Here is a 139,512-nt window from a genome sequence, read left to right as displayed (position 1 = left end):
AGTGCCACAATTGCTGAGGGGGACGACAGCGTAGATGTGGGTGCTGTTGGACTGGAAGCTGCAGCGGGTGTCGGCAGGTTTAAGGAGCTGCAGATGACCAACAAGGAGTCCAGGGTACGAAGCTCTCTCAATGGCCACCGTCATCGTGGTCTCGGTGCAGGTCACGCTGGATTTAACTGGAGTTGACAGTGGATTATAAACTGTTAACAGACGTAGCGCTGAAAAAGCAACGTCAGGTGATAAAAACCCTCTAGTCAGCTTTATTTTCTTCATGATTAAACTGCTTAATGCAGTAAGATAAACACTTTAAAGGGTAACTCCACCAATTTATTTCCAGATGTGATTTAGCTCTACTGGTGAAGACATGGAACTAAGTAAAGTAACTCAAGTACTCAAGTGCTAGATTTAAGGTACTTGTACTTTACTGGAGTCTCTTCTACTGAGGCTACTTTATACTTCTACTCCACCACATTTATCTGACAGTTTTAGTTATTTTAAAATGTGTTTTTGTTGTAATGAAACACAATCTTATATTTAATTTTTGGACGAGTGTTTTGAAACTTGGGCCTCTGATAACTTTTAATTGGCTTTTCTCACCATCAACAATCAATTAATCAAGAAAGTAACAATCAAATCCATCAATAATGAACATAATCAGATGTGCTCCACATTAAACATCTCCAACTGTAAAATTCAGCTTTTCCATGAAAGCGTGAATAATAATTATTTAATAGTAGCTATATCTAACAGTCACCAGGGACATTTTTACTTTTACTACTTGAATGCTTTTACATTTCCCTGCTCAAACAACACATGCAAATCACCGAACTTTCTTCAGAGGGAGACGTATAAATACCAGGAATCTGACTTGTAAAGATGTCTCAGCTTCACCTCTCTGACTTTCCCTCACTGGTGTGTAAGAAAAGTGTGATTTACCGCTGCTGACTGTCCTCAGTTCTGTTCCCAACAGGACCAACACTGCGAAAAAATACATGTTTCTCCTCAAACTTCAGTCCCTTCACGATCCGAGTCTCTGAAAAGATTCAGTCAGACTGTTTGACCGTTTTCTGTCAGACTGCTGTAAACAGCTGGAATTAATCCAGGGGAGGAGGATCGATCCCCGAGGCATTGACGCTGCTGATGTTAACGGGACTGATTTGTTTCGAGGATCGATTCTTTCCTCAGCAGGATCAATATCAGATCACATCCTGGGAACAATAAGATCTCTGCTGCTGCTGATTTAAAGATCACCTCTTAATAACATGATTCACATGATTAACACTTGATATGTACCTCTTTACAGCTGCCTCGTGATTCGGTTATATGATTTAATATTCTGTGATGGAGCAGTGGGCAGAAAAAGCTACCTGCGTCTTCTAGAAGTTCATCTGTGATAAATAAAATATACCCAGAAGTTCAGCTCAGACATAATTAACGCATCGGTATTGATATCGGTGATTCTGTGCCACCTAGGCAGACAAGACAGTCCAGTCAGATCGAAACTTAATTCTGTTCCATCTTCCAACCGAAACATCTGCAGCGACACACTCCATGATGCATTCAGGGGCTGCTTGGAAATAACACACATTGCATAACAACTATCCAACGACTGGTTTTGCATTTGCAGCACTTGGGACAAACTGTCCAACAGACTGGTCTGAAGAGAAGTTTCCTCTGGTGATTATAAATGACCAGCAACGAGACCATCCATCTCTAACACATGTCCCCCCCAATTTCTGAAAAACACGAATTATCCACCCCCAATAAAAACACCCTAAATTATTCAATATAATATATATTTCTGACTCCACATTCCATCTCTGGTCTCCTCCACTACAGCACAATTGAATGGGTAGTTTCTTACATTAGCTTCCATCTTTCATATTGTGCTCTCAGAACTGTGTGTTTTTTAGAACTGTTCACCAGCATAACTGGCACTGAAAAAAACGTGATCAGTTAGTTTACACAACTTGGTTAGACTAAAGTCGTCCCATACACTGGGAGAAAAGGAAGATGGTGAGAAGAACTGGGGATCCGGGAGGGTTGGAGGGAGGTGAAAGATAAGAACATGAGTAGACATTAAATGACCCTTCAAATTATGATTTACTAATGTAAGAGTTAAGTAAGCAGTGATGAGCACTGTTGGCTGTGTAGGACAAACAAACAAGAAAGGTAAGCACAGTAAATGTGTCCCTCTGCAGTACTTTTTGAATGTTATAGTGAGCCTCTACGAAGTTGTGATTTATGGTGGTATGGTATGAGCTGCATACGGGCAAAAAAAGTCCAGTCCTGACATCAGATCTGCATCCCTGAGACCATCAGAGAACAGACTGCGTGTGCTCCGGTGCAATCACATATATCACATATATAATATCACATATAGATACGTAACCTCATCGCGAGCTCTCTGTCACTCGCTTGTGGAACAGGCTGGCAGAGATATTTACAGAGGTCTGCAGGCGCTGGCGTCGTACTGCTTTCTTCAAAAGGGGCTGATAAAATAAAGAAAAACTGAAAGTTCCTCGTAGTCACTTTATGAAGACTTGTGTGTAATCATTACTGTCACAGGGGCGACACCGACACCTTCAGAGTGTGTTCAAGTCCAAAAAGGGCACATGGACCTGGTGAGGAAACAATGAATCGATCATGCTTAAAAGAAAATTAATTGTCATCTAGTCTGATAGTTATTTGTCATTTTTCAGATTAAAATGTCAAACATTCTTTGGTTCCGGCTTCCTTTCTCTCTCTCTATACGAGGCATCTCTGCACTGCTGACTGACATTTCATTATGAATACAAGAAATACTTTAACATAAAAACAACATAAGAGGCACAAAAGTGAACCATCGATGACAATGATTGACTGTTAAAAGACTAATTAAGAGGGAATAGATGCTGTGGAACACATTTGACTGAAAAAAGGTCATCAGCAGCGAAGAGGTGTTTAAAACTGAGAATACTGATGTTTATAATATAATCACTCCCCAATATCTCATGTGAACACATCTGCGGGGAGTGATGAGGTCAGAGCCTAGATGCCAAACTCAAACGTGAGTTGTCTGACTGAATAACAGATTGCTCCTTTAATCAACCTTAAAAATGTAAATGGAAGAATGGAATGTACGCAGGTGAAATAAGTTTAATGTCCACTCAAACTTCATTTGTTTTTTTTTCCATGATTTATTTCCCAAAAAGCAAGCAAACAAAGAACAATCCTGCATGCCTCTTCGGCTCAGGTAAAAACCAGGACCCAACCCAAGTGCATCATGGTCCTACTTCCTACTTCCCTTCTACCTATATAACCTAATGTACCCGCAGCATTACCCCAAATTCGCAGACACACACAAAAACAGACAAAATACTAACTAAACAAAACTGAATATGCTTAAAAAGGAAATGATTAAACTAAACAAATACCTAAAAAGAAAAGAGAAATCAAATTCTTATTAAATTCTATACAAACATCTGTTGAATCTTCTGATATGCTCAGCAGGAATTTGACAGATGGCATATCCGTACATATTCAAATATAATTTGAACAGATTACACACATAAAAGATAGATCATACTGTCATACATAAAAGTAGAAACAGTTGTAAGGTTACATTGAATCCCACGACAGTAAACACAACACGTGAATAGCCAGCAGCTGCAGCACCAGCTGTTCATCCTTCATTTTAAGTTTCATTTAATGTAAAAATTTCTGTATGTAAGATACATGCATTTGTTTAAAAAAGACACCCGACACCCATCATCAAGAGCTTCATATCTTCAAACTTAATAAAAAACAGATCTTATATTCTGCTCACACAGTTGTTTAACTCTCGAATGCGTTCAGAGGTTGGTATTTGACCTTTGACACTTTGGTTTTGTACATGACCACAGCACTGATCATGCCGACAGCTGCAAGAAGACATCCAGCGATGAAGACCAGGTTCAGGTTCAGGTTCGGGTTCATCACTGGAGGAAAGAGAAGCATAATGTGAAACCACTCTCAAACACGGCAGGCGTGCTGCTCAGAAAACACTCCCTGTTCTCATTACCTGGACTTTCAGCACCTTCTGCTGATCTCTTTAAGCGGAGGGGACCCTGGGAAACCAGGTGCCTTGAAGTCTGGGTGACAACCTCTCTCTTTGCGATGTTGTGACCACCTGGCTGGGTGGAGTTGATGCATCCCTGTGCACACCTGGTGTTGGGGTTCCCTGCTTCACACATCATGACTGAACAGCTGATGTACACCTGAATACAGGACACGCTGTCATTTAGCAGACATACACTTCTCTTCTTGTCAAACAACTTTAGAGATACACAGCTGTCAGACCCCAAATACAAGATCATGCCTTTGGTCAAACATGTCAGCATCAGGTTTATTAAAGATAGGTGTTTCAGTTGTGGTCATCAGATTTGCAATATGAAACTATATAAAATAATACATATATAAAAGGAGGAAATTATGAATTGAATCTGTTAATTGAGGCATTAAGAGATGATCACAGAGACATTTGCTGTCAGTCCCTCCAGTCTAACCATATAATCCATCCCTCACCTGGTTATTCTGACCGATGAACTTGAAGGCCTCCATGCTGAACTTGAACTGTCTCTGGTGGTTAGGGGCGTATCTTTGAAGAGTCGAGTCCACGTTACACCTTAACAGAACAAAGAAAAGAGAGTTCAAACTGATGCCCCATCTGTGACAATATGAGACAGTCAGATCCTCTTCCACCAGACATGGTATCCTATGTGTCTCACATGGGACCTTCACCCAGGAGACCAGAGATCAACATCAAGGATCTTTTCCTAAACCTATCCAACAGGCCATTTCATGTTACCTACATATCAGGAAGGCCTTTCATATATGTTTAGGCCAGATACAAGGACGTGAACACAGACGTTGTTGCGTTCTTGAATGTGTCACCTGAAAATCAGAACGCCACAGAAGTACGAGCTGCAGTTGCTGCGTTACCACATCAGGACCAAACAACAAGTGAAAGCTAAGCCCTCTGCTTTCTGTCCTCACACACCATGTTTGTTATTTAGTATTTACTATTTAGTTCATCTGTCCTTCCGCTGTCTACAACTGGATGGACAGGTGGAGTCTATGGTAGCAAACATGCACGATGAACAAGCTCTCACACTCTCATTCACAATAACAGGTGATTTGTTATGTCCTCTGCCGCCACTAGAGGGTGTACTCACACTCATACTTACCCATTTTCAATGATGGTGTATTTTGGCCTGGAGTTTGGGTTGTCATATGGTGCAGCGGTGCAGGATTCCACAAACAGCTCGGTGTTGTTGATTGAAGAGGTGGCCGCGATCTGCATGAAAACCCTGCTCCCTATCTCGTACTCCAGAGGGTACGAATTTGGATCCACCATGGTTCTGAATGTGCTGTCAGGATAGAACTCGAACCCGTAGGTAAACTTGCCGTAGCCTTTCTCCCAGACCGTTACGTTCGGCCTGTGCACGGTGAAGCTCTGTGACACATTTCCCCGTTTTGGGTACTGACAGCAGACCTGCACTTCCAGCAGGTGTTTCCTGGTGATCACATCCGTCCTTCTGTCGATGGTGGTGATTTCATTTGTGAAAATCAGGTTGTCCTCATCTTCCTGCAGAATATAAAGTCATATACTCAGTCATCATACTGCTGAGAAGAGAAGATCACATGAAACCAGCAAATGAACCTGCGTTACCTCGATCTGAGTGCCACAAGCGTTGAGGGGGATGACAGCGACGACATGAGTGCTGTTGGAGTGTCTCTGGAGGCTGCAGACGGTGTTGGTGGGGTCATTGAGCCGCAAATGATCCTCACTGAGTCGAGGGAATGAAGATTTCTCAATCTCTACTGTCATTGCGGACTCACTGCAGCTCACATAGGATTTAACTAGGGCAAAGACAAACATTATATTTGTCAATTATTTATACACGTTATGCTGAAGAGCAGCTCAGGAATGGCTGAAAGAAAGTGACGAAGAGTTCAAAGCATCAACCGGACCTCCAGATTCACCAGATCTCACTCAGATGGAGCATTCCTTACTCATAAAACACAGGACACAATGGTGTATATCAACAAGTTTGGGAAAGTTAGGAAAAAGTTGTCATCTAAGAGGGTTTCAAATAACTTCATGAAATGGAAATACTCGAGTAAAGTACAGGTACCTTGTTACATTCCACCACTGAACATGACTTGCGTTTGTTTAGCTTAAAGGAAACTCCACAGGTTAACTCTGAGTTTACACCAAGTGAAGTATATCCATGGACAGGCTTCAGTTTGTATGAATAAAGAACCCTGGTGGTATTTTTTTGTACAATTTTTCAATGTACAATTGACGGTTTTGTTTCGTAACATGAGTCCAGTTCAGCTTTAAAAAATGTTCTCTCATGTACACAATTTACATGGTCAGTATTTGACACCTCAACATGGCGTTCAGCATGTGATAGCATATTGGCTGAAGACACATCATTACAAATGCAGTTAAAGTACAAAATGTTGATTCTGAAGTAACGCTTGAACTCACCTATCTGATCCACAACGTCCACCACAACACACCTCATCTCAGACTGGTAGATGCTCAACCTGGAAAGCATCAGTAAACACTGTTACAACATTATAACTGAGGAGGATCATGACATGCTGCCCCCTATTTGTTTGGAGTGACATTGCTGAGACAGTGGCCAACTCTAACATATTACACCTTTAAAGTCATAGTGTTTGTTTTGTGTCTCCTTCTTACATGTAATGTGATAGAAGTATAATTGTTAAGTGACTGAAACCAGACTTTGGGAGTAAGATGTAGTTTGAAAATGGTTTTTGAAACTTTTTTTTAACTTTTGATTCACGTTTTCCTCTGATTTAACCATTTAATGAATTACTTTTTTCTCTTTAAATCTTGGCAGTTTGATAAGTTTCTTATTTTTTTGTAGCTTTCCTAATTTTCACTTTCTCTCGACTCTGAGCTCACCCTGCCATGGCTTCAACAGCAAAGCAGATTGAGAAATAATTTCCCAGTTCGTCCGTGATAGGTGTCCACCTAATGGCAAAATCGCCATTTGTGGTCCTGTGCTTGCTGATATTCAAGGGCCCACTTACGATGATATCAATCACTCTGCATGAAAACAAAAGAAAGAAAACACAGACTTCTTTAATCTGATGTTATTTCACCTGCTGAAATTATAAAATTGTTTTCTCTGCCACATTGATCTCGTTGATTCTTACTTACGTTGCTGCAGAAGCTTGTGCTTTGACTTTTATCTCCAGTTCTTTGTTGATCTCTACCTGGATGCGTGCTCCATTTGCAGGTGTTGGGGGCAACAACCTTGGCAAGTAGAGCCCCTCCTGACATGATGGAGCAGATGGGTCCACTGGAGTTGAAACAAATCAAATCAAATTTAAAAACCAAATGCAGTTATTCCACTACAATTTCTTGACCAAAGACAAAAGTAAACTGAATAAACTGAAAATTGAAAATGTCAAAAATTAAAAAAAAAGGTCTACATATGAGGGTGTTGCCTGAGCTGCAACATGCAGTGACCTTTCCACTCAATGTCAAAGTCTTTATCTAAGATATCAAAGAATAAAGATTTGCTCATTAATAATGTAGTCAGAAAATAATGACAAGTGAAACTTACCCAGAAAAGAGAAATGCAAAGGTAGTTTACTGAGAGGACCAGGGTACGTTGAGGGTGCAGCTGTGGTTGCTCCTTGTCCCATTGCCCTCACAGGCAGAGGCGCCCTGTAGGACCGGGATCCGTCATCGTAGATCAGGAGGATGTTGCTTTTTGGGAAGTCCTCCACAACCATCTCAAATCCATAAACTCTGCTGTCAGCAGGGGCGGAGCGGTAGTTTAATGTGCAAGAGCCCTGCGGATGTGACCAAGTACTAGTTAAGTTAGGCATCAATCAATTCATCAGTAACCAGTTTCCTCATACCTTGCACATGGATTTGTTGACTAACCTGATCTAAGTCGAAGCCTGAAGGTGAGGTGCACGCGCTGCACTCCACAGATCTGTTGTTTCCATATCTGCATTGAACGTTGTCACCGTCAGGATCAAACGACGGCAGTTTGTATGTCCGTGGACAGTTCTGGGGCATGCTTGAATAGAAACATTTAGAACAGTTAGTAACAATTTCTGCAAAGTGCATCGGTCTTGTTTGACAGTTAGGTATGGTGACACCGCATGAACAAACCACACAAAACCAGTCATGTGTTAAACGGGACTTTGGGGAATACACAACTGGACAATGGTAAACTTCTCTCCATCTTGCCATGTAAATCCAGAGACATATAGTGAGTAATCGGATCAAGGATATTATCCTGCTGGCAGATCTTTTGGTTTGTAGGAAACATTCCCGGTAACAATGTTTGCAGTCTACGTTTTGCTTTCAGTCCAATTATTCCAGTATTTTTGGACTTTTTGACACAATTATTTGGCTGCCACAATATATCTTCAACATACCACCACTGGGAGAGCAGGACATCTCCCACAGGTTCCCACAAAATTAGACTAGACTAGAGACTAGTGATCAGAGTTTAACTGATCTGTTTCACCCTCACTGCAGGGAACTTACCGTAGGAGAGGAAGAATGGCGATGTCTGGTGATCTGTTTGGTTTTCCAGTGTCAGATCTTGTTCCCAAATCCACAGAGGTTAGTTGAGTCCAACTGCTTACATGGTTTCGGGTTTGGACCCAACAGCAGCTGGATGTCCTGGTATGTGTGGAAACAATGTTCTTGATTAATTATGAGCAACTTGCTTAAAGCAGGTTTGATGACCAAGACAAAGCTTCACAAACTTCACTCAATAAATCAAGAACAGCAACAACAATATTAATCTGATTTAATGAAACAACAAACTCACCTCAAATCAAACGGTTTGTCACTCAGGACTCTTCTTGTTGAGACTGCCTCAGTTTCGCACCATCGCCTGTTATATCCTTGTGTATTGGTGCTTCTGTCGAGTGTGCCTCTCCGATTACTGGTGCTATTGCCACAGTTGCCACTGTAACAATTCCAGTTGAGGCTGAATTGACATCCAGTGAAGGTTTCCCGGCTGCGAACGTCAATCTGTGGAAAAAGATAACACTAAGCAACTGTGCAGTTGGAGATGGTTGCTCTGCTGAAGCTACAGAACCATTCAAAAATGAAATTTCTTTATATTTCTTAAATATAATGCGATCCCTGTTAACAAGGGGGTTTACGAGCGGTGAAAAGTTCACTGCCTAAGGAGCAAGGAGTCAATTTCAGAAAACCTAGAACATTTATTCATCAGAATATAAGATGCAACATAAGAGAGAAAGATGAAAACAGCCTATGTTACAGAGGAAATTAAATCAGTAGATGTCTCTGAATAGTAAAAGTGTGAAAAAAATAAACTGTGACTTTTTTCTTTTGCGTTTAAAGTCTGAATTAAAGTCTGCGTGTGTGTGTGTGTGTGTGTGTGTGTGTGCAGCTTTGAAACTGAACATGAACATGCTGAAGGGAATAATGGCTGATGTTATCTCATCTTCAGATCACCTGTAGCTTCTTTATTGTCTTCTTAAAAAAAAGACATAATTTTAGGCTGGAGGACGTTCCTTTAAATGAAGTGTTTTACAGGCATTTATCAATCAAAGAATGTTTTACAAGATAATATAATTTATTGTGCTACGTTGATGTAACTATTGTGTCTTGAATGTGAGAAATCAACAAAGATATTTGGAGTGAAAATACTGAACAAAAGAATATAATTAGTAATAATGAAGCACTCAGAGGACGATCCAAATTATTTTTTAGCTGTCTTGTCATCAGTTCTCATTCTCAGATGACAAGAAATATTTACGCACAGTTGCTTTACATGCTGCGCCAAAACCGAGACATCGGCTGTGAAACCTTCCTTGAAAAGTGACAGAATATTTTAGGTTCTTTGGAATGCAAACAAGATCCGTATCAGTGGGGTTTTTATTATTTCAGAGAGGAAGATATTTATCAGAATTCTGATTTCCCTTAAGAGAGAAAGTCTGAATTATGACTTCAGGCTCAGAAATCTGCAGACAAAAGTAACTTTTTTCCTCTTTTTCTTATGTGGCCACAATCCTTTTCTATGGTACAAAAAAGCCTCAAAGCCATTTTGAAGAATGAATTTGAGTCCTTGAGTTCTTCTTTTTCTTTCTCCCGTTTATCACAGGTGGTCTTGATTCTCTTCTGCAGAATAACAACAGCAATACTACTACTACTACTAGTACTACTACTACTACTACTACTACTACTACTACTAATAATAATAATAATAATAATAATAATAATACAGTGATAAAATAAATTCACACGTTGTCTGTATTTCATGTTGTGTCTCATTAAAAGTTGAATCACTCACCCTGTGTGAGCCATCAGGGTTTTTCCCCTTGTAGGTGAAGGTCGAGGTTGCACCATAGCGATGTGATGCCGAGGCCAGCGAGACCAGGAGCGGCAGCAGCAGGATCACCAGTGTGGAGGCCATGATGCTGCAGACTCTCCTCTGTCTCTAAATGTGTCAGCTGCAAGGTTTTTATATATACCTGCTGGAGAAACTCAAAGGCAGTCATGTCAGATGACAGGTATGTGCACTTTGTATGTGCACAGCTGCAAAACCTGTTTCGGTAAACATGTTTCAGTTGTCCCATAAATGAGAAACTTGTTTGACACCTTATTGTACAGCGAGCAGGTTTCCCAAATTTCATCATTCAGAGGTGGAGGCAGAAGCATTTAGCTTTTTGTTTCTGATCTGCTGTTTCTCTGCTCTGACCTGGGTGTGGAGCGTTAGGACTTAAGACGTGAATACAGTGATGCAGGGATGAGCCCTGAAACCCAGAAATCAGTTAGTGTCTTTGCACTTCTGGTTCCCTTGTCTCAAAGTCTGAGTTCTTTAAATTGTTGTTTAGTTAAATGTGTGAAATAAGGTGTGTGGTTATACGGTCTGTGAGACCTTGTGAGGAGTTTAGTGTCCTCTGTGCAGAATGTGTTGCTCATTGTGCAGCATCCTGAGTACACAACTGTGTGACCATTATTAATGTGTTTGAGTTAATCTGTTAAAACTACACTGGTTTAAATGGCTCAGGAATCATCATATGGCTTTCTTTAGCAATCAATAAAAGTTATTACTTTATTTTTCATTCAACTGTAGATCTATAAAAAACAATCTTATTTTGTATACTCCCCCAGCCTATGTTTACATCCAGAAGCCCCGCTCTAAGGGCTGTGGTGGTGGGCTGCCACTCATACATCGAGCCGACACCCTGGTTAAACAACTTCCAGTGCTGAATGGCCCCTCATTTAAGTGTTCAGCCTTCTCTCTGGCTGGGCATACACAGCTACAGGTTGTCCTCATCTACTGCCCTCCAAAAGCCTCCTACACCTTCCTGTCTGAGCTGTCTGAGCTACTCACTTCCATCTGCTCCATGTCTACATGTACACGCCTGTCACTCCTGGACTGCTTCAGCAACACAGCATGTTAAAGGTCCAGCCCATGTCAAAGGCCACACACTGGGTCTGGTGTGCCCCACTGGCACAGCTCCCTCCCATCTACAGTGCCTGGACCTCGCTGTTTCTGACCACTATGCCGGCCTTTTCACTGTTCATGTCCCTGTGCCCAAGCAGCGCATAAGTCGAAACATCTCATATAGGAACATCAAGACAGTGAACACTCTGGCCGGCTATCTCCAGAGGTCTTGACTCCCTTGCCCCTCTTGAAACCCGGACTGTCTCATTTACCCATTCTGCCTCCTGGTTCACCTCTGAACTCCGTACCCTAAAGACTACTGGTCGCCGCCTGGAGAGGCTCTACAGAAGATCTGGCCTCACTGTCCACCATGAAGCCTACAAAGGCCATGTTAGGTCTTATAAAGAAGCTCTCTCCAAGGCCAAAACAAACTACTACACCACCCTCATTGGAGACCAGCAAAATAACCCCAGAATGTTATTGTAATAATAACAATAATATAACATTTCAAGATCGGAATCAATCAACAATACAGTTTATTGCTTAGACCCTCCCTCCACCTCTGACACTTGCTATGATGAGTGTTATTCATTTTACAAAGACAGATGAAGCACGCAAGCAACAGAAGTTCTCCAGGCCCTTCCTGAGCAGCTCTGAGTTTGCGTATGTGATGCGTGTCAAGTAGTCTCAACATGAATGTGAGGAAGCCAATGTTTCACAGCAGTACATTGCACTGAAATAAGATGGTAAAAGTGAGTGAGAAGAAAGTTTAGAATGTCATGTCATGTCATGTCATTGTCCGTAACCGTTTATCCCTTAAGGGGTTGCTGGGTGTTGCTGCTGGAGCCAATCCCAGCCTTGTCTCAGGGCGAGGGCAGGGTACTCCCTGGACAAGTCGCCAGCTCACCACAGGGCCCTCACTGATGAGCAATGTGGGGTTCAGTATCTCGCTCAAGGACACTTCGACGTGCAGCTCAGTGCTGCCCAGAGCTGGGATTTGAACCAGCGACCTCCCGATCACTAGTCGAAGTTTAGCATAAGATGCCAAACAAATTCTGAGTTCATTGTATTTTTTTCCTGACCTAGTTAATTTTTCAGCTGTTTCGCTCAGTGTGTACCAGGGATGATTGATAAGTCTATGAGTTCATTCCATACAGATGAACTCTCTTTGAGTGATCAAGCAGGAAGTTTAAGCTGATAACATCTGTGGTATGAATTTCTGGTAATTCAAAATTGCAACTCATTAACATTTCAGCCCACACGTTCACGGTGACAGCGGCTGTCATCCAGGAATGTGGATTTGAACTTGTCCAACAGGGGGGGTGTTTTTCATAATTTGGCTGCCTTATCCCAGTGTTGAATAAGTCAGTGTTTGGCCTTTTGACAGTGATGATGATCCTTTGTTCCTCTGAAATGTTACCAGGTGGGGCCACTGACACACACGCATGAGTGTCAAATGTTTTAACTTCATCAAAAGTCATATCTGGTGCCAGGAAAATACAAACACAGTCATCAGACCAGTTTGTCCTATTAGAAAATTTTAATTTTAATTTTAATTGCATTCATCAGAGGTTATGTTTTCATGCATATTGGACTTTTTGCTATAGCAGTAAGGGCAGTGGTTGATTGTTGTAATGGTTACAAATTCTTATATAATATTCTTGCCATTTTCAGAAAATAAGACCCACATGCACACATGTAAAGGAAGTCAACAGGTCAAAAGACTTTAGTCAGCTGTAGTCCGAAAAGTCCAAAATACAAGAAACAAATAGTCAGGCGACAAAACACATGAGTACAAGTTCCCAATTAGTTTTCATTTGATCCATTAATTAGTTAATCAACTAATTGTTGCAGCTCTACAAACATATATGAGCAAACTTTGTCATTAAATGTGTTATTGATGACATTCAGCCACTAAGTGATCCAATCCATCTCCCCCTTCAATTGCATCATGTTACAACACTGCTGTTGTCGAATCATCTGCCTCCTCGAGAGGCTGCCAGTTTGTGCACATTGGCCTATGATGCTAACGCTAGCATGAAGCAGTACAGCAGTGCTCCATAGAAACTGTAGAACGTGTGTTTTTTAACTCCTAAGACTCTTGATTGCTGATGAAACACAAACATCACGTGATACCAAGGTCCTCACACTACTGGCTGACAAACATTGTTAGAAGCTGAAAAACAACTAGGAGAATTCAAATCGGATAGATGGACACTTGCTCTACCAAAGTGACCAATTAGACGAAGTAGGAGGGTGCAAGTGAAGAGACTTTAAAAAAGGCCAGCAGAAGCAGATAAGTGTGGTGACTACTTCTAGATTTCCTAAGATCGAGGGATCAACAGGATTTCTGATAGAGCAGAGGGTAAAGCATTGGGCAGAACTTTGCCAGGATTTGAGAACAGCAGGGAGCAGAACATACAACATGCCTTTGATGAAGAGAGCCCAGAAACTACACTTTACATCAGAATTCTGGATTATCTGTTTGATAATATGTTACATTTGGGTTTTTCTCTGGACCCAAATGCAGAGATTGGAGACAGTAAATCAGAGTGTAAAGACAGGTGCCCTTTTCTGACTGTGTTGGATAATTAATGTCACAGGTTTTCTCATCTGCTTCTAACTAATAACATGCCAATAACATACCAACTCTGGTGGCCTGCCAACCCAAAATGTCTGAAGCATCCTGCAGAGTCACTTCCCACACCCTTTAAATTGCATGTCTATTAACAGCAACCCAATGATCCTTTGTTAGTCCGCAGCAAACACTCATCCATGAGTGCCAAATGTTCTAACTTAATCAGAAGTTATATCTGATGCCAGAAAAATACAAGAAAAACAAACACACTCATCAGACCAGTTTGTCCTCTAAGTAACTTTTACTTTCTCTAATTTCATTCATCAGAGATTATGTTTTCACACATGTTCATTTGTTGGTTTGTTGGTTGTCAGCAGGATTACACAAAACCTACTGAACGTATTTTCACTAAACTAGGGTGGAGGATGGGTCCTGGTCCAGAATAGACCCCATTAACTTTTTGGTCCTTCCACTATCTGGATGAAGGGACGGATCAAGGAACTATTCTTCTCAGTTTCTTTAACATTATTAAAAACTTTTTTTGTTAATTTCTTGGGCAATAATGAATAATCATGTGGATCCAAATTAAAATCAGAAGATTTGAGTATAATTGATCTGATAATGGATTATGCTTGATTGAATTGAAGGGGACTGTTGGCAGAGGTATGTTCTCTGCTGAGTTCAATTCTAGTTCTGTCTAATATAGGCAGCAATACATATTCAGTTCTTTTCTCCTCTTATTGTGTGGCAGATTTCAGCATCTTTTAAAGGGGCTCTATAGAATAATTATCCACACGTAGCTATCCACACGTATGAATCATTTCACACAGACATATTTGAGTGGATTATAACATGAGGTAGAAAATGAGACTGTCTGTTGTTTAATGCTGCTGGACTGTGGATTTCTTTGTGAACGACTCAGGTTAGATTTTCTGCAACAGTCCAAAGGATGTTGGCCTTTTTGTTAATGTTTTTGTGTGCCTCGTCTCAGTGCCTTGGTCTGCTCTGCTAAACAGAGAGCAGCAGTAGCTAATGATAGCCTGGAAAAAGGGATGTTTGATTTAAACCTGGGCACAGTGTTGGAAGCGGAGCCCTGACATTCCTGTGAAAGCTGCTCAGTGGTGCTTTGAAGACAAACAGTAAGCCATTTTAGTGACTGAGTTTATGTGAGCAAGACTTCCTGTCCAAGAACTCATTCAGCTCATTGACCTGGTTTTTAAGATGAGACTGCAAATTGCATTTGTTTCATTTTGTTTGTTGGCTGAATAGTTAATATTTGTAATTGGAGTGTAGTTTTCAGGACTTTTTGATAGAGTAGTGAGCGCAGTAGTGGATTGTTGGAATGGTTATAAATTGTTATATAATATTCTTGGATTTTTTTGAAAATGAGACCCAAATGCACACACACAAAGGAAGGTAACAGGTCAAAAGACTTTAATTAGGTCAACAGTAATCTAAAAAGTCCAAAACACAAGAAACAAAAGGAAAAGTTTCAAATTAGTTTTCCTTTTGTTTCTTGTGTTTTGGACTTTTTAGAGCCACTAAATGAGACAGTCCATCTCCACCTTCAATTGCATCATGTTTGATGCTAATGCTAGCATGAGGCAGTACAGCAACACTGTAGAACATGTGTGTGTCAGGGTTGGGTTAAAAGGGAAGACTATGGAAGGGGAAGGTGGACCAAAACGCAGTTACGCAGGAGGTAAGATAAGGGAAACAAAAGGCAAGCTTTATTACACAAAGCTGAATGCAACAATCACAGTGTGTGAAACCAAGGGGGTCCAAAAACCCCAAAACAAAGTAGCAAAGAAAGCAGCAAGACAAAGTAACAACAAAAGAAAACAGCGAGACAAATTACAAATCAAAAATCAATCAGAGTCAAAGCCGGGAGAGTGGAGGGGGTCAGGGGGAGGGCCAAGGTCCAAACAAACAGGAGGGTGGAGGTGAGGACTGGGACCCACTGGAGGCCAGGGACGTGGACTTAAGCGCACCGGAGGCCGGCGATGAAGGCATAGACGCAGCCTGGAACTTGCTGGAGGCCGGCGACGAAGGCATAGACGCTAGCCTGGAACTCGCAGGAGGCCTGTGACGAAGGCGTAGGCGTGGCCTGAAACTCGCTGGAGGCCGGGGGCGAAGGTGTAGGCACAGCCTGGAACTCGCTGGAGACCAGCGACGAAGGCGTAGGTGCGGGCTGGAACCCACTGGAGGCCGGCGGCGAAGGCATGGGCACGGACTGGAACCCGCTGGAGGGCGGCGGCAAAGGCATGGGCTGAGACCCGCTGGAGGCCGGCGGCGAGGGCATGGGCTGAGACCCACTGGCAGCCGGTGGCGAAGGTGTGGGCTTGGACCCACTGGCGACCAGACCACTGGCTGAGAAACCCTCCAGGGTCTTGGCTGGACCACCGACGGAGTTTTGCTGGGAGGTGGTGGCCTGGGAGCCGATGAAGGGTCTCTGGCAACAAACAACCTCGGCCGGGCCCCTGACCGAGGAGCAGGCACTGGATCTGGCATGGGACTCGGCCGGGCCTCCGACCGAGGACCAGACACTGAACTTGGCGTGGGACTCGGCCGGGCCGCCGACTGAGGAGCAGGCACTGGACTTGACATGGGACTCAGCCGTGCCTCCGACCGAGGTGCAGGCACTGGACTTAGCGTGGGACTCAGCCGGGCCTCCGACCGAGGTGCAGGCACTGGACTTGGCGTGGGACTCAGCCGGGCCTCCGACCGAGGTGCAGGCACTGGACTTGGCGTGGGACTCAGCTGGGCCTCCGACCGAGGAACAGGCACTGGACTTGGCATGGGACTCGGCCAAGCCTCTGACCGAGGTGCAGGAACAGGCCTCGGCCGGTCCTCCAACCGAGGTGCAGGAACTAGACTCGGCGTGGGCCTCAGCCGGGCCTCCGACTGAGGTGCAGGAACAGGCCCCATCTGGACCGCCGACTGAGGGCCATTGGCAGGTGTCGACCAGGCCGCCGACTGAGGGCCACTGGCAGGTGTCGACCGGACCGCCGACTGAGGGCCACTGGCAGGTGTCGACCAGGCCGCCAACTGAGGGCCACTGGCAGGTGTCGACCAGGCCGCCAACTGAGGGCCACTGGCAGGTGTCGACCGGACTGCCGACTGAGGGCCACTGGCAGGTGTCGACCGGGCCACCAACTGAGGGCCACTGGCAGGTGTCGGCCGGGCCGCCGACTGAGGGCCACTGGCAGGTGTCGACAGTGTTGCGACTGAGGCCTGGACTGGGAGCTCGGCTGTGGCTGAGGCCTGGGCTGGGAGCTCGTCTGTGGATGAGGCCTGGGCTTGGAGCTCGTCTGTGGATGAGGTCTGGGCTAGGAGTTCGGCTGTGGCTGAAGCCTGGGCTGGGAGCTCGGCTGTGGCTGGAGCTGAGGCATGGGCTGAGGCCCCTGAGCCTGACTTCAGGGAGCCAGGACGTGGACGGGCTCGTCGCTCTCTTGGTGGGGGCACTTTGTAGGCCGGGCGGGTTCCCCAGAAAGGAAACATTTTAGCTGAGGCTGGAGCAGAGGCTGGGGCTGGTAGCTTGGCTCTGGCTGAAGCCACCGAGGCCTTTCTGAGGTTAGCCAGCTCTGCTTTAAAAAGTGCGACACATGGGATTTCCTTCAACCAGGGCCTAATAAACAGTTCTTTATCAAAACTTGCTATGGCTCTTAGCTTATCCTCTGTGTCAGCCTCACCACTCAAAACCTCCAACAGTCTGTCCCCCAGCCTACAAAGCTGTAGGTTGTAGTCTGCTGGGTCCATTCTTGGTCCGGTCATTCTGTCAGGGTTGGGTTAAAAGGGAAGACTATGGAAGGGGAAGGTGGACCCAAACGCAGTTACGCAGGAGGTAAGATAAGGGAAACAAAAGGTGAGCTTTATTACACAAAGCTGAATGCAACAATCACAGTGTGTGAAACCAAGGGGGTCCAAAAAACCCCAAAACAAAGTAGCAAAGAAAGCAGCAAGACAAAGTAACAACAAAAGAAAACAGCGAGACAAAGTACAAATCAAAAATCAAAGTTCAACTCAAACATGGAAAACTCAAAACCAAAACATACCAAACGGGACAGGAGTTTGAACAGGAGCATGAACAGGAGCATGAACCGCCAAAGACAAACCAAGACAAACAGAAAACAATGACCGGACCGGGAGTGAAGGGAACACAAAGACTAAATACACAGACACTGATTACAAGACAAGGAACAGGTGAGGAGAGAGAGGAGGAAGGAAGCCAGGTGTGATAACGAAGGGGAGGAGCACAGAGGGGCAGACCAGGAGGGAACAAGGCTGACAGACAGAGGGAGACAGAGGGCAGACCACAGGAAAAACTAAAAGGACAAGAGACACAAGAGGGCATGGAAATACAAAACAAGAGACACTGGACATGATACTAAGACATAAATCAAATACAAGAAACCAAAACCAGATACAAAAACACCAAACAGGAATCATGACAGTGTGTGTTTTTCTTCCACAAACTTGCAACTTCTAAGACTATTGATCGCTGATGAAACACAAATACCACATGATACCAAGGGCGTTAAACTACTGGCTGACAAACTTTGTTAGAAGCTGAAAGATAACCCTAAGAATTATGACGCAGATCATGTTTGACCCGACAAACTGATTAATTCACAATTATCATTCAAGCAAAGATCTTTCCAACAGCAGGTGCTGGTGTCTTACTGGTTTTGTCAAAAGGGGCCGCTAGTATCAACAAAAACTGAAAGTTCCTCATAGTCAAAAGAAAAATGAATTGCCAATGGCTATGAAAAATTCTAAGGAAAATAGTCAGCAAGAGTGGGCATATCTGAACCTTAAACAGCTGCAGCATGGCACAAGCTCCAGAGCTGCATATGTGGCTACCGGCTTAAAGATACACATGGGCAGGAAAAGTTGTCTAATGAAAGGGCAACAGGGTACTTGCATCAACACCTACTTTCTGAGGAGCAAGCTGAGTCAGTCGACAGAAGTTCAGCAGCAGGACAAAAAACACAATCTGCAGAACATCAAAATCCTGTCCCAGTGGAGGAAGAACTAGACACAGGAGCACAACCTTAGCCCAACACACTACAACCTGCAGCTGAAAAGTAGATCCAGGGGTTAAGGCCATTGATTAGGTGGCCAAAGTCCTGCGAAAAGACCTTGTGGAGAGAGGTCAGTGACAACCTCTGCAACACCTTACAGACACTCAGAGGCACAACCATGAATAAGCTGGAGAGAGTGGGAGATCTAATTTACAAGTAGGGAGCGGAACAGTTTGGAGTGGAAGAGAAGAAGGGAACAACACCAGCAGTCCCCTCTAAGTCCAGGAGGTAGAAAGAGATAGATCGCCTAATCAGAGACAGGAGGCAGCTTTTCATTAAGAAGCACAAGAAAAAAGAGCGGAAAAGATCAAACTTCTACAAACATCCATTCTAATTTGTGAAGGGGCTCTTCATAATCGAGAAAAGTGGAAGTCTTTTGGCGTCAAAGGCAGACCTGGAAAAACATCTGAAATAGTCCTGCACAGCCAAACAACACCATGTAGAGGTCATCCTCCCGTGTGACATGCTGCCAACCGATCCACCAGAGCAACAAATAGATATCAGTCCACCTAGATGGAGTGCAGTGCAGAAAATGGTGCACAGGGCAAGGGCCTCATCAGCCCCAGGCCCCAATGGAGTCTTGTACAGGCTCTACAAAAACACACCAGATGTGCTGCACTTTATCTGGAAGCTCATGAAGGTTGTATGGCAAAACCAGGAGTTACCAACATGTTGGCAGAAAGCTGGAAGAATCCTTACCCCAAAGGAAAAGTGCTCATCAGAAATAGATCAGTTCCACCAGATCAGCCTTCTGAATGTCGAGGGAAAAATCTTTTTAACGTTGTGGCTCACAGGCCAGCAGGATCCCTGCAAAGAAACCAGCTGATTGATACATCAATCCAAAAGGTAGGCATCTCAGGCAGTTGCCTGGAGCACACTAGCACCATCTGGCACCAGATCCAGGTCACCAGTTCCTGGTCCTTGCCAATGCCTTTGGCTCAGTCACTCACCTCCTCTGGACTGCTTTCGACTACTTCAGGGTTCCAGAGGTCCTCACAAGCCTCATCAAGGCCTACTTTCAGAATGTGCAGCTATGCCTGACAACAGCAGAGTACACCACAGTGTGGTAACATCTGGAAGTGGGTATCATGGCTGGCTGCACCATCTCCCCCCTAGCCTTCACCATGGCCATGGAGGTAATCATTTGAGCATCTCGATGGGTGGTCAGAGGATATTACATAAGACCTGGCCTGAGAATACTGTCTGTTCGAGCATACATTGATGACCTTGCAGAACTCATTTTGAGGTAGGGGCTGGTTTACCATGACTGTCCACCAGGTTTGGTTCCACATAGCTGAACGGAGGAGGGCATAACAGGTAGTCTGCCAAAGCTGGCAACACCCCCACAGTTGGGAGGCTGGAAGCTGTTAGCTGCCATGAACGCCGACATACCTGTGAGTTGTGTGCACATTTCACCCAGAAAAGATGCGCTAACCAGGAGACGGGATCTCTGGCAGAAACACACAAAGTGCAGATTTCAAGTCTTGGTTCGCCCCCTCCATCTGCCCATTGGACTGCAAGTGATAGCCCGAAGAGAGACAGACTGATGCATCGACAGCCTGGCAAAAAGCTCTCCAGACTTGTGACTCCCTGTCCAAAGGGATCCCATGGACCATGAAGACATGGAAGACTAGCAGGATAGCAGTCTCTAAAGCAGATGGGAGTTTAGGCAGGGGAACAAATTGTACAGTTTTGGAGAATCTATCCACAATAGGGTAGGGTAGCTGTCCTCACCTGTTCCCGCTCAATGTCAAATCCCAGGAATTCCACAGATGTCAAATGGAAGTGACAATTTTACGCTTTGTTGGGCCTCACCTCACATGGCTCAAACAAGTGAGAAGGCCTGTCAGGAAAATCAAAAGCCTAACTACTAGGGCCTTATCAAGCTGAGGAATTTAAGATCAACGGACCTGAGCCGATGACCAAAAGGTCTGATAAACTGTAATTGGAGTTACTGTCCATCCCCAAAACTTTCACCCAGTTGCTATTGGATTAAAGTGGCTTTGGGCCATAAAACTCCGACAGGATGACCATGACGTCACTCAGAGTTTAAAGTTCAGGAAACCCCTCTGCACACTGCATTCCCAGGATTACATGATGTTGTAAAGAGAATCCAGTTTCATTCAGCAGTTACTGTCTAACCCTTTGATGTATGTATGTATTTCACTTTCTTCTGAAGGAGACAGAACGACCGAGGTCCAGTCCTTCCGTTTGATCAATCTCGCTGTTTAATCGCAGTCTGCCTTCATCAGCTGTTAGGACGCTACGGCTAACCCCGCGCTCGCATCCAAAATGACTTGGAGTTTTGAGTCGGACAGGACACATGCTAGTCGCAACAAGCGACCCAAGTAAGAGGCTTTTGTTTGGGCAGAAACAGATAGTATATGTCGTGTTTTTGTTGTGCTTATATTTGTGATAAAAGGACCGCCGAGTCCTGCTTATGGTTGACTGTACTGTGTGCTAATTGTGTTATCAAACTCACTAGGAGCTCATTCATGCTGATCGACTCAGTGGATAGCTTGTGCAGTTTTGCTGCCATGTGTGATAACAGTACAGTGTATTCCAGCTCAATTAGTGGATGATAATCGAACCTCGATTCGCTTGCCAGCCACTGGTTGAGGGAGGGACGTTTTTTGGTAGCCCGAATACCTTTTTTGAAACTGTGGGTATTACCTCTCCAATTTTGTAGTCGTTACAAGAGCCTTCCTGCCACATATACGCATGCATACACACAAAATCACAATCAGCCTGGGACCACACACACACACACCCATTTATATGTTTGGCTTGCTTATGTTTTTGTGGTGTCAGTTGTAGAAAGCAACTGTTGTTTGTTAAAGTAGGTGGTTTGTGTTTTGGAAATAAACACTGTTGATTATAACTGAGCAGCGTCTGTGATTATTTTGCACAATCCCATGCTATAAGAACAGCTGGTTGAGACAGTCATTGCGCTGATTTACACCTTCCCTCTTATCTAATTATTGATATTTTAATAATATTGACAATTTGATTAATTTCAGGCTTTGAGATGTAGTATCTGTGTGTTTCTTACACATCCTGGGTTCTAAGACAATAGTGAATAGAGGGAAGACAGGATGAGATGAGACCAGATGCTCCCCTTAGACAACTGCGGAAATGTGACAGTGTGAGGGTCCCCATAACCAGGAGCCCTTATCAGCCCTGAGGTGGGCATCAGAGATAAGCTACAGGAAGGAGCCCACCACCAGAGGTTTAGAGCTGACTCAACGTATACATTGCCATCTAAGTATAGAGAGACCATCCTGTCCACTTTAGCTGATATCAACAAAGTTAAGTAACACACATAGAGTTATTTCATAGAGGATGTGAGGCAGACCCATCCCTCTCTTCTTTCCCATTGGATAGATGTACCTTGAATCCACCAAAGTGACCAATTGGGAGAAGCAGGCGGCTATGGAAAATAGACTTTTTTTCTCAGATATAAGGTTTTCTGCTATTAAAAGATTAGTTAAAAAGGAATAGATAGAAAAATGCTATGGAACACATTTGATTGACAAAAGGACATCAGCAACAAAGAGGCTTTTAAAGGTGCACTCTGTAGTTTTCGAGAAGAAATCAAAACTGAGAATTCTGATATTTACAATAATAATGAGGTAATCATACAGTCCCATACATATTGCTCCATACCTGAATAAACAAGCTGGAAATCAGTCAGAAAAAGACATTTTTTTTCCTTTGATTGATATTTATTCCCCCAAACTACAGATTGCTCCTTGAATCAACCTTAAAAAATGTAAATGGAAGAATGTAATGTACGCAGGCAAAATAAGTTAATGTCCACTCAAAGTTCATTTGTTTTTTTTTTATGGTTTATTTATTATGCTTAACAAGGAAATGATTAAACTAAGCAAATATCTAAAAAAGTCTAAAAACAAATCAAATTCTTATTAAATTCTATGCAAACATCTGTTGACTCTGGTGATATGCTGAGGAGGAATTTGACAGATGGCATATTCAGATATCATTTTAACAGATTACACACATAAATGAAGATAGATCATACTGTAATACATAAAAGTAGAAACAGTTGTAAGGTTACATTGAATCCCACGACAGTAAACACAACACGTGAATAGCCAACAGCTGCAGCACCAGCTGTTCATCCTTCATTTTAAGTTTCATTTAATGTAAAAATTTCTGTATGTAAGATACATGCATTTGTTTAAAAAAGACACCCGACACCCATCATCAAGAGCTTCATATCTTCAAACTTAATAAAAAACAGATCTTATATTCTGCTCACACAGTTGTTTAACTCTCGAATGTGGGCAGAGGTTGGTATTTGACCTTTGACACTTTGGTTTTGTACATGACCACAGCACTGATCATGCCGACAGCTGCAAGAAGACATCCAGCGATGAAGACCAGGTTCAGGTTCAGGTTCATCACTGGAGGAAAGAGAAGCATAATGTGAAACCACTCTCAAACACGGCAGGCGTGCTGCTCAGAAAACACTCCCTGTTCTCATTACCTGGACTTTCAGCACCTTCTGCTGATCTCTTTAAGCGGAGGGGACCCTGGGAAACCAGGTGCCTTGAAGTCTGGGTGACAACCTCTCTCTTTGCGATGTTGTGACCACCTGGCTGGGTGGAGTTGATGCATCCCTGTGCACACCTGGTGTTGGGGTTCCCTGCTTCACACATCATGACTGAACAGCTGATGTACACCTGAATACAGGACACGCTGTCATTTAGCAGACATACACTTCTCTTCTTGTCAAACAACTTTAGAGATACACAGCTGTCAGACCCCAAATACAAGATCATGCCTTTGGTCAAACATGTCAGCATCAGGTTTATTAAAGATAGGTGTTTCAGTTGTGGTCATCAGATTTGCAATATGAAACTATATAAAATAATACATATATAAAAGGAGGAAATTATGAATTGAATCTGTTAATTGAGGCATTAAGAGATGATCACAGAGACATTTGCTGTCACTCCCTCCAGTCTGACCATATAATCCATCCCTCACCTGGTTATTCTGACCGATGAACTTGAAGGCCTCCATGCTGAACTTGAACTGTCTCTGGTGGTTAGGGGTGTATCTTTGAAGAGTCGAGTCCACGTTACACCTTAACAGAGAGAGGAAAAAAGAAGACTTGACAACTGCTCCCTCTGTATACCTTACAAAGGATACCATTAAAGAGGCAGAGCAGAATAATCTATTGAAGGTATCTACATGATGAGGAAATGTTTACATCCAGACCAGGTATATCCGTTTTGATTTTCCTAATCAGAACACAGTCATATTGCAACAGTACCGGGTCTCATCACCAGAGTGTCCAGTATAAATTTTTTCTCACGTCTCATAGAGACCCAGGCCCTGCCCTTTTCCTTATGAGGATTTAAACTGATGCCCCATCTGTGACAATATGAGACAGTCATAGCCTCCTTCACTGGACATTGTATACAGAGTAAAACCCCAAGAGGGATGCTGGTTGTGGGTAAAATGGTGCGTTACACACAGGACCTGCACCAGGAGACCAGGATTCATATCCTGCTTGCAGACAAACATCAAAGATCTTTTCCTAAACCTAACCATCCGGCCATTTGTGTTAGAAAGGCTTTCTGGCAGGAAGGCCTTTCATGTATGCTTAGGCCAGATACAAAGACATGAACACAGACGTGGTTGAGTTCGGGAATGTGTCACCTGGAAACAATAATGCAGCAGAAGTAAATGCTGCATTCCCAGCGCCGCCATGTTGCAGGCGCTGTAGCACAAAACAACAAGAAAAGCTAAGCCCTCTGCTTCCTCTCCACACATGCCATGTTAGTTTACTACTGTGGTCATGGGAATGTCTGATTAGCTCTTTATCTCCCATCTGTGGACTGACGTTGTAAATTGAGTATGTTCTATGTACACTAGGGTTGCACATTTGTGCCAGCAGGGATACTGCCTCTGCGTCTGTGCTCACATACTTGCATGGACCACGATTTTGAAGGTAAAGCTCTGATGGTCGCACATGATGCTACAGGGGACTTCGTGTGTCTGTATGAGCAGCGAGGGCATTTGGCAATCAGCATCAGCATTTGGGACCCTGGTTAAGAGCATGTTGTGCAGAAGTGAACATCTCAGGTAAAAAGGTAACTATCTACAAGGTAAAAAGCATTAAAGTATTTAGTTCATCTGTCCATCCACTGTCTACAATTGGATGGATAGAAGGAGCCTATGGTAGCAAACATGCATGACGAACAAGCTCTCACACTCTCATTCACAATTCACAAACAGGTGATTTGTTATGTCCTCTGCCGCCACTAGAGGGTGTACTCACACTCATACTTACCCATTTTCAATGATGGTGTATTTTGGCCTGGAGTTTGGGTTGTCATATGGTGCAGCGGTGCAGGATTCCACAAACAGCTCGGTGTTGTTGATTGAAGAGGTGGCCTCGATCTGCATGAAAACCCTGCTCCCTATCTCGTACTCCAGAGGGTACGAATTTGGATCCACCATGGTTCTGAATGTGCTGTCAGGATAGAACTCGAACCCGTAGGTAAACTTGCCGTAGCCTTTCTCCCAGACCGTTACGTTCGGCCTGTGCACGGTGAAGCTCTGTGACACATTTCCCCGTTTTGGGTACTGACAGCAAACCTGCACTTCCAGCAGGTGTTTCCTGGTGATCACATCCGTCCTTCTGTCGATGGTGGTGATTTCATTTGTGAAAATCAGGTTGTCCTCATCTTCCTGCAGAATATAAAGTCATATACACAATCATCATACTGCTGAGAAGAGAAGATCACATGAAACCAGCAAATGAACCTGCGTTACCTCGATCTGAGTGCCACAAGCGTTGAGGGGGATGACAGCGACGACATGAGTGCTGTTGGAGTGTCTCTGGAGGCTGCAGACGGTGTTGGTGGGGTCATTGAGCCGCAAATGATCCTCACTGAGTCGAGGGAATGAAGATTTCTCAATCTCTACTGTCATTGCGGACTCACTGCAGCTCACATAGGATTTAACTAGGGCAAAGACAAACATTATATTTGTCAGTTATTTATACACGTTATGCTGAAGAGCAGCTCAGGAATGGCTGAAAGAAAGTGACGAAGAGTTCAAAGCATCAACCGGACCTCCAAATTCACCAGATCTCACTCAGATGGAGCATTCCTTACTCATACAACACAGGACACAATGGTGTATATCAACAAGTTTGATAGGAAAAAGTTGTCATCTAAGAGGGTTTAAAAATAACTAAATAAAATGGAAATACTTGAGTTAAGTACAGGTACCTTGTTACATTGCACCACTGAACATGACTTGTGTTTTTTTTCTTTTCAAGTGGTATTTTTGTGTACAATTTTTAAATATACAATTGACGTTTTTGTTTCTTAGCAAAGTTAACAGGAACACTTAACATGAGTCCAGGTCTTGCAGCTTTATAAACTGTTCTCTAATGTATACCACTTACATTGCCAATATTTGACACCTAAACATAACGTTCAGCACAATAGTATATTGGATAAAAAGCATCTTTACAATTGAAGTTACTGTACAAAATGTTGATTCTGAAGTAACGCTTGAACTCACCTTTCTGATCCACAACGTCCACCACAACACACCTCATCTCAGACTGGTAGATGCTCGACCTGGAAAGCATCAGTAAACACTGTTACAACATTATAACTGAGGTTCATGTCTGTTACTCATTCAGCCTCACCAATTTTGTCTTTGTTAAAGTCTACAGTAATATGTAAGAATTTTTGTTTTAAACATTTGAAAAAAAATTAAGTTATCAACAAATTTTGAAGAAATAACAGTTCTTACACTTTGCCAAATATGTCTGCGTGTTGTCTTGCAGGGATATCTATTGATGTTAGCATGCTAACCAGCTAGCTCCAGCCTGTCCTATCTTGTAATACGTTTACAAGCTCCCAATTGGGACCGCTTACTGCCCAGCTAACTGAGCTAACTAGCTAAAGGCAGGAGTTTAGCAGGAGTAAGTGGTTACTCGTGACATGCTGCCCCCTATTTGTTTGGAGTGACCTAGCTAAGACTTAATCCAGACTTTCCAGTCTTAAAAAAACAGATAAGTAATATGTAGTTTGAAATTGCTTTTGAAACTTTTTGAAACTTTTGATACACGTTTTCCTCTGACTTAACTATTCAATGAATTATTCCTTACTCTTTAAATCTTGACTTTGATAACTTTGATAAGTTCCTTATTTTTCGTAGCTTTCCTAATTTTCACTTTCTCTCGACTCTGAGCTCACCCTGCCATGGCTTCAACAGCAAAGCAGACTGAGAAAGAATTTCCCAGTTCGTCCGTGATAGGTGTCCACCTAATGGCAAAATCGCCGTTTGTGGTCCTGTGCTTGCTGATATTCAAGGGCCCACTTATGATGATATCAATCACTCTGCATGAAAACAAAAGAAAGAAAACACAGACTTCTTTAATCTGATGCTATTTCACCTGCTGAAATTATACAATTGTTTTCTCTGCCACATTGATCTCGTTGATTCTTACTTACGTTGCTGCCGAAGCTTGTGCTTTGACTTTTATCTCCAGTTCTTTGTTGATCTCTGCCTGGATGCGTACTCCATTTGCAGGTGTTGGGGGCAACAACCTTGGCAAGTAGAGCCCCTCCTGACATGATGGAGCAGGAGGGTCCACTGGAGTTGAAACAAATCAAATCAAATTTCAACTCCAAATGCAGTTATTCCACCACAATTTCCTGACCAAAGATAAAAGTTAACTGAATAAAGTAAAAATTAATAATGTTAATAATTAAAAGAAAAAAAAAACAAGGTTTCTGGTTAAGATTTTCTGGTGACCACCATGTATAACATTACATATGAGTGTGTTGCCTAAGCTGCAACATGCATAAACGTCATTGTCAAAGTTTTTATCTAAGATATCAAAGAATAAAGATTTGCTCATTAATAATGTAGTCAGAAAATTATGACAAGTGAAACATGACTCACCCAGAAAAGAGAAATGCAAAGGTAGTTTACTGAGAGGACCAGTGGCGCCAGGGTACGTTGTGGTTGTGGTTGTGGGAGCAGCTGTAGTTGTGGTTGTGGGAGCAGCTGTAGTTGTGGTTCTGGGGGCAGCTGTAGTTGTGGTTGTGGGAGCAGTTGTAGTCGTGGTTGTGGGGGCAGCTGTAGTTGTGGTTGTGGGGGCAGCTGTAGTTGTGGTTGTGGGGGCAGTTGTAGTTGTGGTTGTGGGAGCAGCTGTAGTTGTGGTTGTGGGAGCAGTTGTAGTTGTGGTTGTGGGAGCAGCTGTAGTTGTGGTTGTGGGGGCAGCTGTAGTTGTGGTTGTGGGGGCAGCTGTAGTTGTGGTTGTGGGGGCAGCTGTAGTTGTGGTTGGCTGCCACCACCACCACGGGTTTGTGGTTGGAGCTACGGTTGTGTTTGGCTGCCACCACCACCATGAGGTTGTGGTTGGAGCTACGGTTGTGGTTGGCTGCCACCACCACCATGAGGTTGTGGTTGGAGCTACGGTTGTGGTTGGCTGCGACCACCACCACCACGAGTTTGTGTTTGGAGCTGTGGTTGTGGGTCCAGCTGTGGTTGTTGACCACCATGCTTGTCTCTTTGCCCTCACAGGTAGTGGCGCCCTGTAGGACCGGGATCCATCATCGTAGGTCAGACTGATGCTCCTTTTTGGGAAGTCCTCCACAACCATCTCAAATCCATAAACTCTGCTGTCAGCAGGGGCGGAGCGGTAGTTTAATGTGCAAGAGCCCTGCGGATGTGACCAAGTACATGTTAAGTTAGGCATCAATCACTTCATCAATAATCAGTTTCCTCATACCTTGTTTATGAATTTGTGTACTAACCTGATCTAAGTCGAAGCCTGAAGGTGAGCTGCACGCGCTGCACTCCACAGATCTGATGTTTCCATATCTGCATTGAACGTTGTCACCGTCAGGATCAAACGATGGTAGTTTGTATGTCCGTGGACAGTTCTGGGGCACGCTTGAATAGAAAACATTTAGAACAGTTAGAAACGGTTTCTGCAAAGTAGTTCACAGTTAGGTACGGTGACACCGCTTGAATAAACCCCACACAGAACTGCAGTAAAACCAGGAAATTGTTAAACAGGATCTTGGATGAATACGCAGGCACTGGATGATGGTAAACTGAAAAACTTTATATTTTGATTGTCCGCTGCGCGTCAGACAGTTCTCAGGCCTCCAGGTCGTCCATTAACTCCTGTTCATGGACATCTCGTCGGGCATTATCCCTTTATAGATATATAGATATATATATATATATATATATATATATATATATATATATATATATATATATATATATATATATATATATATATACATAAAGGGATATATACATAAAGGGATATATATGTATATGGGATAGGGATATATATATATATACATATGTATACATATGTGTCTGTGGGGAACATTCACCGTAAAAATGTAAACGTCTCCCTCAGATTCTTCAACAAAATCACACAGGACTAGTGATCAGAGTTTAACTGATCTGTTTCACCCTCACTGCAGGGAACTTACCGTAGGAAAGGTAGAATGGCGATGTCTGGTGATCTGTTTGGTTTTCCAGTGTCAGATCTTGTTCCCAAATCCACAGAGGTCAGTTGAGACCAACTGTTTAAACCGTTTCGGGTTTGGACCCAACAGCAGCTGGATGTCCTGGTATGTGTGGAAACAATGTTCTTGATTAATTATGAGCAACTGGCTTAAAGCAGGTTTGACTATGATGAAGCTTCACAAACTTCACTCAATAAATCAAGAACAGCAACAACAATATTAATCTGATTTAATGAAACACAAAACTCACTTCAAATTAAAAGGTTTGTCACTCGTGACTCTTCTTGTTGAGACCGTTTCAGTTTCGCACCATTGGCTGATATATTGTGGTGCATTGGTGCTGCTGTCGAGTGTGCCTCTCCGATAACTGGTGCTACTGCCACAGTTGCCATTGTAACAATACCAGTTAAGTTCGTGATTGCAAAAGGTAAAGGTTTCCCTGCTGCGAACATCAATCTGTGGAAACAGATCAGATTAAGCAGTAGCTGGAGTTGACGTTAATGTTACTCCACCTTAAATTCATCAGGGACATTTGGAAAGATAACGTTAGGCCTGTTCCGGTGTTATTTTAACCTGCTATCTTCCATCCCCTTATATTTTTTCTGTGTCAAAGTTTATGTTTGTTAAACTTTACATCAGTGTTAAAATGCAGTTAAAGTGTATTACTGTTAATGAATCTCATTGTATTTTCATTATTAGTCTATATTAGGCGTATATATAGCACCAACCAAGCATCTGGTTTTTAATTAAATTGTAACATGCAGTGGTCACGTATACTTCTCTTCTCTCTTCAGATCCACTTTTAAAATATTTCACCACCAGCCCAGTGACACAGCATCAGGTGCTCCTGTCGCTCTACCTCAGCACAGAGTGACACAGTTTTCTTCAGTTTTTATTTGGTGTGATATTTTTGACTTAAAAGAAATAAAATCTTGAACACATACATGCAGATTTTGTGTGAGTGTATGAAAATTGATTGTGAAATTGACTGTAATGCAAGAGCGTTGGCTTAAATCTGCCTCGGCATCAAATTAGTCACAGCCGGCACTGACTGTGAGGCTGACTTCCAATTTTAGGTGACCTGAAGGCTGAAAGCTCCGTGTTTTGATCCTTTCAGAGCAGATGTTTTTCAAATCAGAATACCAATAATATCCAATATGAAAAAATCTACATTTTTTAAAAATGCTTTCTCCCCATTAATCTGAAAGATGAAAATTCTCACAGAGGGAAAAGAATAAGTAAAAATGAGAAATAAACATAGCGTATAAGGGCTGGTGTTATCTCTTCTTCAGATCATCTGTAGCTTCTTTATCATTTTCTTTAAAAAATAAAATATTTGAGGCTGGAGGACGTTCATTTAAACTAGTGCGAAATTCCAAAGTAGTATTTTATCTGTTTTTCCGGCATTTATTAATCAAAGAATGATTTACTGTCCTACTTTGACGCAACTATTGTGTCTTGAATGTGGGAAACCAACAAAGATATTTGGAGTGAAAATACTGAACTCAAGAATGTAATCAATAATAATTAACCACTCAGAGGACGATCCAAATTATTTTCAGTTGTCTTGTCATCAGCTCTTACTCTCAGATGTCAAGAAACATTTAAGCACAGTTGTTTTACATGTTGTGCCAAAAATGAGAGACATCAGCTGTGAAAACTTGTTTAGATATCAGAATTCTGATTTTCCTTCTGAGAGAAAGTCTGAATTATGACATCAGGCTCAGAAATCTGCAGATAAAAGTAACTTTTCAGATAAATATTTTTTTCTTCCCGTGACCAAAATCCTTTTCTATGGTATAAAAAAGACTCAAGGCCACTTTGAAAAATAAATTTGACTTCTGACTTTTTTTGTCCCCAGAGTTCTGCAGATAAAAAAACATTTTTTTCTCCCATTCTTCACAGGTGGTCTTAATTAATCAGAATAACAACAGCAATACTACTACTACTACTACTACTACTACTACTACTAATAATAATAATAATAATAATAATAATAATAATAATAATAATAATAATAATGATAATAATAATAATACAGTGATAAAATAAATTCACACATTGTCTGTATTTCATGATATGTCTCATTAAAAGTTGAATCACTCACCCTGTGGGAGCCATCAGGGTTTTTCCCCTTGTAGGTGAAGGTCGAGGTTGCACCATAGTGATGTGATGCCGAGGCCAGCGAGACCAGGAGTGGCAGCAGCAGGATCACCAGTGTGAAGGCCATGATGCTGCAGACTCTCCTCTGTCTCTAAATGTGTCATCTGCAGGGTTTTTATATATACCTGCTGGAGAAACTCAAAGGTATGTGGACTATGTTTCAGAACAATAATCCAGCTGTAAAACCTGTTTTATTGAACAGACTAAAATAAACAAGCCTCAGTTTCCCATAAATGAGAAACCTGTTTGATGCTTTACTGTAAGCAAGTAGGTTTTCTACATATCATTCAGAGGTGGAGGCAGAAGCATTTAGCTTTTTGTTTCTGTTCTGCTGTTTCTCTGCTCTGACCTGGGTGTGGAGCGTTAGGACTTAAGACGTGAATACAGTGATGCAGGGATGAGCCCTGAAACCCAGAAATCAGTTAGTGTCTTTGCACTTCTGGTTCCCTTGTCTCAAAGTCTGAGTTCTTTAAATAATTTTTTAGTTCAATATGTGAAAGAAGGTGTGTGGTTACCACACACTGAAGATATTTACACATTTATTTCACATAAAACAAATTATTAAATGTCCCACACTTTAATTATAAAGCTATAGTTGCCGCAAAAACAGGTGCATCCAGGATCACATTTTACCATCATCACCTACACAACCCAGAATGAAAACATGTCATGCGTACAATTTCATTTCTGTCTGTGAGACCTTGTGAGGAGTTTAGTGTGTCAGTGCAGAATGTGTTGCTCATCGTGCAGCATCCTGAGTACACAACTATGTGACTATTATAAATGTGTTCGAGTTAATCTGTTAAAACTCCACACTGGTTTAAATGGCTCAGGTATCATCATACGGCTTTTTTAAAGCTTTCACTAAAAAGTTATTACCCTATTTTTCATTCAACTGTAGACAAATAAAATACATTTTTATTTGGTATATATGATATTGCTCAGTGATAGGAAGGTGCTGCACTATTGGCTGGTGGATTATTTGGGCAGTTTGTCGTACATCACTGCACAAGAAACACATGCACACTGGCCTTTTCATATTATTTTACACTTTGTATCTAACTCATTTCATCCCTGGAAACAAAAAAAGAGGTGCTATTATTGTCTTATTAGACATGCTGTTTACCTACAAAAGGTTTTCAAGTCTCAACATTCATGAATCCAGCAGGTTTTATTCACTTTGAGATCTGTGCATTTCGATTGACAACATATTAATACTTCAAATGTAGCTTTAATAACAATCCTACAAACTAACTGAGGTAAACTGAGACTTAAGTAAAACTGTACATGTTCCTGGTGACACCTTACATTTTTCCGCATCATTCATTTGGTTCAGGGAAACAAGCCAGTTAAAGTTTGGTCCAAGACAAAACAAACATTTCAAGTTCAGAATCAACTGACATCTTGAATGCCTGTTGACTTGCGATTGTGTTTTCAGTTTATAATAAATAGGGATGTCAGTCGAGTGGTTGCTGTTTGAATTTTAAATGGAAAGTTTCAGGTACTAAGCCTGTGCTAAATACCCATTTAGCCTAAAACCTACAAGGAAGTAAATGCACACATAGCACAGAGTTTAATCGAGACAAAAAGCATGACAATATGGATTTACAATAAGCAGGGCGAGGACAGGCAATGTCCCATGACACCTGAATACAGTTTGCATGACTTCTCTCTCAAACTGAAAGAGAAACTAAGAGTTCATTATGAATTCGGAGAGTCACCGATAACCAGTTTTGACTGTATACTCAACACTTGTATGATAAGTGCGATTTATTTTACAAAAGACAGATGAAACACACAAGAATTGACGTGAAGATGAACGTTTCTCAACAGAAGTTCTTCGGGCCCTTCCTGAGAAGTTCTTCCTGCTTTCGGGGTTCCTGTCATTGTTCCTAATGGAGGGAGCATGTGTCAGTGTCAGTGTTTGGGTATGTGATGTGTGTCACGTTTCACAGCAGAACATGACGTTGAAAGAAGACGGTAAAAGTGGATGACAAGAAATTGCAGAACGAGATGCAAAACAAGTTTTGAGGTTATTGCATTTTGTCTGACCTAGTTAATTTCGTTCAGTGTGTCCCAGGGACGACTGATGAGTTTGTGAGTTCATGCCAAAAAGGTGCGGGTCAACTCTTTGAGTGATCAAGCAGGAAGTTTAAGCAAATGACATCTGTGGTATTTCTGTTTCTGTCATTAACAATCCAACCCACAAGTCCACAGGAATGTGGATTTGAACTTGTCCAATGGGGCGGGTTGTTTTTCATAATTTGGCCACCTGTTCCCAGCAATTCACTGTTTGGCCTTTTGACACTGATGATCAGGTTCTTGTTGCTGCAGAAAACTTTATGGAGGTTAAAGACGTCACCATATGCAAAGAAGGGCTCTGTATGCTCCACGACCACGACCGCTCCACGCGGTAAAAGCAGAAGGGGACTGTGTTGGATAATTAATGTGCCAGGTCTTCTCAACTCCTTCTAACTACTAATTCACCAACAAAGCATTCTCCAGAGTCGCTTCCCACACTTTTAAATGCCATGTATCAAAACAGTAAACCACACATCCTTTGTCGGTCAGCAAGGTCACCAAGGTAAACTGAGTCAGACCAGATTAGAAACAGGTTAGGATGTATTTGTTAGCTGCAACAAAGGCCAGGTGAGATCTCCTGTCCAGATTAAAAGGCAGGGCCACTGGGTTAAGCTAAAAACAAACACATACCCATGAGTGCCAAGTGTTCTAACTTATTCAGAAGTGAAATCTGATGCCGGTAAAATACAAAAAAACCAAACACACTCATCAGACCAGTTTGGCCTGATTTTGACCAGTTTCTTTAACATTTTGAAATAGTGCATTTTAAACACTTTTTTTTGTTTATCTCTTAGGGAATAATTATGTGGATCCAAATTAAAATCAGAAACTAGAAGATTTTAATATATTTGATCTGATATTGGATTAGGCTTGGTTGAACTGAAGGGGACTGTTGGCAGAAGTATGCACTCTGCTGAGTTCGATTCTAGTTCAGTCTAATATAGGCAGAAATACATTTCAGTTATTTTCTTATTGTGTGGCAGATTTCAGCGTCTTTTAAAGGGGCTCTATAGAAGAATTTGAAGCTATCTACACGTATGATTCACTTCACACAGACATGTTTGAGTGGATTATAACATGAGGTGGAAAATGAGACTGTGTCTCTGTTGTCTGTACAATTCTGTGAACGATTAGCTGAAGTTGTTTAATGCTGCTGGACTGTGGATTTCTTTTTGAAGGACTCAGGTTTGATTTTCTGCAACAGTCCAAAGGATGTTGGACTTCATGTTAATGTTTTTGTGTGCTGCGTCTCAGTGCCTCTCTCCACTCTGCTAAACAGAGAGCAGCAGTAGTTAATGTTAGCTTGGAAAAAGGGATGTTTGATTTAAACCTGGGCACAGCATTGGAGGCGGAGCCCTGTCATTCCTATGAAAGCTGCTCAGTGGCAATTTGAAGACAAACAGTAAGCCATTTTAGTGACTGAGTTTATGTGAGTAAGACTTCCTGTCCAAGAGCTCATTCAGCTCATTGACCTGGTTTTAAAGATCTTTTTTTTTTTTTTTTTGATTGCTGGCTGAATTAATAGCTCATATTAATAATTGGAGAGTAGTTTTCAGGACTTTTTGATATACAAGTGAGGGCAGTGGTGGATTGTTGTCGTGGTTATAAACTGTCATAAAGTATTCTTGCCATTTTCAGAAAATAAGCCCCAAATGCACACACACAAAGGAAGGTAACAGGTCAAAGGACTTCAATTAGGTCAAATGTAATCCAAGTCCAAAATACATGAAACAAAAGCAAAAGTTCCCAATACATTTTCATTTGATCCACTAATTAGTTAATCAGCTTATTGTTGCAGCTCTACAAATATATGAACACAAACTTTTTCATTAAATGTGTTATTGATGACATTCAGCCACTTAATGCGATCGTCCATCTCCACCTTCAATCGCATCATGTTACAGTCCTGCTATTCTTCAAATCATCTGCCTCCTCGACTAGCTGCTAGTTTGTGCAAACATTAGCTACAGCAGCACTCAGTAGGAACCATAGAACATGTTTTTCTTCCACAAACTTGCAACTCCTAAGACTCTTCAAGTCGTCAGTGATCAAGACTCTTCTTGATTACTAACAAAACACAGATACCATGTGATACCAAGGGCGTTACACTACTGGCTGACAAACGTTGTGAGAAGCTGAAAAATGACCAGAAGTATCCATTTTTGGCTACAAAAATCCAAAGGAAAAAGTACCTCCGGAGTCAGCAAGAGCAGGCATGGAAGATGGCTCATTGGCAGACAACCCAGTAAAAGGCATAGGAACGGAACAGATTACGAGTATGATGATCAGCACACCTGAAGCCTCAATAGCTGCAGTATGGCACAAGCTCCAGAGCTGCATGTTTGGCTGGGCAAAGGTTACTTCCACAAGTGGCTTAAAGATACACCAGGGCAGGAAAAGGTGTCTAAAAAAAGAGCAACAGGGCACTCCAGCAGCAGGACAAAAAAAAAGTCTGCAGAGAGGTCTACAAAGATCTTTTCAAATTTGTTAAGGGGATCTTAATAAAGGAGAAAAGTGGAAGTCTCTTGGTGTCAAAGGCAGACCTGGAAAAACATCTGAAAAAGTCCTGCACAGACAACCAATGCCACAAAGAGGTCATCCTCCCGCCTGACATGCCGCCAACCGATCCACCAGAGCACCAAATAGATATCAGTCCACCTAGATGGAGTGCAGTGCAGAAAACGTTGCACAAGGCAACGGCCTCACCAGCCCCAGGCCACAATGGAGTCTTGTACAGGCTCTACAAAAACACACTAGATGTGCTGCGCTTTCCCTGGAAGCTCATGAAAGTTGTATGGCAACATGCTGGTGGAGAGCTGGAGGACTCCTTATCCCAAAAGAAATGGGCTCCTCAGAAATTGATCAATTCTGCCAGATAGAGGAGATACGCTGGCAAGAGGAGGCAACAAGTTGTGCCAAAGTGGTCGCTCAGGCAAAGCCCACATGCCCCCTCTGCCAAACCCCAGCAACACTCAAGCACAACTTGATGGGCTACAAGACCAGTCTCACTCAAACGTTACACCTGGCGGCACAACCAGGTGTTGCGCTGTCTTGCAGCAGTGCTGGAAGGTCGACGGGCGAGTGTGAACACCCTCCCTCCTTCCTCCTCCCACCGGCCGACAATGATATTCATCCAGGAAGGCGAGGGCCCAGCCAGACTCTCAGCTTCAAGACCAGACGCTGGATGGCGATGCAGGCCATGTGACTGGAAGCTGTTGGCAGACGTAGGCCAGAGGCTCTGCTTCCCAGCTGAGATCGCGTAGACAAGTCTCAGACCAGACCTCTTACTATGGACGGCCTCACTCCAGCTCGTCTACATCATTGAGATCAGAGTGCCCTGGGAGGATGCAGTGGGGGAGGCCTTCAAACTGAAAAAAAGCTGAGAAAGCCAAGCTGGCAGCTGATGCACAAGATCGAGGCAGGACAGCATAGGTCCGACCGGTGGAAGTGGGCCCCATCGGTAGACAGTGCCAGGCCTTTCGAGAGCTGCGGAAAAGGGGAGTCAGTGGCTGTGGATGAAAAGACGTCACCTAGTCCCTCACGTGAGCAGATGGCATCTAAGGGGTGAGCCTTGGATGCCAGGATTCACCGCTGAACCCTCTGGAGGTGTCACGGGCCTATCAGCAATGATGAAAGAGGGTGCCCCCTTGATACCCCGGAGGATACCATCTCTCACTTGACCATCGCACAGAGGCTCTTAGCAACTTGGCTCAAGTATTCAACTAGGGATATTAACATCTAGTCCTACAAAACAGATCCAACTAGATTGATACTTTTATTGTTGATGTTCTTAAGTAACTTTACATCAGAATTCTAGATGAGCTGTTTGATATGTTACAGTGGGGTTTTGCTCTAGACCCAAATGCAGAGATCGGAGGCAGGCAGTCAGGGTGTAAAGGAATTTATTTTTGCAATAGCCTGAGGATGATAAGCTGATGAGAAACAGGTGTGCCTTTCCGCTGGTCCAAACACCGCTGCTACGCCCACAGACAAACACACAGGGAAAGGAGCAGGGGAGTAGAGGGGGCTCGGCCGGGGGGCTCAGTGGGCTCGAGGAAACAAGTTTAAGCAAGGGCAAATGAAAGTAGGGGTGCATCTTGAGTGCTGGAGGGAGTTTGAGTCGGGCTTCCGCAGGGTTGATAATTTTGACTAACTGAAATACCTTGAATATACCTGGGTTCCAACTCACGAGTGTCTGTTTGGAGGGGAAGATCCTTGGAAGAAAGCCACACTTTCTGACCCAGGGTGAAGATAGGGACTGGTTTAGGATGTCTGTCCGCCAGGTTTGGTTCTACACAGCTGACTGGAGGAGGGCATTACAGGTTGCTTGCCAAGACTGGCAACACCCCTGCAGTTGGTCCTGGACAGACATTTGTTTATTGACTATTTTCCCCCCAATCTACAGATTGCTTCTTTATTCAACCTTCAAATATCAGTTTTTTTGGAAGCATGTAATGTTCGCAGGCAAAGGGAGTTAAATGTCCACTCAAAGTTCCTTTGTTTTTTTTCATGGTTTATTTCCCAAAAAGCAAGCAAACAAATGAAAGGAATCCTGCATGCCTCTCCCGCTCAGCTAAAAAACAGAACCCAACCCAAATGCATCATGGTCCTACATCTGCCATTCTACCTATATAACCTAAGGTACCTACAGCATTACCCCAAATTGCTGAGTTGTAATTTGACAAGTGGCCAGTTTGTACATATTCATATATCATTTTGAACAGATTACACACATAAATGAAGATAGATCATACTGTAATACATAAAAGTAGAAACAGTTGTAAGGTTAGATTGAATCCCACGACAGTAAACACAACACCTGAATAGCCAGCAGCTGCAGCACCAGCTGTTCATCCTTCAATTTAAGTTGCATTTAATATAAAACTTTCTGTATGTAAGATACATGCATTTGTTTAACAGTCCATTTAATTAGACACCTGACACCCATCATCAAGAGCTTCATATCTTCAAACTTAAAAAAACAGATCTTATATTCTGCTCACACAGTTGTTTAACTCTCGAATGTGGGCAGAGGTTGGTATTTGACCTTTGACATTTTGGTTTTGTACATGACCACAGCACTGATCATGCCGACAGCTGCAAGAAGACATCCAGCGATGAAGACCAGGTTCAGGTTCAGGTTCAGGTTCATCACTGGAGGAAAGAGAAGCATAATGTGAAACCACTCTCAAACACGGCAGGCGTGCTGCTCAGAAAACACTCCCTGTTCTCATTACCTGGACTTTCAGCACCTTCTGCTGATCTCTTTAAGCGGAGGGGACCCTGGGAAACCAGGTGCCTTGAAGTCTGGGTGACAACCTCTCTCTTTGCGATGTTGTGACCACCTGGCTGGGTGGAGTTGATGCATCCCTGTGCACACCTGGTGTTGGGGTTCCCTGCTTCACACATCATGACTGAACAGCTGATGTACACCTGAATACAGGACACGCTGTCATTTAGCAGACATACACTTCTCTTCTTGTCAAACAACTAAGATAAACAGCTGTCAGACCCCAAATAAAAGATGGTGCCTTGGGTCAAGCATGTCAGTTCTGGGTTTATTAAAGATACTGTTATGTTTTGGTCTATGTAATAGTTTTGCCCCTGTTTTGTCTTGTGTATTCACCTCTCCTCAGATTCTCCCCTCCCTGCTCGTTTGGTTTTGTCCTCCTCTCTGATTGTATACCCCCACCTTGATTACCTCCACCTTCTAGAGATTCCTGTTACCAACCACTGCCTGTTTACCCTTCAACCTGCCTCTGCCTGACCCCTGTCAGATTTGTTTGCCGGCTCTGTCTGATTAGGTATACTTGATCTTAAAGACTATTGCTTGCCTCGATCCTATGTCTATCTTGCTATGGAGTCCAAACCCTTGTGGTGATAGCCCTAGTCATGATAGATAGATAGATAGATAGATAGATAGATAGATAGATAGATAGATAGATAGATAGATAGATAGATAGATAGATAGAAGGAGGAAATTATAAATTCGACCTAGTAATTGAGGCCTAATCACAGAGACATTTACAGTCAGTTCTCCCAGTCTAACCATATAATCCATCCCTCACCTGGTTATTCTGACCGATGAACTTGAAGGCCTCCATGCTGAACTTGAACTGTGTTTGGTTGTCAGGGGTGTATCTTTGAATTGTCGAGTCCACGTTACACCTTAACAGAAAAAGGAAAAAATAAAACTTGGCAACCTCCTTATGCATTACAATCGATATCATTAAAGGGGCAGAGCAGAATAATATTCTATTGAAGGGATCTACATGATGGGGAAAAATTCTCATGTCCTCTCATACAGACCCAGACGCTACTCTTTTCCATATGAGGGCTTAAACTAGCCATCTACAGAGTAAAACGCATTAAAGTATTTAGTTCACCTGTCCATCCACTGTCTACAATTGGATGGATAGATGGAGTCTATAGTAGCAAACATGCATGACGGAAAAGCATTCGCACTCACATCCATGATGACATGCGATTTGTTATGTCCTCCGTTGCCACTAGAGGGTGTACTCACACGCACACTTACCCATTTTCAATGATGGTGTATTTTGGCCTGGAGTTTGGGTTGTCATATGGTGCAGCGGTGCAGGATTCCACAAACAGCTCGGTGTTGTTGATTGAAGAGGTGGCCTCGATCTGCATGAAAACCCTGCTCCCTATCTCGTACTCCAGAGGGTACAAATTTGGATCCACCATGGTTCTGAATGTGCTGTCAGGATAGAACTCGAACCCGTAGGTAAACTTGCCGTAGCCTTTCTCCCAGACCGTTACATTCGGCCTGTGCACGGTGAAGCTCTGTGACACATTTCCCTGTTTTGGGTACTGACAGCAGACCTGCACTTCCAGCAGGTGTTTCCTGGTGATCACATCCGTCCCTCTGTCAATGGTGGTGATTTCATTTGTGAAAATGAGGTTGTCATCATCTTCCTGTAGAATAAAATTCATATACCCGGTCATCATACTGCTGAGAAGAGAAGATCACATGAAACCAGCAAATGAACCTGCGTTACCTCGATCTGAGTGCCACAAGCGTTGAGGGGGATGACAGCGACGACATGAGTGCTGTTGGAGTGTCTCTGGAGGCTGCAGACGGTGTTGGTGGGGTCATTGAGTCGCAAATGATCCTCACTGAGTCGAGGGAATGAAGATTTCTCAATTTCTACTGTCATTGCGGACTCACTGCAGCTCACATAGGATTTAACTAGGGCAAAGACAAACATTATATTTGTCAATTATTTATACACATTATGCTGAAGAGCAGCTCAGGAATGGCTGAAAGAAAGTGACGAAGAGCTCAAAGCATCAACCTGGCCTGCAAATTCACCAGATCCCAATCATAATGATCCTGTACAGGCTGTGCCAGAACAGCTCTGATCCATGGAGGTCCCAACTCATAACCCACAGCATTTAAATGAACCGCTGCCAACATCCTGTTGCCCGACACCACGGGAAACCCCATATGTCCTGTGTCCAAAACTCGACGGGTCAGAGTTGAGTTAGAGGGATTGGACTCATTATCAATCAGCTTCGTGTCTGCGGAATGTGGAGGCCAGTTCAGTGCCTCAAGCTCTTTGTCCTGTTATCTGGAAGTTTTTATGGTTTGGAAGATTGCAATGCCCTGCTGGGGGGAACACTATCATCAGAGAGTACCACTGCCATGAGGGAGTGTACTTGGTAGGCAACAGTGTTATGGTGGGTGGTGTAAATCAAGTGGAAGGTTTCCTAGTTAATAGTTTTGAAGTGTTCCAGCTATTCCTGCATCCAATTGATGGTTTTGTTTCGTACTAAAGTAAACAGGACCACAGCACTTGAGTGCATGAGTCCAGGTCTTGCAGCTTTAAAAACTGTTCTCTCATGCACAGCACTTCATGTTTTAGTATATTGGGTGAAAACAAACCATTACAATTTTAGGTTTAGGTACAATTTTGCTGGTTCAAATCCCACTCTGGGCATGTTGAAGTGTCCTTGAGCAAGACACTGAACCCCACATTGCTCATCGGTGAGGGCCCTGCGATGAGTTGGCGACTTGTCCAGGGAGTACCCTGCCCTCGCCCTGACAAAATGTTGGTACTAAACACTTGAACTCACCTATTTGATCCACGACGTCCACCACAACACACCTCATCTCAGACTGGTAGATGCTCGACCTGGAAAGCATCAGTAAACAATGTTACAACATTTTAACTGAGGAGGATCAGTTTGTTTGGACTGACCTTGCTGGGACAGGTGGCAAATTCTTACATATTGCACTTTTAAAGTCATTATGATGTTTTTTGTCTCCTACTTACATGTAAAGTGACAGATGTGAAAATATTAAGTGACTGAAACCAGACTTTCCAGTCTTAACAGATTTTCCTCTGATTTAACCATTTAATGAATTACATTTTACTCTTTAAATCTTGGCAATTTGATAAGTTTTGCTTTTTTCGTAGCTTTCCCAATTTTCACTTTCTCTCGACTCTGAGCTCACCCTGCCATGGCTTCAACAGCAAAGCAGATTGAGAAATAATTTCCCAGTTCGTCCGTGATAGGTGTCCACCTAATGGCAAAATCACCATTTGTGGTCCTGTGCTTGCTGATATTCAAAGGCCCACTTATGATGATATCAATCACTCTGCATGAAAACAAAAGAAAGAAAACACAGACTTCTTTAATCTGATGTTATTTCACCTGCTGAAATTATAAAATTGTTTTCTCTGCCACATTGATCTCGTTGATTCTTACTTACGTTGCTGCCGAAGCTTGTGCTTTGACTTTTATCTCCAGTTCTTTGTTGATCTCTACCTGGATGCGTACTCCGTTTGCAGGTGTTGGGGGCAACAACCTTGGCAAGTAGAGCCCCTCCTGACATGATGGAGCAGATGGGTCCACTGGAGTTGAAAAAAAAAATCAAATCAAATTCAAAAACCAAATGCAATCATTCCACCACAATTTCCTGACAAAAGACAAAAGTAAACTGAATAATTCAAAAATTTGAAATGTCAATAATTAAAAAAATGAAGGTTCTAGTTAAGCTTTTCTGCCGCCTACCATTACATATGAGGGTGTTGCCTGAGCTGCAACGTGCACAAACATTTCCACTCAATGTCAAAGTCTTTATTTAAGATATTAAAGAATAAAGATTTGCTCATCAATAATTCAGTCAGAAAATTATGACAAATCCTGACTTACCCAAAAAAGAGAAATGCAAAGGTAGTTTACTGAGAGGGCCAGTGGTGCCAGGGTACGTTGTGGTTGTAGGGGCAGCTGTAGTTGTGGTTGTCTGCCACCACCACCACGGGTTTGTGGTTGGAGCTGCAGTTGTGGTTGTGGGGGCAGCCGTGGTTGTTGTTGTGGGGTAAGCGGTGGCTGTTGTTGTGGGGGAAGTTGTGGTTGTGGTTGTCTGCCACCACCACCATGAGGTTGTGGCTGGAGCTGTGGTTGTGGGGGCAGCTATAGTTGTGGTTGTGGGTGCAGCCATAGTTGTGGTTGGCTGCCACCACCATGAGGTTGTGGTTGGAACTGAGGTTGTCTGCCACCACCACCATGAGGTTGTGGGTGCAGCTGTGGTTGTTGCTTGTCTCTTTGCCCTCACAGGTAGTGGCGCCCTGTAGGACCGGGATCCATCATCGTAGGTCAGACTGATGCTCCTTTTTGGGAAGTCCTCCACAACCATCTCAAATCCATAAACACTGCTGTCAGCAGGGGCGGAGCGGTAGTTTAATGTGCAAGAGCCCTGCGGATGTGAGCAAGTACTAGTTAAGTTAGGCATCAATCAATTCATCAGTAACCAGTTTCCTCATACCTTGCACATGGATTTGTTGACTAACCTGATCTAAGTCGAAGCCTGAAGGTGAGGTGCACGAGCTGCATTCCACAGATCTGATGTTTCCATATCTGCATTGAACGTTGTCACCGTCAGGATCAAACGACGGCAGTTTGTATGTCCGTGGACAGTTCTGGGGCACGCTTGAATAGAAAACATTAACAGTTAATAACGATTTCTGCAAAGTGCGTCGGCCATATTGATAGTTAGGTACGGTGACACCGTGTGAACAAACTCCACATACAACTGCAGTAAAACCACAGCATTTTTAAACGGGAACGTATATGAATACACTACTGAACAATAGTAAACTTCTCTCCATTTTGCCTGTGCTCCAAGCCCCTCACTCTTTTGCCATATGACACAAAACATGTCATCTGAAGGATTTTTGAGCAGATGTTTGAACCACAGATTGTTGTTCTACATTTTGTACATGTAAATCCACAGATAAATAGTGTGTAGTCCAATCAGACGTCTTACCAAACACTAATTATCCTGCTGGCAGATCTTTTGGTTTGTAGACGCACTGTAGCAAACATTCTCGGTAACAATTTTTTAAGTCTATGTTTTGCTTTTAGCCCAATTATTTCAGTATTTTTGGACTTGATCTTAACAAAATTCTCTGGCTGTCACAATATATCTATTACGTACTAACACTGGGAGAGCAGCACTTCTCCCACAGGTTCTTCAGTAAAATTAGACTAGACTAGAGACTAGTGATTAGAGTTTAACTAATCGGTTTCATGCTCACTGCAGGGAACTTACCGTAGAAAAGGTAGAATGGCGATGTCTGGTGATCTGTTTGGTTTTCCAGTGTCAGATCTTGTTCCCAAATCCACAGAGGTCAGTTGAGACCAACTGCTTAAATGGTTTCGGTTTGAGACCCAACAGCAGCTGGATGTCCTGGTATGTGTGGAAACAATATTCTTGATTAATTGTGTGCAACTGGGTGACAGGTTTGACTATGATGAAGCTTCACAAACTTCTCTCAATAAATAAAGAACAGCAGCAATATTAATCTATCCATCCATCCATCCATCATCTTCCACGTTATCCGGGGCCAGGTCACAGGGACTGTTGCTTGAGCAGGGACACCCAGACTCCCCTCTCCCGGGACACTTCCTCCAGCTCTTCTGAGAAATCCCAAGGCATTCCCAGACCAGCCAAGTGACAAAGTCACTCCAGCGTGTCCTGGGTCTACCTCTGGGTCTCCTCCCAGCGAGACATGCCAGGAACACCTACCGAGGGAGGCATTCTGGGGGCATCCGAAACAGATGCCTGAGCCACCTCAGCTGACTCCTCTCAATGTGGAGGAGCAGCGGCTCTACTCTGAGCTCCTTCTGGGTGACAGAGCTCCTCACCCTATCTCTAAGGGAGCGCTCCGCCACCCTGCGGAAGAAACTCATTTCGGCCGCTTGTATCCGGGATCTTATTCTTTCGGTCATGACCCAAAGTTCATGGCCATAAGTGAGGGTAGGAATGTAGACTGACTGGTAAATCAAGAGCTTTGCCTTTTGGCTCAGCTCTCACTTCACCACAACAGACCGATACAATGACCGCATTACTGCGGCTGCTGCACTGATCTGCCTGTCAGTCTCATGCTCCAGCCTTCCCTCACTCGTGAACAAGAACCCAAGATACTTAAACTCCTCCACTTGAGGCAGGACGTCTCCCCCAACCCAGTGGGAGCAAGAGCCATGGCCTGGGACTTAGAGGTGCTGATCCAAGCCGCTTCACACTTGGCTGCAAACCGCCCCAGGACATGCTGGAGGTCCTGGCTCGAAGGAGCCAACAAGACCACATCATCCGCGAAAAGCAGAGATGAGATCCAGTGGCTCCCTAATCAGATCCCCTCCAGCCCATGGCTGCTCCTAGAAATTCTGTCCATAAAAATAATGAACAGAACCGGTGACAAAGGGCAGCCCTGCCGGAGTCCAACTTGCACTGGGAACAGGTCTGACTTACTGCCGGCAATACAAACCAAGCTCCTGCTGTGTTCGTACAGGGACCGTACAGCCCTAAGTAGAGGGCCTACAATCCTGTACTCCTGGAGCACCCCCCACAGAATGCCACATGGGAAACGGTCGAATGCTTTCTCCAAGTCCACTAAACACATGTGGACTGGTTGGGCAAACTCCCATGAACCCTCGAGCACCCTGCGGAGGGTATAGAGCTGGTCCAGTGTTCCACGGCCAGGACGAAAACCGCATTGTTCCTCCTCAATCCGAAGTTTGACTATCGGTCGAATTCTCCTCTCCAGTACCCTGGAATAGACTTTCCCAGGGAGGCTGAGGAGTGTGATTCCCCGATATTTGGAACACACCCCCCGGTCCCCCTTTTTGAATAGGGGAACCACTACCCCGGTCTGCCAGTCCAGAGGCACTGTCCCTGGCTGCCACACAATGCTGCAGAGACGCGTCAGCCAAGACAGCCCCACAACATCCAGAGACTTGAGGTTCTCAGGGCGGATCTCATCCACCCCCGGTGCTTTGGCACTGAGGAGCTTCCGAACTACCTCAGTGATTTCGCCTTGAGTGATAAATGAGTCACCCTCTGAGCCCCCAGCCTCTGCTTCCTCTATGGAAGGCGTGCCAGTGGGATTGAGGAGATCTTCAAAGTATATCTTCCACCGCCCGACAATATCCCCAGTTGTGGTCAACAGCTCCCCACCTCCACTGTGAACAGTGTTGGTGGAGGACTGCTTCCCTCTCCTGAGGTGCTGGATGGTTTGCCAGAATTTCTTCGAGGCTGACTGGTTGTCCTCCTCCATGGCCTCCCTGAACTTTTCCCAGACCCGAGTTTTTGCTTCCGCGACCACCCATGCTGCTGCGTGCTTGGCCTGCTGGTATCCGTCAGCTGCTTCAGGAGTCCCCCGAGCCAACCAGGCTCGATAGGACTCCTTCTTCAGCTTGACAACATCCCTTACATGGGGATTGCCGCCACAACAGGCACCGGAGACCTCACGGCCATAGCTCCAGATGGCCGCATCAACAATGGCAGTGGAAAACATGGTCCATTCAGACTCAGTGTCCCCAGCCTCCCTTGGGATCTGGTCAAAGCTGGTGGTGGGAGTTGGAAACCTCCCTGACAGAGGGTTCTGCCAGACGTTCCCAGCAGACCCTCACAATGCATTTGAGTCTGCCAGATCTGTCCAGCCTTCTCCCCTGCCAGCGGATCCAACTCACCACCAGGTGGTGATCAGTAGACAGCTCAACCTCTCTCATTACCCGAGTGACACACGGCTGGAGGTCAGATGATATGACTACAAAGTCGATCATTGACCTCCATCCTAGGGCATCCTGGTGCCAAGTGCACATATGGACACCCTTATGTTTGAACATGGTGTTTGTTATGACCAAACTGTGACTAGCACAGAAGTCCAGTAACAAAACATCATTCGAGTTCAGATCAGGAAGGCTGTGATTCCCAATCACACCCCTCTAGGTAACACTGTCGCTGCCCACGTGAGCGTTGAAGTCCCCCACTAGAACGATGGAGTCCCCGGATGGAGCACTCTCCAGTACCCCTCCCAGTGCTGTTTGGCCCATAAACCAAGACAACAGTGAGAGACCTATCCCCAACCCGAAAGCGCAGGGAAGCGATGATCTCGTTCACCGGGGTGAACTCCAACACATGGCAGCTGAGCTGGGGAGAGTCCAGCCTCTCTTAAGGAGTTTTGTTCCAGAGCCCAGACTGTGCATGGAGGTGAGCCCGACTATCTCTAGCTGGTACCGCTCAACCTCCCGCACTAGCTCAGGCTTTTCCCCCCCAAACGAGGTGACATTCCATGTCCCCATGGCTAGCGTCACCAGGATTGGGTCGTTGGGGCCCCCACCCATGACTGCCACACAAATCACACTGCACCAGCCCCCTCTGAACCCTCCTGCAGGTGGTGAGCCTACTGGAGGGCGGGCCCACGTCAGTCATTCAGGCTGTGCCTGGCCGGGTCCCGTGGGCAAAGACCCGGCTACCAGACGCTTGCCTGCGTGCCCCAACCCCATGTCTGGCTCCAGGGTGGGGTGGGGCCCCAGTGAAGCCATTCCGGGCAACATACGCTTCCTCATTGTTAATTCTATCATTGTTTTCAATATTAATCTGATTTAATGAAACAAAACACTCACTTCAAATTAAAAGGTTTGTCACTCGGGACGATTCTTGTTGAGACCGTCTCACTTTCGCACCATTGGCCGATATATTGTGGTGCACTGGTGCTTCTGTCGAGTGTGCCTCTCCGATAACTGGTTCTACTGCCACAGTTGCCGTTGTAACAATACCAGTTAAGTTCGTGATTACAAAAGGTAAAGGTTTCCCTGCTGCGAACGTCAATCTGTGGAAAAAGATGAGATTAAGCAATTGTGCAATTGGAGATGGTTGCTCAGCTGAAGCTACAGAACCGTTTTAAAATGACATTTCATTGTATTTCAAAAATATTATGTGATATGTTTTAACAAGGGGGTTTACAAAAGGTAGTAAGTTCACTTCCTGAGGTGGAAGGAGTTTCAGAAAACCTAGAACATATATTTATCATTTTTAAAAGTGTCATCATCATCATCATATAAAAAAATAAACAAAAATGAGAACAAAAAACAATGATAAAAATTCTGGTAAAAGAATATAAGATGCAATATAAGAAATAAAGATAAAAGCAGCCTATGTTACAGACAGAGGATCATAAATCAATAAATATCTATAATTTGACTTTTTTCCTTTAAATTCTGAGTGTAAAATCTGAATTAAAGTGTGTGTGTGTGTCATCATGACAAAAAGTGGTTTTGCAGAAAGGAAGGAACAAACACAGAGGCAGCTTTGAGCACTGAACATGAACATGCTGAAGGGAATAATGGCTGATGTTGTCTCTTCTTCAGATCACCTGTAGCTTCTTTATTAAAATACTAATACTAGAAGAAAGAAAATACTAAGAAACATTGAGGCACAGTTGCTTTACATGTTGTGCCAAAACCAAAAGACATTGGCTGTGAAAACTTGTAGACTAAAACTTTAAATGAACTTCCTTGAAAAGTGACAGAATATTGTAAGGTGCCTTTTGTATTCAAACAAGATCCATATCACTGGGATTGTTATTGTTTCAGAGAAGAAGATATTTATTAGAATTCTGATTTTCCTTCTGAGATAAATTCTGAATTCTAATTTTAGGCTCAGAATTCTAAAGATAAAAGTAACTTTTCAGACTGTTTTTTTTTTTCATGTTGCCAAAAAAGCCTAAAGGCCACTTTGTAAAATAAATTTGAGTTCTGATTATTATTTTTTTTTGTTCCAAGAGTTCTGCAGAAAAAAAAAAAAAAACATTTTTCTCCCATTCTTCACAGGTAGTCTTACCTCTCTCTTGCATAATAACAGCATTGATAATAATAATAATAATAATAATAATAATAATAATAATAATAATAATAATAAAGTGAACATATAAATTCACACGTTGTCTGTATTTCATGTTGTGTCTCATTTAAAGTTGAATCACTCACCCTGTGTGAGCCATCAGGGTTTTTCCCCTTGTAGGTGAAGGTCGAGGTTGCACCATAGTGATGTGATGCCGAGGCCAGCGAGACCAGGAGTGGCAGCAGCAGGATCACCAGTGTGGAGGCCATAATGCTGCAGACTCTCCTCTGTCTCTAAATTTGTCGCGTGCAGGGTTTTTATATATACCTGCTGGAGAAACTGACGAGCAGTCATGCAACTTAAAAAGGTAGGTCCACTATGTTTCAGAACAATAGTCCAGCTGAAAAACTGGTTTCATTAAACAAACAGACAGATTAAATTCAACATGTCTCAGTTTTCCCATGAATGAGAAACCTGTCTGATACCTTACTGTACAACAAGCAGGTTCTATACATCTCATTCAGAGGTGGAGGCAGAGGCATTTAGCGTTTTGTTTCTTTTCTGCTGTTTCTCTGCTCTGACCTGGGTGAGGGTTTGGACTTGAGATGTGAATGCTGATACAGGAATGAGCCCTGAAACCCAGAAATCAGTTTTACACGTCCAGAGTTTTTTAATTTAGTTGAACTGCTTGTTAATACTACCTAAAATCTAAAATCATTAATGTCCCACAGTTTAATTAAAATGCTCTTCCGTATGATGCAAAGTGTTAGCGGTTGCTAACAAGTGTCTAAATGAGACTACAAAGGTTGTCGAGGACATTAAACATCCTCACAGCAAATATGGAGACTCATCTACTCACTAGTCCATCTTTACAGGTCCACTTCAGTTACAAACTGTTCTAACTCTGACTTTACAACTTGTACATCTGTTTTTTGTTTTTTTTTAAACTGTATAGTAATTGTGCATTTGTCTACAAAATTACGTCATCCCTGCAGCATCAAATGGTTACAAATATTTTAGCTGAACAATGTCCCTTTTATATTCAGTCCAGTTAATTTCAACTGGAGACCATCCAGTGATGGGATTACTGCATCATGATGCGATAACTCAGCACTCATTGGTCAGATCCTCCCTTCTTCTAACTAGGAACATTTGTCCCACCTACACATCTGTAAGTTTTCATGACTACATCTTGCAAAACGGTGACGTTACTGCACTGAAAAAATCTGTCCACAGATTGACAAATAGCTTGCAAAACAACTGCGTTTGTGGTCATTCTACCCCCCTCATCTTACAGCCTGATCTTCATTTAGATCTCACCTATACGTCTGTACAGCTTCATGATTGTATCTTGCACAGATGTGATGCTATTGTGTCACAGACAGACGTCCAATGGCTCAATTCTCCCTTCCAACATTTAGTGTCCAGGTGCCCTTGCTCGGACCACACCCATCTTGTATTTCTGCCTATATTTTGATCTCAGCTGCACACCTGGCAAGTTTCATCGCTGCATCATGCATAGCTTTGATGCTATCAGGACAGATCTGGCAAAGTATTCCATCCACTTTTGTTGTAGTTTCCAGGTGTACAACTGGTGTGTCCAGGATCACATTTTACCATCATCACCTGCACAACCCAGTTTTAGGGCTTTGTTGTTGTACTAAGCCTGTGCTAAATACCCATTGTTAGTCTAAAACCAACAAGGAAGTGAATGCACACATACCTCAGAGTTTAATTGTGATAAAGAGCATGATTATATGGAATTACAGTAAGCAGGGTGAGGACAGGCGATGTTCCATGACGCCTGAATACAGTTTGTACAACTTCTCTCAAACTGAAAGAGAAACTAAGACTTCATTGCGCAAATGAGACTTGGTCAAACACCAGGTTTGGTACAATATTTCTTTTCTAGAAGTCCAAATCCATCCAAATTAAACTTAGCATATACATACATTCAATAGTTTATGTCACGCATCATTTTCACCCTACATACATTGATATTGCATCAATATTTAAGTTTCATATGTAAGAATAAAATGTCAACTATCAAATATCAGCATTTCAACTGACAACATATTAACACTTAAAATGTAGCTTTAATAACAATCTTGAACATTAGCTGAGGTCAGAGACTAAAGTGTGACAAACTTGAGCATTTTCATTACGACAACCCTCATTTTTCCACATCGTTCATTTGGTTCAGGGAAACGAGCCAGTGAAAGCTACTGAAGTTTGATCCGAGGCAAAACAAACATTTCAAGTTCACAATGAATATAAACAACACGGGTTATTAATCACTCTGCCTCCGACACTTGTATGATGACAGTTATTAATTTTACAAAGACAGATGAAGCACACAAGAAAGAAAGAAGTTTCTCAACAGAGGCTCTTCGGGCCCTTCATGAGCAGTTCTTCCTGCCATCGGGGGGAAACCGTTGCTAACTTAGGTGGGTGTGATTGGACTGCGTCAGTGTTTGGGTATGTGATGTGAGTCAAGTGGTATCAACATGAATGTCAGTGTTTCACAGCAGTACATAGTTGAAATGTAACTTTATCGTCTTGTTTCAATGCTGTCAGTGGTTGTAATGTGTGTCAGCTGATGAGTGACAGGTTATAGTTGGTGTGGGTAACTTGATGGAGGTTGAAGATGCAGATTTCTGCAAAGAAGGGTTCCATATGCTCCACGACTGCTAGGTGGTCAAAGCAGAAGCGGACTGTGTTGGGTAATTAATGTGTCAGGTTTTCTCAACTCCTTCTAACCACTAACTTACCAACAGCTCTGGTGGGCTGCCAACTCAAAGTGTCTGAAGCATCCTCCAGAGTCACCTCCCACACTTTTAAATTGAATGTCTACCAAAGGCAACCCACACATCCTTTGTTGGTCTACAAGGTTACCCAGGTAAACTGAACCTGACCAAATTAGAAGCAGCTCAGGATGTCTTTGTTTTCCTCAACAAAGGCCAACTTTTGCAGACAATGCTGCAGCAGGTGTGATCTCCTGTCTGGATTAAAAGGCAGGGCCACTGAGTTCAGCTGGAAACAATCACACAGCCATGGGTGTCAAATGTTCTAACTTAGAAGAAGTTATATCTGATGCCAGGAAAATGCAAGAAAAACAGTGATCAGACCAGTTTGTCTTCTTAGTAACTTCACACATTGTTGTGATTGCATTTGTCAGAGGTTATGTTTTCACACATGTTTGGTAGTTTTTCAGCAGGATTACACAAAACCTACTAAACATATTTTCACAAAACTTGGATGAAAGATGGGTCTCGGTCCAGAATAGACCCCATTAATATTTTGGTCCTTCAACTATCTGGATGAAGGTATAGATCAAGGAACTATTCTTCTCAGTTTCTTTAAACTTTAGAAATAGTGTGTTTTTAAACACCTTTTTGTTAATTTCTTGGGGAATAATGAATAATCATGTGCATCCAAATAAAATCAGGATCTAGAATTTTTGATTATTTGATCTGATATTGGATTAGGCTTGATTGAACTGAAGGGGACTGTTGGCAAAGGTATGCACTCTGCTGATCCTCCCACCTGACATGCTGCCAACCGATCCACCAGAGCACCAACTAGATATCAGTCCACCTAGATGGAGTGAAGTGCAGAAAACAGTGCACAGGGCAATGGCCTCATCAGCCCCAGGCCCCAATGGAGTCTTGTACAGGCTCTACAAGAATCCTCCAGATGCAAGAAGTGCTGCACTTCCTCTGGAAGCTCATGAAGGTTGTATGGCAAAACCAGGAGTTACCAACATGCTGGTGGAGGGCTGGAGGAATCCTTACCCCAAAGGAAAAGTACTCATCAGTCGTTCAGGCAAAGCCCACATGCCTCCTCTGCCAAACCCCAGCAACACTCAAGCACAACTTGGTGGGCTACAAGACCAGTTTAACTCAAAGACGTTACACCCGGCGGCACAACCAGGTGTTGCGCTGTCTTGCAGCAGTGCTGGAAGGTCGACGGGCGAGTGTGAACACCCTCCCTCCTTCCTCCTCCCACTGGCCGACAATGATATTCATCCAGGAAGGCGAGGGCCCAGCCAGACTCTCAGCCTCAAAACCAGATGCTGGATGGCTATGCAGGGCATGCGACTGGAAGCTGTTGGCAGACTTAGGCCAGAGGCTCTGCTTCCCAGCTGAGATCGCGTAGACAAGTCTCGGACCAGACCTCTTACTATGGACGGCCTCACTCCAGCTCGTCTACATCATTGAGATCAGAGTGCCCTGGGAGGATGCAGTGGGGGAGGCCTTCAAACTGAAAAAAAGCTGAGAAAGCCAAGCTGGCAGCTGATGCACAAGATCGAGGCAGGACAGCATAGGTCCGACCGGTGGAAGTGGGCCCCATCGGTAGACAGTGCCAGGCCTGTCCAGAGCTGCAGAAAAGGGGAGTCAGTGGCTGTGGATGAAAAGACGTCACCTAGTCCCTCACGTGAGCAGATGGCATCTAAGGGGTGAGCCTTGGACGCCAGGATCCACCGCTGAACCCTCTGGAGGTGTCACGGGCCTATCAGCAATGATGAAAGAGGGTGCCCCCTTGATACCCCGGAGGATGCCATCTCTCACTTGACCATCGCACAGAGGCTCTTAGCAACTTGGCTCAAGTATGCAACTAGGGATATTAACATCTAGTCCTACAAAACAGATCCAACTAGATTGATACTTTTATTGTTGATTGTTCTTAAGTAACTTTACATCAGAATTCTAGATGAGCTGTTTGATATGTTACAGTGGGGTTTTGCTCTAGACCCAAATGCAGAGATCGAAGGCAGGAAGTCAGGGTGTAAAGGAATTTATTTTTGCAATAGCCTGAGGATGATAAGCTGATGAGAAACAGGTGTGCCTTTCCGCTGGTCCAAACACCGCTGCTACGCCCACAGACAAACACACAGGGAAAGGAGCAGGGGAGTAGAGGGGGCTCGGCCGGGGGGCTCAGTGGGCTCGAGGAAACAAGTTTAAGCAAGGGCAAATGAAAGTAGGGGTGCATCTTGAGTGCTGGAGGGAGTTTGAGTCGGGCTTCCGCAGGGTTGATAATTTTGACTAACTGAAATACCTTGAATATACCTGGGTTCCAACTCACGAGTGTCTGTTTGGAGGGGAAGATCCTTGGAAGAAAGCCACACTTTCTGACCCAGGGTGAAGATAGGGACTGGTTTAGGATGTCTGTCCGCCAGGTTTGGTTCTACACAGCTGACTGGAGGAGGGCATTACAGGTTGCTTGCCAAGACTGGCAACACCCCTGCAGTTGGTCCTGGACAGACATTTGTTTATTGACTATTTTCCCCCCAATCTACAGATTGCTTCTTTATTCAACCTTCAAATATCAGTTTTTTTGGAAGCATGTAATGTTCGCAGGCAAAGGGAGTTAAATGTCCACTCAAAGTTCCTTTGTTTTTTTTCATGGTTTATTTCCCAAAAAGCAAGCAAACAAATGAAAGGAATCCTGCATGCCTCTCCCGCTCAGCTAAAAAACAGAACCCAACCCAAATGCATCATGGTCCTACATCTGCCATTCTACCTATATAACCTAAGGTACCTACAGCATTACCCCAAATTGCTGAGTTGTAATTTGACAAGTGGCCAGTTTGTACATATTCATATATCATTTTGAACAGATTACACACATAAATGAAGATAGATCATACTGTAATACATAAAAGTAGAAACAGTTGTAAGGTTAGATTGAATCCCATGACAGTAAACACAACACCTGAATAGCCAGCAGCTGCAGCACCAGCTGTTCATCCTTCAATTTAAGTTGCATTTAATATAAAACTTTCTGTATGTAAGATACATGCATTTGTTTAACAGTCCATTTAATTAGACACCTGACACCCATCATCAAGAGCTTCATATCTTCAAACTTAAAAAAACAGATCTTATATTCTGCTCACACAGTTGTTTAACTCTCGAATGTGGGCAGAGGTTGGTATTTGACCTTTGACATTTTGGTTTTGTACATGACCACAGCACTGATCATGCCGACAGCTGCAAGAAGACATCCAGCGATGAAGACCAGGTTCAGGTTCAGGTTCAGGTTCATCACTGGAGGAAAGAGAAGCATAATGTGAAACCACTCTCAAACACGGCAGGCGTGCTGCTCAGAAAACACTCCCTGTTCTCATTACCTGGACTTTCAGCACCTTCTGCTGATCTCTTTAAGCGGAGGGGACCCTGGGAAACCAGGTGCCTTGAAGTCTGGGTGACAACCTCTCTCTTTGCGATGTTGTGACCACCTGGCTGGGTGGAGTTGATGCATCCCTGTGCACACCTGGTGTTGGGGTTCCCTGCTTCACACATCATGACTGAACAGCTGATGTACACCTGAATACAGGACACGCTGTCATTTAGCAGACATACACTTCTCTTCTTGTCAAACAACTAAGATAAACAGCTGTCAGACCCCAAATAAAAGATGGTGCCTTGGGTCAAGCATGTCAGTTCTGGGTTTATTAAAGATACTGTTATGTTTTGGTCTATGTAATAGTTTTGCCCCTGTTTTGTCTTGTGTATTCACCTCTCCTCAGATTCTCCCCTCCCTGCTCGTTTGGTTTTGTCCTCCTCTCTGATTGTATACCCCCACCTTGATTACCTCCACCTTCTAGAGATTCCTGTTACCAACCACTGCCTGTTTACCCTTCAACCTGCCTCTGCCTGACCCCTGTCAGATTTGTTTGCCGGCTCTGTCTGATTAGGTATACTTGATCTTAAAGACTATTGCTTGCCTCGATCCTATGTCTATCTTGCTATGGAGTCCAAACCCTTGTGGTGATAGCCCTAGTCATGATAGATAGATAGATAGATAGATAGATAGATAGATAGATAGATAGACAGATAGATAGATAGATAGATAGATAGATAGATAGATAGATAGATAGATAGATAGATAGATAGATAGACAGATAGATAGATAGATAGATAGATAGATAGATAGATAGATAGATAGATAGATAGAAGGAGGAAATTATAAATTCGACCTAGTAATTGAGGCCTAATCACAGAGACATTTACAGTCAGTTCTCCCAGTCTAACCATATAATCCATCCCTCACCTGGTTATTCTGACCGATGAACTTGAAGGCCTCCATGCTGAACTTGAACTGTGTTTGGTTGTCAGGGGTGTATCTTTGAATTGTCGAGTCCACGTTACACCTTAACAGAAAAAGGAAAAAATAAAACTTGACAACCTCCTTATGCCTTACAATCGATATCATTAAAGGGGCAGAGCAGAATAATATTCTATTGAAGGGATCTACATGATGAGGAAAAATTCTCATGTCCTCCCATACAGACCCAGACGCTACTCTTTTCCATATGAGGGCTTAAACTAGCCATCTATAGAGTAAAAAGCATTAAAGTATTTAGTTCACCTGTCCATCCACTGTCTACAATTGGATGGATAGATGGAGTCTATAGTAGCAAACATGCATGACGGAAAAGCATTCGCACTCACATCCATGATGACATGCGATTTGTTATGTCCTCCGTTGCCACTAGAGGGTGTACTCACACTCATACTTACCCATTTTCAATGATGGTGTATTTTGGCCTGGAGTTTGGGTTGTCATATGGTGCAGCGGTGCAGGATTCCACAAACAGCTCGGTGTTGTTGATTGAAGAGGTGGCCTCGATCTGCATGAAAACCCTGCTCCCTATCTCGTACTCCAGAGGGTACAAATTTGGATCCACCATGGTTCTGAATGTGCTGTCAGGATAGAACTCGAACCCGTAGGTAAACTTGCCGTAGCCTTTCTCCCAGACCGTTACGTTCGGCCTGTGCACGGTGAAGCTCTGTGACACATTTCCCCGTTTTGGGTACTGACAGCAGACCTGCACTTCCAGCAGGTGTTTCCTGGTGATCACATCCGTCCCTCTGTCAATGGTGGTGATTTCATTTGTGAAAATGAGGTTGTCATCATCTTCCTGTAGAATAAAATTCATATACCCGGTCATCATACTGCTGAGAAGAGAAGATCACATGAAACCAGCAAATGAACCTGAGTTACCTCGATCTGAGTGCCACAAGCGTTGAGGGGGATGACAGCGACGACATGAGTGCTGTTGGAGTGTCTCTGGAGGCTGCAGACGGTGTTGGTGGGGTCATTGAGTCGCAAATGATCCTCACTGAGTCGAGGGAATGAAGATTTCTCAATTTCTACTGTCATTGCGGACTCACTGCAGCTCACATAGGATTTAACTAGGGCAAAGACAAACATTATATTTGTCAATTATTTATACACGTTATGCTGAAGAGCAGCTCAGGAATGGCTGAAAGAAAGTGACGAAGAGTTCAAAGCATCAACCGGACCTCCAAATTCACCAGATCCCAATCATAATGATCCTGTACAGGCTGTGCCAGAACAGCTCTGATCCATGGAGGTCCCAACTCATAACCCACAGCATTTAAATGAACCGCTGCCAACATCCTGTTGCCGGACACCACGAGAAACCCCATATGTCCTGTGTCCAAAACTCGATGGGTCAGAGTTGAGTTAGAGGGATCGGACTCATTATCAATCAGCTTCGTGTCTGCGGAATGTGGAGGCCAGTTCAGTGCCTCAAACTCTTTGTCCTGTTATCTGGAATTTTTGTAGTTTGCAAGATTGCAATGCTCGGCTGAGGGGAACACTATCATCAGAGAGTACCACTGCCATGAGGGAGTGTACTTGGTAGGCAACAGTGTTATGGTGGGTGCTGTAAATCAAGTGGAAGGTTTTGTAGTTAGTAGTTTTGAAGTGTTCCAACCCTCAGCTGTTGCCAGTAAAGACGAGTTATTGCTTTTCTGGTAATCCTGCATCCAATTGATGGTTTTGTATCGTAGCAAAGATAACAGGAACACAGCACTTAACATGAGTCCAGGTCTTGCAGTTTCAAAAACTGTTCTCTCATGCACAACAGTTACACTGCCATTATTTGATGCTTTAACACAATGTTTAGCATGTGTTAGCACATTGGGTGAAAACAAACCATTACAATTTTAGTTACACAACAAAATGTTGGTACTAAACACTTGAACTCACCTATTTGATCCACGACGTCCACCACAACACACCTCATCTCAGACTGGTAGATGCTCGACCTGGAAAGCATCAGTAAACAATGTTGCAACATTTTAACTGAGGAGGATCAGTTTGTTTGGACTGACCTTGCTGAGACAGGTGGCAAATTCTTACATATTGCACCTTTGAAGTCATTATGTTTGTTTTTGTCTACTAACTTTACTTACATGTAAAGTGACAGATGTGAAAATATTAAGTGACTGAAACCAGACTTTCCAGTCTTAACAGGTTTTCCTCTGATTTAACCATTTAATGAATTACATTTTACTCTTTAAATCTTGGCAATTTGATAAGTTTTGTTTTTTTCGTAGCTTTCCTAATTTTCACTTTCTCTCGACTCTGAGCTCACCCTGCCATGGCTTCAACAGCAAAGCAGATTGAGAAATAATTTCCCAGTTCGTCCGTGATAGGTGTCCACCTAATGGCAAAATCGCCGTTTGTGGTCCTGTGCTTGCTGATATTCAAGGGCCCACTTATGATGATATCAATCACTCTGCATGAAAACAAAAGAAAGAAAACACAGACTTCTTTAATCTGATGTTATTTCACCTGCTGAAATTATAAAATTGTTTTCTCTGCCACATTGATCTCGTTGATTCTTACTTACGTTGCTGCCGAAGCTTGTGCTTTGACTTTTATCTCCAGTTCTTTGTTGATCTCTGCCTGGATGCGTACTCCATTTGCAGGTGTTGGGGGCAACAACCTTGGCAAGTAGAGCCCCTCCTGACATGATGGAGCAGATGGGTCCACTGGAGTTGAAACAAATCAAATCAAATTTAAAAAACAAAAGCAATTGTTCCACTACAGTTTCTTGACCAAGACAAAAGTAAACTGAAAATTTACAATATAAAAATTGTCAATAATTTAAAAAATGAAGTGTCTGGTTTAGCTTTTCTGGTGACCACCATGTGTAACATTACATATGAGGAAGTTGCCTGAGCTGCAACATTCATAAATGTTTCCACTCAATGTCTTTAATATATTAAAGAATAAAGATGTGCACATTAATGATATAGTTAGAAAATTATTAGAAGTGAAACATGACTTACCCAGAAAAGAGAAATGCAAAGGTAGTTTACTGAGAGGATTATTGGCGCCAGTGTATGTTGTGGTTGTTGGGGTAGCTGTGGTTGTCTGCCACCACCACCATGAGGTTGTGGTTGGAGTTGTGGTTGTGGTTGTGGGTGCAGCCGTAGTTGTGGTTGTCTGCCACCACCACCATGAGGTTGTGGTTGGAGTTGTGGTTGTGGGTGCAGCTGTAGTTGTGGTTGGCTGCCACCACCATGAGGTTGTGGTTGGAACTGTGGTTGTCTGCCACCACCACCATGAGGTTGTGGTTGGAGTTGTGGTTGTGGGTGCAGCTGTAGTTGTGGTTGGCTGCCACCACCATGAGGTTGTGGTTGGAACTGTGGTTGTCTGCCACCACCACCATGAGGTTGTGGGTGCAGCTGTGGTTGTTGCTTGTCTCTTTGCCCTCACAGGTAGTGGCGCCCTGTAGGACCGGGATCCATCATCGTAGGTCAGACTGATGCTCCTTTTTGGGAAGTCCTCCACAACCATCTCAAATCCATAAACTCTGCTGTCAGCAGGGGCGGAGAGGTAGTTTAATGTGCAAGAGCCCTGCGGATGTGAGCAAGTACTAGTTAAGTTAGGCATCAATCAATTCATCAATAATCAGTTTCCTCATACCTTGTTTATGAATTTGTTGACTAACCTGATCTAAGTCGAAGCCTGAAGGTGAGGTGCACGAGCTGCACTCCACAGATCTGATGTTTCCATATCTGCATTGAACGCTGTCACGGTCAGGATCAAACGATGGTAGTTTGTATGTCCGTGGACAGTTCTGGGGCACGCTTGAATAGAAAACATTAACAGTTAGTAACAGTCTTTTGCAAAGTGGGTTGGCCACGTTGACAGTTTGGTACAGTGACACCGCATGAACAAACTACACACAGAACTGCAGTAAAAATCAGAAATGGGAACTTGGTTGAATACACAACTGGACAATGGTAAACTTCTCTCCATCTTGCCCACAGACCCCCACTCTTTTGCCAAATGACACAATATATACACGTGTATGTACTTCCTCCTACTGTTTTCTGAACATTTTGATGTTAATAAAATATAGTAGATTAGTTATAGTTATAATATTAGGTATAGTTATAAATATATTTGCTGTTCTTTGTTTTGATTTCATGTTCAAAATGAATATATCAACCAAATCAATCAAAGCCAGTCATTTTTATGTGACATTTTGTAAATGATTCTGCTGGAAGATCTTTTGGTCTGTAGGAAACATTCCCGGTAACAATGTTTGCAGTCTACGTTTTGCTTTCAGCCCAGTTATTCCAGGACATCTCCCACAGGTTCCCACAAAATTAGACTAGACTAGAGACTAGTGATCAGAGTTTAACTGATCTGTTTCACCCTCACTGCAGGGAACTTACCGTAGGAGAGGAAGAATGGCGATGTCTGGTGATCTGTTTGGTTTTCCAGTGTCAGATCTTGTTCCCAAATCCACAGAGGTCAGTTGAGACCAACTGTTTAAACCGTTTCGGGTTTGGACCCAACAGCAGCTGGATGTCCTGGTATGTGTGGAAACAATGTTCTTGATTAATTATGTGCAACTGGGAGACTTAAAGCAGGTTTGACTATGATGAAGCTTCACAAACTTCACTCAATAAATAAAGAACAGCAGCAACAATATTAATCTGATTTAATGAAACACAAAACTCACTTCAAATTAAAAGGTTTGTCACTCGTGACTCTTCTTGTTGAGACCGTTTCAGTTTCGCACCATTGGCCAATATATTGTGGTGCATTGGTGCTGCTGTCGAGTGTGCCTCTCCGATAACTGGTGCTACTGCCACAGTTGCCATTGTAACAATACCAGTTAAGTTCGTGATTGCAAAAGGTAAAGGTTTCCCTGCTGCGAACGTCAATCTGTGGAACATAGATGAGATTAATCAATTGTGCAGTTGGAGAACCCTGTTTTAAAATGACATTGCATTATATTTCAAGAGGGTTTATGAGAGGTCATAACTTCACTGCCTAAGGTGCAAGGAGTCAATTTCAGAAAACCTAGAACATTTATTCATCATTGTAAAAAGTTTCAGCGTCATCATCAAAATGGTGACCAGTGAGCTCCTTCTTCATCTTAGGGAAGAGGTGGTAGTCTGATGGGGTCAAATCAGGTGAGCTGGGCAGGTGGATGAGTTCAGATCTGTATTATGGATGGAAGCCATCAGCACTGTGGACTGTGGGGCTGACTTCCAATTTTCAATTCTCCAGTTGTGATTCGTTACATTAAGACAAAAATCACTTTTTTCTCAAAAATGTGTTTTTTCTTTGAGTTCAAAGTCTGAATTCAAGTGTGTGTGTGTGTGTGTGTGTGTGTGTGTGTGTGTGTGTGTGTGCATATGTGTCATCATGACAAAATGTGGTTCTGCAGACACCATGTGTTGTAGGAACAACACAGAGCAGCTTTGAACACTGAACATGAACATATGATCATGCTGAAGGTTTATGATGATGGCTGGTGTTATCTGAGATTCTTTATCAACATACTAAACACAAGAGTATAATTCATAATAATTAAGCACTCATAGAACAATCCATATTATTTTTTGCTGTTTCTGTCTTCTGTCTTTTCCTGGTATTGCATGTTGCACCAAAAACAAGAGACATCAGCTGTAAAAACTTTTATATATTTTAAATAACTTCCTTGAAAAGTGACAGAATATTTTAGGTTCTTTGGTATGCAAACAAGATCTGTATCAGTGGGATTTTTATTGTTTCAGAGAGAAAGATATTCATCAGAATTTCCTCAGAGAGAAAGTTTGAATTCTGACTTTAGGCTCAGAAATCTGCAGATCTTTTTTTTTTTCATTTTCCATAGGATAAAAAAGACTCAAGGCTGTTTTGAAAAATGGTCTTAATTCGCTTCTGCAGAATAACAACAATAACAACAACAACAACAACAACAACAACAATAATAATAATAATAATAATAATAATAATAATAATAATAATAATAATAATAATAATAATAATAATAATAATAATAATAATGGGTTAGGGTTAATAATATAGATAAAGTGAACATATAAATCCACATGTTGTCTGTATTTCATGTTGTGTCTCATTTAAAGTTGAATCACTCACCCTGTGTGAGCCATCAGGGTTTTTCCCCTTGTAGGTGAAGGTCGAGGTTGCACCATAGTGATGTGATGCCGAGGCCAGCGAGACCAGGAGCGGCAGCAGCAGGATCACCAGTGTGGAGGCCATGATGCTGCAGACTCTCCTCTGTCTTCAGATTTGTCATCTGCAGGGTGTTTATATATACCTGCTGGAGAAACTGATGAGCAGTCATGCGGGTTAAAAAGATATGTGGACCCGTGGTCCAGCTGCAAAACTGGTTTCATCAAACAAACAGACTGATTAAAATCAAAATGTCTCAGTTTTCCCATAAATGAGAAACCTGTCTGATACCTCATTGTATAACGAGCAGGTAATCTACATCTCATCTATCAGAGGTGGAGGCAGAGGCATTTAGCTTTTTGTTTCTGTTCTGCTCTGACCTGGGTGAGGGTTAGGACTTGAATACAGTGATGCCCAGAAATCAGTTTTGCACGTCCAGTTCCATCGTCTCAAAGTCTGAGTTTTTTTTATTTGGTTGAACTGTCTGAAATAAGGTGTGTGGCTACCACAAATTATTTACATGTTCTGTTCTCCAACATAAACTTATCACTAGATGTCCCACAGTTTTGAAGCTCTTCACGTCCTCACAGCAACACGGAGACTCATCTACTCACTAGTCCGTCTTTACAGGCCACTTTAGTTCCACACTGTTCTAACTCTGACTTTACAACTTGTACGTCAGTTTATAGAAAACCTGGATAGTAATTGTGCAGTAAGACTCTTAGTGGTGGAGACGTTTCAGTCATGTGACCGTGATGTCGTCTGTATTAGCTTCTTACTGCTACACAGTTAGTTTCAGAAATCACAAAGTGGTGTTCATCTGAGACGATTATCTTGGTGAAAAAAACATGGAAGCATCATAAACTTGTGTTTCTGTTTAATTTCTGCAATAAACTCACCAGGGTGAGTTTACAACCTGCAGCCTCAAATGGTTACAAATATTTTAGCTGAACAATGTCCCTTTTATACTCAGTCCAATTCATTTCAACTGGAGACCATCCAGTGATGGGATTACTGCATCATGACGCGATAACTCAGCACTCATTGGTCAGATCCTCCCTTCTTCAGACTAGGAACATTTGTCCCACCTACACATCTGTAAGTTTTCATGACTACATCTTGCAAAACGGTGACGTTACTGCACTGAAAAAATCTGTCCACAGATTGACAAATAGCTTGCAAAACAACTGCGTTTGTGGTCATTCTACCCCCCTCATCTTACAGCCTGATCTTCATTTAGATCTCACCTATACGTCTGTACAGCTTCATGATTGTATCTTGCACAGATGTGATGCTATTGTGTCACAGACAGACGTCCAATGGCTCAATTCTCCCTTCCAACATTTAGTGTCCAGGTGCCCTTGCTCGGACCACACCCATCTTGTATTTCTGCCTATATTTTGATCTCAGCTGCACACCTGGCAAGTTTCATCGCTGCATCATGCATAGCTTTGATGCTATCAGGACAGATCTGGCAAAGTATTCCATCCACTTTTGTTGTAGTTTCCAGGTGTACAACTGGTGTGTCCAGGATCACATTTTACCATCATCACCTGCACAACCCAGTTTTAGGGCTTTGTTGTTGTACTAAGCCTGTGCTAAATACCCATTGTTAGTCTAAAACCAACAAGGAAGTGAATGCACACATACCTCAGAGTTTAATTGTGATAAAGAGCATGATTATATGGAATTACAGTAAGCAGGGTGAGGACAGGCGATGTTCCATGACGCCTGAATACAGTTTGTACAACTTCTCTCAAACTGAAAGAGAAACTAAGACTTCATTGCGCAAATGAGACTTGGTCAAACACCAGGTTTGGTACAATATTTCTTTTCTAGAAGTCCAAATCCATCCAAATTAAACTTAGCATATACATACATTCAATAGTTTATGTCACGCATCATTTTCACCCTACATACATTGATATTGCATCAATATTTAAGTTTCATATGTAAGAATAAAATGTCAACTATCAAATATCAGCATTTCAACTGACAACATATTAACACTTAAAATGTAGCTTTAATAACAATCTTGAACATTAGCTGAGGTCAGAGACTAAAGTGTGACAAACTTGAGCATTTTCATTACGACAACCCTCATTTTTCCACATCGTTCATTTGGTTCAGGGAAACGAGCCAGTGAAAGCTACTGAAGTTTGATCCGAGGCAAAACAAACATTTCAAGTTCACAATGAATATAAACAACACGGGTTATTAATCACTCTGCCTCCGACACTTGTATGATGACAGTTATTAATTTTACAAAGACAGATGAAGCACACAAGAAAGAAAGAAGTTTCTCAACAGAGGCTCTTCGGGCCCTTCATGAGCAGTTCTTCCTGCCATCGGGGGGAAACCGTTGCTAACTTAGGTGGGTGTGATTGGACTGCGTCAGTGTTTGGGTATGTGATGTGAGTCAAGTGGTATCAACATGAATGTCAGTGTTTCACAGCAGTACATAGTTGAAATGTAACTTTATCGTCTTGTTTCAATGCTGTCAGTGGTTGTAATGTGTGTCAGCTGATGAGTGACAGGTTATAGTTGGTGTGGGTAACTTGATGGAGGTTGAAGATGCAGATTTCTGCAAAGAAGGGTTCCATATGCTCCACGACTGCTAGGTGGTCAAAGCAGAAGCGGACTGTGTTGGGAAATTAATGTGCCAGGTTTTCTCAACTCCTTCTAACCACTAACTTACCAACAGCTCTGGTGGGCTGCCAACTCAAAGTGTCTGAAGCATCCTCCAGAGTCACCTCCCACACTTTTAAATTGAATGTCTACCAAAGGCAACCCACACATCCTTTGTTGGTCTACAAGGTTACCCAGGTAAACTGAACCTGACCAAATTAGAAGCAGCTCAGGATGTCTTTGTTTTCCTCAACAAAGGCCAACTTTTGCAGACAATGCTGCAGCAGGTGTGATCTCCTGTCTGGATTAAAAGGCAGGGCCACTGAGTTCAGCTGGAAACAATCACACAGCCATGGGTGTCAAATGTTCTAACTTAGAAGAAGTTATATCTGATGCCAGGAAAATGCAAGAAAAACAGTGATCAGACCAGTTTGTCTTCTTAGTAACTTCACACATTGTTGTGATTGCATTTGTCAGAGGTTATGTTTTCACACATGTTTGGTAGTTTTTCAGCAGGATTACACAAAACCTACTAAACATATTTTCACAAAACTTGGATGAAAGATGGGTCTCGGTCCAGAATAGACCCCATTAATATTTTGGTCCTTCAACTATCTGGATGAAGGTATAGATCAAGGAACTATTCTTCTCAGTTTCTTTAAACTTTAGAAATAGTGTGTTTTTAAACACCTTTTTGTTAATTTCTTGGGGAATAATGAATAATCATGTGCATCCAAATAAAATCAGGATCTAGAATTTTTGATTATTTGATCTGATATTGGATTAGGCTTGATTGAACTGAAGGGGACTGTTGGCAAAGGTATGCACTCTGCTGATCCTCCCACCTGACATGCTGCCAACCGATCCACCAGAGCACCAACTAGATATCAGTCCACCTAGATGGAGTGAAGTGCAGAAAACAGTGCACAGGGCAATGGCCTCATCAGCCCCAGGCCCCAATGGAGTCTTGTACAGGCTCTACAAGAATCCTCCAGATGCAAGAAGTGCTGCACTTCCTCTGGAAGCTCATGAAGGTTGTATGGCAAAACCAGGAGTTACCAACATGCTGGTGGAGGGCTGGAGGAATCCTTACCCCAAAGGAAAAGTACTCATCAGTCGTTCAGGCAAAGCCCACATGCCTCCTCTGCCAAACCCCAGCAACACTCAAGCACAACTTGGTGGGCTACAAGACCAGTTTAACTCAAAGACGTTACACCCGGCGGCACAACCAGGTGTTGCGCTGTCTTGCAGCAGTGCTGGAAGGTCGACAGGCGAGTGTGAACACCCTCCCTCCTTCCTCCTCCCACTGGCCGACAATGATATTCATCCAGGAAGGCGAGGGCCCAGCCAGACTCTCAGCCTCAAAACCAGATGCTGGATGGCTATGCAGGGCATGCGACTGGAAGCTGTTGGCAGACTTAGGCCAGAGGCTCTGCTTCCCAGCTGAGATCGCGTAGACAAGTCTCGGACCAGACCTCTTACTATGGACGGCCTCACTCCAGCTCGTCTACATCATTGAGATCAGAGTGCCCTGGGAGGATGCAGTGGGGGAGGCCTTCAAACTGAAAAAAAGCTGAGAAAGCCAAGCTGGCAGCTGATGCACAAGATCGAGGCAGGACAGCATAGGTCCGACCGGTGGAAGTGGGCCCCATCGGTAGGCAGTGCCAGGCCTGTCCAGAGCTGCAGAAAAGGGGAGTCAGTGGCTGTGGATGAAAAGAGGTCACCTAGTCCCTCACGTGAGCAGATGGCATCTAAGGGGTGAGCCTTGGACGCCAGGATCCACCGCTGAACCCTCTGGAGGTGTCACGGGCCTATCAGCGATGATGAAAGAGGGTGCCCCCTTGATACCCCGGAGGATGCCATCTCTCACTTGACCATCGCACAGAGGCTCTTAGCAACTTGGCTCAAGTATGCAACTAGGGATATTAACATCTAGTCCTACAAAACAGATCCAACTAGATTGATACTTTTATTGTTGATTGTTCTTAAGTAACTTTACATCAGAATTCTAGATGAGCTGTTTGATATGTTACAGTGGGGTTTTGCTTTAGACCCAAATGCAGAGATCGGAGGCAGGCAGTCAGGGTGTAAAGGAATTTATTTTTGCAATAGCCTGAGGATGATAAGCTGATGAGAAACAGGTGTGCCTTTCCACTGGTCCAAACACCGCTGCTACGCCCACAGACAAACACACAGGGAAAGGAGCAGGGGAGTAGAGGGGGCTCGGCCGGGGGGCTCAGTGGGCTCGAGGAAACAAGTTTAAGCAAGGGCAAATGAAAGTAGGGGTGCATCTTGAGTGCTGGAGGGAGTTTGAGTCGGGCTTCCGCAGGGTTGATAATTTTGACTAACTGAAATACCTTGAATATACCTGGGTTCCAACTCACGAGTGTCTGTTTGGAGGGGAAGATCCTTGGAAGAAAGCCACACTTTCTGACCCAGGGTGAAGATAGGGACTGGTTTAGGATGTCTGTCCGCCAGGTTTGGTTCTACACAGCTGACTGGAGGAGGGCATTACAGGTTGCTTGCCAAGACTGGCAACACCCCTGCAGTTGGTCCTGGACAGACATTTGTTTATTGACTATTTTCCCCCCAATCTACAGATTGCTTCTTTATTCAACCTTCAAATATCAGTTTTTTTGGAAGCATGTAATGTTCGCAGGCAAAGGGAGTTAAATGTCCACTCAAAGTTCCTTTGTTTTTTTTCATGGTTTATTTCCCAAAAAGCAAGCAAACAAATGAAAGGAATCCTGCATGCCTCTCCCGCTCAGCTAAAAAACAGAACCCAACCCAAATGCATCATGGTCCTACATCTGCCATTCTACCTATATAACCTAAGGTACCTACAGCATTACCCCAAATTGCTGAGTTGTAATTTGACAAGTGGCCAGTTTGTACATATTCATATATCATTTTGAACAGATTACACACATAAATGAAGATAGATCATACTGTAATACATAAAAGTAGAAACAGTTGTAAGGTTAGATTGAATCCCATGACAGTAAACACAACACCTGAATAGCCAGCAGCTGCAGCACCAGCTGTTCATCCTTCAATTTAAGTTGCATTTAATATAAAACTTTCTGTATGTAAGATACATGCATTTGTTTAACAGTCCATTTAATTAGACACCTGACACCCATCATCAAGAGCTTCATATCTTCAAACTTAAAAAAACAGATCTTATATTCTGCTCACACAGTTGTTTAACTCTCGAATGTGGGCAGAGGTTGGTATTTGACCTTTGACATTTTGGTTTTGTACATGACCACAGCACTGATCATGCCGACAGCTGCAAGAAGACATCCAGCGATGAAGACCAGGTTCAGGTTCAGGTTCAGGTTCATCACTGGAGGAAAGAGAAGCATAATGTGAAACCACTCTCAAACACGGCAGGCGTGCTGCTCAGAAAACACTCCCTGTTCTCATTACCTGGACTTTCAGCACCTTCTGCTGATCTCTTTAAGCGGAGGGGACCCTGGGAAACCAGGTGCCTTGAAGTCTGGGTGACAACCTCTCTCTTTGCGATGTTGTGACCACCTGGCTGGGTGGAGTTGATGCATCCCTGTGCACACCTGGTGTTGGGGTTCCCTGCTTCACACATCATGACTGAACAGCTGATGTACACCTGAATACAGGACACGCTGTCATTTAGCAGACATACACTTCTCTTCTTGTCAAACAACTAAGATAAACAGCTGTCAGACCCCAAATAAAAGATGGTGCCTTGGGTCAAACATGTCAGTTCTGGGTTTATTAAAGATACTGTTATGTTTTGGTCTATGTAATAGTTTTGCCCCTGTTTTGTCTTGTGTATTCACCTCTCCTCAGATTCTCCCCTCCCTGCTCGTTTGGTTTTGTCCTCCTCTCTGATTGTATACCCCCACCTTGATTACCTCCACCTTCTAGAGATTCCTGTTACCAACCACTGCCTGTTTACCCTTCAACCTGCCTCTGCCTGACCCCTGTCAGATTTGTTTGCCGGCTCTGTCTGATTAGGTATACTTGATCTTAAAGACTATTGCTTGCCTCGATCCTATGTCTATCTTGCTATGGAGTCCAAACCCTTGTGGTGATAGCCCTAGTCATGATAGATAGATAGATAGATAGATAGATAGATAGATAGATAGATAGATAGATAGATAGATAGATAGATAGATAGACAGATAGATAGATAGATAGATAGATAGATAGATAGATAGATAGATAGATAGATAGATAGATAGATAGATAGAAGGAGGAAATTATAAATTCGACCTAGTAATTGAGGCCTAATCACAGAGACATTTACAGTCAGTTCTCCCAGTCTAACCATATAATCCATCCCTCACCTGGTTATTCTGACCGATGAACTTGAAGGCCTCCATGCTGAACTTGAACTGTGTTTGGTTGTCAGGGGTGTATCTTTGAATTGTCGAGTCCACGTTACACCTTAACAGAAAAAGGAAAAAATAAAACTTGACAACCTCCTTATGCCTTACAATCGATATCATTAAAGGGGCAGAGCAGAATAATATTCTATTGAAGGGATCTACATGATGGGGAAAAATTCTCATGTCCTCTCATACAGACCCAGACGCTACTCTTTTCCATATGAGGGCTTAAACTAGCCATCTACAGAGTAAAACGCATTAAAGTATTTAGTTCACCTGTCCATCCACTGTCTACAATTGGATGGATAGATGGAGTCTATAGTAGCAAACATGCATGACGGAAAAGCATTCGCACTCACATCCATGATGACATGCGATTTGTTATGTCCTCTGCCGCCACTAGAGGGTGTACTCACACTCATACTTACCCATTTTCAATGATGGTGTATTTTGGCCTGGAGTTTGGGTTGTCATATGGTGCAGCGGTGCAGGATTCCACAAACAGCTCGGTGTTGTTGATTGAAGAGGTGGCCTCGATCTGCATGAAAACCCTGCTCCCTATCTCGTACTCCAGAGGGTACAAATTTGGATCCACCATGGTTCTGAATGTGCTGTCAGGATAGAACTCGAACCCGTAGGTAAACTTGCCGTAGCCTTTCTCCCAGACCGTTACGTTCGGCCTGTGCACGGTGAAGCTCTGTGACACATTTCCCCGTTTTGGGTACTGACAGCAAACCTGCACTTCCAGCAGGTGTTTCCTGGTGATCACATCCGTCCCTCTGTCAATGGTGGTGATTTCATTTGTGAAAATGAGGTTGTCATCATCTTCCTGTAGAATAAAATTCATATACCCGGTCATCATACTGCTGAGAAGAGAAGATCACATGAAACCAGCAAATGAACCTGAGTTACCTCGATCTGAGTGCCACAAGCGTTGAGGGGGATGACAGCGACGACATGAGTGCTGTTGGAGTGTCTCTGGAGGCTGCAGACGGTGTTGGTGGGGTCATTGAGTCGCAAATGATCCTCACTGAGTCGAGGGAATGAAGATTTCTCAATCTCTACTGTCATTGCGGACTCACTGCAGCTCACATAGGATTTAACTAGGGCAAAGACAAACATTATATTTGTCAATTATTTATACACATTATGCTGAAGAGCAGCTCAGGAATGGCTGAAAGAAAGTGACGAAGAGTTCAAAGCATCAACCGGACCTCCAAATTCACCAGATCCCAATCATAATGATCCTGTACAGGCTGTGCCAGAACAGCTCTGATCCATGGAGGTCCCAACTCATAACCCACAGCATTTAAATGAACCGCTGCCAACATCCTGTTGCCGGACACCACGAGAAACCCCATATGTCCTGTGTCCAAAACTCGATGGGTCAGAGTTGAGTTAGAGGGATCGGACTCATTATCAATCAGCTTCGTGTCTGCGGAATGTGGAGGCCAGTTCAGTGCCTCAAACTCTTTGTCCTGTTATCTGGAATTTTTGTAGTTTGCAAGATTGCAATGCTCGGCTGAGGGGAACACTATCATCAGAGAGTACCACTGCCATGAGGGAGTGTACTTGGTAGGCAACAGTGTTATGGTGGGTGCTGTAAATCAAGTGGAAGGTTTTGTAGTTAGTAGTTTTGAAGTGTTCCAACCCTCAGCTGTTGCCAGTAAAGACGAGTTATTGCTTTTCTGGTAATCCTGCATCCAATTGATGGTTTTGTATCGTAGCAAAGATAACAGGAACACAGCACTTAACATGAGTCCAGGTCTTGCAGTTTCAAAAACTGTTCTCTCATGCACAACAGTTACACTGCCATTATTTGATGCTTTAACACAATGTTTAGCATGTGTTAGCACATTGGGTGAAAACAAACCATTACAATTTTAGTTACACAACAAAATGTTGGTACTAAACACTTGAACTCACCTATTTGATCCACGACGTCCACCACAACACACCTCATCTCAGACTGGTAGATGCTCGACCTGGAAAGCATCAGTAAACAATGTTGCAACATTTTAACTGAGGAGGATCAGTTTGTTTGGACTGACCTTGCTGAGACAGGTGGCAAATTCTTACATATTGCACCTTTGAAGTCATTATGTTTGTTTTTGTCTACTAACTTTACTTACATGTAAAGTGACAGATGTGAAAATATTAAGTGACTGAAACCAGACTTTCCAGTCTTAACAGGTTTTCCTCTGATTTAACCATTTAATGAATTACATTTTACTCTTTAAATCTTGGCAATTTGATAAGTTTTGTTTTTTTCGTAGCTTTCCTAATTTTCACTTTCTCTCGACTCTGAGCTCACCCTGCCATGGCTTCAACAGCAAAGCAGATTGAGAAATAATTTCCCAGTTCGTCCGTGATAGGTGTCCACCTAATGGCAAAATCGCCGTTTGTGGTCCTGTGCTTGCTGATATTCAAGGGCCCACTTATGATGATATCAATCACTCTGCATGAAAACAAAAGAAAGAAAACACAGACTTCTTTAATCTGATGTTATTTCACCTGCTGAAATTATAAAATTGTTTTCTCTGCCACATTGATCTCGTTGATTCTTACTTACGTTGCTGCCGAAGCTTGTGCTTTGACTTTTATCTCCAGTTCTTTGTTGATCTCTGCCTGGATGCGTACTCCATTTGCAGGTGTTGGGGGCAACAACCTTGGCAAGTAGAGCCCCTCCTGACATGATGGAGCAGATGGGTCCACTGGAGTTGAAACAAATCAAATCAAATTTAAAAAACAAAAGCAATTGTTCCACTACAGTTTCTTGACCAAGACAAAAGTAAACTGAAAATTTACAATATAAAAATTGTCAATAATTTAAAAAATGAAGTGTCTGGTTTAGCTTTTCTGGTGACCACCATGTGTAACATTACATATGAGGAAGTTGCCTGAGCTGCAACATTCATAAATGTTTCCACTCAATGTCTTTAATATATTAAAGAATAAAGATGTGCACATTAATGATATAGTTAGAAAATTATTAGAAGTGAAACATGACTTACCCAGAAAAGAGAAATGCAAAGGTAGTTTACTGAGAGGATTATTGGCGCCAGTGTATGTTGTGGTTGTTGGGGTAGCTGTGGTTGTCTGCCACCACCACCATGAGGTTGTGGTTGGAGTTGTGGTTGTGGTTGTGGGTGCAGCCGTAGTTGTGGTTGTCTGCCACCACCACCATGAGGTTGTGGTTGGAGTTGTGGTTGTGGGTGCAGCTGTAGTTGTGGTTGGCTGCCACCACCATGAGGTTGTGGTTGGAACTGTGGTTGTCTGCCACCACCACCATGAGGTTGTGGGTGCAGCTGTGGTTGTTGCTTGTCTCTTTGCCCTCACAGGTAGTGGCGCCCTGTAGGACCGGGATCCATCATCGTAGGTCAGACTGATGCTCCTTTTTGGGAAGTCCTCCACAACCATCTCAAATCCATAAACTCTGCTGTCAGCAGGGGCGGAGAGGTAGTTTAATGTGCAAGAGCCCTGCGGATGTGAGCAAGTACTAGTTAAGTTAGGCATCAATCAATTCATCAATAATCAGTTTCCTCATACCTTGTTTATGAATTTGTTGACTAACCTGATCTAAGTCGAAGCCTGAAGGTGAGGTGCACGCGCTGCACTCCACAGATCTGATGTTTCCATATCTGCATTGAACGTTGTCACGGTCAGGATCAAACGATGGTAGTTTGTATGTCCGTGGACAGTTCTGGGGCACGCTTGAATAGAAAACATTAACAGTTAGTAACAGTCTTTTGCAAAGTGGGTTGGCCACGTTGACAGTTTGGTACAGTGACACCGCATGAACAAACTACACACAGAACTGCAGTAAAAATCAGAAATGGGAACTTGGTTGAATACACAACTGGACAATGGTAAACTTCTCTCCATCTTGCCCACAGACCCCCACTCTTTTGCCAAATGACACAATATATACACGTGTATGTACTTCCTCCTACTGTTTTCTGAACATTTTGATGTTAATAAAATATAGTAGATTAGTTATAGTTATAATATTAGGTATAGTTATAAATATATTTGCTGTTCTTTGTTTTGATTTCATGTTCAAAATGAATATATCAACCAAATCAATCAAAGCCAGTCATTTTTATGTGACATTTTGTAAATGATTCTGCTGGAAGATCTTTTGGTCTGTAGGAAACATTCCCGGTAACAATGTTTGCAGTCTACGTTTTGCTTTCAGCCCAGTTATTCCAGGACATCTCCCACAGGTTCCCACAAAATTAGACTAGACTAGAGACTAGTGATCAGAGTTTAACTGATCTGTTTCACCCTCACTGCAGGGAACTTACCGTAGGAGAGGAAGAATGGCGATGTCTGGTGATCTGTTTGGTTTTCCAGTGTCAGATCTTGTTCCCAAATCCACAGAGGTCAGTTGAGACCAACTGTTTAAACCGTTTCGGGTTTGGACCCAACAGCAGCTGGATGTCCTGGTATGTGTGGAAACAATGTTCTTGATTAATTATGTGCAACTGGGAGACTTAAAGCAGGTTTGACTATGATGAAGCTTCACAAACTTCACTCAATAAATAAAGAACAGCAGCAACAATATTAATCTGATTTAATGAAACACAAAACTCACTTCAAATTAAAAGGTTTGTCACTCGTGACTCTTCTTGTTGAGACCGTTTCAGTTTCGCACCATTGGCCAATATATTGTGGTGCATTGGTGCTGCTGTCGAGTGTGCCTCTCCGATAACTGGTGCTACTGCCACAGTTGCCATTGTAACAATACCAGTTAAGTTCGTGATTGCAAAAGGTAAAGGTTTCCCTGCTGCGAACGTCAATCTGTGGAACATAGATGAGATTAATCAATTGTGCAGTTGGAGAACCCTGTTTTAAAATGACATTGCATTATATTTCAAGAGGGTTTATGAGAGGTCATAACTTCACTGCCTAAGGTGCAAGGAGTCAATTTCAGAAAACCTAGAACATTTATTCATCATTGTAAAAAGTTTCAGCATCATCATCAAAATGGTGACCAGTGAGCTCCTTCTTCATCTTAGGGAAGAGGTGGTAGTCTGATGGGGTCAAATCAGGTGAGCTGGGCAGGTGGATGAGTTCAGATCTGTATTATGGATGGAAGCCATCAGCACTGTGGACTGTGGGGCTGACTTCCAATTTTCAATTACCTGAACTCTGTGAGCTTGTTTTGGTCATTTCACAGCAGATGTTTTTAAAATCAGAAAACCAATAATATTACAATATGTCGATGAAGTCATTGTTTGAATGTGGACATAATTAAAGGTAGACAAAAAACAAAATACTAATATATATCATCTTGAAAATTCTCCAGTTGTGATTCGTTACATTAAGACAAAAATCACTTTTTTCTCAAAAATGTGTTTTTTCTTTGAGTTCAAAGTCTGAATTCAAGTGTGTGTGTGTGTGTGTGTGTGTGCATATGTGTCATCATGACAAAATGTGGTTCTGCAGACACCATGTGTTGTAGGAACAACACAGAGCAGCTTTGAACACTGAACATGAACATATGATCATGCTGAAGGTTTATGATGATGGCTGGTGTTATCTCAGATTCTTTATCAACATACTAAACACAAGAGTATAATTCATAATAATTAAGCACTCATAGAACAATCCATATTATTTTTTGCTGTTTCTGTCTTCTGTCTTTTCCTGGTATTGCATGTTGCACCAAAAACAAGAGACATCAGCTGTAAAAACTTTTATATATTTTAAATAACTTCCTTGAAAAGTGACAGAATATTTTAGGTTCTTTGGTATGCAAACAAGATCTGTATCAGTGGGATTTTTATTGTTTCAGAGAGAAAGATATTCATCAGAATTTCCTCAGAGAGAAAGTTTGAATTCTGACTTTAGGCTCAGAAATCTGCAGATCTTTTTTTTTTCATTTTCCATAGGATAAAAAAGACTCAAGGCTGTTTTGAAAAATGGTCTTAATTCGCTTCTGCAGAATAACAACAATAACAACAACAACAACAACAACAACAATAATAATAATAATAATAATAATAATAATAATAATAATAATAATAATAATAATGGGTTAGGGTTAATAATATAGATAAAGTGAACATATAAATCCACATGTTGTCTGTATTTCATGTTGTGTCTCATTTAAAGTTGAATCACTCACCCTGTGTGAGCCATCAGGGTTTTTCCCCTTGTAGGTGAAGGTCGAGGTTGCACCATAGTGATGTGATGCCGAGGCCAGCGAGACCAGGAGCGGCAGCAGCAGGATCACCAGTGTGGAGGCCATGATGCTGCAGACTCTCCTCTGTCTTCAGATTTGTCATCTGCAGGGTGTTTATATATACCTGCTGGAGAAACTGATGAGCAGTCATGCGGGTTAAAAAGATATGTGGACCCGTGGTCCAGCTGCAAAACTGGTTTCATCAAACAAACAGACTGATTAAAATCAAAATGTCTCAGTTTTCCCATAAATGAGAAACCTGTCTGATACCTCATTGTATAACGAGCAGGTAATCTACATCTCATCTATCAGAGGTGGAGGCAGAGGCATTTAGCTTTTTGTTTCTGTTCTGCTCTGACCTGGGTGAGGGTTAGGACTTGAATACAGTGATGCCCAGAAATCAGTTTTGCACGTCCAGTTCCATCGTCTCAAAGTCTGAGTTTTTTTTATTTGGTTGAACTGTCTGAAATAAGGTGTGTGGCTACCACAAATTATTTACATGTTCTGTTCTCCAACATAAACTTATCACTAGATGTCCCACAGTTTTGAAGCTCTTCACGTCCTCACAGCAACACGGAGACTCATCTACTCACTAGTCCGTCTTTACAGGCCACTTTAGTTCCACACTGTTCTAACTCTGACTTTACAACTTGTACGTCAGTTTATAGAAAACCTGGATAGTAATTGTGCAGTAAGACTCTTAGTGGTGGAGACGTTTCAGTCATGTGACCGTGATGTCGTCTGTATTAGCTTCTTACTGCTACACAGTTAGTTTCAGAAATCACAAAGTGGTGTTCATCTGAGACGATTATCTTGGTGAAAAAAACATGGAAGCATCATAAACTTGTGTTTCTGTTTAATTTCTGCAATAAACTCACCAGGGTGAGTTTACAACCTGCAGCCTCAAATGGTTACAAATATTTTAGCTGAACAATGTCCCTTTTATACTCAGTCCAATTCATTTCAACTGGAGACCATCCAGTGATGGGATTACTGCATCATGACGCGATAACTCAGCACTCATTGGTCAGATCCTCCCTTCTTCAGACTAGGAACATTTGTCCCACCTACACATCTGTAAGTTTTCATGACTACATCTTGCAAAACGGTGACGTTACTGCACTGAAAAAATCTGTCCACAGATTGACAAATAGCTTGCAAAACAACTGCGTTTGTGGTCATTCTACCCCCCTCATCTTACAGCCTGATCTTCATTTAGATCTCACCTATACGTCTGTACAGCTTCATGATTGTATCTTGCACAGATGTGATGCTATTGTGTCACAGACAGACGTCCAATGGCTCAATTCTCCCTTCCAACATTTAGTGTCCAGGTGCCCTTGCTCGGACCACACCCATCTTGTATTTCTGCCTATATTTTGATCTCAGCTGCACACCTGGCAAGTTTCATAGCTGCATCATGCATAGCTTTGATGCTATCAGGACAGATCTGGCAAAGTATTCCATCCACTTTTGTTGTAGTTTCCAGGTGTACAACTGGTGTGTCCAGGATCACATTTTACCATCATCACCTGCACAACGCAGGATGAAAACATGTCATGCATTGTGATGATTCTGTCTCAGTTTTAAGACTTTGTTGTTGTATTAAGCCTGTGCCAAAACCAACAAGGAAGTGAATGCACACATACCTCAGAGTTTAATCATGATAAAGAGCATGATTATATGGAATTACAGTAAGCAGGGCGAGGACAGGCGATGTTCCATGACGCCTGAATACATTTTGTACGACTTGTCTCTCAAACTAAGACTTCATTGTGCAAGTGCGAGTTGGACAAACATCAGGTTTGGTATTTAGTTTCATATGCAAGAATAAAATATCAAAATAATGAGGGGACATTAGAGAATTTCCCTCTCAATCACACACCATTTACCTACATTATGTTTTCAGGTCTTCACATTCATGCATCCAGGAAGTTTTATTCACTATTAAGATCTGTGTATTTCAACTGACAACATATTAACACTTAAAATGTAGCTTTAATAACAACCTTGAACATTAGCTGAGGTCAGAGACTAAAGTGTGACAAACTTGAGCATTTTCATTACGACAACCCTCATTTTTCCACATCGTTCATTTGGTTCAGGGAAACGAGCCAGTGAAAGCTACTGAAGTTTGATCCGAGGCAAAACAAACATTTCAAGTTCACAATGAATATAAACAACACGGGTTATTAATCACTCTGCCTCCGACACTTGTATGATGACAGTTATTAATTTTACAAAGACAGATGAAGCACACAAGAAAGAAAGAAGTTTCTCAACAGAGGCTCTTCGGGCCCTTCATGAGCAGTTCTTCCTGCCATCGGGGGGAAACCGTTGCTAACTTAGGTGGGTGTGATTGGACTGCGTCAGTGTTTGGGTATGTGATGTGAGTCAAGTGGTATCAACATGAATGTCAGTGTTTCACAGCAGTACATAGTTGAAATGTAACTTTATCGTCTTGTTTCAATGCTGTCAGTGGTTGTAATGTGTGTCAGCTGATGAGTGACAGGTTATAGTTGGTGTGGGTAACTTGATGGAGGTTGAAGATGCAGATTTCTGCAAAGAAGGGTTCCATATGCTCCACGACTGCTAGGTGGTCAAAGCAGAAGTGGACTGTGTTGGGAAATTAATGTGCCAGGTTTTCTCAACTCCTTCTAACCACTAACTTACCAACAGCTCTGGTGGGCTGCCAACTCAAAGTGTCTGAAGCATCCTCCAGAGTCACCTCCCACACTTTTAAATTGAATGTCTACCAAAGGCAACCCACACATCCTTTGTTGGTCTACAAGGTTACCCAGGTAAACTGAACCTGACCAAATTAGAAGCAGCTCAGGATGTCTTTGTTTTCCTCAACAAAGGCCAACTTTTGCAGACAATGCTGCAGCAGGTGTGATCTCCTGTCTGGATTAAAAGGCAGGGCCACTGAGTTCAGCTGGAAACAATCACACAGCCATGGGTGTCAGATGTTCTAACTTAGAAGAAGTTATATCTGATGCCAGGAAAATGCAAGGAAAACAGTCACACTCATCAGACCAGTTTGTCCTCATAGTAACTTACCACATTTTTGTAATTGCATTCATCAGAGGTTTTGTTTTCATGCATGTCCGTTTGTTGGTTTGTTTGTTGGTTTGTTTGTTGGTTTGTTTGTTGATTTGTCAGCAGGATTAGACAAAACCTACTGAATGTATTTTCCCTAAACTTGGATAGAGGATCTGTGGATAAGGGGCGTATCCAGGAACTATTCTTCTCAGTTTCTTTAAAATTTTGAAACACTTTTGTTAATTTCCTGGGAAATAATGAATAATCACATGCATCCAAATAAAAATCAGAATCTAGAAGATTTGAATATATTTGATCTGATACTGGATTAGGCTCGACTGAACTGAAGGGGACCGTTGGCAGAGGTATGCACTCTGAGTTCAGCTGTAGTTTAGTTTCTAGTTTGAGTAACATGAGGTGGAAATTGAGACTATCCGTCTCTCTCTGTCGTCTGTACAAGTCTGTGAACGATTGGTTGAAGTTGTTTAATGCTGCTGGACTGTGGATTTCTTTTTTGAAGGACTCAGGTTGGAGTTTCTGCAACAACCCAAAGGATGTTGGACTTTATGAATGTTTTTGTGAGCCGTGTCTCAGTGCACAGCGTTGGAGGCGGAGCCCTGTCATTCCTATGAAAGCTGCTCAGTGGCGCTTGGAAGACAAACAAAAGCCATTTTTGTGACCTGGTTTTTAAGATGAGACTGCAAATTTCATCTTCCTGTTTTGTTTGTTGGCTGAGTTAATATTTATGATTGGAGTGTAGTTTTCAGGATTTTTTGATATAGCAGTGAGGGCAGTGGTGGATTGTTGGAATGTTTATTAACTGTTATATAATATTCTTGCTATTTTCAGAAAATGAGATGCAAATGCACACATGCAAAGGAAGGTAACAGGTCAAAGGACTTTAATTAGGTCAACTGTAATCCAAAAAGTCCAAAATACAAAAAGAAAAAAAGAAAAGTTCCCAATACATTTTCATTTGATCCACTAAATAGTTAATCAAATAGCTATCGCAGCTCTACAAACATATATGAAAAAACTTTATCATTAAATGTGTTTTTGCTGACAGTCCATCTCCCCCTTCAATCACATCATGTTACAACACTGCTGTTGTCGAATCGTTTGCCTCCTCGAGTGGCTGCCAGTGTGTGCAAATGTTAGTCAGTGATGCTATCGCTAGCAAGAGGCAGCACAGCACGCTGAGCGCACACTGAAGGACATGTGTGTGTGTTTTCTTCCACAAACTGGCAACTCCTAAGACTCTTGATCGCTGACGAAACACAGATAGCAGGTGGGACCAACAGCGTTACACTACTGTCTGACAGCTGGAAACAACTGTAAGAATTCTGACCCGACATATTTGACCCAACAGACATTTCAAAATCATAATAATGTTGAGACCTTTATCCTGCACCTTTCTACGAACTTCTATAGATATGATATATTCTTAAAATGATTACTGACATGAGGTTTAAGTGAAGAGAATATACATTAGCCATGTGTTTAGCCTTACCCTTAAAACATGTAATCAGTATACTCAAACTCATATCAAGTGATGACAATGTTTCCCTTAAATCTCCAGTTTTCAGAGCAGCTGAGGTGCTGAGTAACATCTGTACAGACTCATCCACACACTATGTGCTTCACGTTGTCTCAACCGATGGAAGTAACTTTTTCAAACTGTGGATTGTGTGACAATGATTCAAACCATCAATAAAACCCCTCAGAAGAGACAGAAACACACAGACTGTTGTGAATCAAAATGGCTTCTCGGTCTTCAGTCCGTCTCGGAGGTTGGCAGCGGTTGGTATTTAGCGTTGGACCTCCTCGAGCGGTAGATCACCACGCCGCATGCCAGGAGGCAGCCGACAATGAAGACGATGTTCAAGCCCATGTTCAGGCTCAGACCTGATGCTGAAACAGAAGAAGAAAAAAACAAACAGAAAAGAATTCAGGTAGAATAACAACTCAACAGCACCACAAAGTACCGTCCTCGACACAGATTCATTTATCACGAGCGTGTAGAGAATATTTGTTATATTTAATGTCACGTGTTGTTCCCCATTCCAAAATAATGACAGCATTGTTTCTGTTGTAGGATTTATGGTCTGATTGTCACTGGACCAAAAGTGAATTTCATACCAGAGAATCTCCACTGAGGAATTATGTAATAACACGGAAGCCAACTGAAAATGAATCGAATCATCATTATTGATCCTATTTGCTTTGTTTCTGAACCGAAGGACAGGTGAGTTTTGAATTAATAATTTGGTTTGACTTCATGGGCTCCAACTTAAATATGGAAACTACACAGATGGTTCAGGTTTTTGCAGGACTGTTGTATTAGAGCTCTTCAGATTCATCTACAGCAGCACTGTCTTAAGAACTGACGGCTGTGTGGACGTGCGCGCTGACCTTGGCTGTCAGAAGTTTTAACCAGGTGCAAAGGACCCTGGGAAATGAAGTGGCTCGAAGTCTCGGCCACAGCTTCTCTTTTGCGGCGATTGTTGCCTGTGACACATCCCTGAGAGCACCTGGTTCCAGAAACACCAGACTCACACAGGATGACTGAGCAGGTGATGTACACCTGCAGACACAAAGACGTAAAATCAGACTCAGTTTGCAAAAAAGTTATCAGAGAGACAGAGAGGAACCGTTTATTCAGTCTTAAAACAATTAATTAATATGATAAACATGTTACTGCCAATAAATCCTGACTTCTTAGGTGGTGGAAGCTACGTAATATTTATAATAGGAAACACGTTTGATTTACAAAATGACCTCACCTGTTCATGAGCACCGATGAACTCGAAAGCTTCCATTCCAAATCTGAACTGAGTCCTGGAGCTGGGGTAGATCTGCACTGTGTTGTCCTTCACACACCTGCAACATGAGGCGGTTATAATTTATGAGAGAAATACAGGCAATTCTTCCGATAATCGGCTAATAAACAAAAGCTCACTGTTCACTGTGCACACACACCCATTTTGGATGATGGTGTAGCTGATGCGAGAGTTGGGATTGTCGTAGGGAGTGGCCCTGCAGGACTCCACGAACAGCTCTGTGCTGGGGATGGAGGTGGTCGCCTCAATCTGCATGAACATCATCTGTTTGAGGTACACCTCCACTGGGTAAGTGCTGCTGGTGACTTGTGTTCTGAACCGCTCGCTCTCAAAGAATTCAAACTGGAAGGTGAACGCACCGAAGCCTTTCTCTGTGAAGGCGTACGGGTTTTTGTGCGTGAATCCCAGGGTTAGGTTGGTGACCTTGGGATAGGCACACGAGAAGGCGATCTCGACGTCATGTTGTCTGGAAATGACTCCATTTGTGTCAGCAGAGGTGATCTCGTTCTTGAAGATGATGTTATCGCCATCCTCCTGAAAACGAAACAGAATTACATTTGGAAAGGAAGAAATAGTTGGTCCTACCTTGATTAAAAATTAAAGACCGATGCCACTCTTCTCCGTCCTGATCACGATTCCTAACTAAGTAACCCTGTAAAGATCTGGTGTCATGGATGTGCTTACACAAGTTGTTCACCGTTTATAGGATTTGTTAACTTAAAAATCACATAATCACATATTTGACTCTGGACCCCACCAGTAAAGGGGCCACATGTTCAGGATGCAAGGCTGTAATTTCGAGGGGGTTTGGCACGAGTGTTGCCAATTTCAGCACCAGATTTTGTCTAGTTTGTCAAGTTTGTTCCAGCTCCCGTCGGTCATCGAAAATGTGGGATTTTAAGGTTTTAAAGGAATTTTCAAAATAGATATTAAATTGAAGTTGTATGGCAATTATCCTCTTCCTCCACTTCCATACAGGTTTAGTAGTTTATACATCTGTTATCTGATGGGTGCTCTGTATCGGCCCAGGTGTCAGATCGAGTTGCTAGTAACAGTTGATGTGGAATGGCTGAAGAGGACACAGATGTGGGCAAAGATTCAAAAGCAGTTCAACAGTTTCTACGCGCGTTACATCAATCAGGGTTCCACATGTGTTCAGCGACATGACGGCCACCAGGTGGGTTGAGTTGGAACGTGTTGTCAGGTTGCAGGAAGAATCCTGGAAGTCGTTGAGATGCAAGCTGTCCTCGAAGCGTCTGATGAGGTACGTCTTCTCCACCTCCACCTTCATCGTTGTTTCACTGCATGTCACGGTGGTGTCTAAATATATGTACATTTATTTGTGTCACTGTGACGATGCAGGCTTCATACACTTGAAGATCTACTTGTAAAATTCATGTTGTCTAATAAATAAATGTCATCTACTAACCATGGCGTCCAACATCAACAGTTACACAGCGTAGCTCTGACTGATAACCTCTGCCGTTTCTGAAATAAAAACACAGAGGAAATGGGTTTTTTTGTTCGTTTGTTGTGTGTTTTTTTTTTTTTATGAAAGTTTGGATAAAAATCTGGTTTGTTGTTCAATGTTGTAAGTAAGTTTCCCTATTTAACCAAACGATTCATGTAAAACTCACCTGTCCCTTGCTTCAGAAATAAAGCAAATAGGGAAATGATCATTCACTTCATTTTCAGTCGGCTTCCATTTTATGACGTATTCCTCTGTGGAGATTTTGGATTTGGAAATTCCCTTCGGTCCAGTGACAATCAGGCCATAAATCCTACAAGAGAAATAATGCTGACATTTTTTATCAATGGGAAACATTATTCTTAAACAGCATTATAATTACACTTCTTTAGATATAATTTGGATATGTTTGTGATAAAATAATCTGTGTTAATTTACAGAAAGTAAGTCACATTGTAAAAATAACAGGAAAATCTAATGTCAATGCACATTACACACATGTGGTGCTCGCAAATCTGCTGCAAAATTACAGAATGTTTTAAAAACAACATTTCCTTACGTGGCGTTTTGTGTTCTGGATCTGACTTTGATGTTGATTGTCTGGTTGACAAACGCCGGAAGATTTGCTCCATTAATTGGAGTTGGTGCCATGAAAATGGGAAAGTAATCACCATCAGTGCATGAAGGGGCAGCAGAGTCCACTGAAAATCAGATGGCAGAGGAGACGGGCGTTGAGTCATTGATAATATTTGATAATATATATTTACATTTGAATCAATGCTGCTAAAATAAAATATATATATATATTGAACCATAAACTGTGAACTGCAGGGGGAGTTTGCTCAAAGGAGCAATTGATCTTCGGAAAAGCGCCGTGGTCGTTGGGACAGTTGTGGTGGTGAGTGGGCTTTGACGTTTCCTCCTTCCCACAGAGAGGGGGCCCTTTGTTGTGTACGATCCATCAGAGTACGACAGCGTAATGTTTCTGTTGGGAAAGTCCTCCACCACAAGCTCAAAGGGTGTGTACCCATACGAACTGCTGCGTATATACTTTAAGGTGCAGGAATTCTGACAAAAAGGAAAAATATTGTCATCACACAGTATAAATGACAACTGCTGCTTCGGGTTAAACAACTTCAAACAAACACTGGCTCAGTGAGTTGCAATAAACATCTCCATCTTGTGATGATTTCTATTCTAAAAGCCAGGCACAGTTTCCCAGTAACACCACTGAAAATGCCCCAAATCACTCCATGGAGGCAAAAGCTGTGGCTTTTAAATCGGTTGATTAGTGAATTATTACTGTGGCACAAACTCTATTTTACATTTAGCATTCCTGGTTTCAGTCCCATTTATATCTCCAGTGTTCACTACAATTACTTTTTAAATTTGAGGAATCACGTTTCATACGGAAAGCTCACAACCTCTTTATTTGATGAATTGCCTAAAGTTAAGGACAATAATAATGTGATGTAGCTTCCTACTCCTAAAAAAGGATGGATGGACTGGAGTTCCTCCTTACCTGATCAAAAGAGAAATCTGTCGTCAGACCACACAGCCCACACTCGTAGGTATTGGAACTTGTTGCTACCCTGCATCTGACTTGGTCACCATCAGGGTCAAACACATTCAGACTGAATGATCGAGGGCAGTTCACGGCTACTCTGTAACATACAAATCCAAAGAATTGGTTTTCTTCTGATGAAATACAACTTGAACACAATAATTGTTTGTAGTTAAGTAAGAAAAGTGGATTCACATCACTGAGTCAATAGAAATTACATCAGTATCAGTTGAAACTTGTGGAAATGTAATTAAATTAAGACTGCAGTTTCATGTTTGAGATTTTAATTGCATGATTAGGGGGGACTTTCTCAAGAGGTCATATATGTCAAAAAAACACACCATTTTTTTCATATGGTGCATCGCTGCAGCATTCCTTTTCACATTGTGTCCATTTTAGCTACAGAGTGAGACTTCTCTGAGGAGTAGGGCCAAGAAGGTAGAGTGATCTAAAAAAACACAAATGCAGTGGTAGAAACTGTATGTGTGCACATATATATATATATGCAGGAGCAGGACTTTGGGATTTTTCACTTTCCAGACCTTTAACATGCACAGAAATGCTTCATAACACAGTAAGTAAATCAAAAACCTACTAAGCAGAAAATGATCTTTTTAAACATCACAGCGGCCGATCATACAGGGTCTGTGTGGTTTCTTTCAGAATACAGTAGACTTTGTTTCCAGTTATGATGGTATATAGTTTCATGGGGTGGTGGTCATTACCTGAGAATGGGCAGCATGGTAGTCACTGGAGCTCTGTTGGATTTACCAGTATCGGATCGGGTTCCCAAGTCAATGTGTGCCATCATTCTCCAGTAAGATGATGAGCTTCGACGGTTGCCTACCCAGTAGCCCTCACCAGTGGCACTAGCGATGTTAGTGGGGTATCTGTTTGAATAGATATTTGAATGATGAGGACAGTATGTCAAGATTTTGAATGTTATCTCTTAAATGGCACAGTGGGAAGTAACAAGGTCTTCCCTGACCACAGGATGGAGTTCAGAACTGTTCTGCCCGGCCACAGAAAAAGTAGTTGGACTGCCTTTTCCTTGCAAAGGGACTTAGCAAATAAGTGAAGAACCATTGGGTCCAACCATCATAAAATGATCTTCAAGTTTTCAAGAAATATAATTACAGGATGTATTTCAAGATCAAATTCTGAGGTGGATTTTTCTCATGAAATCAAAGCGATATCTCACCTGATCCCAAAGGGCAGGTTGCTGTTGAGTTTCCTTTTTGTCAGCACCTCATGTTGGCACCAGGTGAAACTGTAGGAATTCCGTGCAGTTTGTGTGACACCATAGTGCGTCCGAGACCCACAATGACCATAGTGACATGTGTAGTGATTCACAAAGCAGTCACGTACGGTTTGCTTGTCACGAAGTTCCACCTGCAAACAATCGTAAAGATTATCTTTGGGACAACTCAAACACAATTTGTTGAACTCGAAAGACAAAAAAAAAATATGGAACACCATTCGATATCTCATTTTGCAACCAAACTTTGAATTGATGTTCATCTTGTTGTGATCAGAATTACTTCAATTACGTCTTACATGATAGTAAAGGCACAGTCAAGCAAAGATTCATGGCTGAGCAGAACATCACAACACCCATCGTCTCTAAGTGCTTCTCATGTAACTGACCAGCTAATAATCGGACGGATTATAGACCAAAATTTAGATCACAATAAAGTGAAACAAAAACTAGATTACAAAATAAATTGAATTAAATAAAAAAAGACAAAAATGGTAATAAAAATGACAATAAAATAGATTTAAATGTTGTAATAATAATGATAGTAAATAAATAAAAGTAAATAATCCCTGTAAAAACACACAAACACACACACACACTTTCAGTTTCGTCCTGGTTGAGCTGTAAAAACATTTTGTGACATGGAACTATGGAAGCCCCAAAGGGCCATGCATTCATACATTTGTCATGTCATCATTTACTGATCTCGAATGAATTATTTCATTATCTCGGGGAAACAAGGTTTCGTTATCTCGAGATCTCAAGAAAATTATCTCGTTATCTCGGGAAAGCAGCAGTTGTTATTTCAAGACAATAACTCGAGATCTCGACAAAACAAATGAGATGAACTCGTTGTCTGCAGGAAGCTCCTGTGGATGTTCTAGCAGTCCGTGGACGCTGTGGTGTGTCGCTGCAGGAGCACAACAAAGGCTGACCGGCTCATTGGTTGGCACGCAGCTGGACCCTCTGGTGACGGTGTCAGAGACGGGGCATTCTGGACAACGCCAACCACCCTCTGCACACTTTCACCAGCAGCCAGAGGAGCCAGTTCAGCAACAGGCTGCTCCTTCCAAAGAGCCGGACAAACAGACTGAGGAACTTCTTTGTCCCCATCAAACTGTTCAACTCCTCTCTGGGGGAGAGGAGGGCGAACAGGCAAATACAGAGACTGAGGGACAGGGTCTGTGTTCATGAACACAACATACCTATACAATAACCATGTGCAACACCAAAGTACCCAACATGTTGGACCCAACAGGTTTGTTCTTTTTTGATCCTCTATATGTGTGTAACAGTGCTGTGTGTGTCATGAGTGAACCTCCCAAAAGGACTGATAAAGTTGTCTAAGTCTAATGTATGAATGCATGGCCCATTAGGGCTTCCATAATTAACTTCTAAAACTTAAGTTTTTTCTGAGGATTGTCACTTTTTCTCTGACAGTGAAATTATTAATCAGGTACATCATATAAATCAGGATGTGACACGATACACTCTGGTCAGATATGCTTGACACTCAAAATTGAACTTACCTCATAAGTCCCATCTGAATTCCTCCCTTTTGGAGAGACAGTGAGCGATCCACCGTAGAACCTCTTCATGTTTGGGTCAGTTCTGGTCCTGGACCATGCTGATGCAGCTGAGACCATGAGCAGCAGATGCAGGAGCAGCGTGAGAGAAGCCATCTTACTGACTAACCCAACTTCAGTGTGAGCTGAATATTAAATGTTCAGCTATGAGACGAAGGCACTTCTTGTTTTACTGTCGACATCATTTGCCGTAAGTCTGAAGCATGAAGTAGAACTAGTTTTACCCATATGTGCCATCAAAGACCTCAGATCTTTCAGCAATGCTGTCATGTCCTTGGAACACAGCTATGAGAATGGGTGGAACAGACATTTTGGATGCGCTGCTGCACATCATGTTGAACTTGTCAAACACCGACGCCTCGGGATGGTGGCTCTGGCTCTGGCATCTGTCTTCCTCTAGAATCTCTTACTGCACCTTTGGATGAAAAATGAAACATAAACTGTTGATGGATCCAGGATTTCTTTCTCACTTTCTGTCACATTTTCTGATATGACGTATTTTGAGATGTTTGTTAGTTTCTTGGGGAATAATCCACAGATCTCCATGAAAAGTGTCAGGCGTATTTGGGTGGCTGGCACAGTTTGATACACGGCTTCTGAGTTCGTTGTTACACTGTTGGGCCTTGGCCGAGGTGTGCGCCCAACTGCTGGCCATTCTAGTGTTAATGTTATTTTCATCTTTTCAATCGGCAGTCATAACTGTCATCTTTCATTTACAAGTATTTTCCTCCACACGTAACCTGGGACACAACTTACCCACTGCCTCCTCCTGTTCCCTTTCATTTCCTTGCAAATTTCATCTGTGCACTGACTTTGAATTTAATCTCAAAAATCAAATTTGTTTCTGTGTGAACAAACTGCAACAGGACTGAGGCAGCACATTGCAAACTTCAGCATGTTAAAATGCTCACAGTGATGATGCTAACATGCCCATTCTTTTTTTTTTTTACATTTTAGTTCAGCATGTTAGTGTGCTAACACAAAACACACATTATTATTAGATAGAAAAACTGGTGGTCTGATGGTGGCACCAAATAAAAAAGTCATTGTGTCATCCAGTGAAATGGCTGGATGAATATCCAAATTTAACCAGCCAATAAACAGATTATAATTGATGGTTTCTTTTTGTATTTTACCAGCTTTTAGCTTTTGGCTCAAGATCCTTTTGAGCCTTGCAAATCATTAGGATGGTTTCTGGTGCAACACCACTGACGCCAGTGTTTTTGCTAATGTATCAAGTAGAATATTTCACCAGATAACTGAAAACTCTGACCTGGTTATAGCAGGTCCAGACATCCCCTCTGTCAATCAAGATTTTAAAGACTGATTCTGTTCTCATAAATGATGCATGTGGGTAAGTCATTACCTTAATCTGAAGAATGCATTATTGTTTCAAGTGAAGCCAAGTTTCGAGAAACATTCTCAGTTTGTGCTCCTCCTTCTCTGCACCTGCAGGGTTAACAGGTCAGTCAGTAAATTATCTTTCTCCTCAGGCTCAGCAGTCAGGTCGAAGATAAACAAGTGAACATTAACCCCCTCGTTGTCCATAAGGCAGCATGTAGTGGAGCCTGAGCAGTTTTCAGTTTTCCTTATTTATTAAACACAACATCACAACAATCATTCATAGATGTGTAATAGTAATTTCAGCATTATTTGGACAGTGCAGATTCACATCTTGAACCTTGAAAAACACAAACTATCCCTTTAGATAAAATTCTTCCCAGGTTTGCCTGCTGGCTGTGTGTCTGTGTGTATCCATGACCTTGTTGTACAACATGTTAATTAAAGTATCGTTAGCCTGCAATCTCCTGGAAAGCTCTGAATTAAGAGACCATCGATCAATAAAATCAATAAATTACTCTGTTGTTTGTTTGATTTATACAAAAACAATGTTTCTTTATGCTGACTTCAAGATATCAGTGAAAATTATAATAACAGAAAAAAAAACTAAACTGATTTCACGTTGCACACTTATGTTAATTGCTATTGTGGCATTTTGAAAAAATATTTTAATAAGTTAATGGTTTTTTTTTTTCAACAACTTCCACGTGACCCAGTGATGCAGTGATAGAACAAGCCTGTTTTTATTAGAGTTTACTGCTTCTTGTTTTCTATATCACTAGAAAATCTGCACAATGACACAAAATAAGAAGTAAAATGTGACATAAAAATTTATGAGACACAAACCTCCACAATGACAGTAAAATACCTGCACAATGACACAAAACCTCCAAACAAGAGATACAAAACCACTTCCAGGAGACAAATAACAACCACAGACCACAAACACTGACTCTCGACCAGGCCGTGATATCCGGTTGTGACTTTGATTACAGAAACAGGAACAATTGCAGCTTTATTTCAGATAATCAGTTTTTCAGCAGGTCAGAAATCCAAAACAAAGCTTTGTTCATTAGTTCATTATGGCAAACTGAGTGCTTGAGAGACTTAATATCAGTGATGAAATATGATAAATGTGCTGTACTTTCCTTCATATCAATCATCCGCAGAAGGAAGAAGGGATTTTCTGTAGCAGCCGTAGCTGTCGGCCAAACTCAGGAATGAAACCCAGTGTCATGATAACCGCCTGCTCTCCCACACAAAAAAATCTTTTTGTTTTTGCACGTGTGTGAAAGGTCACAACTTCATCAGCAGTGAATGTAATTGGATGATATATTTTCACAGCCAGAATTTGTTTTATTTGCAAGCCTGAACACTGTTTTTTTGTCTCACAGTGATGTGAGATTCCTGTTTTTCTGCATGCTTTTCACTTTGCAACACCTCAGTCTCACAGGTGCTGACAGACAGGAAATGATGCCGTCAATAAATCTGACCACGCAGATCTTGGCAGCGCAGAACTGTTCTCCAACTCGCCTCGAGCAACTAATGTTTTGGGTTCAAAATGTTTCTTACCCCTCCATCCTCACAACTCACACTATGATTTTTACTCTATATCTCATGCAGTAATGGAATACTTCAGCTGTAGTTTTAATCACAATGATTCACTGAGTATTTTGCATTTGGTAGCGTGATACCGTCGTTTAACAGCTGCACGTAATTTGAATTGAAACACATTTTAGTTTTTTTTGTCCCTCTGAATGCTTGTTTCCATTCCCTGAAGGCTGATGTTCAGTTACTCACTTTAAGTCTGACTCGGCTGCAAAATATCAAAACACAGTGACGAACAACAAAGCATGAAGGATGATTTAGTGTGTGTTGACGCCTTTGACCACTTTACATATCACATACACTGCATTTTATTTCCTTAAACTGATGGAATGAGTACACTGATGGTGATCAATGCTGATGTAGTGACTCTTCCTCAAAGTCACTTATGATGGACCCACTCCAGCTCTGTGAGCACGATCAGCACCATTCTGCAGAACTATCAGACGAACAGGTACAGCGGGACACATTTCTGCAAACCAGCTGTAATGATAAAGATCTGTAATACATGACAGGTAAGTTCATGGAAATGAGTAACACAGCTCCACATTTGCAGTTAAACTTGAAAAGTTGAGGTTAATAACTCATGTGGCATTTCTGTTTCAGGTCCTTCCGACCCGTTCAGACTTCTACCTCTTCCTCAGGTTGAGGTAGGTCACTCGTCGTCATTTCAACAGGGACGATGACGTTAACGCTGCTGTGGATCACTCGGAGGTCAAGGATGTCCATCTGTGCGCTCTACAGCTGCTGGACTGTGTGTGTTTTGTGTACTCGGTTTCTGGAAAATTACTCCTCATCAAACTTGTCAGTAACCCCAGTAAATTCCTCCTCCTCCAACAAAGGTATGACTGTAGATAATAATTCATTTCCTCATAGATGTGCTTATCTCGTATCTCTAGATCACCATCAACTTGCACTGCCTGCCTTCAAACACGAACGGTTTACCAGAACTTACATCCTCACGTGACAAGAATGTGACAAGTAAGAATGCCAGATGTGATGCTGATTTACTGGAAGATGTCAGTAAGATGTGGGAACAGTGACAGCTTCTCAACCATGACTGAAAACCACTGCGGCTGATCGGCAGCTATTTTTTTGATTTACCTAATTGCGAGTTCAGCTGCCGGGATCGTGACCGCTGGGTGTGTCCGCCTAGTTACCAGGGTGTGACAGTAAGACACAAACACACTTAATAAGGCAGCAAACACTGGAAGAACAATTTGTCTTTGTTCTCATTCAAGACAGAATTATGTTACGAAATTAAACTTAACTAAACTAGTTCATGATACACAAACGCTGAACATATATGGTTATTTATGTACACATTTATATGAACATAGTGCATTTTTTTTTTTGCATTTGCATCGAGGTGAATGTAAACAGAAGCAACAGGACGATGACGATGATAACAATAACAATACTTTAATTAACATGTTGTACAACAAGGTCACGGATACACACCGACACAGACACACAGCCAGCAGGCAAACCTGGGAAGAATTTAATTTAACATCGTATAACTCTTGTAAAAAAAAACACAGTAGAAAAAACTTCACAGTGGAGGATTGAAAGACTGAACATCTTTATTTATACAAAGATTATTCTCATTAAAATTACAATAATACAAACATATTTACAGGAGAGAGGGAAAACAATGCACCACTGTGAGATCATAGTGATGTTTATTCATTTTTTTTAACTATAGATGTAATCTGAACACAATTTAGCATCAAAAACAGCCCTGAATAAAATTATTTCACACTTTTCTTTTCAACTTGTATCATCACACTAATCAGACTGAAAAGACAGCGTGCATGATGTTACAGACGTGCACCAGTACGCACATTCTCACCCTGTGTGGATTTCTACATGTTCATGGAAATGACACTTTGGTCTGTACGTTTGGCCCTGGGTGTGAGGTGTCTGGACGGCAACACATTCTGGCCTTTAATTCAACTCAGTTTAAATTTAACCTGTTCCTCCTTGTGTGAGTTGCAGACAATACGGGGCTCACAGCTCCAAGAGACCTTGGAGTCAGCATTCAGCTGTGTGGGTCAAAGGTTAGCAGGGGACAAGGCCACTATAGGAACTGAATTGGAGCCTGACTGCTGTGTCAGATGGAGGATGATATCTAAATACATACATCTCCAGAAAAGGATAGAGGGCTCATCTAGGTGACAGTAACAGATTTGGTCATTTATGGGAGATGGACCTTCAACCCACCACAGTAACCAATTAGGAGTAAGCAAGTACTGCCCAAGGGACTTTAAGAAGGGTCCCACGAGTAGAGACGAGGGGTGGCACTTGGTAGAATTCCTAAGAGCGAAGGCGTAGGAGTTCTGATAGGGCAAGAAGGGCAAAAACGTTTGGCATTACTTTGCCCTAGATTGGAGAACATCAGATGTGTGGCCACACTCTGCTCGGATGCTAGGCTCAAGTCTGTTTTAATAAAGATTGCTCTATCATTCCACCCAGCCTTGCCTCCGCAGAATTTTTTATCAACCTACTACACGCCGATATCTTTGAGGAAGACAGCCCAGAAACTACAGGTGTCTACATGCCTCTATGATGGTGATGATCACGGAGGGATTTAAAAAACAATTGTCTGTCAGTCGAATGTCTGCTGTGTGGTGTGTGTGTGATGTGTGCTGGGTTATAAATGTATGAGAGTAATTGACCTTCATGGATAGATACTGTTCACGTTTCATGAAGGACATCCCGAAAAAAAAAAAATCTGTATGTTTGTTTCTACACCTGTAAGTGAAAGTGGTCTGTAAATGGCCACATGATGGCGCTAATCTGTCCAAAATAAGTAAAGACTTCTTCCTTTGGTTATGTCGTTACTTTAGAAAACTACCGAACCGACGCGTTCTCACTCCCGATCGTCAAACACAGCAAACTTGTCGCCTTAAGCTTCAAACTAAGCTTCACCCTGTGGCATCATTTTTGCATGTGATGTTAAGTTAGCGTACGTAGGCAACATCCAGTTAGACTTTCAGATGGAAGCTTGCTGACAAACACGTCACATGTTACGATTTCTGGGCTAAGAAATGATTTTACATCGGTGCCTTCAGTCGAGTCCAGTTCGGTTAGACAACTTCCTCGTGTAACCGTCTTCTCCAGGTCTGCAGCTCCTGGTAATCAGTGCAGATTAATAATCTCATGAGCTGAGATTCTTCATTCTGTCCAGTAATTCTAACAATTCACTGAACTCACAAAACAAACCACACAGACACAAACACACCAGGCTGTGTTTATTACGTGATAAAGACTTCAGATGGGAAGTAGATATATTGCACATTTACCATTTAATTAAAAAAAAAAAAATCAAATCCCACAATCATATTATTTCACCATTACATATATTCCTCAGCAGAACTGCACGTCTAACTGCGACACATATTAAAGATACACATGAAGAGAACAGATGTTTGTTGGCTGTGGATTAAAAATGTAAACAATGTGTAATCATAACTGGTGTATAAAACAAAATAAAATGCTCATTTTTCTTCTATGATTTTAACTCTTCTGCTGCACACTGTGACCTGAATGAAGGAACCTGCACGAGACAGAAGCATCGAAAACATCCTGCGCAACCAGACGGAGTGGATTTTGTTTTTGCAGCAGGTGATTCCATCACTCGTCTCAAACCGGTTGGGTGAACTTTGAGCTGCAATGTAAACACTTTCACTATGAAACAAAATGCTTCATCTGAAGATTGTTAAGATTATTTTTATTATTTCACCCAAAAAAATCTCCATCTTGATGGAAAGTCAGGTGAAACGTCGTCGTCCACAAAACATTTCTGGAGCTTCACAGTAAAACAGAGTTGCAGCATTCTGCTAAACAATTAAAGCAGCTGGAGACTTGATTTAAAATGAACCAAATAAATAGCTTCATACAGCTCGTCCACTGTGATCCAAGTCTCCAGAAGCCCTGAGATCTAAACTGAGTTAAGAAAGACGTTATTTACATCCTCAGTGCACAGTCGGGTTTGTGCACGCCAACGCTTTTAGCTAAATTCTAGTTTTAAGGAATCAGCTGATGTTTCTTTGGTTGTTTCTCTGTTTTAAATCAAGTCTCCAGCTGCTTCAGTTGTTTAGCAGAATTCTGTGACACTGTTTTTCTGTGAAGCTCCAGAATTGTTTAGTGGACTGCGAAACTTTTCATTTTTTGGGGTGAACTTTTCCTGAGAGTTGATACAACAGTCCTCCTTCTGCACTAAACTATCTTCCAAAGTTTATCTGAAGCTGATCAGAGATAAACTTTGGAATATGTTTTTGCAGCAGAGAAAGAAAAAACATTTCACTGTGCCGCCACGAGAGTATCGTTTAGAAGACAGGCTTTTAATAACTGTGAAAACATCCTTTGACATAATAAAAAATAACATGCAAGATGTCTGAGATCAGTTGAGATTATCTGGGTCTAGTTGTCCCAGCCAGAGACGATAAGAGCATTGCGGTCTTCGGCTCTTCTCTTCCTGCTGAAGTAACGAACGAGCACAGCCATCAACACCAGCGAGACCAAGAAGCCGACGGCGAACACCACGGTGCTGATGTTGGTGCTGAGGATCTCCTTGAATCTCCTACTTCCTCCGCTTGGTTCGATATCGGAAGGAACTTCTGGAGGAATCACTGAAACACAACAGTACAGATGTTTTATTGACAGACAGACATGCAGATAGATGAATAGATTTATAGATCAGATATGAACCTTCTCTGGGCGTCTCGTTGTCGCTGATCACATCCTTCAGGTGATTGTCCACGGCTGCATCGGGGACGTCCTGCCCGACGACCTGCAGAGGACCCTGGATGATGTAATGGCTGCCGGTCTCTTTGCTCAGGTCTCTCTTGCGTCTGGATGCGGTCTTCAGGCAGCCCTGAGCACATCTGGAGAAGGGACTGCCGGGCTCACACAGGATGACGGAGCAGGTGATGTACACCTGTGAGGCGGCAGGTGAGAGGCTTTTAGTTCAGAGGATATCCTGTGAAAATGTTTTTATTTTCATGTTGAATTAAACAACCTGCACTTTATAACCAGACACCGTCACACAGACAGTGTTTTCAAACCAAGCCTGAGGTTTCCTTCTAACCAGGAACAACGTTAGACATCAGATTTATCAGACATGAGGAAGTGGATCAAATAGGATTCTGTTATTTATCATGTGCGTGTGTTCGAGCCAGAACAAACACTTCACACTGCAGCAGTCACTGACACAAGTGGAAATATCCAAAGATTAAAAGGTCCCACCTGCCTGAATAATGTTTCAATTTAAGTTTAATGTGATTTAATATTGACTTTTTTATCACCTGGTCAAAGTTTCCAGTAAATTTGAAGGCTTGAACCTCGAAGTTGAACGAATCGTTGGTGGATGTGTGGACTTTAAGTGTCTCGTCCTGGATACACCTGCCAGAGACATGAATTGTAACACACACATACCGATGAAGGAGCCGTGAACGAAAGACAATATCTGATCCTCTTACAGATTAACTCGTTCACGAGCACTCACCCGTTGCGGATGAGGTCGTAGGAGAGGGCGTTTTCAGGGTTGTCATCAGGAGTTCCTTTGCACGACTCCACAAACAGTTTCACATCTGGCAGGTCGGACTGAGCTTGAATTCCGATGTAAAGTGGTTCCATCAGCTTCACCTGCACTGGATAGGCGCTGGCCTCCACCCTGTTGGTAAAGTTGCTGTCTCTGTATATCTCAAAAGAGTAGCCAAAGCTGCCGAAGCTGGACTCGGTGAAAATGTATTCAGACTTTTTGAGGGTGTAGTAACTGGAGATGCTGATGGTTTTGGGAAACTGGCAAGAGAAACCGATCTTCACAGTCTTTCGACGGACGATAACCTCGTTGGGCAGCTCAAAGGAGTTGATCTCATTGTTGAAAACGATGAAGTCGCCTTTATCCTGTGTTGGAGACAATAACAGTGGTGTAAAACACGCTGCAGGTATCACAGTAACCACCAGTGAAATCTCATTCAGATGTAAGATGTAAATGTTCCTCCACACCTCGAACTTGGTGCCGCAGGTGCTGAACGACATGCTGCCGGTGATGTGAGTGCTGTTGGAGGTGAGAGAGCACGACTCGTCTCTCAGCCGGAGGAAGTTCTTGTCGATGTCGGGCATGGAGGCTTTCTCCAGGGACACCACCATCTTGTTGGGGGAGCACTCAACAATGGCTTTGCCTGTGAATCACATTTCATATGAGCTTCTTCATCCACATCAGACTGTAACTCACAGACTGTGATGTGGCTCCAACATGAAGCTTCCATCTGGTTTATTATCCCCGAAAACAATCGTTCAGCTGGGCAGAAAGTAAAACTACTTTCAGATTCAGATGTTCTGCGTTCATTTACACCTGCAATCAGTGACGGAAAGTAACTAAGTACCTTTGAGGTACTTTACATGAGTATTTAATTTCCTGCTACTTAATATACTTCTTTATATATAACTTTAGAGTTACTTTACAGATTACATGCTGCATCAGTGGCAAAGTGGCAAATTGAAATATATTTATCTTATCAGCAGTCTGATTTTTTCATTTTATTTTAATTAATAAAAAATCTAATAATCAGAAAAATGACAATGCAGGTAATTGGTCTACCTATTTCATAAAGTATATAAACAACATACATGTACATTTATATATAATCTGCTCGTACTTTTGTTAGTGAAGTAAATTTGTTACCGGATACTTTTAGTCAAACTCAAATACGATTTCTGGTCAAACAACAAATTGTACAAACTGGACTTTTCGATAAAGAGCAACAAGCAGCTTTAGCTAAAACAACTCTGCGTCTGCATTTCCTCCTTGGAGAAAGTATTCGCACGGCCAGATGAGTTCACAGTTTCGACTGTAGAAACATGTTTATTTAAAACAGGTATCTCGTCGATTCACAAACCTTGAATGAGAGACGCTTGGGTCACCAGGACGACAACACACCTCATATCTGATTGGCTGAATGACAGAACAAAAACAAAAAACAGGTTTCACAGCAAAATGCAAAACAGATAAAACAGTAATAATAATCACAATGTCTAATGTGGTTATAAAGTGTATGATAACAACTGTTTACAACACATGTAGCCTATTCATCTTGAATATCAAACTTTAACAGAGCACACATTTTTCTGTTGAGATGAGATGTGATGTTACAGTGTTCATGTATTGAAGTGCTGCAGAGACCAAATCTCTGAAATGAATCGATCAAGGCTTCTAATAGCTGTAAGCAGGATATATTGTAACACACACTTCTTCCTGCAGCTGTTCATAAAACCGCTCACGTTTCATTCGTCTCTGCAGTGAAGCAGACCGGGACAAATCTGTACAGGTCTTCCTGCTGAGGAGTCCAGCTCAGAGTCACTTCAGCCTTCCCGTTCTCCTCGTCTCTGAACACTTTGGTCATGTTGTCGGGGCCGCTGACCTGGAAGTCGTGAATGCTTCAGGGAGAACATGAAATGATTACACTTATATTTCACTCAAGGATGTTTCTTTAGCTGAGTCATTGGCACGGTCAAACAGTTTGATCGGTGACTACCTGGAGTGTTGCGCCTGCGCCTCGGCCTTCAGCAGGAAGTTCTGGCCCACGGTGGCATAAAGGACATCGCCATGTGAAGGAGTCGTCGACAGGAACATGGGCTGCACGTGACCCGCCTCACATTTTGGTATCGCAGGAAGGACTGAAACACAGACGCGAAACATTATCAAGACACGTCGCACACGATGACACTGTAAAGTGTGTATACTGACAGAAAATGTAATAAACCCAATAATGCAATCAAATGTCCTGATGATATTGTCATCATTGTCACGTATTTTATTGATAATGAAATACAATTCAGATGAATCTTATCTTATTTTTTTGCAAAGCTGATGATGTCATGTAATAAGCTGTAATATCTTACAATGTGGAGCTCTTGGAGGGGAAAAAGTCAGAGTTTTACGAGAATGAAGCAGAAATTTTGGGGGGAAAAAGTGATGACATCATAGAAGATAAATATAATATTTTGAGGGAAAGATTTTGACTTTATCGACTGTTATCGCTTTCAAACGACCTAATATCAAACTTGTTTTTGCTTGTATTGCAACTTTGTTATCATAACTTTATGACATTTTTCCTCATGAAATTACATCCACATTCTGTTAAAATAACATCTTGTAACACTGTGAGGAAGGTTGGACTCTGTGAAGAGCAGCGTGATCTCCTGTCTCTCTGACGATTGTCTGAGGTGTTGGAGTGACTCACCCTCCACTGAGAACTGCAGCTTCACTTTGCACAGAGGTGACGCCGTCATGTCCGATTCTGTCGTTCCATCTGCGTACGTCACGGTGATGTTTTGCTTTGGAAAGTCCTGCAGCGTCACCTCAAACACGTGGACGCCGACACCGACTTGACCCGTGCTGGTCAGTGTGCACGCAGCCTGAGGGGACAGGAGACGATTAAAACACTTTGGATATTGATCTTATTTCTTAACATCAATAGTTATTATCAGTGTACATTTCTGAATGTTAATAAACCATCTGTTAAATGCAAAGACACACATCTTAGGGAAGGTGGAGACACACTGTGAATGTGCTTGACTGCTTGGTGTGGAATGGATGATCTGTTGTTATGTGTTTTATACAAATAGTAATAGGTTACCTCATCCAGAGCAAAGTTTGGGGAAACGGAAGCTTCTGACGTAAACTTGCATCTGACAAGATCTCCGTCTGGATCATGTGCCAGAAGACGAAGTCTGGAGAAACAGTTCTGAGGGACCCTGCATGGAAACACACAAATATCTGAATTAAATATAAACATTTAAGTTCATGCATCTGCTGTAAGTTTAATAGAAACTTCGTACATGTTAATATATGATGCAACGTCCCGTCCACAATATAATCTGATTGGTTACACGTCACAATTAGTAGCCAATAAATGCTGAACAATCTGAATCTGCAAAGTAACTAGTTACTAAATGTATCAGATTAACACAGTGGAACTTCACATTTTCATGTTCGAATGTGTTAGATAGGAAAACGTTTGCACCGTAGAGACGACACGGTGGCGGTCACTGGACAGCTGTTGAGGGTGTGCGAGTCGGATCGAGTTCCCAGGTTCAGCTCTGCGTCAGACATCCAGTTGGTTTTCCCGTTGACATTAGACACCCAGCAGCAGCCCGAGTCCCTGAGAGGAAGAAGGTCCAATGTGTTTCTGTCACTCATGAATATATTGATGCCCCCTCCACCTCCCACTCCTCATCCCCCTGCCATCTGGGGACTGAAAATGATGGAGACTCATCAGATTACAATATGATGTTGAGGGTTCTCAGTCATCCAGGTCGTGGTATTTTTAAAGTGCTGTATCATAGACAACTGGACAGTTTTTTGAAGACGTTTCACATCTAATCCAAGAGGCTTCTTCAGTTCTGACAAACTGGAGGGGAGCTGCAGACTTTTAAACTGTGTGGGAGTGTCCTTACAGTGTATGGGAGTGTCCTTACATTATGTGGGAGTGTCCTTACATTGTGTGGGAGTGTCCTTACATTGTGTGGGAGTGTCCTTACAGTGTATGGGAGTGTCCTTACATTGTGTGGGAGTGTCCTTACAGAGCCATTAAGAACATGTGTGAATGCTGAGTTTCAGAGTCCTTAGTGCCACTTCTGGGTCATTGTAGGTCGACCCAGAAGTGTTACTAACGACTCTGAAAGCAGACTCCCACACAGGGTTAAAAAGCCTGCAGATTATAATACGTTTTCATCTGCTCCCTTTCCACTGAAAACCCAATTCTGATTCTGATTACCAGCTATTTTGACAACAAACTGAGCCTCTGAAGCTGTGTTTCACATTGAAAATAATGCTAGTATTATTTCCTTCCATCTCTGCAGAAATTTCTGACGTAATCTTTTCTTAAAACACCCAAAATACCCTGAATGACGACAGCTCTGATGCCTCACTAGAGTAAGACAAGACATGGAAGTCCAGGTGAGCTGGTCTTACCTCAGAGAAAAGCTGTGTTTCGTAGTAGAGACGGTTGCTGTCGTCTTCACTTCAGACTGGCACCACCTGTCCTGCCCGGTGCTGTCCTCGTCCGTGTCCAGAACACTCGACCTGTTAAAGCTCGTACACACTCCGGCCTCACATGAGAGGGAGGACTGCCTCGAACAGTCGCTTCTGCCATTCAGCCTGTGATGAAGGGTCACCTACACAGTGCAGTAAAATAAGATTAAAAGACAGCATGCAGAAAGAATTTCCTCACTGACGTACAGAAAACAAAGAACCTCCGTATTAGTTAGGATTTTTATTCTTTACTTTTTCGACCACAGCACGTTGTTCAAATTCCACATGTGGTAAAACCTGATCAGTAGATCCCACGAGACAGTAGGAGGTGTGAATGTGTGAAGGAAGACAAGCAAGACGAGCTTCTCCTTGATGTCTTCAACTTGTTTGACTCACATCAATAAATATATTTATAGTTACAAAACTCAGTGAAGCTGTTGAGGTCAAGTCATTGCACTGTTTCACATCTAGTATTTGTCAAAGGGAAGAACAAATTATCCATATACATGTGAAATGTTTCACTCCACAAGTGACATATTGAATTTACATGTGCTTTTTTTCATCAGGGTTGTTTTCACAGGTGAAATAAACATAATTAAGTGTAAATACATGTAAGTCAAGGTTGGAAATGTGACGCCATATGTGGACATTTTTTATTCATATGTGATAAAAGCCAGTTATTTGTGAGAAGGCCCAGTGAACATGTGATATCATTTTATTTTCACTTGTCTCACATGTGAACGTAGCCAATCGCATGTGAAAATGTGTGAGAGTCTCATGTGAAAAAGCAAATTTCATGTGATTTTAAGAACCATATTTTGTCCAGTTGTTGCCCATTTCACATTTGATGTGAATTTATTTTCACGTTTTGAAATTTTAGTTCATGTGAGTTTTTTTTTAAAAGCAGCATCCCAGGTGTTTTGTGATATATGTACACTGCAAAAAGAAGAATCTTAATCCATTTGTCTAATTTTTCTAGTCAAAGCATCTTGTATTCATTGTTTTTAACTTCCAGTGTAGCTGACATCTTTAGCCCGTTCTCAGGCAGAATTCTTTTTCAAACAGCATCAAATTAAACAAGATAAATCCTGTTTAACAAAATATGATGAATATGAACATGTGTGTACCTTAATTGTTCCATCACTCTGCTTCTTCAAAGGCGTGAAACTGATGCCGTCTCCGTAAAAGCTGAGAGTGGAAGCAGGACTCAGTAGCGAGAGCAGCAGCAGCAGCAGAGTTGCACCGGCCTCCATGATGTCTTTCAGAATCTGTTCGTGTGAAAGCTCGTTCAGTCAGTTTCTTTCTAAGAAGTCGGAGAGGCGGCTCCTCTAGAGTTCACCCAACAGGACGAACCAGATCTGAGCTGAACTCTAACTATTTATCATTTTATTCAGAAACAGGAAACACGTTGTTGGGATGATCATTGATGGAAACAAAATCCATGTTGGAGGAACTTTTGTGCATTTGTTTGACACAGCAGTGGGTCACAGCTGGTGTCCAGGTGTGCTGTGTGATTGTGTTGCAGCTGTACATTATTACTGCAACACACAACTATGCATTCATTTCCCGATATCGAGAATAAATCCTTAAAAATCTTCCAGGAACCTCCAATATTTCACTGCTAACGCAATTTTACAAAATATTAAATGAATGTGTGAGTTATTTATCTGTCATATTGTCTTTTAGCATTAGTAGATAAAAGATAACTTGTATAGAGTGATAAGATAACATGAATATAGAGGCTATTATGTGCAGGTATGAATACAGGTGTTCCTTGAGAGTCCGGCCTGCTCTTTAGTCTGCCGTGAGCACAAACATTTAAAAATCAGTGCTGTGCTGCGGACGACCATCCACTGCTTTGGCTTAAAGTCAGCAAGTCAGGAGCTTGTACCCTAACCAGAGGGGATGAAAATCATTTCAAATAGTTTTAAATCTTAAATCTCAGTTCTCAGCTGAGTTTGATCAGTTTTGGTCTTTGTGAGTAGAATAAATGGTTAATTAAACACTGGTGACAGTTTTCCTGAGGCCTCTGACTTTGACCACAGATCCTTCACACTGCACTTAGCTCCGGGCTAAGAAAGTGTTCACACTGGCACATTCGAAAGTGAACTAGCCTGGACTAACTGATGCCCTGATGTCTCCGTAAAAGCTGCTAAGCATCTAAGAAAAATGTTTACACATATGGCTGCTGATGAAAGCACAAACGTTTTTACAAACCAGACAGAAAATAATAAGGAGATTTTTTAAAAATATGTATTTTATGTATGTAAAATGAATTAATAAAATACACCTTTCTAACTGTGTTCATTAGATAATGATCAGGTGAGAGCCAACAGCAGGGATGTGAATGAATACATAAATAAATAAAAAGGTTAATAGATGTACGCTGGGATAAAAGAGACAAACCAAACCTTTGCCTAACCAGCAGGAGGTACTGGTGAAATCTGCTCCTCAGTAAATAAACGAATAAATAAATAAATAAAACCTTGATGAATAATTAATCCACCGCTATAATGCTGTTTTGGAATTTTTAAAAAAGTAGATTTAAATACATTTATCAAAGAACATGGTCTAGACCTGCTCAAGTTGGAAAGTGTCCTTACTTTTGTTGTGAAGCTATACAAATGAAGACCGATTGTTTGATTTGTGTTTATACCGAATCTTTATCTAATTATTGTAATTCCATTTTTAAAAAATGTAAGAAGTGAGATATTTTAAAATGAAAGTCACACTTGAGTTGCATTTTGCTGATATTATAACTTCAAATAAGAAAATGTATAAAGCCTCTTGTAAAGATGAAATACTCCTTTAGGCCGATTTCACTAATCTTGCTTTCTGAGCCTATTAAGAGCTTAATGCTGATTGGCTGAGCGGCAGGTAACTGCTGGATGAATAAATGTGATTGGATAAGATAAAAGGGGAAATTTAGAAGAAATGTAAAAACAAATATTCGAAGGCTTCTCACCAGTTATTACATCATAACGTTTCTTCATGTTGGGGTTTTTGACATTACAGCCTTCGTTAGGTTTGAGCCACACGGCGACCCGTACTGACGTCAGCTTATGGAAATTGTCATAGTGGCAAGATGGCTACGGAACCAAATAAGACTGAAATCCTCACGATTTTCAAAAGACTGAGATCTATTCCCACAAACAAGGTAAGGTGACGAGACGCCGCTGTCCGTGTGTCTGTGTGTCGGCTCGGTTCGTGTCGGCAGTTTGTCTGTTGGCCTCGTTTGTCCGGGTCGGAAGCGGTTAGCCTCTTGGCTAACTGTTTTCTAGCTCGTAGCTAGCTAGGCCCACGGTCAGACCGCAGAGAGAGGCTAACGGCTGCTAGCTTACCGGTAAAGCAGTCAAACATAAAGGCCACGTATACATTTTGTGTTCGCTGATGAAACTAAGCACTTAGGTTACGTTACGTTTGGGAAATGAAAGGAAAATATGTTAATTTATAAACCAAACTGAACTCTGTATATATTAAGATAAGGCACGTATTTTAGTAGAGACATCAACGTTACACATTTGAAGTCGTAATGTTTGTCAGTGTTGAACCATATGTCGCTAAAGCTAGCAGTGCCTAATGTACAGTAACAGCTTATGTTATGTATGGCAGTCTGCCTGTCAGAGCTATACGTTCACTTTTATATTGATTAACACTTGAAACTGAGCTAGCTTCGATACAAGCGTATGTGAAATGATTAGCACACAGCTGTTGTCCTTTAGCTATGCTAGACCAGGATGTGTGGTTCAGCAACTGTGAATCAGTCTGACATCTTCTGTTTCTCAGTAATGTCTTTATCTTAAAGAACAGCCCTGGATCTACAGAGTCAATCACCTGTCCCCCTAATACAGTATCTGTTTTTCTTAAAGATGACAAGGGCTGAAACTGATAATTAGGTTTTATTATCTAGTGATATGCCAGTTTATAAGTGTCCAGTTTAATCTATTGTTTGTTTCGTCTCTAAAATGTAAAAACAAAACATGTGTTAGGGTTTTGCCTGGCACACAGTCCAAAACAGATTTTATTGATTAGAATATTTTATAATGGCGACATTGCAACTATACATAGTTCCAACACAGAGTTTATAGTTATTGTTACTTCAGCTCTCCTACCATACTGTGGCTTTTTCATGTACAGCTTTATTAAAATACACAGCTGCCAGTAGTCTTAAACACACAGTAGATATGGAAATGCAATAGTGTAAACATACCACAATACTAATGCCATACTCTATCAACATACAGCACATACATCAATACGTATACAGCATCAACATAATTAGTTTAAAAAGAGAAGAAGAGTTTACAGCTCTGGTTTGCCGTTAGCCAGCACTTAACCTTCTCTTAACATTCTCACATTTGAGAAATAATTTTTTGCTTGACACATGATTTATATGATCAGTCAGTTAAGAAAACACCTACAAATAAAAATAAACATTAATAAATCAAATTTACTGTTAATTCCAGCTGTACTGGAGACTTGCCAATATTTCGTCATGGCTGAAAATCCAGCGTGACTCAGAACATCTCTGTTTTGTGGGTTCTGCCTTCAGTCTTTCTAGTGGTTAATGATGTATCTGCATACAGTGCTTATTGTATCCTCTGTTGTTGTTACCACATGGTTGTGGCCATCAACAGTTTGTTCTGCCAACTCATTGCATACAGTCTGCTGCTGTGGTTTCTAACCTGGAAGGTGCAGAGTCATACATAGATGGCACATAATCAGGGAAGGTGTTTTATCCTGTTTAATTCAGGTGTACCTGCAGCCTTTCATTGCAGCAATTGCTGGAATAGACACCTCGTGAAAGTTCCTTCATTTACGAGCCCAACTTGGTATTTGACTTGCCCCCCGGGCGATCCTTATTGTTAAACACTGCGTTTGAATTTGTCACCTTGGGCTTCAGGGAGTCATGATGGGAATTCACTGGATAGATAATTGAGAAAATATCATGTCATAGTGGTTGTTATGCTGCAGAACAATGTAATTAGCAGCATAATGCAATCTCATTAAAGTTGTTACATGAAATGGAGGCTCTGTTTGTGTGCAGGTATGTTTTGATTGTGCTGCTAAAAACCCCAGCTGGGCCAGTATCCCGTATGGCGTGTTCTTGTGCATCGACTGCTCTGGCATCCATCGCTCCCTGGGTGTGCATCTCAGCTTCATCAGGTAGGCTTCATCTCCACAGCAGTAATCATAGCTGTCAAAGATAATCATGGTACGTGCATCTGTGACAGTATTAATGAGTGGCTGAGCGGTCTGAGAGAAGAGCGTGAGTGAGTGCATTTAAACTATCAGTGGTTAGAGGGTGAGTACTTTACTAAGTGACCTGTCCTTTTCATGATCAGGTGTATATGAGTATTTCCCTTCTATTCCCCTTCAGGTCCACTGAGTTAGACTCAAACTGGAACTGGTTTCAGCTCAGATGTATGCAGGTTGGAGGCAATGCCAATGCGGTAAGTCCGACGCGGCACTCATGAAACTCTAGTAATGTCCCATGTTGATTCCTGCCATGTGATTCAATAACTTCCCTCTCCTTCTGTCTGAAGACGGCATTCTTCCGCCAGCATGGCTGCTCCACAAATGACACCAACGCCAAGTATAACAGCCGTGCAGCCCAGATGTACAGAGAGAAGATTCGGCAGCAAGCTAATGCTGCTCTGTCTAAATATGGCACAGATGTGAGTATCGGACAGATGATACAGTTTGGGGAGTAAAACATATCATGTAGCCTAAATAATGACAGATTATTATTATTATTATAGATATATATATTAATGTTTTACTGTCAGCCATCGATGCAGTCAGCAGGAGTCCAGCAGGCTTGAAGCTTCAGTACTGTTGCTTTGTCATCTGTTTTTGTGTCCAAACATCATAAAACTGTACATTTATCTTGCGTTCTGTGGCAGTTAAAGAGTCTTCCTCCTTCAGTAATTTCTGCCTGTTTTTAACTCAAATGATTACAAAGGTAATCTGAAAGAACCTGTCAGACTTCATTAATCCTAATTGTAAAAATAACACATCATTACAGTGGGACAAACTTGCCTTTATTATAATGAAAGTTGCTTAACCCTGGAACATCCAGTGCAACCTGTGTGCATACTAAGGTCTTTATTATACACACATGAAATAACATTAGATACGTTTTAAGTCAAGCTCAGTATTTATTGTTATTATATTATTATACAACGATTTCTTCTTCACAGTCAAAATAACATAAATATATCAACGTGTTGCGGATCACTGACATGTTACGTAACAGCAGTTATCCTAAGTGATTATCAGTGTCTCAGTTATGTTAGCAGATCCAGTTCAGAGTCCATGAGTAGAGTGTACATGACGATCACATCACCGGCAATAAACCTCTTCTTGGAACATAATAATTAGAACTGATTAGAGTGTCTGTTCCTCTGTTCGTCACAGCTCTGGATCGACTCCTCTGCAGGAAGCACTCCTGCAGCTCCCGAGAAGAAAGAGGCAGACTTTTTTGCAGAACTTACACAGGTTTGAAATTCTTTTGTAAAATCACACACAGTCTGTGAGGAAAATGTTTTTTCTAAGTATACGGGAATGTTTTATTTCTGTTTTTTGTGGAAAGGTAGTATTTTTCATTTTCATTATTTTATCAGTACTGGATTATTTAAGGTTAACTTAGATACTTGACTGATTTTTTTTTAATATATAGAAACAAGAAACATACAGAAACCTCAGAGTCACTTTAACATTTGTGTCTTTCGGCTGCTGTGCTTTTATTAAAAAGGATTATTAACTAACTTGCCAGTGCAGAAAACATTATTTGGTGATTTTTCAGTGGGCATACTTTACACTTATGACACCTAAGACTTTCCTTTTGAGAGCACCAGTTCATGTGTTGAATTAAACAGCTGTGACCAAGATATCAAATGAAATAGAAATTATAACAGTAAATTTGAAACTTTGGTATTTATTGTAACCTATAGCTGGAGTGTGGGACTGCTGCATACAAGTGAAAGTCTTCTCCATCATTAAGTTCACACATTGCTGATTAAGCTGTTACCCTCCAGACACATCTGGTGCTGAGGGATGCTGCTGGACCTAAGAACAGAATCACAAAGCAAGGGACCTGGCTTCATGAATTATTGTGCTTTTCACTGAAAATATAAATGCTTTGGTTTTGTTTTCATGTCTTCAGCCTGCTAATGACTGGAACATGGCGCTGCCCTCTGAGCCGGAGCAGAATGGAGCCGCTGTCACCATGCAGCTGACAAACTCAGCGGCTAAAGTCCAGGATGAAAACCGTCAGTAAAACAAACTCACACATTTTTCTCAAATTAAAAAGGGAATAAGGTTTTACACATGAAAGTCAGTTTAGCCCGTGACAACACATCTATAACGTCACACATTAACCTGATGATATTCTGTTGTGTGAAATGTTTTTCTTCTGATCTTTTATAGAACCAGAGGACGGACCGAGCATCGACGGTCTGAGCACATCACCCAAAGCTTCCATCGGTGAGTCTGTTAGCTTGATTCAGCCTCTGAGAGGCACAAACGTTCCTCTGCTCTGCCGTCACGTCACCGCAATGTCATCTGCAATCACCCTGCTCGGGTTTGACGTTTGTGCTTATTCAGAGGATACACACTGTCCTCAGTCTTTCTCTATAATGTCTTATCTCTCAGTCACTGTGTGTTACCACTATAGATATCCCAGTTAGTTTATAAGTTTCTGTCATACAAAGTTTTGTTTCTCTCAGAAGACAACCTCTAAGAGTCCCACACTCATCTTTTAGTTATGCAGCATGGTAATTATCAGTACAATGACAGAATGAATTCCTGCACACACCTTGCTCATTATGAATTTCATGAAGCGAGCAGTGTGCAGGTTGTTTTGTTCCTCTTTGGAACCATGAACATGTTTTGTTTCTCATTTCCAAATATCTTCGGAAGACCATTACATTCAGTATCGATTCATCTGATGATCATATTATTGTGATATTTTGTGAATAATAAAACTTACATTACACAGCATGTCTCATACTGAAATACTCAAAGCAGTGTGCTTCACGAAAGATGTAAGAACAAAAACACAGATGTAAGAAACAGGAATATTAAAAACATGGAGGGAAAGCAAAAACCAATCATATTAATGATTTTAAACAGAGAAAAAAAGCTAGTACTTATTCATCAATTAACAAAAACGTTGGTTTGTGTTGATCCAATAATTGATTAATTGACTGCGCATTAGGATTTGGCCCAATTCTTGTCTCGTGTTTCCACCGTCACATTTAACCCTCAAACATGTAAACAGAAGGCTCAGGTTTATAAGTGCTGGAATTCCACATTAACATCAACACTATGAGTACCACAGATCCAGCCTGCACTGTATTAATTAGCCTAATTTCATCTCCCTCTGTGTTTTGATCATGACTGTGTTCACTGGTTTGTCCTGTGATGTAGAGGACTCCATGCGTCTGTCATCACAAGAAGGACAGACACCTAAAGGTGACCAGTGTGGGCTCGGCTGTTGTGTGCGGTGGCTGGTTTACACCTCAGACGCATGGTTGTGTTGCTCAGTTGACATCCGATCAGCCGCCTCACATTCTCCTTCTCTGCTTGTCACGCAATGGATGCAGCTCACTGTGCAGAGCTCACGCTAGTCGTGTGTTATTTCTGTAGAGCACCTGCTGCGATCTGAAGCTCATTCTCACTCAGAAGGGTTAACTAAGGCGCCTTTATTGTGTAAAAAGAGAACCGTCATTGTCAAGCTGAATGGGATTTGTATTTAGCTGCAAGCACTTCACATGTTTGGCGTGGCGTCACAACTCAGAGGGTAACGTCTCCCTGACAGATGAGACTAAAGGAGTCTAATTATAGTTTTTGTCACAATAGTCTGATGTCCCCGACAGATTCAGTTCCTCTCTGTGTTAATTCTCTTATGATACAAATGCTTCTGAGGGCAAACTGACTGACTAACATCAGTGTTATGAGAGTTTCTGTTTTGTGGCCCAGGTTTGTGAATTAACAACCAAAGCCGTGTTTGTTCTCATTCTGTTTCTCTGCAATCTCAGCTTGTTTTTCAGAGCTGGTGTGTTTTTTTGTTTTTTTTTAACTTGCATTTTTGTCAGGCTGGCAGGGTTAAACTCGTTCTCTAATGCTAACTGAAGGCTTAAAATAGGAATGTCTTGCAGTCTTTTAACAGATTGTCACTTATGTTACAGAAGTAAAGACCTCCATCATTGGAAAAAAGAAGCCCATGGCTGCCAAGAAAGGGGTGAGTCATGTTTTCAACAAACCGCTCATGTTGTGTTTCAGGAGCAGCCTTAGAATAAAAACTCCACGAGTTGGATTCACCTTTTCAACAATTTCACACATCAAAGTGTGATGACAAGTGCTGTGGAGAAATACTGCTCATGTGAAAAAGATGTTGAAAGTATTTTGGCCTTCAGAATGAGCTTGAGTTGAAAACTATACATTTGAAACTTACAGAAGAAATCTGTTGGAGTGGAGGTAGAAATAATCAGTGTTGAATGAACCTAATGAGGGTCGACCATGACAGCCAAGAAGCAACAAACACAGCATGTTTGGAGTGGATTATTTAACCTGGATCTAACACGTGTACCTCTTTCCTCACTGATGCAGCTCGGAGCAAAGAAAGGTCTCGGTGCCCAGAAGGTGAGCAGTAAGAGTTTCTCAGAGGTGGAGAAACAGGCGCAGGTGGCCGAGAAGATGAGAGAGGAGCAGGCTGCTGAGGCCAAGAAACAAGTCGAGGAGTCCATGTAAGGAACAAAGAAATATTATTTCATCTCTTGTTTTCAATTGTGCAGGTCTCCCTAAAAAAATGTTTAAATAATTCCATTAAAACATTTTTGGTTTTATTAAGAGATAAAACGTACTGATGGTACTAGATAATAGTGTACATTTTCAAACTTCTGGCCTGACGTCACTGGTCTGGATTTTGCAGTGTGGCCTCGATGCGTTTGGCCTACAAAGAGCTGGAGATTGACAGGAAGATGGAGGAGAAGAAGATTCAGAACCTGGAAGGCAAGAAGAGAGAGCAGGCCGAGAGACTGGGCATGGGCTTCGGCTCCAGGAGGTAACGTGGCAACACGTTAGAGATCACTGTGTGCTGTATCTGTGTGATGTTTGGTTCATCTCTAAATTACTGCGTGTGTTTCCTGTTGCAGCGCTGTGTCTCACTCAGTGATGTCAGAGATGCAGGTGATCGAGCAGGAAACTCCCGTCGGAGCAAAGTCCTCCTCTCGATCCAAACTGGACATGTTTGATGAGCCGGGTTTCACCTCTGGACCCCCAAAGTACGCATGACACCTGCTTTCTTTTATATCTGCTTCTGTTTAAATGCGTCGACCCTATTTCATTATATTCTTTGCTCACATCCTCATTAATCAGTTGTACTGGATGTTTCAGATATAAGGACAACCCGTTCACAGTGGGAGACAGCTTTGGATCCCGGTGGGACACTGAGGGAGGGACCGCCTCCTTTACCACCTCCTGGGCTCTGGAGAAAGAGGACCCCAAAGAAGAGGTCACCATCTCTAGTATTCAGCCAATAGGAGAGAGGTATTTACACTCACTCTGCCTTTTATTCTTTAAGACACATCGACAGTAGTGTTGGCTGGACTGTGATCAGCTCTGATGTGACGTCCCGTGTTTGATCCAGACTTCCCAGCAGAAGAAAAGCCGAGGTGTCGGCTCCGGTGTCAGAGTCGAGCGAGGCCAGACAGAAGTTTGCAAATGCGAAGGCGATCTCTTCGGACATGTTCTTTGGTCGCGAGACCAGTGCAGAGGTGAGAAACTTAAAAAAACTCAGCTCCAGAACCATTTCAGTCCGCCAGCTGTATATTTACAGTAGTTTCAGAACTGTGTCGTGGGATCATATTTTTACTTTAATTTCATCTTCTCTCAGTACGATGCAAAGACGAGACTGGAGAACATGTCGGGCAGCACCTCCATCAGTTCAGCCGACCTGTTCGGGGACGGCAGCGATAAAGGTAAAACCTGTGTGTGTGTGTGTGTGTGTGTGTGTGTGTGTGTGTGTGTGTGCGCGCGTGCGTGTGCGTGCGTGCTATATAAACTGTTGTTTATAAAATGGTTTATGTATGTTACGATCATGTTTTATATTTTGCCCTCACACCACGTGACAGAAAACAAACATAATGAAATGCGTGAATTGGACAATGCTTCCTGTCTTCCTGTCAGGCCGGGCCTCGGGCTTTGACAGCGTGCTCCCCTCCGGTCCGGACATCGCACAGTTCAAACAAGGAGTGAAGACCGTAGCAGGCAAGATGGCCGTCCTCGCCAACGGTGTCATGAACACAATCCAGGTGAGACGTCAGTCACCCTGAAGCGTCTGGATAACATCATCAGCCTGTACGCGGATGTTTTGCTAATTTTTCTGTCTTCGCTGGTGTTTCCTCAGGATCGCTACGGCTCCTACTGATCAGCCCTGAGAAACTAGCACCAACCTGTGGGAAGACATACTAACTAACGCCTGTGTAGAGCCAACCAGCCTCCTCACTGACACGAGCATTTGGGCAGAGTCGATTGGACGAGAGAGAGAGAGAGAGAAGGGTTGCATGGTGAAAAGAAACTCTTGCCCGTCCTCTTTTAGAGACTTTTTTCCAGGAGTGAGACAGTATTTTCTTCTCTCATTCTCATTTGCAGACTCTTGAGTTTTATTTTCATAATGGAAACCATCAAAGGGTGTACTCTTTTCTAAACCGAGAGTTATGTTGTAATTTACTGTCGAGAATTTTTTGGTCTTAGATTTTCAAAATGACATCAGAGTTAATTCTACTATATTTTATTCCTTCTACGTAAAAATCAAAGTGTTGTTTTTTTGACTCATATTATCAAATACTTCATGCTTAAGTCTTTTATTTTGTTTTATTGTGATATTAAAAACACATGCAGGATATATTTTCAACTTCAAGTGTTAATTTGAACAAGAATCCACCATGTTTGCATTCAGTGTTCGATTCACTCACTGTAGAGTTTTAGTTTCTTTTTTTATTCATTTACATAAAGCACTGACAGCCAACTGTCTTTACAACTTCTGAAGGTTTGTGAGCTTGGAATTAAACATTTCTGTCTGGGTGAAGGTAAATATTCTTAATCACTGGAGCATCAGATATTTGATGTCCTAGCTGCTAATGTTATTTATTTTCTAATTTTTAAAAAGATATTTAAATCCAGGGAGCACATAAAGACAAATACCTCTGGTTTGGAAGTGTAACACATAGTGCAGTGTAATTGGATTTTGAATGAAACCAAACAATATTTGACAGAACAAATCTGCATCAAGTGCAATTTCAAGCATGTAGAGAATAAGTCTGTTTGGATACAGACGTCAGATAGAACGTTCAAACTCCCAGCTCATAAAACTACGATACTTCTTGACTATGCATCTCCATTTTACGACCTTCAAAGAAGCTTCACTTCGATGTGTTGATGTGTGAATCTGACGCCTGCCTAAAGGAGCAGTTCACTCAAAAATGTGAACTCAGTCATCATCTCCTCCCTCCTGATAATACAAAGTCAGGTCGTCGTCCACAGAACAGTTCTGGAGCTTCACAGTGAAACAGAGTTGCAGCGTTCTGCTAAACAACTGAAGCAGGTGGGGGTTTGGATTTCACTGGACAAGCTTCATGGAGCCATTTTATGTTTCTCAGTTGTTCTTTTACATTTTAAAACAAGTCTCCAGCTGCTTCGGTTGTTTAGGAGAATATTGCACTGTTGTTTTACTGTGAAGCTCCAGAGATGTGTTGTGGACTACGACACTTCACCTGATGTTCATCAGCATGGAGGGAGGAGACGATGACCGGATTCACATTTTTGAGTGAACTGCTCCTTTAATGTTGTGCTGCCTTTTTGTTTTCTCACAGTTAAACTTTTCTTTTGGGAGGCGGATGTCTTCAGTTTACGTTGTTATCTGTTCACTCTGACATGTTGGCTGCTGGAAAATATTCCTGACATTTGAGGTGTGAACCACGTCTCCTCAAACCGACGACGAGACTAAATGATTTCCAATGTTTTAACTTTTTTTTAAGCTGAAAAATTTTATTCCAGGAGCAGGAAGCATGCAAGTATTTCCATCAAAATCAGTCCAGTATGAACCTCTGTGACAGGATCAGATTTAGGTTCCAGGCAGACTTGTCAACATGTAGATGAGAAGTCTGGAAAGCGGTTTGTAATTTTCTTCGACAGATCAATGGTGTCATATTTTTCCTAGCGTGGCCATGCCTGTTTATGTCCCACCCATCATACACTCTCCAAAAAGTAACAAACATGTGGACCGGAAGGATGAAACAGTCAACTATTTATTTGTAGGCTACAAAAAGAAACTTATTCAGTATGTTATTAAAGATTGAAAACCTCAGTGTTGTTCTGCTCCTTGTCTCCATCACACACACACACACACACTCAGCATTTACCATCTTACAGTAGCTCAGATGGACGTTCAGCGCCTGCTGGTGGGCGTGAGGAGTAAGAGACTTTTGTTTAGCTCGACCTTCATGTGCTTCACAGTCCTGTGCTGCTCTGGAAATGTTTCTGCCCTGCAGTGAACTAACATCACTGCATGTGCTCCAGATAAGATGGTATTGCTCGCACACATCCTGCTGTTTATCACACAAACTGTTAATATAATTATCATGAACTCAAAGAATGAAGCTCTCCAACAGGCCTCAGACATGTGAGGCAGGTTTTGTCTTCACCATCAGTCAAACTGGTGATTGGTAATAATACCTGAAGCAAAAGAGAAGAATCTGTTTCCTGGTTACTGAAATTAAAGTCATAATCATGTTGGTTTTATACATTAATTCACCTTCTTTAAATCTAAACACATTTTGTTCATTAGAAGGTCCTCGCTGATGGTCAGAAGTGGTAATCATTACCACGTCATTCTATCAGGTATTTGGGGGAATTATGGCGAGTCAGTGTCTCTGTCTCTGGGCCTGACAGTTCCTCTCTCATCGCCCCGTCGAGTTGAATATCAGAGTGCATCACGCAGGTCTTATCCCCAGTTGTAGAAGTAGATCTTCTGCCAGGTGGGGAGGTAATCCATCAGAGGGCCTGAGCAGAGAAACACAACAGGATCAATACGAGCACTGTTAGTTCGGGTCTTTAGCTGAATGTTCTTGAACTGAACTGTGAGAATCTAACTGAATGGACCATGTAGAGCAGGTTCATTCTGACCAAGTTGCTACCAGTCAGTTATATTTGGGCCATTGTTAAATGATTCAAACTGAAATATATTTAAAGCCAGACTGTGTAGCTGCTGTAGAACGAGCCATGAAGAGCAGACGTGAAACTGGAACATCCGGGTTGATTTACAATTACATCCAGTGTAGCACCGGAGTATTTTCCCATGTTACTGTGAACTGAGGATTTATTTGGACCGAACCAGGTGACTGGAGACAAACCAACACTGTTCTGGTGACTTTGATTTAGATCAGGTCCAGTTTGAATGAAGTGAGTTTCATGATGAGTTAACGGGGCGATTAAACTCGTCTTAGTTCAGTCTGAGAGACAAACTTGAATTCAGACGATGTTCGGTTGTATTTTTCTGTACAATTATTTCCTTTTTTCACATTTTGTGAGTTTATTTTTGTATTATTTTTTTTTAACGCTAAAGGCCATCAGCTGAACCTACAGGTTCTATCACACCATCACCTCATTCCTTCATTTGTGCCATATCGTACATATTGCCTCTGTGACTTTGACCACTGTTGTTTGTGAGTCATGACTATTTAATGTTGTAGAGAAATAATTTAAGCAGCTTTTAAATGCAGTATGACTTCAGTACTTACGAGCCACAAGGCCGATCCCTGGAATATGATCAGCCAGAAGTCTGAGCAGGAACAGAATCTTTTGTCTGGAGATCAAGAAACATTATTTAAGTTCTGAGTAAAACTGCCTTTTATTATCATATACTGAATATCTTTGATGAAGCAATCAATGGAAAATATTATCATCAGATTAAATGTTAATAAAACAGTTGTCAGTTTCATCCCTGATAGTTCAGATGATATATTCTTGAAGACATCCAGAGACACTCACTCTGAGTATTTGTCATAGAAAGGCGAACGGAGAAGGTAGTACAGCAGGAGGAAGGTTCTCCTCTTCATCTCAGACCTCTCCCAGCTGTTCTGAAATTTTCTTTCACTGAGGACAGCAAAGCTGAAGGAAGAAGGACAAATAACAGAAATAACTTCTTGTGTTGTGATTGTGTTGAGGCACAAAAGAGGAGGACGACATCCTGAAGTAAAACAAGACCAGAATGAGTCAGTTTCACCTCAGACGACACGAGACAAAGCAGCTGTTGATCTTACATCTGTCTGTACAACCTGTTCTGGTTCAGAATTAATGACTATTGAAATTATTTGACTTATTTTGAAATCACTTTCTTAAACATTTGACAGAAGACAAGGCTTTCAAGTAAACCAATAAAATTAAAAATCTTCTCATTGTTTATCTTTAGCCATTTACGTATTTATGGATAAGATTTAGCATAACAGTGAAAACAATTATATAAAATAATTACATATGAATAATGTTTTAAATGTAAAGATTAGAAGACAGTGTTTACAGTGTAATAATCAGTTTTCAGATGAATGTAAATGAATTTCACAGAGGATGATTACGTACCTGGACAGGTCGAGGGCTCCGGAGACGAGCCACGGCTTCCAGGACTGTTTCCCACAGAGCGCGAGGCAGAGTACTGAAGTCAGGACGGTTGGTTTAAGGAAACTGTGATAGAAGTGTCTTATTCACTGGGAGAAATATTCACTTTTTAACTCTAATTTTAAACTGTGTCGACAGGAGGGACAGTAAGTGAAGGATACAGTGTACGAGCGGCCGTCCGATGTACACAGACTCAGCGAGGGTCTGCTGGAGGTTCAGGTGTGTCGGTCTGCTGTGCAGCTTCTCCCCGTTTAATCCGCTTCTGCGCTTCTTCTGACTCGGTGCTCCCCACAGACGATTCTGCAGGGAGGGAGCTGAAACACCACAGAGTCCCGTATGATAACATATTTAGATAAATCTACAGAACAGCTGGTATCTTTTCGTTTAGTGTTAGCTTTAGGTCTTCTTCATAACAGACATTCTTTAGTCCTTTAGGTGGAGGAAGAGTTGAAGGATAATCTCAGTCACAATGACATTTAAGAAGCTGATCTGAGTCATTTGTTGTTTTTTGAGGGAGTGACAGAATCTCAGGTGATCATGAAACACGTGTGTTGAGGACCAAACAGCCCTCAAAGCAGCAAACAGGTGCACAAGAGTTTTAACTGGTCTTACTGGTGCCCATCGGCCTGATGACCCGTCCAGACCTCTGGCCCACAAAGCAGGAGTCGTCCTGCTGCTCCCCGGTACCGTCATCTGTGGAGAAGAGGAAGGAAACAGTCTCAGCTAGTCCTTCTACATACATCATCTTTCACATGCCAAGAAACAAGTTTGACTTTTCATTTTGTGTTTGAGATCAAGGAGAAACATGTAAGACAGTTCTCTGCAGGTGGATAACTGACCTTCACCAGCAAAATCTGCTCCTCTGTCGAGGGGGATTATGGGAGGTGAAGTCTGGATGCCAGATTTGTACCGAAGAAGAAGAACAAGGCGAAAAATTGTCCTGAAGATGAAAGTGAGAAGAAAATGTCACTCTGTCTTAAAGGGTTATTACACAGTTTCCCAGATGTGACAACATGTGGAGTTTCTATTAACTTCTGAACCAGTCACACAAAAACAAGACATTTTTCTAATAAATCATATCAAAGCACATTTAAACTGGGAAACTCTCTTTTGTGTATTTGAAATGGATGATAATGTTTATACATTACACGGCCAAAAGTATGTGGACGTATTTAAGTCTACTGCTCCAACAGCCTCCACTGTAATAGATCAATAGATTTTATAACCTGCTGTTGAGATTTATTCCCATTCAGACAGAAAAGCATCAGTGAGGTCCAACACTGACAGGGTCTGCCCCACAGTCAGTGTACCAGTTCATCCACTTCAGGTGTTGAATGTGGTTCAGGTGCAGATCAGGTAAATTCTCCTGCATCAAACTGGGAAAACCTTTTCTTTCTGGACACACTGTGAGCACGGGGACACCGTCATGACAAAACAAGAAAGTGTCTCCAACAAACTGTTTTCACAAACAGACCTGTCCACATACTTCTGGCCATGTTTTGTTTACTTTACTGATCATTTTTATTTAAACTGAATTCAGTCCAACAGAAATTATACCATTTCTCTCATTATTCCAATCTTTGATATCTTTGATTTCCATTCTAAATATTAAAATAAATCCATACTTGATGATCTGAATGAGTCCGATCACCAGCCAGCGGCCGACATCGCCCCACAGCTTGCAGGCTCCCATCTCCAGAAACACCTCCACATACTCCAACACGGAGAGCCACGTCAGGAGTCTCTGCTGAGAGAGAGACTGAACGCACCACAACACACGAGTCAGCAGGTTCACCGTCAGACTACAGCACGGAAAACACAACACTCAACTGAAAACTACCGCTGAAGGTCTTTCTGGTTATTCTTTTACAACTGCAGCTGGTTTCTTCAAAGATTGAAAAAACACATTTGGATTCCTGCTGCACTATTAATCATAACATCACCAAAAATCCCAAAATCCAAATCACAAATACTGGAATTGTAGTATCTGGTTTCTCACCACAGTGAAGGCACATTTCAGCCCTTTGCGCAGAATGCTGTCATTGAAGAGCACCAGGAGGTTTGAGGCAGAGTACACTGAAACAGACAGAGAGTTTATCAGGAAATGTATTGATTATGTACCATTTATTGTATTTATCATATTTTACTATCACGATATGTAAATAACCTGAAGTCCAAATATATTTAATAACAATGATCAATGACCAAACCGTCTGAGAAGATTGAAGCTGACAGTTTTTATGGACAATTAATTTGAAATGTCTTTTATATTATTATTGTAGTTGTTGATTGATTGATTAATTAATTCATCTACTACTGATTATAAGTTTTTAACACAAATCATTACTTCTATATTTATAAGGCAGACACTAATATAAATATTTAAGAGCTTAAAGGACAAGTTCACCCAAAATTAAAATTCAGTCATTATTTACTCTAAATTGGTTTAAAGTTATTTACACTCTGGACACAAGGTGAGTTTGTGTTGTTCCACCTGACTTTATATCATCAGGAGGAGAGGATGACTGATTTTTTTTTTAGGTGAAATGTTCCTTTAATCGCTTAACTAATAGTCTCATAATGTAGTATCTACTTACATTCATTTACTTTTACAAAAACATGTAACATAGAAACCATTTCAGATCAGGATCTCTGAAATGTGATTTTGTTGGACATTCTGTGATTGAAAAACAAGCTTGACAGAACTCTCTGGTGGACAAAATACTGATGAGACTGCTGTTAAGTTACTTCTTTTATTTATGTGCATTAACTTCATATAATTTACAGGCGCATATAGTGTAAGCACATACTGATATATCAGCCTCGAAGAGTGACCTTTAACTTTAACTTACCTAGTTCAGATATTTCATGGGAATCTGCAAACCGACCTGCAACACAAGAGTCATGACATTTACAACGTGCTGAACACAGTGACTCCAGTGTGACGCTGCGCTGAATGATTAACGTCAACAACTGTCATGTTTTAATAACTGAAAGTGAAACTCATCTCTGGTTTGCACCACAGTTCAGTCCAGTGAGCTGCAGTCAGGACTGAAGTTGAGATTTCACACCTCCTATAAGCTGTGTAACATTTTATTCTGTATTAATTATACAAGTAAAAGTCTGCTAACACTCACCTGCGATCAGGTAGGACAGTGTCCGCACGGTGCTCTCCAGCTGTGCTGTCGCAGCTGGGTTCCTCCTCACATACTCCGTGTAGCGCTCATAATAACGCGTCACTTTATCGATGTATTCTTTAATGTGAGACATTTCCGCTCCAACTTACTGCACACTGACAAACACACTCTTCATTTAGCCGCTGTGTTGTACAATATGTCAGCTAATGCGAGGAGTTAGTTAGTTTAAACCACCTCTCGACTTCCAGCACCTGTTTTTTTCAAAACTAAAGCAACTTCCGCGAAGGTGGTCCGTCGGTCATTTCCGTCCCCCCCGCTCTCAGGTTCGAGCAGCACATTGGTTCCTGTTAACATTTAGTGCCCAGGTTCTTCTTCCGGACACGTTATTGTTGCATCAGCATCCAACTATCCAGCACTGTGGCGATGTCGACCTCAGGAGAGCCAGGTACCGTGCGGAATTATTGTTTTTTCACCTCATAGACACGTCAGGTGAAAATTCATTTAACGCATGTGATGGCGCCATTTAATGTGTTTTGACGAGCTGTCACAGCCAATAAGCTAACGTTAGCTTGAGCTATGTAGAGCGGTGGTTTAGCTAAAGGTAACCGGTCAGTGACTGACGTACCGAACCCCCTCTGAAAAACAGGCTATTTAACCTGCTGGTAAATGGAGCGGAATCAAGCGAAAAATCAACACAGGTCAACAAATACGACTCAACAGCTGTTCTGAATTTATTGAAGACGCTTTTCAGTTTGGCACACATATTCCATATAGCAGCAGTTTATTAAGAAAACGAACATTTCAGGTGTTATAAATGGTTCAGGATTTTGAATGTTGTTTGGTTCCTGTCAAAGAAAACGTGTGGCTGTTCTGAGCTAATAAAGACCGTTTGTCTGAGCTAATGAAAAAATTCAACACTGACCATATGTAGCATAGAATGCAACATGCTGATATAACTACAGAACTGTCATCTACAGCAGCCTAAAGTAAAGACATCATATTAATTCAGTTTAGTTTTATTCTGCCTGAAGTGCTGCAGCTCAGATGACATCATCACTAACAGGTTAATGTTTGCCTTCACATCTGGTTGAGCAGATATTTCCAGGAAACATAAAAGAAAAATAATGTACGGAGGTTGTCATTTGTTTGTAGAATGTACATTTAAGATCAAATTAAATGGATTTCATTGTAATGTTTGTTGCTACTTTCAGTTTTGATGAGTTGCATCATCTAGTTTGATCCGTTAAGTTTCCATTTGATGGTTTCTCTTGTTTCACTCATGTCTACATAGATTTTATTTAAGCTTCTATGTGCAAAAGAACCTGAGACCCTCTTTGAATTACTATTAATGTATTATAATTAATATCATTATTGTACAGCCTATTAAAAAAACCTGCACCTTTTCCAGGCTCACCCTGACATCCTGCTCACCTGTTCAATACTTTTTGTATTTTAATTATATTAAATTTGATAAAGACTTCATTGAAGTTAATAAGCCTCTATAACCTGGATTATGCTTGTAATTTGGGAAATGTTCATGTTCTGTAGGACAGTATGGTTTTTCAGAACAATTTGTTGTTTTTATTTAGGATCACAATATAAAATGTATATTTAGATTTTTTGAAATGTCCTTGAAACAATTCATATATGCTTGGAGTAGGTTTCAATATCAAATATCATGATATTTTTGACCAATACGACTATAAATGTGTGACAATATTGTAGGGACAACTGTTGATACTTTGACAAAATGACATTTCTGATTAATAATCTTGAGAAATGTGGATTTAATGACTCAGTGATTAAAGTCCAGTATTAGAACAAGCTGAACAGCCTAAATAAGTTCATGAAACTACATCAATTAATGTAATACAGCCTTTAAAACCAGCAAACAACAACACATATGTCATATTACCTTATAACCATCCAACCCCATACATGTAGTCTCACATCAGGATTATAATATGATATTGATATATTTGCCGGCCCACTTTCATTGTATGTAAAACAAAAGCCTGTCGTCTGTGTTGCGTTCCCTGTGTCGCTGCTCTGAGTCTGATTTTAGGAGCTTTTGTTGTCTCCACATTTTAACTCCACTGTATTCACATGTCGATGAGCGTTTGCTTTCAAAGCTGCATGCATGCCAACAAATCACACTCACTTGATTTTATGTTAAGATATTTTCTTTTAGTTGTGCCATCTCTTCTTTTTTTTCCCTCTGCTTAATCTTCAGACTTTCACTTTCTGCTCAGACCCCTTTTAATGGCAACACTTTCAGTCTCAGTGTTTTTTACATCCTGTGTGGAGGGAGAAAAACAAATTTAAGTTTTTATTTGACAGCTTCTCTGTGTTCTTGGAAAATTCATCCAGTCCGTTTCAGTTTCACTCTGAGTTTTGGTGAACGGTGTCGTTACAGACAGGAAAGACTTTGTTTGTGTGTCTGAACATGGATACAGAGAATTGTAACTCAAAATGTCATGATTGCTGTTGTTACACACTTTTTGCAACATCCAGCATCTGTACTATAATAACAATATTTCTGCTTCTCCTTTTACTCACTTATTGGTGCAGTATTACATCAGTCCACTGCTTTCAAAATAGGGCTGCAACTGTTATTTTCATTTTCAGTTATTTCTATTATTTTCTTGATTAATTGTTCAGTTGCTTGTTATAATTTCCCAAGATGCTGTCCTCAGAAGTCTTGTTTTGTCCAAAACTAGAGCCCGATGAATAAATATAAGGAACTAAGAGAATCTGATATCATCTAGCAGCAGATAAACACACTTTTTTGTTGTGATCCCTCAAATGTGAGTAGTGACAAAGATATGTAATGGAGGCTGTAGCATATCTAAAATTACTTTGGTGCACTGAAACAGTAAACTTCACTCAGCCGGCTGATATAACAGTCTGGCTCTTTCCCCAAGTTTACTGTCACAGAGGAGTGAATAAACCAGAAAATATTCACATTTCAGAAGCTGGAATTTGACTTGTAAAAGATTAATCTGTTATTAAAATATATGTCATGTAGTTCAGGTGAAAACTCATAAATTAACTGATGTAGCATTAATACAAACATGGATGCAATAGATTTTCATGGTGTGATCTCAGGAAATATAGTGGTGTTCATGTTATCATGAAACAGTCATGAAGCTTGATAATAAACTTGAATTATTAGTTTTTTTTTAATAACTTGAATCCCATAAAATTTAATACCATAGATGAGCAAATTTACACAGTATGATAAACACATTGTTTTTATACCACAAGCTTCTTAAAAACGGTTCACCGCTGTAACCAGTAATACAAGATATCAACGTTACAATAACACAATATTGAGATGAGAATATTAGAAAGGATTCCATTTTTTATCTGCTACTAGATCACAGACAGAATATGTTCCTGTGCTCGTCTGATCACCAGGAGTTTGTTGTTTAGTTTGTAGGACTTCAGGAGTTAATTTTAGTTTTGTTGTCATTTTTGTTCTATAGTTTGCGTTGGACTTTCTGTTGATCATATTTGCTTCTGGCTGTGAGCCTGATCGTGTTCCTTCTCCAGCTTGTTGCAAGTGTTTCCTCAGGCTGTTGCAGCTTAGTCGGTAATTCTTTTCGCATATTTGCCCTCTTGTTTCTGCAGCCTTTGAGTTTGGCTTCTTGCTACAGATAAATGAGGAGGCCGCGCTGGCGGCGGCGCTGAATGACTACCTAACCTCACGCAGCTACCTGGCTGGGTTCAGCCCCTCTCAGGCCGACCAGAAAGCCTTTAAGCTCCTCCGCAGACCCCCAGACCCACAACACGTTCACGCTCTGCGCTGGTTCAGACACATAGCAGCCCTGCAGCAGGACGACAGCCCTGACAGCAGCAGTGAGTAGACAGATGAAGGCATGAACAGGCGAGATGTGATCAGGGTCTCTGGATGTTGAGGCACATGAAACTAAAAGCACCTCTCACCTGCACCTCTGCAAACACTCGCATGCATGAACTCTGAGCTCTGTCGCCGGCATTTCAGGGAATTCAGTTTGACATCTGTCTTCTCGTGTGTGTCGTAGCAGCACAGCGTGGGCCCGCCTGACAAGTGACGCTGAGAAAAGTTAGTCTATCACTGTTTAAACAGAACGATGGCAGCTGGGACTGAACACACTCCCTGTTAGTTTTGCCCACAGACATGTTTAACACGCACATCCTCCCAAAGAACACATGATGTTCAAACAGTTTACAGAAGGAGGAAATTAGATGTCGTGTCTCGCAGTTTTGTCCTGAAACGTTTGAATGCATGATTTGCTGGTGTTTGCGCATGCAGTTTGTGGCTCTGACTGCTTATTGTCTCCAGGTTTTAAAGTACACGTGTTCTTTAACCGAACATGTGAAGCTGCATTTCTTTAAAACAAGATGATCCTGCGCTGTTGGTTAACAGTTAGCAGATTCTCCTCTCCTGTCCTGAGCAGTCTGATTAGATCTGGTCTCACTAACCTCTATCTAGAGCTCAATCTTTTCTCACTCGGCATGCACAGATTACACCGATACAGGATTTTGAATGAACAATTTGTTGTGTATTCCCACTTTTGTGCTGAGAAAACAAAGAAACATTCATTATAAAGAAATAGCTGAACTGTTTCAAACTCATTCAGCCCTTCGTTAGTCCTTCGTTAGTGAAAGAACAGCTTCAGAAGCCTTTTTAGCTTCTGCACAACTTCTTACTCAGTTATTACGATTTCTAAGTGCTTACAGAGCCTCACAAACTTATGGCAGTGATGATAGAGGTAAAATATACTGAAGACTTTAAATACGTGTACTGGAATCACTTTAACTCCACATTCTGTTCAGAAACAAAACATTTTATGGCATCGAGGACGTTCAAATCTTCTTCAGTCAAAAGACTTTGTAGTAAATGAAAACATTCATCACTACAGGAGAGGAAATCTTTAATGATTCTGCTGATGTTAAGATCTTTTCACATTCGGTTCATATTTGAGATGCAGGTTGAGAAAAATGGATATTAGGAATGTATTTTGATGTTCACCTGCGTTACCCTCTCTTTGTCTAATTGACTGGTTTTGAAGCTTGAAGCAAATATATTAGTTCGATTTACAAGTTATGCTCCGTGTCTTTGGCGGATGTTCAGCTTAAGGAAAATAACTTATATATAGAGTAATACAGACAGTGCAGACTTTACAGACTTGGAGGTTGTAGATACACTTTGATCACACTAAAACTGAAACAAATCAGAGATTTTCAGCTGATTAAATTGGTTCCAGCTTCTCAAATCTGAATAATTTAAGCTTTTCTTTGTTTTGTGAGACGGTGAATTGAATTTCTTTGTGTTTTGGACTGTTGGTCGGACAGATGAGCAATTTGAATACTTAAATTTGCCATCTGGGAAATTACAACTGCCTTTTGATTGCTATTTTCTGATATTTTACAGATGAAAACATCAACTATTAATCAAAAACAATCCAAATTTGCAGCCATAGATCTCAGTAATGTTGTGTTAATGTTAATGTTTTTTTTTTCTCGTTCTGTACTCTAAACTCTATATCTTGGTATTAGGCTGTAGATGTGTAGTGATAACAAACATAAAGCTCCTGTGTGCAAATATTTCATGCAAAATAATTTAAATTCATTATTATTGTTGTACTTGTTGTCTGTAGAACATTTTTAAGAATCTGGTTGACGCCACCAAGTCAGATATTTTAAAATCCTGCTCATGGTGGCTTTAAAATCATTTTGTTTATCGTGTCTGATGGCAGAAAACATTGAAAAACATGCAATTCATTTATTAAAAATGTCAGTTTTCTAATGATTTTATACATTTTGTTCTTTTTTTAAAAAATATTTCAGTGAAAGGGAAGCGGGTTCAGCCCGCCTGGTCTCCACCAGCAGGAACAGAAGTTCCCCAACTTCGACTCTACAACAGCCTGACGAGATCGAAGGTACATCAGAGACAGATATCTAATATTTAATATCCCTGACAGGTTGTTGGTGGAAAGAGATTTCCATCCTGAGCTAATGGGCGCCTGTTTATGGGCGTCTCTTTAAACAGCACCTGTGAACATGCTGCATTCACTCACGATGAGTTCACAGGCCTCCTGTTGATTTAATTATTTATATTTTAATATTAGATTCCCTCAGTGCGCTGCTACATACTGTAAATGAAATGAGTCTGGTCGGACATCAGCACCTCAACCTGACTGCTGCTTGTAGGTATAAAAGCACGAGGCAGTAATTCTAGTTCAGAGGATGTGAGATTAACTCCTGTCACAAATGTGTGTGAAGAAGAAACATCGCAGATAATTCAGAGACTCTCGAAACTGCGTCCTGTGTCAGAGTAGAGTAGAATACAACCATGACAGCAGATGAATTCATTCTTTCTGGCTCTTGGATGGATGGATGGACACCAAACAATGTTTTATTCTGTGATCAACTCGTTAACGTCGTCCTCTTTTTGTTTCAGGAGCTGTTTGTTCCTCAGAAGGGGAATAAAGTAACGTGGTACTGCTGCGGACCAACAGTGTACGATGCCTCACACATGGGACACGCCAGGTAAACAAGTGAAAACTCCTCATCATGTGAATCTCATCCATTGTTCCTTTAGCTGTTTTCTTCAGTCGTTTCATGTAATAATCCGTCCTGCAGGTCCTACATATCCTTTGACATTCTGCGGAGGATACTGAGAGACTACTTCAAGTATGACGTCCTGTACTGCATGAACATCACAGACATCGATGACAAAGTGAGTACGATAAGAAAGGCTCGTTTTGTCTTTAATTAGACGAATAATAAACTTGTTTGTGGACACACACTCACTGCAACATCTCTCTCTCTTATCTTCAGCACTTGTGTATTTGGAAGGATTTGAATTTAAAGTCTTGATGTTGAGACAGAATGAAACATTTAAGAGACATTAAAGATGTGATATTGGTTTCTAGTTCAGTGCAGTTTGTGTAGGGTCTTAGTGTATTTTTATCTCTTCCTTGCAGATCATTAAGAGGGCTCGGCAGAACTTCCTTCTGGAGCAGTACAAGGAGAAGAAGCCACAGGCGGCTCAGATCCTGCAGGATGTGCTGAGCGCTCGGGAGGTGAGACCGAACCTGCAGTCAGTGTCTGATACATAGTGACAGCAGCTGTACGTTCAGTAGACAAGATACAAGCTTGTGTTAATCTGTGTGTCTTTTCTTAAGTTTAAAAGAGTTTGAATAATTACAGATAAGTATTCATATTTGACAGCTGTTCAATGAACCGATTAATTGTTGCAGATTTAGTTCCTTGCAGCCAAAACAAAAAGTTCAGCAGCTTGTTCACCACAGACGAGTTTCCCTGTGGAGAAGTAAAGTGTCAGATCACATATTTAACACGACAACAAACAAAAACCAGATCAGACAAAACTCTGCAGAAATCAATAATAATGATGATGATCAGATTACATCATTAAAGGTTACCTGGATGTTTCTAATCCTCGTGTCTTCATGTCGGTGTTTTCAGCCTTTTCAGGCACATTTGGCCTCGACGGCAGATCCAGATAAGAAGCAGATGCTGGAGCGGCTGGATGCTGCAGTGACGGCTGCTCTGCAGCCCCTGCAGGCAGCCATGGACGGCAGAGCAGCAGCTGAGGTGGTTCAACCTCTGGCCCAGGTGAGACTGAGCAGACCTGCTGTTCACTTACTGTAAATCCACACTGGAGTCGTAGTTTTCCTCTGTAATATTGATGTGAGGCAACCACGACCAGCAGCCAGCTAACTTGGCTTAGCACAGAGAATTTATCTTCTTTTCTGAATCTGACTCAAGGAAGTTACTGACACACTGACACATTTAGTGTTTAAAAGTCACACAGAGAAATTAATCTCTTTTTTTATTTATTTTGGCTGAAATACATGAAATCTCATAAAATTTTCAGTCTTTTTAATTGGTTGATTTATATTTCTACTGTCAGTTTTATTCAGTCAACGCGTTGTGAAAGCAGTGACATGGAAAACTACAAAATAAATTGATTACTTATTTAAAAAATGCTTTTTATTTGTTCCGTCTTTGTGCTGAAGGCGCTGTTGGAGAACTCCAAGGACCTGTTGTCTGACTGGTTGGACAAACAGTTTGGAAGTGAAGTCACGGAGAATTCAATCTTCTCCACTCTGCCGAAATACTGGGAGGGAGAATATCACAAAGACATGGACGACCTGAACGTAAGTGGAAGGAAAACCGAGCGACCGACACAAATAACAACAGGAAGCAGCTAAAGAGGAGGATAAAACACTTCCCTCTATATTTGTTAGTGTATATTATACTTTAAAAAACATGTTTTTCAGCTGTGATTCCATGCTTTGTGTTTGTTTATACAGTAATTGTATTGAAGTAACTCTTACAATACATTACTAATGTTCTATTGTTGTTTTTGCCGTCAGGTTCTTCCTCCAGACGTCCTCACTCGAGTCAGTGAATACGTCCCTGAGATTGTCGACTTTGTGAAGAAGATTGTTGCGAACGGTTACGGGTGAGGAAGAAACTGAAGCAGTGTTTTCATTCATGTTACAGCCACACTGTCAGTAACAGCAGGAGACTTTAAATCATCTTCTTTCTGTTGTGTTCCTGGTGTTGACAGGTACGAGTCAAACGGTTCTGTGTACTTCAACACCTCGAAGTTTGATGGCAGTCCACAGCACTCGTACGCTAAACTGGTGCCAGAGGCTGTCGGGGATCAGAAAGCTTTACAAGAGGGAGAAGGTTCGTTTTTATACATTTCAACGACCTGTTTTACTTCGTTCTAAGCCGAGACCCCTCCAGGCAGGATGATTTTACTGATGGATTACGTTTTAGTGTGTAGAGAAGTAAAACCATCCTGGATGCTGCACTCAGGGGTTTTTATGTATTCATTGTTTTTACCCTGCGGTGTGTCCTGTCTGTGCTCATAGGTGACCTGAGCATCTCTGCTGACAGATTAAGTGAGAAAAAGTCTCCCAATGATTTTGCGCTGTGGAAAGCCTCCAAGCCTGGAGAGCCTTCATGGGACTCTCCCTGGGGGAAGGTGAGACCTGAACTTCACCACAGGATGATAGAAAGAGGAATATTTATGTAGAAGTTCAATTTAAGGAAGTTCTCAACGTGATTTGTTAAATGCTCTAACAGGGACGGCCTGGCTGGCACATTGAATGTTCAGCCATGGCCGGATCTGTCCTGGGTGAGTCCATGGACATCCACGGTGGAGGGTTCGATCTCCGATTCCCCCATCACGACAACGAGTTGGCTCAGGCTGAGGTACGAATTCAAAGTCTGTCTTCGTCACTTAATACAATATTGTGTTCTTGTTTGTCTTAAAGGATTTTCACCAGCCAGAGTTTGAGACGTGGAGGCAGCAAGTCACAAAACAACCATTAACTGTAGTTTATTTAAAGTCATTAAGAACGTAAAATCCAGATGATGACCACCGCTGGTTCTTCTTCTCCGCAGGCTTTCTTTGAGAACGATTACTGGGTCCGATACTTCCTCCACACCGGTCACCTGACGATCGCCGGCTGCAAGATGTCCAAATCTCTGAAGAACTTCATCACAATTAAAGACGCTTTGGCAAAGAACACAGGTGACTCGCCTGCTTCAGCCGGATCTCATCAATGCTGTAGAGACGTGGAATAATTCTACCTAGGCTGAGTAGTGTCACATGAGCTGATTTACATCACAAACACGTGGACGTCCCGCACGACTAAACCAGTGCTATAAAAGCTAGAAACACTCCGTCAAAACTCAGTAATTCATCAGTCATAGTTGCGAGTTTAACTGTTGTCGTCTTTGCATCGTCCTGCAGCTCGTCAGCTCCGCCTGGCTTTCTTGATGCATTCCTGGAAAGACACCCTGGACTACTCCTCCAACACGATGGAGTCAGCCGTCCAGTACGAGAGGTTCATGAATGTAGGTGATGCTGTGACAGATAGTTTGGTATAATTCTTGAGGTTTGTCTGTGTTTCTTTTTAAATAATCTGCTGTTTTGTTTCCTTCTTGTCTCACAGGAGTTCTTCCTGAATGTGAAAGACATCCTGCGCTCTCCCACTGACCTCACCGGTCGGTTTGAGAAGTGGGAGGTGGAGGAGATGGAGCTCAACAGCAGGTAAGGGTGTGAAAATGAGAGCGATGGATTAAACATGGAGTTGGAGCAGATAAACCACCTGAATTCTAAGTAGATTTTGTCTGATTTGTAACAGTCACATTGTCCACAAAAAGCTAATGGTGTCTGGTGTTGTGTAGTTTCTACGACAGGAAGTTTGCCATCCACGAGGCTCTGTGTGACAACGTGGACACTCGCACCGTCATGGAGGAGATGAGAGTTCTGGTCGGCCAGAGCAACAGCTACATCGCCAGCAGGAAGAACGCCAAGCTGAGACCCAACCGCCTGCTGGTGGAGAGCATCGCTGTGTATCTCACCAACATGCTGAAGGTCAGCAGAAGTTTTAACTGCTCTATTAGATCCTGTCCATCGCCGCAGACTGTCGAGTGCTTCTGTGCGTAATACTGGTGAAAGTGAAAGAGCAACTTCTCACCACACACACGTTCTCCTGGCTGTGATGTTGTATGTATGATGAGGATAACAGAAATTAGGATGACCCACTGTCCGTATTAAAGCTGCAGTCCACCAAAAGAAAAGTAATTACAAACTATGTCAAACTTTTTCAAGCAAAGAAGTGAAACATTGTCTGGTTCCAGCGAGGATTTGCTTCTTTTATGGTCCTTTCTGACAGTAGATGAAGAGTCTTTGGGTTTTGGATTGTTCGTTGGACAAACAAGTGATTTGAAGACATCTGATTTTGTAAAAAAAAAAAAAATGTCAGTGTTGTAAAAAGAAAGTACCTAAAAGTAATGATATTTTTTTACAATATTACTTTGGTGAACATGAAAGGCTTGAAACATTTATTCATGAAGAAATGCACTTCTTTGTAATCTACAAAGTGACTAAAGCCGTGGAAATATAAACTACTAGAACATTGAAAGTACATCGAACTTGTAGTTGAGTAGATTCCTTCAATGGAAACTGTGAAGAGCATTTTCCTCTTTTTTTCATTACAGAGTAAATAAATAATCCACATATATAATTAAAATTGATCCCCAGATTAATCGATAATGAAAATTATCTTTAGTTGCAGTGTTGGTATGTTTGCAGGGGCTGTAAAGAACCTGTTAGACGTTTCCATTTAGTCATGTCACTCGGTATAAAATATGTCTTGAAGTCTTTATTGTTGCCACACTGGGAGCAGATCATGTAGCCGCCACTAGGTGGCAGCGTAAGCCGGACACTTCTGAACTTGACTGAAAAATAAGATAAATAAATTAAAGCAGCGCTCCTTTAAGAAGCTGAAGCTAAACAAACTAAACTGACCTTAAAGGACAACACAATTTATACTGTTTTACTTTGTTTTTATATGGCGGACCCCGCCACCTGTAACTGTAATGTTTTATATGAGCAGTGACTGTATTGTGATGTGTGTCTGTTGTCTTGTAGATATTTGGTGCCATTGAAGAATCAGCGTCCATCGGTTTCCCAGTGGGAGGTCAAAGTCAGAACGTTGACGTAAGTAAAGAGACGATTTCTGTGTTTTCACTGTTTTTGTCTCTCGACTTCACATCAAACACACACGTGTGTCATGTTGAAAATGTCCTGTACTAATTCAGATGAGTTCATTTTTTGGCATCATTTTTCCTTGCTAACATAAACTCTGACGTCCACATCAACACATACACTGTATTATTCAAACCTGATATTTGTTAAAAATAAAATCCTCTCCACATCAACTTTTGTCAACATGAGAATACATGAACTTTCCCAGACAATCATGTTGGGCCAGTAGTTGGCGATGAAGTCTCATCAATCATACAACAAATAACTAAGAAGAACATTTTGTCCATGTGTAGAGAGCTTATTGTACTTTTTAACATTACCTGTGTTTTAGTGATGAAAAATATAAAGTCTGTGTTTTCAAACATGTCTGTTCACATTCAGACGAGGCATAAATGTGTATTTATAACATTTCTGGACAAAGTAAATTGCTCTTAATTAAAACCTGCAGTCACAGACAGGAAATGCTTCATGCTCAGATTTACATTTTTAATCTGGTTATTTAAATCACACGCAGTGAAATATTGGTGGTGTTGTTTCTCAGCTGGAGAGCACGGTGATGCCGTACCTGTCTGTGCTGTCGGAGTTCAGAGAGGGAGTCCGCAAAATCGCCCGAGAGCAGAAGGGTAAGAAGTGGTGCTAATAATAACGCTGTCAATGATGTTTTCCATTTAATGTTACGGTAACACTTCATCCTCATTTCAATCTTATGTAGTGATGGAGCTGCTGCAGCTGTGTGATGTTGTCCGTGACGAGACATTACCAGAGCTGGGAGTCCGACTGGAAGATCATGAAGGTAACAAAATCTCAATATTCTGTTGTTATAATATGTTTTGTTTCAGGAAAATAAATTCTTAAGCTCTTGATGACACAATGTGATGTGTTTACAGGTCTGCCCACTGTGGTGAAGCTGGTGGACAAGGAGACATTACTGAAGGAGCGAGAGGAGAAGATGAAGGTGAGGAGGAGGAGCAGGAGGAGGAAAGCTGTCACTTCTGTTATAAAAGCTACATAAACTCGGCCCAGTGAAGAAGCTCTGTGTTCTTTTTCTTTGCTCATTTCTAATATAAAAAGTATCTGTAACTTTTGTTTTCTTCTTTCTCAGATGGAAGAAGAGAAGAAAAAGAAAAAGGAAGAAGCTGCCAGGAAGAAGCAAGAACAAGAGGTCGATCACATGTTTCCACGTAGAGACGATTCGTCCTCTTCTTCTGTTTCTCAGACGATGAAGACGTTCACTCACTCTCCTCTTTTCCTCTTCAGATGGCTAAACTAGCGAAGATGAAGGTCCCTCCATGTGAAATGTTTCGCAAAGAAGCTGACAAGTACTCCCAATTTGATGAAACGGTAAATCTCACGTACTTTTCACTCATTTTATTTCTCCTTTACGCCCAAACGTGTGTTGATTTAGATTTTTTTTCTTTTGCTGAGATGAATGTTCCTGTTGTTTGTTGCTGTCACAGGGTTTCCCCACTCACGATGCTGAAGGGAAGGAGCTGAGCAAAGGTCAGGCCAAGAAGCTGCGTAAGCTGTACGAGGCCCAGGAGAAACTACACAATGAGTATCTTCAGATGAACCAAAACGGCAACTGAGTGTGTGTTTGTTTTGTTTTTTTACCAATTGTCCAAACCATCCACCCTACAGAGTACCGCAGAATAAATGTTAAGGCCAGAGAAGCTGGGTCATCGTTTGTCTCCTGATTATCTGTTTCGGATCAGAAAACAACAAAAATCAAACTTCCAAAAGATTAATTTTATTCAAGGTGAATTTCAGAATGACTGTTAAAATAAGAGAGTGCAGGAGACTTCCTGTTTGCTCTGTTTGGGTCTCCACAACAACACAAACAGTAACTGAGGAGGTTTCATGATGGGAGCTCCGGAGTCTCTGTTAGCGCTCTGCTAGCAGCGTCTCCACGGGTTTTCTACATGAATCATGTTTTTGATTGAAACTCTGTCATAATGCCAGTCGGTTGAAGGATCACGTGTGAGTTTAAAATTAATTACAGATTAAAGAGTCTCTGAACTCTCCTGGAGGGATAAACACCATCAAACATTTCCTCACGTGTTGTTCAGATGTTTTGACTGAACTTGATTCACAAATGCATGAACACGTCTGCGTTTTGTTCTGTTTCTGAACTCATTCTGGTTTTTCCTGTGATCCGTCAGCTGTCTGTAACCAGATTTAGAGATCAGATTGGCTGAAGGCACCGGAGGGCTGCAGCTAACGTTCATCCCCATCAGTTATTCTGCAGGTCATTTCAACGAAACATCAATTAGGAGGATCTTCTGGCACAAATAGAAGATAATACTCATGATTAACTGAGATTAGTTGTGTTTTAGCTACTTTAGAAGGAGCTTGTTAGATCTACAGAGAGTCGGCCATGTTTCTACAGTAGCTCAGAACAGACGAACCGAACAGCTGTAGGGAGCAACTTTAGTGTTTTTGGTGTTTTTAGTGAGCACTGTAGGCGAGGGTGAGACGAGGGGTGTTCAGTTGGTTGCAATCTTCAAAATGCTGCTAGATGCCAGTAAATCCTACAAACTAGAGCTGTTATAAAATAATGAAAAATTCAAGTTATAATTTGTCACAACACAGATGTGTTCAGGGTGCTTGTTTTATTCGACCGACAGTCTAAAACCCCAAAATATTCAATTTAAAATCACATTCACATCACATTTCAGTGATGTTTCTTTTTTTGTTTGTTGTTTTCAGGAATATATGACTTCAAGCAGCCATTAGATTAGCAACTGGATAAAAGTATCATGAACTTTTTATAATAATCACTTTCAGTTGGGTTAAACTGTTGTACTCCGAGACTTTTGCAAAACTGCAAATCGATTATCAGATTCTCTGCTTCATTCCACTGATGTTTACTGTATGAATGTTGTATGTGTGTCTGGAACATTTTAGGTAATTAAGACTATTTTCAACACATTTTCATCAATTTTTAGTGTTTTTTTTTTTTAATCACTTCTCATTCAAGTTTTACTAGATTTATACAATCGTAAAGGATGAGGCTGGTTATATTCTGTATTTTTGTGGTTTTCATCAAATCCTGTGAAAGACCAGAATCAGGATATGTTGTCTCTGAGTCTCTCAGAGACGTTACTTTACAAAACAGCTCGCACGATATGAAGTTTGACCTAAAGTAAATAAAAAGGTTCAGTAACAGTTGCTCACTGTAGTTTTTAACAGAAGTTACTCAAACAGGAGGAAATAGTGCATTTCTCAGGGACTATTTTCAGAGGTGGATTAACACACATTTGGTGCTCTAGTTGAGTCAACACAAATCACACAAGCATCATTGTTGGTTTTTGTCTTTTCATGGGATTTGTTGATGATCATTAAAATATAGAAAATGACCCGACATCTCCTTTAAATCTGCTCGGCTGCTTTCTCATCACACTGGGAAAATAAAACTGCTTAAATCCTCTGTTGATGTGGTGTTTCTACAGGAAGAGGAGCTTTTTATAATGCAACCGTCCATTAGGATCATGTATTTTTGTACAGTTGATGTATTTAATGTCATGGCTTGTTAGGACACAGCTGCCGTAAGGCTTTCAGATCGGAAGATACTCCAAACTGGTTTCTTTTAAAGAAATAAAACTGGTCATCATTGTGAACTCCAGATGTCGACTTTTATCTTAAACAACCTGGTGACAAGATAATTTAATTTCTGCAATAATATAACAGATAAATATATGGATGAATGATGATTTCATACTGGAAACAGTGAGCTGTGTGTTTAGTGGCCTAGTTAATGGAAAACATACATACATACATACATACATACGTATTGTATGTATGATGTTTCTTATAATCAATAAAGCAGCTTGTTCTGAAAGCTGGAAACTACTTCTGCATTTTATAGATGAAGGCAAAAATGTGATAACAGAAATATGTCACCAGGAAACAGGTGTGAACTGAACAGGTGTTGATGGAAATACTGATTATTTTATATTAGATAAAGCAACTAAGCTTTGTTGTGTGTAATTTTGACCGGATTTCCTCCAAAAACTTGACAATTTTGAGCTCTTACAGAATTTGAAAGTGGCTGAATTTGCCATATTTCCAGTTTTCAATAGAGATACATAGATTCACATGTCTGTTTCTAATAAAATATGTAATAAAGTACATTTTGTGGTGGTTTTGGGAAGTTTTGGGAGGTAAATGTGTGACTGCGATTTTAAATCCTGGATTTAAAGAGGAAAGCAAGTGTTGAGAACTTTCAGATTTGAATTTCAAAACAGTTTGATTTTAGTCTTAGACTTTTGGCTGATTTATTTTCTTTCTTTGCGTGTTTTTCAATCATAACAGACAAAACAAATTTCATGCAATGGTTATATCATGAGCTATTAAAAGAATTTACAAAGACTGCTTCCTGACATACATTTTCTTGAACATTTTACTTGTTCATCTAGATTTAAAAGAAAGGCATGTGCGTTTTTCTAACATCATCTAATGGCTAATTAGCACAGGCAGGCTTTGTGTGTTCCAATGTCACAGCTCATATGCATGCAAAAGATGAACCCATAAATATAGAAATGTTTATATGTTTATTATTTAAACAGTGGAAAAAATAAACATGGTGGATACTCCTGAAAATGTATTTAATTAATTATAAAATCAAAGAATAATAACAGTAATACAAATAATCATAGACTTTTTATCACCATGTTATAATAATAATAATATATTTTATTATAATTATTCGACTTTAAAGTCCGTAAATTGAACTTTTAACCCCACGCCTGTCAGCCAATCAGGAGCGTCCCTGCAGCGCTGCAGCCAATCAGATGTGACGGAGCGCTATTTGAAAGCTGCTGGTCTCCGTGTTGTTTACCTGCACTGACTCATCGCTGCTCTCGGATCTGGTCGCTAAACTGAGCTGCTCGCTGAATAAATCTCCGCGTCGTTTCTTTGAGTCGCAGTTTGGACTCGTTGCTGTCGAAGTTCAGCATGTCGTCTTTGGAAGTTCTCGGTGTGGTGAGTAAACTGAAGTTATTTCACTGTCACTGCGTTAGCTGCCTGCTAAAGTTAGCTTCGCCAGCTAACATCGTTAGCTAACATCTCCGCCAGCTTCTCGCTCGGCGTTTTGTTCGCCTGTGGTTTTTATAACGACTCTTTACACCAGATAACATTTCTCAAGCTTCTCTGAGGGTTTAAAGTTTGGTGTCGTTGTCTTTTAGCAGCTTCCAGCCGCAGAGAACCCGGTGAAGATGGTTAAATCCACCGCAGCAGGTCCGAGGAGAGCTGCTCTGGGAGAGATCACCAACTACACTGCAGCAGCAGTCAACACGAAGGTGAGCTGAGGAGCAACAGGACAGCTGCTGTCATGTCTCACCTGTTCTCAGCGCTGTGAATCACTGAAGAACACAACACACTCAGGACTCATGCAGAAATGTGTGGCCCAAAGTATGTGGACACTTGTGCATGAAGCCAAAAACCTTGTTTCCTCCAGAAGAGTGGAGACTGCAGAGGAACATGAATGTTCATGTTTTCTCTGTATTTTCAGTTTACATGTGTAATGTTGAATGTTCACTCCTGCCGTGTTTCCTCAGAGGCCCGGACGAGCCAAAGCATCATCCAAACCGTCTTGTGCCCAGAACACTCGACCCATCTCGGTCCCGGTGGTGCATCCAGTAGTCCAGGTCCCAGCTCCTGCAGACCCTCTCCCCTCCGTCTCAGAGGAGTCGGCTGACGTGTCCATGAAGGAGGAGGAGGCGCTGTGCCAGGCTTTCTCTGAGACGCTGCTCACCGTGCAGGACGTGGACGAGCAGGACGCAGACCAGCCGCAGCTCTGCTCACAATACGTCAAAGACATCTATAAATATCTCCACGTGCTGGAGGTAGTTCATCCCCTCCGTCGTTCAGACTGTCGCTCTGCTTGGTGTTGTACTTTGTTCTCATGGCCGTCTGCCTCCACAGGAGCAGCAGGCTGTACGAGCCAACTACATGCAGGGTTACGAGATCACTGAACGCATGCGAGCGCTTCTGATCGACTGGCTGGTCCAGGTTCACTCCAGGTTCCAGCTGCTGCAGGAGACTCTGTACCTCACAGTTGCAGTCCTGGATCGATTCCTCCAGGTGAGAACGGCCTCGGTAGTTTTGCTTTTTCTGTCTTTGGGTTTTGTGAGCTGTGTGAAAACCTTCCCTCTGTGCTGCAGGTCCAGCCGGTCTCTCGCAGGAAGCTGCAGCTCGTCGGTGTGACCGCCATGCTGGTGGCCTGTAAATACGAGGAGATGTACGCGCCAGAGGTCGGAGACTTCGCCTACATCACTGACAACGCCTTTACAAAGGCTCAGATTCTGGAGATGGAGCAGGTGGTCCTGAAGACCCTCAACTTTGAGCTCGGACGTCCTCTTCCTCTACACTTCCTCAGACGGGCTTCCAAGGTGGCCGATGTGAGTTGTGGCATGAATTTGTTAGGAAATGATCAGGTTTTTTTGTGTTAACTGAGACTCAGCTTCTGACTTTACTTGAAGCCTAAACTGCAAGATGCTTCAGTGGTGCCAGTTGTAATGTCTGTGAAATGATGAAAGGAGGAAATGAACATTGGACTATCTTTCCAAACCACACAGGTTTTATTGTCCAGCATGCTGTGTATTTTTATACAGCAGTACCACTGCTGTCACATTAGTGCTGCTCAGGCTATGATATCAGGACTGCAGACTAACGTGCTCACAAGCGTATCTGACTTTTCTGTGTGAAAATGACCAACAGTGGTGTGTTTGTCTCAGTCTGATGTAGAGAGACACACTCTGGCCAAGTATCTGATGGAGTTGACCCTCATCGACTACAACATGGTTCACTATCGGCCCTCTGAGATCGCTGCTGCCGCCCTGTGTCTCTCCCAGCTGCTGCTCGAAGGACTGCCGTGGGTGAGTTGCTGGACTTGAAGCGGCTGGATTCATGGCTGTATTTTTGTCTCGTTAGTTTCTAACTGTTCCGTCTCGTCTCAGTCTGCCACACAGCAGCACTACTCGACCTACGACGAGGCCCATCTGAAGCCCATCATGCAGCACATCGCCAAAAACATTGTGATGGTGAACGAGGGGAGGACAAAGTTCCAGGTGAGGGGTTTGACTAAAAGGACAATGACTTCAGATTTTTGATTTGAACACAAATTCAAACCTTTCTTCCTCTGCAGGCTGTGAAGAGAAAGTACTCGAGCAGCAAGCTGATGAAGATCAGCCTCATCCCTCAGCTGCAGTCGTCCATCGTCAAGAACATGGCTGCTCTGCTCAACAATCCCTGAAGCTAACTAACTTTCACCAGAGGATGTTTCACTTGCACTTTATTTTTAGATCACTGTGGAGAAACTTGACTAGTTTTTAATAAAATGTTTTTATAATTTTTGATTCAAGCTTTGTGGTTTGTTGCTTTTAATCGTTCGTGTTTGATGCGCCGGCGTGGAGACATTTGTACAGCTTCCAGTCAGAAGTTGTTTGCAACGAAGTTCTTAGTAAATTCTCTAAAGTTCGAAGATTTTCTCACTACATGGTTTTATTTCAGCTTTAGTCTTTTTCGGGACATGTGCCTTATTTTTGTTTGTCTTAAATATTATGTTTTGTTCTGTGCTTTAGTTGAATCTTGTTTACATTGTGCCTAATTTGCATTTATGGTGTACATTGATTTGATCTCTGACTTGTGTCTACTTTTGTCCATAAAGCTAAATAAAACACTTCAAATACTCTGAGTTTTATAAGTTCCTGCTGATCTTTACCTGAGAACTTATTTGCATGAAGTGCAGTTTTGTAAAAGTAAAGTTTTAATACATTTTACTTCATCACTTTCAAATATAATTGTCTCCATCTGGTGTGTGTGTGTAAACGTTTGCGTGGTCCAGATGGCTTTTGTGTTCTCATCAAACAAGCCTCGACCATGATAACCTGCTCATTAATTGATTCATGGTCATGTATCATCTTGTTCACCAGCACTCAGCACTGCTAAATTTGTCTACATGAAGATTTAGTTCTTTGTATCTGAACTTCACTTTGTGATGAAGCCTTTTTAACATGTTCATACTGAAAATTATACAGAATAGTCACTAGTTTAAAAACTGCTTTGAATTGAGATCACAACATTTTATATACATTTTTTGGATGAAGGAAAGTAAAACCTCCAAGGATCCAAAAATCATTTAGTTTCTTTGCAGTGAAAAGTGTCTTACAGACGTCTCTCTGAAGTCACGACCTCATGAGACCTTAATTCAGAATAACTATGTAAATGAAGAGACAAATCTTTTATTAATCCTGTTTAATTGTGTCATGGATCACACATGTTTGTCACGTCAATAAAGTCTCAGTTTGTTATTAAAGTTTAAACCTCGTGTAGTTTTGTGTAAACGCGCTCAGTGAACTGCGTCGTCTCATCAGCACCAACATGGAACCAACTGGGCTCAGAAATAAATCTGCTCATGTTGACGACTGCAGTTCTGTGAGAGCAGAGCTGGTTCTGGTTCAGTTCTGTTCAGCATCTGAACTTCTGCTGGAGGACAGACTTGTGCAACATCATCCTGTTAGCAGTGATGAGTTCACTGGCTGAAGTTGATGTGAATAAACAGAAATCTTTGTGTTTCACTTCCTCGTCTGTTCCCATGAATTATGTTGTTGTTTCAAAACTGAGAGTTGTGACACTGAACACGTTGTGGTTTATGTGAATCAGTATTTTGAGTTATTTTGCTCTCACACTCTGTCAGAACACCAGCAAGGAGATGTGTCGACCAGCGTGAGGCAGACGGTGGTTTTCCTCATTAGAAACTATTTAATGATGAGAATAATGAAGTCAGAAGTGTTTTTATTTTTAACGTGACTGTTTGTTCATAGAAACTCTGCTCTGCTGTT

The 139,512-nt window shown here is 41.9% G+C and overlaps 12 protein-coding genes and 1 long non-coding RNA gene across 19 annotated transcripts in view; 4 read left to right on the top strand and 9 right to left on the bottom strand.

The window, feature by feature from the left end:
* Positions 1-1,437, bottom strand: part of LOC119018386 (ZP domain-containing protein-like) — a 5,991-nt gene extending 4,554 nt beyond the window's left edge. The window contains exons 1-3 of one of the 2 annotated variants that reach the window (XM_037096008.1): positions 1,368-1,437; positions 937-1,033; positions 1-176 (exon numbers count right to left, since the gene is read on the bottom strand). The exon at positions 1-176 is cut by the window's left edge and continues 9 nt beyond it. In XM_037096008.1, the coding sequence (XP_036951903.1) occupies positions 1-176; positions 937-994 (234 nt within the window). In that variant the 5' untranslated portion in view covers positions 995-1,033; positions 1,368-1,437. Of the gene's footprint in view, positions 177-936; positions 1,197-1,367 lie in introns of those variants that run through there. The other variant, XM_037096007.1, reaches the window with a different exon arrangement.
* Positions 1,438-3,651: 2,214 nt separating this feature from the next.
* LOC119018078 (CUB and zona pellucida-like domain-containing protein 1) lies at positions 3,652-6,969 on the bottom strand. The gene is made up of 7 exons (XM_037095433.1): positions 6,962-6,969; positions 6,518-6,576; positions 5,693-5,883; positions 5,208-5,608; positions 4,546-4,645; positions 4,043-4,238; positions 3,652-3,959 (listed from the first exon to the last, which is right to left on the bottom strand). The coding sequence occupies exons 1-7, from the start codon at positions 6,967-6,969 to the stop codon at positions 3,817-3,819; spliced, it is 1,098 nt and encodes a 365-aa protein (XP_036951328.1). The 3' UTR covers positions 3,652-3,816.
* Positions 6,970-22,953: 15,984 nt separating this feature from the next.
* On the bottom strand, positions 22,954-31,901 carry LOC119018077 (CUB and zona pellucida-like domain-containing protein 1). Its single transcript, XM_037095432.1, has 11 exons — positions 31,779-31,901; positions 28,501-28,714; positions 28,080-28,256; positions 27,626-27,767; positions 27,368-27,511; positions 26,685-26,743; positions 25,926-26,116; positions 25,441-25,841; positions 24,129-24,228; positions 23,626-23,821; positions 22,954-23,542 (listed from the first exon to the last, which is right to left on the bottom strand). The coding sequence occupies exons 1-11, from the start codon at positions 31,899-31,901 to the stop codon at positions 23,406-23,408; spliced, it is 1,884 nt and encodes a 627-aa protein (XP_036951327.1). The 3' UTR covers positions 22,954-23,405.
* Positions 31,902-38,412: 6,511 nt separating this feature from the next.
* Positions 38,413-49,416, bottom strand: LOC119018696 (CUB and zona pellucida-like domain-containing protein 1). Of its 2 annotated transcripts, none has more exons than XM_037096557.1 (13): positions 49,217-49,416; positions 47,855-48,060; positions 44,499-44,636; positions 43,738-43,876; positions 43,100-43,643; positions 42,657-42,798; positions 42,399-42,542; positions 42,017-42,075; positions 40,939-41,129; positions 40,455-40,855; positions 39,985-40,084; positions 39,154-39,349; positions 38,413-39,070 (listed from the first exon to the last, which is right to left on the bottom strand). In XM_037096557.1, exons 1-13 carry the CDS (start codon positions 49,337-49,339, stop codon positions 38,928-38,930), a joined length of 2,526 nt encoding a protein of 841 aa, XP_036952452.1. In that variant the 5' UTR covers positions 49,340-49,416; the 3' UTR covers positions 38,413-38,927. The 2 variants fall into 2 exon arrangements, with proteins under 2 accessions (XP_036952452.1, XP_036952453.1); XM_037096558.1 differs by lacking the exon at positions 49,217-49,416 and adding an exon at positions 48,530-48,534.
* On the top strand, positions 49,000-54,604 carry LOC119018698. Its single transcript, XR_005074835.1, has 3 exons — positions 49,000-49,060; positions 49,234-49,437; positions 54,496-54,604. It is a non-coding gene; the product is annotated as an uncharacterized LOC119018698 (long non-coding RNA).
* On the bottom strand, positions 54,463-62,431 carry LOC119018695. Of its 2 annotated transcripts, XM_037096556.1 has the most exons (14): positions 62,298-62,431; positions 60,871-61,076; positions 60,581-60,718; positions 59,848-59,986; positions 59,335-59,753; positions 59,183-59,262; positions 58,741-58,882; positions 58,483-58,626; positions 58,095-58,153; positions 57,081-57,271; positions 56,597-56,997; positions 56,127-56,226; positions 55,204-55,399; positions 54,463-55,120 (listed from the first exon to the last, which is right to left on the bottom strand). In XM_037096556.1, the coding sequence occupies exons 1-14, from the start codon at positions 62,418-62,420 to the stop codon at positions 54,978-54,980; spliced, it is 2,481 nt and encodes an 826-aa protein (XP_036952451.1). In that variant the 5' UTR covers positions 62,421-62,431; the 3' UTR covers positions 54,463-54,977. The 2 variants fall into 2 exon arrangements, with proteins under 2 accessions (XP_036952451.1, XP_036952450.1); XM_037096555.1 differs by having other exon boundaries at positions 59,183-59,753.
* Positions 62,432-67,652: 5,221 nt separating this feature from the next.
* On the bottom strand, positions 67,653-75,601 carry LOC119017593. 2 transcript variants are annotated; one of them, XM_037094335.1, is made up of 14 exons: positions 75,468-75,601; positions 73,932-74,137; positions 73,642-73,779; positions 72,909-73,047; positions 72,501-72,814; positions 72,349-72,428; positions 71,907-72,048; positions 71,649-71,792; positions 71,261-71,319; positions 70,247-70,437; positions 69,763-70,163; positions 69,293-69,392; positions 68,394-68,589; positions 67,653-68,310 (listed from the first exon to the last, which is right to left on the bottom strand). In XM_037094335.1, the coding sequence occupies exons 1-14, from the start codon at positions 75,588-75,590 to the stop codon at positions 68,168-68,170; spliced, it is 2,376 nt and encodes a 791-aa protein (XP_036950230.1). In that variant the 5' UTR covers positions 75,591-75,601; the 3' UTR covers positions 67,653-68,167. The 2 variants fall into 2 exon arrangements, with proteins under 2 accessions (XP_036950230.1, XP_036950229.1); XM_037094334.1 differs by having other exon boundaries at positions 72,349-72,814.
* Positions 75,602-79,462: 3,861 nt separating this feature from the next.
* Positions 79,463-83,856, bottom strand: LOC119018274 (CUB and zona pellucida-like domain-containing protein 1). Its single transcript, XM_037095805.1, has 9 exons — positions 83,687-83,856; positions 83,434-83,575; positions 83,044-83,187; positions 82,836-82,894; positions 82,539-82,726; positions 81,546-81,940; positions 81,350-81,446; positions 80,979-81,150; positions 79,463-80,477 (listed from the first exon to the last, which is right to left on the bottom strand). Exons 2-9 carry the CDS (start codon positions 83,523-83,525, stop codon positions 80,341-80,343), a joined length of 1,284 nt encoding a protein of 427 aa, XP_036951700.1. The 5' UTR covers positions 83,526-83,575; positions 83,687-83,856; the 3' UTR covers positions 79,463-80,340.
* A 10,513-nt stretch (positions 83,857-94,369) lies between these two features.
* Positions 94,370-101,551, bottom strand: LOC119018250. The gene is made up of 13 exons (XM_037095765.1): positions 101,398-101,551; positions 100,211-100,413; positions 99,261-99,398; positions 98,874-98,991; positions 98,478-98,652; positions 97,770-97,911; positions 97,516-97,671; positions 97,134-97,189; positions 96,241-96,416; positions 95,738-96,138; positions 95,538-95,634; positions 94,942-95,170; positions 94,370-94,862 (listed from the first exon to the last, which is right to left on the bottom strand). The coding sequence occupies exons 1-13, from the start codon at positions 101,521-101,523 to the stop codon at positions 94,654-94,656; spliced, it is 2,226 nt and encodes a 741-aa protein (XP_036951660.1). The 5' UTR covers positions 101,524-101,551; the 3' UTR covers positions 94,370-94,653.
* Positions 101,552-103,222: 1,671 nt separating this feature from the next.
* arfgap2 (ADP-ribosylation factor GTPase activating protein 2) lies at positions 103,223-113,642 on the top strand. Its single transcript, XM_037094375.1, has 16 exons — positions 103,223-103,427; positions 105,318-105,436; positions 105,651-105,723; positions 105,817-105,948; positions 106,691-106,771; positions 107,439-107,544; positions 107,702-107,758; positions 109,465-109,517; positions 109,886-110,022; positions 110,208-110,339; positions 110,431-110,559; positions 110,672-110,824; positions 110,925-111,051; positions 111,171-111,255; positions 111,464-111,588; positions 111,684-113,642. The coding sequence occupies exons 1-16, from the start codon at positions 103,356-103,358 to the stop codon at positions 111,702-111,704; spliced, it is 1,602 nt and encodes a 533-aa protein (XP_036950270.1). The 5' UTR covers positions 103,223-103,355; the 3' UTR covers positions 111,705-113,642.
* pex16 (peroxisomal biogenesis factor 16) lies at positions 113,568-119,243 on the bottom strand. Its single transcript, XM_037094378.1, has 11 exons — positions 119,086-119,243; positions 118,801-118,836; positions 117,948-118,024; positions 117,574-117,707; positions 116,788-116,888; positions 116,561-116,641; positions 116,110-116,262; positions 115,913-115,985; positions 115,325-115,444; positions 115,075-115,139; positions 113,568-114,337 (listed from the first exon to the last, which is right to left on the bottom strand). Exons 1-11 carry the CDS (start codon positions 119,216-119,218, stop codon positions 114,279-114,281), a joined length of 1,032 nt encoding a protein of 343 aa, XP_036950273.1. The 5' UTR covers positions 119,219-119,243; the 3' UTR covers positions 113,568-114,278.
* Positions 119,244-119,372: 129 nt separating this feature from the next.
* On the top strand, positions 119,373-135,041 carry cars1 (cysteinyl-tRNA synthetase 1). 2 transcript variants are annotated; one of them, XM_037094372.1, is made up of 23 exons: positions 119,373-119,530; positions 122,719-122,946; positions 124,921-125,012; positions 125,534-125,622; positions 125,716-125,812; positions 126,060-126,158; positions 126,562-126,711; positions 127,116-127,256; positions 127,476-127,564; positions 127,673-127,794; positions 127,983-128,095; positions 128,197-128,325; positions 128,518-128,647; positions 128,870-128,973; positions 129,072-129,169; positions 129,307-129,496; positions 130,556-130,624; positions 131,214-131,295; positions 131,385-131,465; positions 131,560-131,627; positions 131,775-131,834; positions 131,930-132,013; positions 132,130-135,041. In XM_037094372.1, the coding sequence occupies exons 1-23, from the start codon at positions 119,509-119,511 to the stop codon at positions 132,256-132,258; spliced, it is 2,466 nt and encodes an 821-aa protein (XP_036950267.1). In that variant the 5' UTR covers positions 119,373-119,508; the 3' UTR covers positions 132,259-135,041. The 2 variants fall into 2 exon arrangements, with proteins under 2 accessions (XP_036950267.1, XP_036950269.1); XM_037094374.1 differs by lacking the exon at positions 122,719-122,946.
* A 449-nt stretch (positions 135,042-135,490) lies between these two features.
* On the top strand, positions 135,491-138,365 carry LOC119017612 (G2/mitotic-specific cyclin-B2-like). 2 transcript variants are annotated; one of them, XM_037094377.1, is made up of 8 exons: positions 135,491-135,652; positions 135,859-135,969; positions 136,228-136,515; positions 136,595-136,753; positions 136,834-137,070; positions 137,407-137,547; positions 137,629-137,739; positions 137,817-138,365. In XM_037094377.1, exons 1-8 carry the CDS (start codon positions 135,626-135,628, stop codon positions 137,922-137,924), a joined length of 1,182 nt encoding a protein of 393 aa, XP_036950272.1. In that variant the 5' UTR covers positions 135,491-135,625; the 3' UTR covers positions 137,925-138,365. The 2 variants fall into 2 exon arrangements, with proteins under 2 accessions (XP_036950272.1, XP_036950271.1); XM_037094376.1 differs by having other exon boundaries at positions 135,856-135,969.
* Positions 138,366-139,512: the final 1,147 nt, after the last annotated feature.

The sequence above is a fragment of the Acanthopagrus latus genome, chromosome 4 (assembly GCF_904848185.1).
Source record: "Acanthopagrus latus isolate v.2019 chromosome 4, fAcaLat1.1, whole genome shotgun sequence".
In the NCBI taxonomy this organism is placed as follows: domain Eukaryota; kingdom Metazoa; phylum Chordata; class Actinopteri; order Spariformes; family Sparidae; genus Acanthopagrus; species Acanthopagrus latus.
Note: the sequence above shows the minus strand (reverse complement) of the source record. Positions and strands in the feature narration are given on the sequence as shown.

Excerpts from the sequence above, each read along its gene's own strand:
- LOC119018078 (XM_037095433.1), bottom strand. Across the intron at positions 4,646-5,207 it reads TACACCATCATTGAAAATGG|GTGTAACGTGGACTCGACTC; the intron begins GTAAGTATGAGT and ends TGTTCTGTTAAG. Across the intron at positions 4,239-4,545 it reads TCATCGGTCAGAATAACCAG|GTGTACATCAGCTGTTCAGT; the intron begins GTGAGGGATGGA and ends TCCTGTATTCAG.
- LOC119018077 (XM_037095432.1), bottom strand. The coding sequence starts at position 31,901 with ATGGCCTTCACACTGGTGATCCTGCTGCTGCCACTCCTGGTCTCGCTG. Across the intron at positions 23,822-24,128 it reads TCATCGGTCAGAATAACCAG|GTGTACATCAGCTGTTCAGT; the intron begins GTGAGGGATGGA and ends TCCTGTATTCAG. Across the intron at positions 23,543-23,625 it reads AGAAGGTGCTGAAAGTCCAG|TGATGAACCTGAACCTGAAC; the intron begins GTAATGAGAACA and ends TCTTTCCTCCAG.
- LOC119018696 (XM_037096557.1), bottom strand. The coding sequence starts at position 49,339 with ATGGCCTCCACACTGGTGATCCTGCTGCTGCCACTCCTGGTCTCGCTG. Across the intron at positions 39,350-39,984 it reads TCATCGGTCAGAATAACCAG|GTGTACATCAGCTGTTCAGT; the intron begins GTGAGGGATGGA and ends TCCTGTATTCAG. Across the intron at positions 39,071-39,153 it reads AGAAGGTGCTGAAAGTCCAG|TGATGAACCTGAACCTGAAC; the intron begins GTAATGAGAACA and ends TCTTTCCTCCAG.
- LOC119018695 (XM_037096555.1), bottom strand. The coding sequence starts at position 62,420 with ATGGCCTCCACACTGGTGATCCTGCTGCTGCCGCTCCTGGTCTCGCTG. Across the intron at positions 60,719-60,870 it reads GACAAACCTTTTAATTTGAA|GACATCCAGCTGCTGTTGGG; the intron begins GTGAGTTTTGTG and ends CACACATACCAG. Across the intron at positions 56,998-57,080 it reads CTTGTGGCACTCAGATCGAG|GAAGATGATGACAACCTCAT; the intron begins GTAACTCAGGTT and ends TTTATTCTACAG.
- LOC119017593 (XM_037094334.1), bottom strand. The coding sequence starts at position 75,590 with ATGGCCTCCACACTGGTGATCCTGCTGCTGCCGCTCCTGGTCTCGCTG. Across the intron at positions 72,815-72,908 it reads CAGGCTTCGACTTAGATCAG|GGCTCTTGCACATTAAACTA; the intron begins GTTAGTCAACAA and ends TCACATCCGCAG. Across the intron at positions 70,438-71,260 it reads GGACGTCGTGGATCAAATAG|TTAAATCCTATGTGAGCTGC; the intron begins GTGAGTTCAAGT and ends TCTTTGCCCTAG.
- LOC119018274 (XM_037095805.1), bottom strand. The coding sequence starts at position 83,525 with ATGGCACCAACTCCAATTAATGGAGCAAATCTTCCGGCGTTTGTCAAC. Across the intron at positions 81,941-82,538 it reads CATGTGGAACCCTGATTGAT|GAGGATGGCGATAACATCAT; the intron begins GTAACGCGCGTA and ends TTTCGTTTTCAG. Across the intron at positions 81,151-81,349 it reads TCATCGGTGCTCATGAACAG|GTGTACATCACCTGCTCAGT; the intron begins GTGAGGTCATTT and ends TTGTGTCTGCAG.
- LOC119018250 (XM_037095765.1), bottom strand. The coding sequence starts at position 101,523 with ATGGAGGCCGGTGCAACTCTGCTGCTGCTGCTGCTCTCGCTACTGAGT. Across the intron at positions 99,399-100,210 it reads AAACACAGCTTTTCTCTGAG|GGACTCGGGCTGCTGCTGGG; the intron begins GTAAGACCAGCT and ends TCTTCCTCTCAG. Across the intron at positions 98,992-99,260 it reads GCCACCGTGTCGTCTCTACG|GGTCCCTCAGAACTGTTTCT; the intron begins GTGCAAACGTTT and ends GTTTCCATGCAG.
- arfgap2 (XM_037094375.1), top strand. The coding sequence starts at position 103,356 with ATGGCTACGGAACCAAATAAGACTGAAATCCTCACGATTTTCAAAAGA. Across the intron at positions 107,759-109,464 it reads ATCACCCAAAGCTTCCATCG|AAGTAAAGACCTCCATCATT; the intron begins GTGAGTCTGTTA and ends CTTATGTTACAG. Across the intron at positions 110,825-110,924 it reads ATTCAGCCAATAGGAGAGAG|ACTTCCCAGCAGAAGAAAAG; the intron begins GTATTTACACTC and ends TGTTTGATCCAG.
- pex16 (XM_037094378.1), bottom strand. The coding sequence starts at position 119,218 with ATGTCTCACATTAAAGAATACATCGATAAAGTGACGCGTTATTATGAG. Across the intron at positions 118,025-118,800 it reads CCATGAAATATCTGAACTAG|TGTACTCTGCCTCAAACCTC; the intron begins GTAAGTTAAAGT and ends TGTCTGTTTCAG. Across the intron at positions 115,140-115,324 it reads TTCTATGACAAATACTCAGA|ACAAAAGATTCTGTTCCTGC; the intron begins GTGAGTGTCTCT and ends CTTGATCTCCAG.
- cars1 (XM_037094372.1), top strand. The coding sequence starts at position 119,509 with ATGTCGACCTCAGGAGAGCCAG. Across the intron at positions 128,974-129,071 it reads AGTACGAGAGGTTCATGAAT|GAGTTCTTCCTGAATGTGAA; the intron begins GTAGGTGATGCT and ends CTTGTCTCACAG. Across the intron at positions 131,466-131,559 it reads CCGACTGGAAGATCATGAAG|GTCTGCCCACTGTGGTGAAG; the intron begins GTAACAAAATCT and ends ATGTGTTTACAG.
- LOC119017612 (XM_037094376.1), top strand. The coding sequence starts at position 135,626 with ATGTCGTCTTTGGAAGTTCTCGGTGTG. Across the intron at positions 135,653-135,855 it reads CTTTGGAAGTTCTCGGTGTG|CAGCTTCCAGCCGCAGAGAA; the intron begins GTGAGTAAACTG and ends GTTGTCTTTTAG. Across the intron at positions 137,548-137,628 it reads TGCTCGAAGGACTGCCGTGG|TCTGCCACACAGCAGCACTA; the intron begins GTGAGTTGCTGG and ends GTCTCGTCTCAG.